Here is a 102,150-nt window from a genome sequence, read left to right as displayed (position 1 = left end):
AAACAAAACATCTGACTGATTTTGGTTTGGGTCATGATCTCAAGGTCATGAAACTGAGACTCTATGTTAGTTGTGGAGTCTGTTTAAGATTCTCTCTCCTCGGGGGGGGGGGCAAGATGGCGGAGGAGTAGGGTCTCCAAGTCCCCTGTCCTCAACAAATTACCTAGAAAACCTTCTAATCATCCTGAAAATCTACGAATTCGGCCTGAGATTTAAAGAGAGACCAGCTGGAACGCTCCAGTGAGAAGAGTTCGTGCTTCTATCAAGGTAGGAAGACGGGGAAAAAGAAATAAAGGAACAAAAGGCCTCCAAGGGGGAGGGGCCGCGAGGAGCCGGGCTGAGGCCGGGGGGAGTGTCCCCAGGACAGGAGAGCCCCGTCCCGGAGGAGCAGGAGCTGCACCAACCTTCCCCGAGGAAAGGGGCCCGCAGGGAGGTGGAGCAGGACCCAGGAGGGCGGGGATGCCCTCGGGCTCCCGGGGACACTAACAGGCACGGGCGCCCCGGGGGAGTGCGCCGAGCTCCCTAAGGGCTGCAGCGCTCGGCGGGACCCGGAGCAGCTCGGAGGGGCTCGGGCGGCGGCTCCGCGGAGGGGGCTGCGGGGCGGGAGCGCGAATCCAACAGCGCAGGACCCGGAGCACAGGGCGCCGGGACACAGCCCAGGATCCGGCCTCCCCCGGACAGGCAGAGGCCGGGAGGGCCCAGGACAGCGAGGACGCTCCTGCCTGGAACTGAGCGGATCAGCGGCCCCGCCCCGGAGCACCCAGGCCCTGCAGACGGAGAGCCCCGGAGCTACTGCGGGAGCTGACTCCAGGGTCCCAGAGCTGCCCCCGCCACTGTGGCTTCCTCCCGGGGCCTCACGGGGTGAACACCCCCACTGAGCCCTGAACCAGGCAGGGGCAGAGCAGCTCCCCCAAGTGCTAACACCTGAGAATCAGCACAGCAGGCCCCTCCCCCAGAAGACCAGCGAGACGGACCAGTTCCAGGAGAAGTCAAGGGACTTAAAGTACACAGAATCGGAAGATACTCCCCCGTGTTTTTTTTGTTTTTGTTTTTGTTTTTGTTTTTTGTTTTTGTTTTTGTTTTTGTTTTGTTTTGTTTTGTTTTGTGCTTTCTTTTCTCTCTTTCTTCTTGATTTCTGATTGCTTCCCCCACCCCACCCCCTTTTTTTTTCTTTTTTCTCCTTTCTTTCTTTTTCTTTCTTTTTCTTCTCTTTTTCCCCTTTTTTTTCTTCTTTCTCTTTTTTCTTTTTCTCTTTTCTTTCCTTCTCTCTCTTTTTCTCCTTTTCCCAATACAACTTGTTTTTGGCCACTCTGCACTGAGCAAAATGACTAGAAGGAAAACCTCACCTCAAAAAAAAGAATCAGAAACAGCCCACTCTCCCACAGAGTTACAAAATATGGATTACAATTCAATGTCAGAAAGCCAATTCAGAAGCACTATTTTACAGCTACTGGTGGCTCTAGAAAAAACCATAAAGGACTCAAGAGACTTCATGACTGCAGAATTTAGATCCAATCAGGCAGAAATTAAAAATCAATTAAATGAGATGCAATCCAAGCTAGAAGTCCTAACGACGAGGGTTAACGAGGTGGAAGAACGAGTGAGTGACATAGAAGACAAGTTGATGGCAAAGAGGGAAACTGAGGAAAAAAGAGACAAGCAATTAAAAGATCATGAGGATAGATTAAGGGAAATAAATGACAGCCTGAGGAAGAAAAACCTACGTTTAATTGGGGTTCCTGAGGGCGCCGAAAGGGACAGAGGGCCAGAATATGTATTTGAACAAATCCTAGCTGAAAACTTTCCTAATCTGGGAAGGGAAACAGGCATTCAGATCCAGGAAATAGAGAGATCCCCCCCTAAAATCAACAAAAACCGTTCAACACCTCGACATTTAATAGTGAAGCTTGCAAATTCCAAAGATAAGGAGAAGATCCTTAAAGCAGCAAGAGAAAAAAAGTCCCTGACTTTTATGGGGAGGAATATTAGGCTAACAGCAGACCTCTCCACAGAGACCTGGCAGGCCAGAAAGGGCTGGCAGGATATATTCAGGGTCCTAAATGAAAAGAACATGCAACCAAGAATACTTTATCCAGCAAGGCTTCATTCAAAATGGAAGGAGAGATAAAGAGCTTCCAAGACAGGCAGGAACTGAAAGAATATGTAACCTCCAAACCAGCTCTGCAAGAAATTTTAAGGGGGACTCTTAAAATTCCCCTTTAAGAAGAAGTTCAGTGGAACAATCCACAAAAACAAGGACTGAATAGATATGATGACACTAAACTCATATCTATCAATAGTAACTCTGAACGTGAACGGGCTTAATGACCCCATCAAAAGGCGCAGGGTTTCAGACTGGATAAAAAAGCAGGACCCATCTATTTGCTGTCTACAAGAGACTCATTTTAGACAGAAGGACACATACAACCTGAAAATAAGAGGTTGGAGAACCATTTACCATTCAAATGGTCCTCAAAAGAAAGCAGGGGTAGCCATCCTTATATCAGATAAATTAAAATTTACCCCAAAGACTATAGTGAGAGATGAAGAGGGACACTATCTCATACTCAAAGGATCTATCCAACAAGAGGACTTAACAATCCTCAATATATATGCCCCGAATGTGGGAGCTGCCAAATATTTAAACCAATTAATAACCAAACTCAAGAAATACCTTGATAATAATACACTTATACTTGGTGACTTCAATCTAGCTCTTTCTACCCTGGATAGGTCTTCTAAGCACAACATCTCCAAAGAAACGAGAGCTTTAAATGATACACTGGACCAGATGGATTTCACAGATATCTACAGAACTTTACATCCAAACTCAACTGAATACACATTCTTCTCAAGTGCACATGGAACTTTCTCCAGAATAGACCACATACTGGGTCACAAATCGGGTCTGAACCGAAACCAAAAGATCGGGATAGTCCCCCGTATATTCTCAGACCATAATGCCTTGAAATTAGAACTTAATCACAACAAGAAGTATGGAAGGACCACAAAAACGGGGGAGGTTAAAGGGCCATCCTGCTGAAAGATGAAAAGGTCAACCAGGGAATTAAGGAAAAAAATTTAAAATTTTTAAAAAAAATTTTTTGGTCAAACTTTAAAATTTTGGGTGGGAAAATTTGGGGGTCTGGCCTCAAAAAAAGGGGGAAAGGTCTCTTTTCAAAAGGTCCCCTTCCGGGAATGAGGCCCACATTGGGCCCCCGCAGGGAGGTTTTTTTCCCTCTTTGGCCTGTGCTGGGAAAATTGGACATCCACATGCAGAAGAATGAAACTGGACCACTCTCTTTCACCATACACAAAGATAAACTCAAAATGGAGGAGAGATCTAAATGTGAGACAAGATTCCATCAAAATCCTAGAGGAGGGATCCCTGGGTGGCGCAGCGGTTTGGCGCCTGCCTTTGGCCCAGGGCGTGATCCTGGAGACCCGGGATCGAATCCCACGTCGGGCTCCCGGTGCATGGAGCCTGCTTCTCCCTCTGCCTGTGTCTCTGCCTCTCTCTCTCTCTGTGTGTGACTATCTAAATAAATAAAAATTAAAAAAAAAAAAAAAAATCCTAGAGGAGAACACAGGCAACACCCTTTTTGAACTTGGCCACAGTAACTTCTTGCAAGATACATCCACAAAGGGAAAAGAAACAAAAGCAAAAATGAACTATTGGGACTTCATCAAGATAAGAAGCTTTTGCACAGCAAAGGATACAGTCAACAAAACTAAAAGACAACCTACAGAATGGGAGAAGATATTTGCAAACGACATATCAGATAAAGGGCTAGTTTCCAAAATCTATAAAGAACTGATTAAACTCAACACCAAAGAAACAAACAATCCAATCATGAAATGGGCAAAAGACATGAAGAGAAATCTCACAGAGGAAGACATGGACATGGCCAACAAGCACATGAGAAAATGCTCCGCATCACTTGCCATCAGGGAAATACAAATCAAAACCACAATGAGATACCACCTCACACCAGTGAGAATGGGGAAAATTAACAAGGCAGGAAACAACAAATGTTGGAGAGGATGCGGAGAAAAGGGAACCCTCTTACACTGTTGGTGGGACTGTGAACTGGTGCAGCCACTCTGGAAAACTGTGTGGAGGTTCCTCAAAGAGTTAAAAATAGACCTGCCCTACGACCCAGCAATTGCACTGCTGGGGATTTACCCCAAAGATTCAGATGCAATGAAACGCCGGGACACCTGCACCCCGATGTTTCTATCAGCAATGGCCACAATAGCCAAACTGTGGAAGGAGCCTCGGTGTCCATCGAAAGATGAATGGATAAAGAAGATGTGGTTTATGTATACAATGGAATATTCCTCAGCAATTAGAAACGACAAATACCCACCATTTGCTTCAACGTGGATGGAACTGGAGGGTATTATGCTGAGTGAAATAAGTCAATCGGAGAAGGACAAACATTATATGTTCTCATTCATTTGGGGAATATGAATAATAGTGAAAGGGAATATAAAGGAAGGGAAAAGAAATGTTGGGAAATATCAGGAAGGGAGACAGAACATAAAGACTCCTAACTCGGGGAAATGAACTAGGGGTGGTGGAAGGGGAGGAGGGCGGGTGTTGGAGGGGAATGGGTGACGGGCACTGAGGTGGACACTTGACGGGATGAGCACTGGGTGTTTTTCTGTATGTTGGTAAATTGAACACCAATAAAAGTTAATTAAAAAAAAAAAAAAGATTCTCTCTCCTCGTTTTCCTCTGCCCCTCCTTGCCCTCCCCTCTCTAAAATAATAATAATATTTTTAAAGTTTTAAATAATCTGAACAGATTCTGCATATAGTATATGTTAAATCATAAATATATAACATTCTCTTTGATTACTAAAGGAAACTACTTCATGCTTGAACATTTGGAGATTACAAATAGACACAGCCAGCTCAGTGATAAAGCAGTTAAGTCAAGCCGTGAAGTCCATACTCATGAGGCTATAGACTTGACCTCATGGAACCAGTGATTGGGAGAAAGAAATACTGAAAGACGGGGCACCCCGGCATGCAAATAAGGAACTTGTGGCATCTCTCCACATCTGCAGTGTCTTTGTTAGTCTCACAAAGTGTAATTTTACATTCTAATGACAAACGCCCTCAGTCTCTGTACAGATTTGAGCCTGGGGAGTCACAATCATAGTTATTTTATAACATGGGATTCTGATCTCCTCATGAATAATCAACATTTTGAGTATCGCTTAATGGCAGTAATTGGTTTAAAAGAAAAACACACAACAAGGCCAAAACCCAAGATTCAGCAAAAACTTTAGTTGGACACAGAATTATTTCAGGAAACATACTGGGGAAGCTGTATTTTATGGTCAGTATTTTCACTTAAATATTTGATGTTAATCTGATTTTATTTTTTCTCAGTAGATTTTAGTGAATTACAGTGTTCAGCATAATAACTTGATAGTTTGTTTTTATTATGAAGAATTTTAAATATACACAAAATTAGAAGGGAATTCTGTTTTGTTTTGGGTTTTTTTTTTTTTTTGTACCTATTTCCAATAACACCATTTTCCTTTTGTTTCATTTACCCTCCCATTTTTACTCCCCTGCCCCCCAAATCCACAAACACTACTTTGGTGGAGGCAGGGGAGAGGATCAGAAGTTTAAAGATCAAATTCCAGGCATCAAATTATTTCCCCCGCAAATCTGCACTATATACTGCATGGATCTCTAACAAAGCAAGACTTCTTAAAAGTGACCAAAATACTATTCTCATATCTAACAATTCATTTTATTTATTTATAAAGATTTTATTTATTTATTCATGAGAGAGAGAGAGAGAGAGAGAGAGAGACAGGCAGAAGGAGAAGCAGGCTCCATGCAGGGAGACCGATGCAGGACTCGATCCCTGGACTCCAGGATCACACCCTGGGCCTAAGGCAGGCGCCAAACCACTGAGCCACCCAGGGATCCCCCTCATACCTAACAATTTAGCAATAATTCCAAACTTAACATGATAATTCATGGGATTGTTGGTGATATTCAGTAATTCAAACTGGCATTACAAGAGAACTCTCAGCTGGTAGTTTATTTGCTATTGCAAAAATACAAATGGCTACAGGATTTTGCTTCTGTTTCAAATTCACCTGCTAATCTTTTCTACATATTCACTGAATTTTAGAGAAAAGTGGGAACTGATCCTCCACTATTTAGAAATGTTTAAAGAGAGCACATGAAAACAAAGTTTCTCTTACCCCCATATTTTTTTAAGTTTATTTATTTTTAAAATAATTTCTATACCCATTATGGGGCTCAAACTCCAAGCCAGACATCAAGAGTCACATGCTCTTCTTGACTGAGCCAGTCAGGTGCTCCTCTTATCTCTAGTCTTAAGTAAAATGTTTATGCTCTGTTTTGTCAATTCTTTTTAAAATTTATTCATGAGAGACACGAGAGAGAGAGAGGCAGAGACATAGAGGGAGAAGCAGGCTCCATGCAGGGAGCCCGATGCGGGACTCGATCCCAGGACCCAGGGATCATGACCTGAGCCAAAGGCAGACGCTCAACCACTGAGCCACCCAGGTGCCCCTGTTTTGTCATTTCTGAATGGTGCTAGGATTCTGCACAGTTTGGGGAATGTGTTTGTGCTTTGCTTATTAAGATGGAGAGTAAAAGGACTACAAGAGTAGTTGAGTCTTCGGGAATAAAATGATGATTTGTTTTTCACACAGTATTAATTTTACTCAGGTGCATTATGGAGTAAAATAAAAACAAGAGCTTTTAAGGAAACACCATTCTTCTTTATTTGGGTTTAATTTCCCAGAACCCATTAGATCAGAGTTCAGACTCATTTCTTCTTCTTCCTCTTCCTCCAAAGGAGAGGGGCTTCTTCACTGGAGAAACTTATAAAGAACAGTGACTTAAAGGATAAAGAAAATATGACCCATTGCATTGACAGATATTTTTCTTAGCCAATGCATTTCAAGTATTTTCAGATGAAACACCAGGCTTTGATCATACAATTTCTATTCCATCACACAAACCTCAGGGCAAAATCCTAACTGGCGTATTTGGTCACACAGGAACTGAAGTCCTTATTATGTATAATAATAAATAATTACCAAATAATAATAATAATAATAATAATAATAATAATAATAATAAATAATTACAAAATCCAACAGTTCAGAATTAGTAGACTCTCTAAAATACATCCAGCTGCATTTAGTAGACATAAAAAGTACTTTTATGATTTTTTTTTTTTGGTGCAGTAGGCCCCAGATTTTAAATATTTCAAAACTAACCATTTCTGATTTGCTGCTCACAGTAACTGATTGCTATGAATTTGCAATTATCCACAAGAGAAATCAATGAACAGAATGTCCAACATATTGGTCAGAGAGCATGGAGAGGATACAGGTAAACATAGATTAATTCTTTTAAAAAAAAAAAAGATTTTATTTATTTATTCACGAGAGCCACACAGAGAGGCAGCGACATAGGAAGAGGAAAGAGAAGCAGGCTCCATGCAGATAGCCCGATGTGGGACTCAATCCCAGGACCCCAGGATCAGGCCCTGAGCCAACGGCAGATGCTCAAGCACTGAGCAACCCAGGCGTTCCAACATAGATTAATTCTAAGAAACACTTGTGTCTACAAATTGTATTGAGATAGGGAAACTGAAGGGATCCCATAAGAGAAAATTCTGGTTTTTTCCTTTGCTTCTTTTTCAGCTTCTATTCTTGCTAGGACCTGCATCTCCACGCCAATTACTATTTGTAATGCAAATAGCATATGTCCTCCTTGTAGGGGACAAGGAATTAATGATTCTCTAGAATAAATAATATCTAAGGAAAGACCAGGTAAGAATGACCAGATGAAGCTTCATATGTATATTCCAGACTACAAGAGTTAGACATATGGACACCAAGGTCCCCTGGCTCCAAGGAATAAGGCCTGGGCCCTTGCCTTTGTTCTAACTGGTTACTAGATGCCTCAGAGGACCCATAGCTTTATTCAGGACCATCCTGAATAAAAAACCCAGGCTCTGAACAAAGAGGAGACTCCGTGACACTCTGTATCTCCTCTCTCTAACCTTCTACATAGATGATAGATGATAGATAGATAGATAGATAGATAGATAGATAGATACCGATAATAAACTCTGCTTTCACCTTCTGCTGGCTCACATTTGATTTCCATCCTGCATGAAGCCAAAGACCCTCTTGGCTGGTCCCACCAGACATCCCCCCTTGGGTCCTTGGACCTGACCTGGCGGCAATAATATGTTATGGTTTTCAAAGCTGGACATTCAACAGCCTGCTTTCATCTGCAAGTTACAATGCTTTTCTTTATAAACATTTCATGGTATTTAAGACTTTCTCAGGGATCCCTGGGTGGCTCAGCGGTTTGGCACCTGCCTTTGGCCCAGGGCGCGATCCTGGAGTCCTGAGATTGAGTCCCGTGTCGGGCTCCGGGCATGGAGCCTGCTTCTCCCTCCTCCTGTGTCTCTGCCTCTCTCTCTCTCTCTCTATCATAAATAAATAAATAAATAAATAAATAAATAAATAAATAAATAAATAATAATAATAAAAAAAAGGACTTTCTCTTGACTTTTCTTTTGACTTTTCTCTTGACTTTTCTGGTTTCCTTGTACTTCAAGCCCTTGGGACTTTGTGGAGTAGGACTGGAGGCTTCTGTAATATTTGTTTTTCTAGAAGTTGGAAGATGGAAAAGCTATAAGTAGTCAGTGATTTAGACATATTTCCCCAGTTTGGAATTTTAAAGAATTTAGATGTTGGGGTGTTTTTTTCCTCTTTGTATAACAAGTGGAACTTATTCATTATAACCTCAATATTTTCAATTTGGTCAGTTGTTTTTGATGTGGGAAACGAAGGCAAAAGAAATTAAATTTCCTTACTACTTAGAGCCCATTGACAAATACTCGAAACAGGCAGAGTGACTTTCCTCTAGGAACTCAGCTGCCTCGATGTTAATACTTTGCTTAAGGCAAGAGGCAATCTTAGCCCAATCCCCCAGGATCCTGTAAGTCTACTTTAACATACAAAAATTCCTTTGGAAGCTTCCTTTATCTCTACCCTCTAAGATACATGTTGGCAGTCATCATCCAAGCCTATGACCCACTGATATACATCTAAAGGGTCTCATGATTGAGTTTTTACTACAAGGCAATAAACGACCTTTTCCTAACAATAGCTAACCCCTTTAGGACCCTGGAAACCTTGTTTACAAAATCCTTGGGGGGCTTGTGCTGTCCCTGACCCCCTTTCAATTTGAAAGTATATAAACCTGTCACAATACCAGTGCAACTCTTTCTGCCCACGGGGCCGGTCCCCATGCTTTAATAAAAACCACCTTTTTGTACCAAAGAGCAAGAATTCTTTCTTGACTCTTGGCTCCAAACCCCAACATGAGTTGGGGTTTCTACATCAGTTTTGTGTGACGATTGGAGAAAACAAAGCACTCTTTACCTATGGAAGAACATGATTTTTAGAATGATTTTCATACTTCCTTAAGCAGACATTCAATTACCTTGCAGGCTTTGAGAATATACTAACTTGAAAATAAAAAGTTCTAGATAGTGTTATCTAAAGAGAAAGGCAGGAGCAACCTAGGATTTGAAGTCTTCCCACAGGATTCTATACAATAAATAATTTGGCACAGATAATTGAGAGCTTGCAGGACACATAAAGAGTTGTGATTCTAAATTTTTCAGGGACATTTTTGAACCAAATACCTATTACAGTTTTTCATTTTTATTCAAGTTATTAGCATATGGTTATTTCATTGTTACTGAAACATATTTAGGGTGGGGTTTCTTGATTTTTGACATTTTTATTAAGTTTTTGTATATTTTACTTATTTTTCTTTTTTTAAGTATTTTTATTTATTTATTTGAGAAAGAGAGAGAGCAAGCACAGAGGAAGAGGAAGAAGTGTGCTCCCCATTGAGCAGAGAGCCCAATGCAGGGCTCAACCCCAGGACACCGAGATCATGAAGGCAGACACTTAACTGACTGAATCACCCAGATGCCCCTAATTTATTTGTATTTTTTAAGTAATCTCTACACCCATTGTGGTGCTCAAACCCACAACCCCCAGATCAAGAGTTGCATTGCTTCACTGACTGAGCCAGCCAAGCACTCAAAATATGAAACATATTTTGAATTTAAAAAATCAAAAATATATTCTCCTTCTTTTTCTCCAAGAGAAATTGTAAAAACTGCCATATGGCAAGCAAAACAAAAAACTACAGAGGGAGAGGGAATAGTGCCTTGTGAAGTCCTGGAAGGGAGATATGGGGCACCTCAGTGTGTCTAGAGGGTAAGATATTTTTAGAGGGTAGTGACATGGACCTGGAGACATGAGCAGAGAAAATTTATGACATTTTCTATTGGTTACATGGAGAGTTCAGTCCCTAAGCTGAGCAACGGTGGTTTTTTGAAATTACTGAATTCTTGCTATTAGCACCACAGCAACCAGCACAAAGATTGGGTACCTTGGTTTCCAAGTACATAGTTTTTGGGTAAAGGATTGAATCAATATTCATCGTGTATTGTATAATTCATAAGCCACAGGCCCTACATTTTTGCAATAACTACTTTACTCATTCTCCCTTTAGTTAATATCTTCAGGAGCCCAACTTACAGCAGCAAGGCAAGGGAAGCAAAGGGGAACAGGCTTCCTCCCACCAGTCGTGGACCAGTCCTGAGCTCTTAGTTGTGTGGGCCCATCTGAGCCTCCTAAAAAGTAAATATGGTCTGAGTCTTCCAGACCTTCCAGACCTCTACAGCCTCTGCTACCTCCCTGCAGCCTGACGCCATACGAAGTAAATTCCCGGAGGTCTCTTGCTGTCCTCGGGGAGGTGCTGCCTGAAGCTACAGCAGAGGGAGAGAGGAGTCAGATGCCACCAGCATGCCCCACACTCGGAGCTGTGATGCCTCGGGAGCTTTTGCACTTCTTTGAGGGGTGCTGGCGAGAGTCCCCATCCTGCCACCAAACAGCTGAATGACTCCAGAAGGCAACCTCACTTCTTTGTCCATGCCCATGTGAAGTTTTATCAGGTCACCTGGGGAACCTGCTCTATCACCCACTACTCGGGAGAAAAAAGGAATTTAGAGATCACTTAACCAAATTCCTTATTTTATAAATAAAGCAAAAACTCTCTGTGGTCTATTGATTTTATTTTAAATTCTGAAAAAATATGCAACATTTATAAATACAGTATTACCACTGTCTGGAATCGAACTTGACCATGGACACCCTTCCTTCCTCCCTTCCTCCCTTCTCTTCTTTCTCTTCTTGCTTTTAGTGTCTTACTCGATTAAAGAATACTTTTTTAAATACACTAAGGCAGTAAAGTAATCCAGCTTCACGTTTTTAAAGAACTGGGTAGAAATGAGACAGTCAGGGACCAACAAATCTCAAGTGAAAAATATGCATTCCCTGCTGGCTGTTATCACTAAACTGCTTGCGTCTAGTGCACCAGCTGCAGTCACAGCCGGTTCACGGAGGCTCCACAAACCTAAAAAGCCACCTTCAAAACCACCTGAGCGGCCTGAGGTGCCATTCAATATCCACCAATCAGGAGGAGGCCCTTCCTGCCCTCATTAGCATAATGGACCTGCGTGAGAACCTGCACTGGAGCCCGGCCTTGATGGTGGGGAGGTGGGCGGTGCCCGGGGAGACCCGCCGAACTGCGCTCTGGCCGTGCTGAGTTTCTGTTCACCTCCACCTGTTGCCCCAGTTGAGCCTTGCCTGTGCCTTTGAATTTTAGGTCCGGCTTCATTCCTAGCATTGTGGGGTCCCAAGACCCCATCTCCAGTAACAGAAAGGTGATTTTGATATATCTGCAACTCTGAAGGCAGGACAAAGCAAGCTTTCTAGAAAACTGCCTTTTTGACATTAAGTGTGGGATTGGAATTTGTCTTTTGTGTAGAGCTTGTCTAGTCCTGGGAGGAATCTCTTTAGTGAAACTTGACATGCAGGAATGGCTCACTTGAGAAATTTTATATATAAAAATGGACCCGCAGAGCTTTACTTATATTGCTAGTTTACTACAAAGGATGTATAATTCGGAACGAACCAAGTGGAAGAAAAAAACATAGGGAAGAGATATCTTGGGGTTTGGGGGTGGGTCACAGAGCTTCTGTGTCCTCTCTGGGACAGCCACACTCCCAGAACAACGATATGTTCATCAACACAGAAGTACTTTCTTTAAAAAAAAAAAAAAAAAAGTAATCTCTATAATCAGCATGGGGCTTTGAGTTTTCAACTCCAAGGTCAAGAGTTACACACTCTACAGACTGAGCCAGCCAGACATCCCCAATCCAGAAGTTCTTTTCTAAAAAATGTATTTAAATTCAATACACCTGGGGCACCGGGGTGGCGCAGTGGTTGAGCCTTTGGCTCAGGTCATGATGCCCAGTTCCTGGGATCAAGTCTTGCATCAGGCTCCCAGTGGGGAGCCTGCTTCTCCCTCTGCCTATGTCTCTGCCTCTCTTTCTGTGTCTCTCATGAATAAATAAAATCTTTAAAATAAAATAAATTCAATTTGCCAACATATAGTATAACACCCAGTGCTCATCCCATCAAGTGCCCTCCTTAATGTCCATCACCCAGTTACCCTATCTCCCCACCCACCTCCCGTTCTGCAACCTTTTGTTTCCCAGAGTTAGGAGTCTCTCACAGTTTGTCTTCCTCTCTAATTTATCCTCATTCATTTTCCCCCTTTCCCTCATGGTCCCTCTTTCACTATTTCTTATATTCCACATATGAGTGAGACTATATGATAATTGTCTTTCTCCGATTGACTTATTTCACTCAGCCTAATGTACTCCAGTTCCATCCATGTCAACGTAAATGGTAGGTATTCATTCTTTCTGATGGCTGAATATATATATATATATATATATATATATATATATATATATATATATATATATATCTCGTATCTTCTTTATCCAATCGTCTGTTGAAGGACATTGTGGCTCCTTCCACAGTTTGGCTACTGTGGACATTGCTGCTATGAACATTGGGGTGCAGGTGTTCCATCATTTTACTACGTCCGTATCTTTGGGGTAAATACCCAGTAGTGTAATTGCTGGGTCATAGGGTAGCCCTATGGTTCTTGCGGAACCTCCTTAAAGGCTGTTTTCTTGGGTGGCTCAGTCAGTTAAGTGTCTGCCTTGGGATCAGGCCATGATCACAGGGTCCTGGGATGGAGCCCCATGTTGGGGAGGGGGGGGGGTCCCTGCTCAGCGGGGAGTCTACTTCTCCCTCTGCCCCTCCTTCTACTCATGCTTGTTCTTTCTCTGAAATAAATAAAATCTTTAAAACAAAACTTGAAAAAATAAAGGCTGTTTTCTTTTCTTAAATCAAGGTTTCACTACTTAGGCATAATTAATTAAATCATCCATCATTGGTGGTAGAACACAATCTGGTCCCTCTCGCCTCCCTGGAGGTCACAGGGTTAGAAGTTGGAGTTGGGCTGAAAGGTCTGGCCCTCTAATCATCTGGTTGGTTTTTGAGTGAACAGCTGCCACCCTGAAGCTATGTAGGGGCTCCGACCTTGAATCATCTTATTAGCACACAAGGCATTCTTCTCACTGAGGAAATTCCAAGAGTTTTAGGAGCTCTGTGCCAGGAACTAGAGGCAAAGACCAATATATTTTTTATTATACCACAGAAGAAGAGTAGGAAAATTCTGTTAACCTCATTTACCCAGGGAAATGTAGGTAGATGCCTCTTCCTGGTTCATTTCTAGGCATATCTAATGGAGAGAAGAGAAGAAAACCAAGGTAAGACTCCAGAGTGGAAGACCCACATCTCACTCAGAGTGGGCCCCAAGGGCCAAAGCGTTCTGCCGAGGGCCCCCTGGAGACAGAATCCTACACAGACGCTTCAGATGTTTCTGCACCTTGAGTTGACACCTAGATCTATGGTGAGAATTCTGTGCTTAACAATCTTTGACAAGACTACATTTAAAAATGCATTTAGCATCTTGAATTTGTTCGTTCATGCTATAAATAACTGAAATATAATTTCACCAAACCCTGCTCAACCATATCAGGAGTGCTTTTCTGGTTTCTATTTTATTATAATGCTCACAATGCTATTCCATTTCTTTATAAAGATGCTAGGTGTGCTATTCAATTTAAAGAAGGATTAAGAGTTTACTCCTTGTGGTTTGGACACCACTTTCTTATATATATTGATAGGATAGTGGAGAAATCCAATGGCATTCCTATAGTCAGAATCAGGGAATTTGGCTATGAGTTTTTAAGTTCCATTTCTTTATGATGTACAAAGTGATCATTCTCCTTAGTGAAATCTGAAAGCCCTTTCCTTCCATTTTAATGTTCATTTTCCAAGATGGAAGTAGCCCTTCAGGTCTCTGACACTGGGATATAGAAGATAGGACTGGTAAAGGAACTGTGGGAAGTATTTGGAACAATCCTGTGACTTCTGGAAGGCTACAGAGGGAAAGACCATAAGAAGGAAGAACAAAGGATAATGTACAGTCCTGTTTTCCCCGAAGACCTTGCTCCTGTTGTTTTGTACCACCAGCCCTCTGGCCCATTATCATATTAAGTATTCCTTTCAGTCACAGCTATCACTTTACCTTGTGACAATGGATCCTGTAGGGCTTCTGCTCATAGAAAACCACCCTTCCCTTGTTCCAATCAATGCCTTTGGTATATCCACACACACACTAGGCAAATTATCTTTCTGTAACCAAAATCTGGAGGTAAAAAATCTGTCCTACCAGATGTCATGATAAACTGTAATGAAAGTTTATAGTAAACTATAAACCTTTACTAATTAGAAGAATATAGTATTGGCCTAGGGACAGACTCACAGAGCTTGGGGAAGAAGAGACCAGGATCAGACCTTGCATGGATGGACCTTGGATTTTTGAGAGGCATCGTTTCTTAGAGGTGAAGAAAGGATGGTGTTTTCAGCAGAAAATGCCAAGGGTTGTGGCTCTATTCATAGGATTTGATATATGATTATGAAACCATTGGACATTATCTGGTGAAGTTAGAGTTTAAAACCCACAGTGGAGAAATTTTAGTGCACCAGGATCTATCAAATATATTCAAAGCACCCTTATTGGTAGGAGCCAGAACGTGGAAACAATTCAAATGGCCATTCCAGTTGCTGTGGTCTGCATGTTTGTATCCCTCCAGAATTCATATGTTGAAATCCTAACCACCAAACATGATGGTATAAAAGGTGGGACCTAGGGGAGGTGATTAGGCCACGAGGGTAGAGATCTCATTAATGGAATCAGTATCTTATAAAATAGAAGTCCCAGAATTCCCTAGCCCTTCCATTCCCTCGGAAGAGGACCCTTACTCAGCCATGATGCTATCCTGATCTCTTAACTTCCAGCCTTCAGAGCTGTAGCAATACATTTCTGTTGTTCATAAACTACCCAGGCTGTGGTGTTTTGTTATAGCAGGACGTTGTCATCAATGACTCTACAGGAACAAGGCAACTGTTGATGAGAAGCACAAAAATAACATCGAGAAAAGGAAGCAGATCACACAAAGCATAATACATATGCTATGATTCCATTGGTAGGAAGCTCAAAAACAAATGAGCCCAATTAAAAAATGAGCAAGGGACTGAACAGTTCTCTAGAAGAAGGTATATGAATGGCCAATAGGCACACAGTTATCAGGGAAATGCACATCAACACAATTTTAAAGGCAGATAATAGCAGTATGGGTAGGGATGTAAAAGGGTTGGAACCCTCATACACTACTGATGGGAATGTAAGATGGTGCAGCCACTTTGGAAAACAGTCTGTAGTTCCTTAAGATGTGACCCAGAAATTCTACTCCTAGGAGTATTTGCAAGAGAAATGAAAACCTATGCCCACACAAACACTTATACACAAATGTTCATAATACGTTATTTGTAACAGCCCCAAAATGGAAATGGTCCACATGCCCATCACTAATAAACAGATTTTTAAAATGTGGTATATTCATAAGGTGGTATGTTATTCAACAATTTAAAAAAGAATGAATACATGTTACAATATGGATGAACCTTGAAAACATTATATTGTGAGGAAGAAACCAGTCACAAAGGACCATATGCATATGATTCCATTTATATGAAGTATCCAAAACAGAAATATCTATAGAGAGTATAAGGACATTAACAGTTGCCTAGGGTTAGAGAAAGAGATGAGGGAGACTGGGGAATACTGCTGATGGGCTCTGGTTTCTTCTCAGGATAAGGAAAATGTTCTAGAGTTGATTATGAAGATAGTTACACAACTACAACTCTTTGAGCATGTGAAAAACCACAGAAATCATACACTATAAATGGCTAAATTGTATGGTATGTGAATTATATCTTAATAAAGTTTTAAAAAAAAACAAATGGGAAAACTGAACAATGTATGGATAAAAAGGACATATTTAGGGGTAAAACGATAAAGTTAACCAAGGTATCACAAGAGTAGAAGCTCTGGGACCACAGGAGAAAGGAAATGTCAGAGAAAAATTCACATGGTATGCTTTTAGGAAAGCATCTGTTGGGGTGCCTGGGAAGCTCAGTCGGTTGAGAGCCCAACTCTTGATCTTGCTTGGCTCAGGTCTTGATCTAACCTTAACCCTAAGTTTGAGCCCTGTGTTGTTCTCTGCACTGGGTATGGAGCCTACTTAAAAACAAAAGGGGGCACCTGGGTGGCTCAGTCAGTTAAGCGTCTGCCTTCAGCTCAGGTCATTATCTCAGGGTCCTGGGATCAAGCCTCACATCGGGCTCCTTGCTCCGCTGGGAGCCTACTTCTCCTTCTGTCCCTCCCCTTGCTCGTGCTTTCTCTCTCTCTCTAGTAATAAATGTTTAAAAAAAATAAAGACAGCATCTATATATATGTAGTGAGATGAGAGCAAATAATATAAAGAAACAACTCCAACCATCCTGGGAAGACAGAGCCACCTGTCACCCATCCTACTTCCTGTTGCTGTGATCACAGAGCAGATTGAGAGTGCCTCATGGAGTGCGGGGCAGCCTATCCTCATCCCAGGACATCCACATGCTGAACACACACCTACACCTGCATGCACTGCTCCCTTCCTTCTCCATAGACGGGGGACCTGGCCAGAGCTGGAGCTGAGCACCCTGTTGGTCTTAGAATTCCTTCCACTGCTTGCCAGTGCCATTGGGCCAGCTCCTCAGCCTTCAGTCTCTACACCTGGGTTTTCCCCACCATGTTTAAAAACATCCTTCCTGAGAACCACAGTGTCCTTTGGGCCCCCTACATGGGCATCTGCCTCTCCTCTCAGACCCTTGGGTTTCCCACCTGACTCTCATGGCAGCACACCAGGCTCCCTGCATGGTCAAGGTCCTTTTAAGAACACATTTCTTGGAGATGGTTAGGACATTTCACATTTTCCAGAACTTCCTTTACCTCACATCCTGCTCTGATACTGTACTCTACTGCGATGAACATTCCAATATTGGTGGCAAAAGCATACATGTTTACTTCCCAGCCAGGGCCAGAAGGTGGTGTCCTTGGGTGGGATGGGAAGGAGCTAGAACTGAACAGAGCAAACAGAGGCTGGTGGGGTAGAGGGTGGGGGTTAGGGAGGTGAGTGGGGAGGGTTCATGAGAGTGTGCATGGCAGATACAAGAGGTAGGGGCAAATCACAAGCACCTTGCATGCTATGCTTACCCCAAGCTGGACCTTGGGGCACAGCTGGGTTGGAAAGGCTTCAACTTGACCCTCAGGTCCCCAGAAACAGCAGGCTGTGAAAAGGCCTGAAAGGCTCCAGAGAGTTTCCATATGTAGGTAGGACCATAAATCAGTGAGGTATGGCCAGGATGTTCTTGTGTCCCACTCATATCCTCAAAATGAGGCAAGGCGGAGGGAGAGTATTGCACTTTCTAAACAATGGAGTGAAGAGGCTGATACCTTTTTTTCATTAAGTACTTTTAACACTTTTTTTTTTTTAAGAGAGAGAGAGGCATGAGGAGGGGCAGAGGGGAAGTTGAGAGAGAGAGAGAGAGAGAGAGAGAGAGAGAATCTTAAGCAGGCTCTGTGCCCACACCCAGCCCATGAACCTGATGCAGAGCTGGATCTCACAACCCTGAGATCACGAGCTAAAGTCAAGAACTAGATACTTAACCAACTTGTGCCACCTAGGCGCCTCTCATCATAGGTACTTTTAAAAAAAATACTTGCTTACTTCCAGTTGTGCCACTTTTAATTAAACCAGTAACTTCATTTGCCTTTTTTTCTTTGCTGGAATTCAAAATTCCAATTTTCTTTTTAAAGATTTTATTTATTCATGAGAGACACAGAGAGGCAGAGACACAGGCAGAGGGAGAAGCAGGGTCCATGCAAGGAGCCCTATGTGGGACTCTAACCTGGGAACCCGGATCACGCCCTGAGCTGAAGGCAGATGCTCAATCACTGAGCCCCCCCAGGCATCCCTAAATCCAAATCCTCTTTAGTATCACTCCCAACCCCAGTGCCCTCAAGTCCTGTTCAGTATAACTGCTTCGCGAATGTGTCTCTCCAGGCCTGTCTTCCTTATACTTTATGTATGTATATAATATACATATTACATAAATGTGTTTTTTCTTAAGAAGTGTCAATATGAATATTTTCATATTCAAAGCATGTTTGCTCGTTCAGTGTTTTTAGAATCCATTCAGACACACAGGTATGTGAATTCCTTGTATGTCTTGTTTCATCAAGTGCTTGGATCATCTTTGATTTTGCCTTTCCCCTGTGGATGGACATTTAGGTTGTTCCCAAAGTTCCTCTGCTAAAAACAAGGCAGCAATAATGCTAGTCCCTAGGGCCATACCCAGCTGGAGAGGCATGTGGCAGCAGTCGCCACAGTGGGGAGGAGTCTATCAATGCCCTTGTTATCAATTTCTATTGAATGGCGATCATTAGCAGAAGATACGCTTTTTAGTCAGTGACTGCTTGTCAATTCTGCTCAATTCACCCCTTCCTGCCTGCAGGGATGGACTGCTCACTCTCTCCACCTCTGTCTTTCCTGGTAGGTGCTGAAAAGTAGAATTGCATTCCCATTTTCACAAGTGCTGCCAAATGTTTTCTTTTTTTTCTTCAAGTTTTGTATTTATTCTATTTTGCAAAGACATCATATACGCAAAGGTGCATATTAAATAACTGGGAGGTCATAAAACTTCTGAATTATACTTTCAGGTTTGTCCGACCATGATACTTCTGATAAGGATCGTCAGCATACCGGTTTTGCCTCTTCCAGAAAGACATTGTCATTTTATCTAAGAGCTTACTCTGGGTTTTACTGCAGAACACAAAAACAACTGGTGTCTGAAGAGAACTAAAATGTTGGGTGGACAGTGCAGAACTGGGCTCCCTGTCTTCACACCCCTGTCTCCACCATCCTGCCTGGTCTGTGACAGGTTCTTTTTTTTTTTTTTTTTTTTTTGCAGATGACAGGATTTTTTTTTTTTATGGTTTCCCAGTTTATTTTTTAAATTTAAATCCAATTAATTGGGACACCTGGGTGGCTCAGTGGTTGAATGGCTGCCTTTGGCTTGGGTCATGATCCCGGGGTCCTGGGATTGAGTCCAACATTGGGCTTCCCACTGGGAGCCTGTTTCTCCCTCTGCCTATGTCTCTACCTCTCTCCCTGAGTCTCTCATGAATAAATAAAATCTTAAAAAATAAAATAAATCCAATTAACATACAGTGTATTGTTAGTTTCAGAGGCAGAGTTCAGTGATTCATCAGTATTATTATATAATATCCAGTGCTCATTACAATCATGTGCCCTCCTTAATGTCCATCACCCAGTTACCTCACCCCCCCCCCACTACCAGTGACCTTGTTTCCTATGATTAAGAGTCTCTTATGGTTTGTCTCCCTCTTTGACTTTATCATTTTATTCTTCCCCCTACTTTCCCTACAATCCTCTGTTTTGTCTATTCCACAGATGAGTGAGATTATATGATAATTGTCTTTCTCTGACTGACTTATTTTGCTTAGCATAATACCCTCTAGTTCCATCCACGTCATAGCAAAGGGCAAGTTTTCTTCAAAGGGACACCTGGGTGGGTCAGTGATTGAGCATCCGCCTTTGGCTCAGGCTGTGATCCTGGCATCCTGGGATTCAGTTCTGCATCAGCCTCCCTGCAGGGAGCCTGCTTCTCCCTCTGCCTATGTCCCAGTTTATTTTTTTATTCATGTCTCTCATGAATAAATAAAATCTTTAAAAAAATTCCACAGATGAGATTATATGATAATTGTCTCTGACTTATTTCACTTAGCATAATACCCTCCATCCATGTCATTGCAAAGGGCAAGATTTCTTTCTTTTTTTTTTTTTTTTTTTTGGATGGCTGAGTAGTATTCCATTACATATGTATACCACATCTTCTTTATCCATTCATCTGTCGATGGACTTCTGGGCTCTTTCCACAATTTGGCTATTGTAGACATTGATGCTATAAACACTGGGGTCCACATGCCCCTTTGGATCACTACACTTGTATCTTTGGGGTAAATACCCAGTAGTGCAATTACTGGGTCGTAGGGTAGCTCCATTTTCAACTTTTGAGGAAACTTCATACTGTTTTCCAGAGTGGCTGCACCAGCTTGCCTTCCCACCAACAGTGTAAGAGAGTTCCCCTTTCTCTGCATCCTCACCAACATCTGTCATTTCCTAACTTGCTCATTTTAGCCATTCTGACTGGAGTGAGGTAGTATCTCATTGTAGTTTTGAGTTGTATTTCCTTGATGCCGAGTGATGTGGAGCATTTTACCATGTGTCTGTAGGCCATTTGTATGCTTTTTATGGAAAAATGTCTGTTCATATCTTCTGCCCATTTCTTGGTTATTTGTTCTTTGGTGTTAAGTTTGATAAGTCTTTTACAGATTTTTGGATATAGTATATATCCAAATACAGTATATTTGCAAGACATTTGCAAATATCTTCTCCCATTCTGTTGTCTTTTGGTTTTGTCAACTATATCCTTTGCTGTGCAAAAGATTTTTATCTTGATGAAGTCCTAATAGTTCATTTTTGCCTTTGTTTTCCTTGCCTTTGGAGACTTGTCTAGCAAGAAGTTGCTGCAGCCGAGGTCACAGAGGTTGCTGCCTGTGTTCTCCTCCAGGATTTTGGTGGATTCCTGTCTCACATTTAGGTCTTTCATCCATTTTGAGTCTTTTTTGATGTATGGTGTAAGAAAGTGGTCTAGTTTCATTCTTCTGCATGTGGCTGTCCGATTTTCCCAACACCATCTGTTGAAGAGACTATCTTTTTTTCCATTGGATATTCTTTCTTGCTTTGTGTGACTTAGGTTCTCTTTCGTAGCTTTAAAACAAGTCTACAATTCTCCACCCAAAAGGCCATCTTCTTCTAGCCCAGGCCATCTTCCCTCCTACTTAGTTCATCCACACAATCTCCTGGCCAGCTTCTCACCCCAGACTTGCCTGCGAACCTCCTCCATCGTCCCCCCTGTCCCCAGAGCTTCCTTCTACACCAGACATCTGACTACACTGCACAACCCTCTCCATTAGAGATGGAGGCCTTGTGATCTCGCTTCCTCTCTCCTACTCAGCATTGTCCACTTCCCCTCTTCTGGTTCTAAGCTCCAGCTGGACTCTAGATAATGAGAGGTGCCCCCACCCCCAAGTTATGGCTTCTCCAGGCAGCCTCCTCTTCTCCGCCTACAACAGACCCTCTCTGTCAGTTCCTCCTCATCCTCCCAGCACCCCTTTAAACACAGCGTCCTCTGAGGAGCCCTCCCAGCCCCACCCCTCAGGAGATCTGAAGGTAGGGTCGTTGACCAGGGGTCACTCAGGGTTGGCTGGGGACCGTGGGCCCCTGGCTAGCTGCCGTTGGGGATTGGCTAGAGGCCTAGAGGCCTTTGGGGCTGGTGGGAACCGTTGGGACGGCCCGGGTCCGTTGGGATTAGCTGGATTCCCCCAGGGTGACTAAGTGCTGTTGGGGTGCTGGCGGGGGGCCGTTGGGAATCTCCCAGGGATCTTGGGTCACAGGCAGTGGCTGAGAGCGCTGAGAGACGGAGACGGGCCTGCGCCCAGGGTGGGTCGCCAGATAAACAGGGCTAGAAGGTGGGGAGGGGACTCCCTTGGCGCCGGCCCCCAGGCGGATGGGGGAGCGCTGCGGTGCCCTGGAGCAGCCTGCTGGGTCAGCCCCTCTGCGGGCGGGGACCGAGGGCGCCCCCGGGCGGGGAGCAGGTCTGGTGGGGCGGGGAGACCGAGGAGCCCCGGGCCCGTCCTCGTCCTCGGGGGAGCCGGGTCCGTGCGGCCCTCCGCTCGCTCGCAAGTCCCAGGCCGGGACTGCCCGGAGCCCCGAGGCTCCCGGAGCCGGGCCCGTGCACCCCCGGGAGCGAGGGATGTGGGACTGGACTCAGTTGCCCGTCTTCCTGTGCCTCTTTCCCGACCTACTGGAGCACAGGCTCCAATTTTAGAGGCTGTGGAGGAGGGAGCCTAGCCCAGCCGGCTAGCACAGCTGTCACCTGCCACCGCTCTTGGCAGTCGGGGCTAAGGCTAAGGGGGAGTGCAGTGCCCTTGTGCATGAGCACCCGGGGCTGACCTCAGTGACTCAGACCACGTGAGCCTGACTCCCAAAACGCAAATCCTGAAGGAAGCCTTCTCCAGCCAGGCTTAGGCTTGTCCACGTTTACCAAGAGCTTGTCTGCCAAAGGCCTAGGCAGGCACGGTTGGGCTGAGCCCTTCGTCACTAGAGCCAGGCACCATCAAGGTGTGACAAGTCACTTCCTCACCCTACACCGCTGAGACAGACAAACGCTTAAAGGTAAGCAAGGGTGATAGAATTATGAGGGCCTGGTTGTGATGGTAGCCAAGACGGAGCCCCCTTAAATCCTCCCTAGGGTGCCCGAGGCTCCTGGGTTTTATCCTACCATGGCCTGTTTCTGGATAAAGGGATAAAGCTGTCCTTTCCAGTGGTTACTAGGTCCTTTTACTTTCTAATGTTAAGTGTCCCCCAAAAGCTACTTTCTCTGCTAAACTCCTTCATGCTGTTCTTTTTTCCAGCAGTAACCTGGACTTGGGATTTCTTTGGTGTTTGAAGGCTCTTTGCTCCATAATACTTAATCCACAGACAGACACCCTCCTTTTAAGTTTATTAGACAATACCAAGCTCAGAGAAGGGATCAAAAGAGGAATTTGGGGATGTGAAGTCTGAACTCAGTGTAACTATTTCCTAGGAAGGAAGAGGAGAAAGGAAGAAAACATTCATTGTATGCCTGCCACGTGCTGTAACCCTTGTAGTTAGTCCTTTCACAAAGACATCCTTTGTTCTTGAACAATCTCAGGTATACATTCCATCCCTGCACATGCGAAAACGTGGATAGGAAATACATTGTATGAGATGATAGCCAATAAGGGCCAGGGGGGTTACAGGTGATTTTAACTCAATTGCCTCAAACTAGTTCTGGTTATGCATGTCCTGATCAAGGTTGATAGGGGTTGACAAAAGATAACAGCTACAAAAAAATGGGACACTCATCTAGTGACTTTATAGGGGTCAACTCCCTTCCAGAACCCACTTTTTTTTTTTTTTTAATCTTCCAGCAACAGCTTTTGACATCTCCTCCTGAGCTTTTAGTGTTTATCCATGGGAGATTGTCTAAATGGAGCTGCTTGGCCATTACAAAAGCAGGTCCAGTCTGTTAGCAGAGTTCTAAGATATATGAGTGAAGTTGCATGACTGACCCTTAACCTAGAGACTAGACTTGCACAGTAATATTGCCCTATAGGTGTTCAAAACATATTTAGGACCCCTCGCTGGAAATATCCTTTGCAGCCAGTTTAGAAGTGATAGAACCTGGTCTCATTGCCTATCATGTCAATTTCCATTTTCCATCCCAAGTGATAATATGCAGTTCGATTGCCCTTTTTTTTCATCTCACACATTCCAAACTTCTTTCTCTTGTGTGTCAGAAATTCAGTTCACTCTCTTATAAAGATTTCCCATGCTGGAAAATAAGAGTCCCTTGAGCCAAGGGCTTTGGTTTTTGGGGAATGCCTCCCAAGAGGCAGTCCAGAGTGGTAATAAGCTGTGACCCCTCAAGGGAAGAGGCCAAGCTGCTGCCCAAGGGGATTTAGAAGGCAAGAACAAGAACTCTTAATTAGATTTTTCTGGGTTGTTTCACAAAAGCTGTTTTCAATCTGGAATGTGTATAATATGCACCAGAATGGTACGAATTAAATTAGATATTCTTCACTTGCTGAAATTTTTCAGTCTTTTATTTAAGGTTCTGGTTTCCTGAACAATGGTGGATGGCATTTTCTACAGTAGCAAGTGTTTGGGATCTGTGCTCTGGTAAATAATGCATTAATTTGGTTTCTAGAAAGTTCGAATAAAATAAAATCATCTTAAAAAGAAGAAAAAGCAAAAGACAGTTTGTTCACAGTCAAAGTAGGATCATTCCAGGCCAGCTAGGACACCTGGAACTGCACTGGTGACCACCATATGCCCCTCCCAGCCTCAGGAAGGTGCTGTGGGAAATTCCCATGGTGCCTTCTCATGGTGAGTGCCCATCTGAGTTGGAGGAAGTCTTCTGGGATACGGAGTCCCTTGGACTGCCCATCACTGGCAAGATGCAGGGGGCTCAAAAGCAATTCCTTGTGAATCTGTCACAAAAGGGGACCTTCGAGCCATCTCCCAGTGGAACCCTACCAACAGGAGAGAAGCCATGTTTTAAAGCACCCTGGGTGGTGTTCTGGTCTCACGAACTACATCTCAGCTGATGGAAAAGGCACCTGTCTTCATCAGTATTTGAAAATGTACTGGCCAGGAAGCATTTCACATGCGGAGTGCCACTGCCCTCCCGTGGTTAACAGAATGACAGTGATCTGTCAGGTGCCCTGCTTTGGTTTATGGATTGAGATGAATGAAAGCCATTTGTTCCTCTATTTTCCCATTTTAATTTAGATGGTAGTCTCTACTGTAGGTGTGGGGAAGGTGAAAGATGTAAATTCTTTGAAATATAAAAATGGAAGTTTTTTCTCAAGTACTCTATCTTCAATTCATAAACCTACTCTTTCTACAGGGGAAAAAAAGCAGTAGAGATATCTCTACTTCTCCACACCTTCACATGATAAAGGCCTTTCGGTTTGGCTTCTTTCCAAATTACAAGGTAAATTCCCAGACAGTAAGGAATGTTTCCAGTTTTGTCAGATCCCATGTTCCTAGCTCCATGAAGAGCACATGGCTTTCAGCAAATATTGGTGAAGAACAAAATTATAAGGTGTGAGAGTTTACGTTCTTTTTCTCTTTATTTTTGCAGCAAACATGGAAAGCAGTGGCTTTTTATTTGATCCTCTTATGCATAGATTATTGCTGGCAGAGGGGACCTTATGCCCCTCAGACCCACTTCCCAGGGCATGGAGGAATGCTTTCAGAGCGGCAAGCCTTGCACCCTCTTCCCAGACATTCAACTCAAAGCAGGTCAGCAATTCCTCTTTACCTAGTTAGAAAGCAAAAGAAATGGCACTGAGATGAAATTTTTCATTAATCAGATTAACAAAAATTGGTAATTATTGTGGGTGATGATAAATTGATTCCTGCATTCTCTTTTGACACTACTAAACTTCAATTTAAGAAAATGTAATGATTTTATTTTAAATCCTTAAAATATCCCTGTCATTTGATCCAGTTAGCCACAAGGATGTTCATGACAGCTATGTTTATAAAGGAGAAATTTTGTAAAATATTAAAAATAGGAAAATAAACATACAAATTATTTGGTAGCCACTTAACAATTTATATTATAAAGCTAACATATACAATAGGTACAAAAGCTATAATATTACAGATAAATGCTTATTGTAAATTCTATAGGGAAAAGTCAATTGGCTATTACTGTGTCTATAATTAGTTACTCTTGCCTAGTCACAAGAGTAACTAATTGCCTGATAAGTTCATTGATATGATACAAAGGACTGGCAATAGTAGGCATCATGTCTTCTTTCTTATTGTAGTGAAAGGCCTCTAGAATTTTTCCATTGTATTAGCCACCTATTGTTGAATAACAAACTTGCCTAAAAGTAAGCTGCTTAAAACAAGAGTGATTTCTTTTGCTTACAAATACTCAATTTCAACAGAGCTTGACAGGAATGACTTACACCTGCTCCACATGGCATCCACAGAGATGGCTCAAACCGAGACTGGACAATCCACTTTCAATACGGATCACACATGTGGCTGGCAAATTAATGCTGGCTGTTGGTTGGCATTTCGGCTGGTCTGGGGCCTGGGAGCAAGGGGCCTTGCTTCTTCTTCAAGTGGGCTTCTCTTCAGCTTCTTGGGCTTCTTCACTGGATGATGGTGGAATTCCCAGAACAAAGAAATCCAGAGCAAAGGTGGTGGCACTTTCACGCTGTCCTTGGAAATCACACAATACAGTTTCCACTGTTCCTTATTAGTTGAGAGAATTCCAAAATTTCACTTAGATTAAGAGGGGGAGGACAGATCCACCCGTGGGGTAGTGGTAGGTTGTATATTAAACAGTAAACTGTGGGATGAGAGACATTCTTATATTCTAAAGTTGGTATTTTAACCTCTCTCATTTACAAAGATATTGAAACACTTTATCTTCAACATGTCCTTTCTGCTCTTTGTATATATTTTATTGAATGCTTTTTTCTCTATTTTTTTAAAGATTTTATTATATTTATTGAGAGAAAGAGCAAGAGCAGGATGGAGAGGGAAAGACAATCTGAAGCTGAGTCTCCACTGAGTGTAGAGCCCAGTGCTTGGCTCCATCCCAGGATCACCATCTGAGCCGAAACCAAGAGTCAGATGCTCAACCAACTGAGCCACCCAGGCACCCGTTTCTTTTCCTTTTTTTGATTTTTACCCCATAAATTGGATGCTTTATTGATGTCTATAATGTGTGCCACCAAGGAATACATCGCTATAGTTTCCCTTTGCCTGTATTTAAGCTTTTTACAAATGGAACCACATATTAGGAATAATTTTTGTTACCACTTTCTTACCAAAAGTTAAGTTTGTGAAGTTGATGAATGTCATTGTGTGAGCTGTGCTTTGTTCATTTTCATTGTTGCCTGGTACTCTGTGATATAAATATAGGACAGTTGATCAACAGTGCTGTATATGGACCATTGACCACTTCCAGGTTTGTTGATTAACATTCTTGTCCACAAATCCTAGTGCAAATTGCATGAGTTGCTTTGGTGCACATCCCTAACAAGGATATTACAGATGCTTCTATTATTAATTAATGCCAAACTGTACCATTTTGTACTCTCACCAGCCAGTATGAGAGTTCCTGCTCCAAAGCCCTATTACCATAATCTGATTTTGCCAGATTTTTTTCTTGTTTATGGTAGCTTTGGAATAGAAAACAATACCTTAATCCTATCTTAACTCACCTTCCTGCATGCCATCTTTCCAAAGAGTAAGAATGTTTTCCCCTTCAGAGTTTGCCCCCTCTGATGCATAGCTCTTAACTGTTTGACTTGGTTGGAAATACTTGGCTGAATATACAGATGCCAGAGATAGAATATGCCTGTATTAGCAAAACTCTGGATCCTTCCATTTCTGCTTTATAGGCTCACTAGATTTAGCTGGAGTTGTCTCTCTCATGACTTTGCCCAAAGCAATAAAAAAATTGTCAACATAAGCCATCATTCTGGATCTTTCCTACCGTTTCCCTAATGCTACAGATTTGGTCAAATTGTAGTCTACCATCCAAAGTAGTGCAGGCCTCAAAACCTGACCAAACATTCTATCACCATGGAATTTGAGGTACCAGCTTCTCAGCCTATGCCCAGCTATAAAAATCAAGGAAGCTGTTAGTGTGGAAGAAGGGAGGATGGGCATTGGTGGACCACCAGCATTCTTGGCCACAGCTTCCTTCTGGCATCACCTTTTTCTCCCCTTATTAACTTTATTTTTGTTGTCTGGAAAAGTCCTTATATTGTCCTAGTTCTTGAATAACAGAGTTGGGTTGACCATTTTTCTCATTCAACCATCTTCCATCTCTCTTGATGGGGAATACTCAGGTGCTCTTGATGGGGAATTCTTGATGGGGAATTCCTCCTTGGCTGCTTTCAAAAACATTTTTGTTTTTGGTGTTTCCATGATTCCTCAACAATGCAAAGGACGGGTTTTTAAAAATTGATCCTACTTGGTACACAGTGGGATTCCTCAATTTGCGGATTTGTGAGAATTTCAGAAAGTTCTCAGCCTTTTCTTGTTGACAGTGATTTTCCTCATTCTCTCTTCTTCTGTTGCAATTTCCCACTAGATGTTTGACTTTCTCATTTTTATCCTGTTAACTTCTTTCTGCCCCTCTGTATCTGTTCTTCTTGTAACTTTTTCATGTTTTTCTAGTTCACAAAACTTCCCTCCAACAGTGTCTTATTGTTAAATCTGTCCATTGTATTTTAAATTGTGATATTTCTTCATTTCTAAATTGCAAATGCAGAATATTAATAGGCATTGTTTTGAAAAGCCAATTTGCTTAACAATTATATCTGTATGAAATGATATACACTTGCACAAAAAAATTATCCTCTAAAAAAAATTGTCCTCTATAACAGATTTTAAAATAAACATCAAACCAGGCCGTTCATTCCTTCAGGCTTGAAAGCCTCTGAGGCCCTGAGCAGAGTCCTGTGTATGGCCATGATGGTCCAGAGAACTACTTTCCCATGCTTAAGGCTGTAACTTTCTCTTGCAAATCATAAATGGAAGACACCTTTGGGTTGGGATAGGGTATTGGATAGAAAGAAATGCAGAGGCCAATGGCCCAGCAGGTGGTGCAGGGCCTTTTGGTGGCGACATGATGATGGGCACTTCTGGCAATGTGCGGTGCTCTTTGCACCAGTGTGAACTGAGCCAACAACCCACAGAGAGGGGAAAGTGCTCTTTAGAACACTTTCAGGAGGATACAGAAGGAAGCAGAACTGGGGTAGGTGTCTTAAGTGGTTTGAGATTTTTTTTCCTGGTCCCCAACTCATTTCCAGAAATATCTAAAGGAAAAGGGAGGGGGAGAACTGTAGATGAATTTTCTGTGGGGCAGACAGTAGAGATTGAGATCTATACCTTTCACAGAGCATGGACTCCAAGGGACTCCAGGGCCTATGGTAAAGGCCCCAGTTCCCCATGAGAGTAGATCTCTCTCAGCTCCACCTGGTGAGACTGGGCTTAGATTCCTCTTTCCAGAGGGGTTTCTTTACTCTCTTTTGATTCTCTCAATGATTCTTTTTTTTTTTTTTTTAATTTTTTTTTTTATTTATTTATGATAGTCACAGAGAGAGAGAGAGGCAGAGACATAGGCAGAGGGAGAAGCAGGCTCCATGCACCGGGAGCCTGATGTGGGATTCGATCCCGGGTCTCCAGGATCGTGCCCCGGGCCAAAGGCAAGCGCCAAACCACTGCGCCACCCAGGGATCCCTCTCTCAATGATTCTATTTGCTTCTCTTCTCTATAGCTTAATGCCTAGGATTCTTGTTTCAGACATAACTTTTTCTCCATATTTCCATCATCCTCACTTCTGTTCCCATAGAAAATGGTTTGCTTGTTAACTAATTACTTGCCTCTCCAATCAACATATAGGTACCAAGGTCACAGGCTTTGTTTTCATTCACCACTCTATCCCCAACGTTTAGAACACTGTTTGGCCTGGAGTTAAGTCCTTAATAAATATTTATTGAATGTTGAATTCTTATTTTGCTTGAGATTCTTTGTAGAGATAAAATTGAGTAATTCTTGGGTTATTCCTAAGTGAAACCTGCTGCACTCAGCACCACAGGTTCTGCTCTACTGAATAAGTACAGAATGGAGTAGTGAATGGAGCAGATTTTTCATGGATGGGATTTAGTAATGTCATCCTTGCCTTCCACAGGTCTGGATTGCTCAGGTAGAGTCAGAAGCCCCATGGCAATAGTGACATTCATCACTGGATTATCTGTTACTTAGAATATGGATTAAGCTGTTACAACAGGATTGCTAAAAGTGGTTTCCTTAAGGGTATGAAAGGGTATGATCTAAAGTATCTTGAGTGTCTAGGAATTTTTTCTTAAAGATTGTATTTATTCACGAGACACAGAAAGGCAGAGACACAGGCAGAGGGAGGAGAAGCAGGCTCCATGCAAGGAACCTGATGTGGGACTTGATCCCGGCAATCTGGGATCACGCCCTGAGCCAAAGGCAGACGCTCAACCACTGAGCCACCCAGGCATCCAAAGTCTCTAGGAATTTAATTTACCAAAAGATGTGTAATACCTCTTCTGGAAAAATTATATAATTTCATTGAGGGAAGAACATAAAATAAGAAACTGGCAAGACATATAGGATTGAAAAAAGTGTTGTAAATCAGTCTATACTGCTCTAAATTACAGGATCGGTACAATCCCAACTGGATTCATAATAGAAATGTACTAATTGATTAAAAAATGTATATAACTGGGACGCCTGGGTGGTGTCAGCAAGGGGTAGAATAGAGAGGCCAGCCTGATCAGATCTTGCTTGGGCAGACCCTGGATTTTGAGAGGCAGCAGTTCTGAGCAGTGAAGAAGAAAGGATGGTGTTTTTAATACAATGTACTGAGGGTTGTGGCAGTGTTTTCATAGGATTTTGTATAGTATTGTGAAGCCATTTGATGTTAGCCGGTAAAGTTAGACTTGGGGAAATTTTGGTGTACCAGGATCTATCAAAAGTGTTCAAAGCAACTGGGATGAAAAGCCAAAAATAACATTGAGGGCAAGAAGCAAATCACACAAGGGGCACCTGGGCAGCTTAGTTGGTTAAGCACTCTTGATTTGGGCTCAGGTTATGAACTCAGGGTTATGAGATCAAGCCCTACCTTAGGCTCCACACTGAGCATGGAGCCTGCTTAAGATTCTTCTGTCCCTCCCCTCCCCCCAGAAAAATTAAAATTAAAAAAATTTTAAAAGCAAATCACACAAGAAGATATGCTATGATTCCATTTTTGGGAAACTCAAAAAATGGGGAAACTAAACAATTCTTGATTGCAAGGGCACATTTAGGTAAAACAATCAAGTGAACCAAGGGATTGCAGGAGGAGCTCTATGACTTCAGGGGGCAAGGAGGCTCACTTTCTCAGGTCCTGGCACCTATTTCAAAATCCACGTAATGACTACAGAGGCGTTCATTTGATTCTTTAGAATATACAAATATATAACATACAAATATATTTTTGCAGTCATCTGCACATATGATGCATCTTACAATTTAAAAATTTTTTAAAATTATGCACTAACAAGACAATGTATTCATAGAATGAATGTTTGCTACCTGCCAGGACCCAGGCTAATTGCTGTGCACAACAATCCCTGAATCACAATTCCATTATTCCCATGCTGGGGCCACTTGGGTCACTGGGAGACATCATCTCTTGTCCAGAGCCACACACGAGGAAGGAGCTGGGTAGGGCTTTCTTTCATCTCAGGCATGGCTGATTCCAAAGCCTGCTCCACCATCTGCCTCACTCATAGCATAGGATGTCCAGGGTAGTACAACAGCCAGAGTCCCTTCACTGGCCACTGGGATATGTGAGCGTGTACTTGGTGCAGGGTCACAGCCCAGACCAGACCCAGGCCAACCCACCCACTCACCAGACCACAACCCAAGCCAAGCTCAGGGAGTATATAGCATGTCCCTGAACACCGTGTGAGGCTGCAGCTTTGACGTGGATCTGACTGAAACACCCTAAGAAAGTTTTAGAGCAGGTGATGCAGCTGCCTGTGAAGTGAGCTCTGTCCAGATGAGTAACATGCAACAGAGTGGGCAATTCAAGCCTTGTTAGGAGCCCCAGGTTTGCCAAGTGGAATGTAACTCTCTAGCTTTTTTAAATTTTTTTAAGATTTTATTTACAGTACAAGTGGTGGGAGGGATGGGGGAGGTCTGGAGAGGGATAAGTAGGCTACTTGCAGAGCAGGGACCCTGATGTGGTGCTCAATCCCAGGCCTCTGGGATCATGACCTGAGCTGAAGGCAGACACTTAAAGAGTCACTCGGGTACCCCTCTTCGGTTCTTTCTTAAATGCTCCCTAAACAAAGACTTAAAAATTTTTTTGTAAAGATTTTGTTTAGAGACAGAACAAGTGGGGGGTAACGAGCAGAGGGAGAGAATCCCAAGCAGGCTCTATGCCCAGTGTGGAGCTGCATGTGGGGCTCAATAATCTCACAACCGGAGATCATGACCTGAGCTGAAATCAAGAATCAGATGTTTAACCGACTGAGCCACCGAGGCACTCCTAACATTTAGTCTGTTCACTCAAGAGTATTCATTCACCGGTATCTACCAAGTGTCAAGTTCTGTAGGGCTGAATTCAATGGGGATGTTGATTTGCCCTTGTCCTGGGACATAGCAAGAAACACATCTATGGAAGGAGAAATCCTCAAAGTATTTAGGAAAGCAGAGGGAGAAATGGGAGAACTCTACAAAACTTCTGGATGTAATTCGTTTTCTAGAAGTGTAGAAGACCCAGGGAAGTGCAAAAGCTGGAAGCTATGATAGGAAAAACCTTAAGCTAGGGATTTCTCATGGTAAGTATCGTTAAAGAGAAAAATGACAAACCATGTATTATTCACAGCAGTCCCCAAGGTCAGGTGGGACAACTGAATGAGTTACCATGTCCAGGAAGATTAGTGCTAGTGTGAACGGAGATGGAGAGGTACTGAGGAAATAGAGGCGGCCCACTGGGCCAAATCAGATGCAGTGAAGGAGGAAGTCTTCCTCACTCCAGCCAAGGTCCTTGGGAACTCAAGGCTGCTAGGAAAGCTGCCAGTTGCAGGGTGCACACCGGGGGGGGGGGGGGGGGGGGGGGGGGTGTTGTGTTAATCTTCCCTTCAGCAGTGCTGATGAACTGACCATCAGGTAGGCACCACTGAGTCAAAGTGTTTAAGATGCCTATCCCAGTTCTCGCTGGCTTAAAGGCACTGGGTCTGGACCCATGGGGCCACTATGCTGACAGAGTGGGATGACAGGTCTGAGCCACCTTGCGGTGCTGGGTTGGGGCAGAATCTTAGCTGTGAACAAAAGGAATAGGATCTCTCTCCTGGAGGCAGGAAGATGCCCTGGGCAAGCTAAACCTAGGTGGGTAAGATCTGTGAAAAATTCCACCTAGGATCCCTTGCCTGATTCATGCTGGGCACAAGTCAACTATGCCAGGGATTCTAGAGGGAAAAAACAACTGTTTATTGTGGGAATGCCAGGAAACAAATGCCTAACCAAGAAGCAAAAGAACACAGCAAAGTCTCTGGTTTGGAGGTCCTGGCCACCAGCACACATAGCTTGAGAGCAGGTATAGGACGCCATGATTATTCTCTGGAAGACAGATGAAGTTGCCAGAATATATCGTTTTTCAAGCCCTTGTTCCCTGAACAGGACCCCTACCCCCAGATAATGCTAATAAGCAAGCTGTTAATACCATCTACTCCTCTCCCTGCTCCCATTTCCTGGGTTTCCTTCTGTACCTGTGTCTCCCCACCTCCTCCCCAGCCATCCTGATCCCAGGAATTAACTGGTGTTGCTAGCCACTTAGAGCACTACAGAGTGCTAGGAGTTCAAGTCCTAAGCACATTGCACTTTATAGTTCTACGGTAGAGGTATCCAAACTTGTTCTGCATAGCCAATGTACAATCACCATGCTTGAGAGTGATGGGATCCCTTCACTACCCCTGTCCTACTGGAAGGGGACCTGGAAATCAGGTTACAGACATTTATAGCTCTTTGGGAGTTAATCAACAAATCTAGGTTCCTCAAAACCTCCACTCTTATTTCTCTAATTTTTAATGGGTCAAATGTTACTAGGAATTCAGGAGAGCTGTTAAGCATATTAAATAGAATTGAAAACACAGAACAGATATGGAGAGCACAACAGGATGACATTTTTGTACACACACCTGTACAACCCTCCCAGAACCTGAAGGCAAGCTGACCTGGTGACAGGCTGGGGCCCCTCTAGTGGTTCCAGAAGACTATACTCTACCTTTAACCTAGGCTGGTATTCAAATACAGAGGCCACTCAGGAAGTGGCCACACAATCAGAAAGGGAGACAGAACATATAGACTCCTAATTCTGGGAAACGAACTAAGGGTGGTAGAAGGGGAGGAGGGCAGGGGGTGGGGGTGAATGGGTGACGGGCACTGAGGGGGGCACTTGATGGGATGAGCACTGGGTGTTATTCTGTATGTTGGTAAATTGAACACCAGTAAAAATTAAATTTATTATTAAAAAAAAATAAAAGATTGGTAATTTGGCCCTTAAAAAAGTGGCCACACAACTGGCATACAGCAGGGCTATCACTAAAAGCCAATTTACTCTACTCTGGCTCTACAGAATTTGCCAGTGCAGACATTAGTAAAAGAATTATCAGGTCTGAACTTAGAAAAAAAATTCCAAGGGCACCACTGTAATATTTACAATTATCCCATTTTTTTTGGAGTGTACACAAGAGTAGCGGGTGGGGACAATCTCAAGCAGGCTCCATGTCCAGCATAGAGCCCAATGATGGGCTTGATCCCACAACCCTGAGATCATGACCTGAGCTGAAATCAAGAGTTGGCACTTAAAAGGAAACTCCCAAGAAGCACTATGTTTTATCTAAAGCAGGCTTTAGAGAAGTAAAACGGAAGTCAAGACTTGAAGTAATCCCAGGCATCTTGATCTGTAAATGAAACACGGAAATGGACAAGACTTTTAGAAACTGTTTATTTTCCGTCAACCTTATTTCCATTCTGTTCCTTCTGTGGAAGAGCAGCTTAAGACCACTCAGTGGTTGTTCCTACCCATTCAGTGGCCTGAGCAGTGGGAGCTGCAGACCAATCTTCAGTGGCTGGCTGAGCGCTCCAGTCTTCTGTTAAGAAAACACCAAAAAATAGTCAGCCCCGCTGCCACCAGCACTGTGCTATGAATTCCACCAAATACACATTTCAAAGGACAAACACGCAAGGCCAGACCACTTCAAAAGCACCCAAATTCAATCTGTCAAGTTATCAGCACAGCTATACCACACTGACATAAAAACCTTTCAATACTAGTATATATAGTCATGGAGATCTTTTAAGTTAGATTATTAGCAAAAATCCAAGTGACTAGCCTGATCTATCAGGATACATACCAGTAGGGAACTGCTGAATAGGCACAGAGGGCACCTGCACGCCTTCAGACCAGTCTGCAACTTCAGGCTGAGTAGCAGTGAACTCAGGAGCCGGAGCCGTCCATTCACCCTGAAATTCCTCCTTAGTTACAGCCTTTTCAGCAGCGGCCTGTTCTTCCTTTTCAATCTGGTTAAGGAAAAAAAGTTTATTGGGACAAATTTTATTTCAAAGAAGCGTTAACCAAGATGTCTGATTTGCTATGTAAACACAGGCCTTTGCGGAGGAAGCTTACCTCTTCAGGATCTCTGTAGAAGTAGAGATCAGGCATGACTTCCCATGGGTGCTCACGGGAAATGGTGCCACGCATGCGCAGGACTTCCCGGGCTAGCATCCACCACATCAGACCCACTGAGTGAGCTCCCTGCAAGAGTGCCAGGTTAAGAAGAGAAACCTAGCCACCTCCCAATTCCACTTTTCTGTCCCATCATCTAGATCCCTGGTACCAAGAAAATAGACACATTTCCCATTTTAAGCACTTATTTTTAACAAGGAGTACTCTAATTAGTGGGTCTCCACTGGACCCATGGGAATTAAAATACAAAAACACAACTATCAAGAACCCCCCCACCCCAATGAAACAAAATACCTAAAGAGTGCCTGGACCCTGGTATTAAAACATCTCTAGGTGATTCTTACATGGAACCAAGGTTTTGAGACCAATAAACTGGACCAATTTGAACCATACACAACCCACCTTTTAAGGACCTCATTGCAGGATTCATCAAGTTGCTCTGAAAACCGAAAAAGCCCAGTAATGCCTGAGTCGCCCAAACAGTTAAGAAATATGGAGAAAAGCAGAAAACAGACCATTTAAAAACCGGGTTCTCCTTAAAGCTCTGACATACCTGAATTCTACTTGTAGCAAGAATTACTATCAAACTCCACTCATTGGGCCAGAGACCCTTGTGGTGTTAGCGAAAAGACTTGCCCCTCATGTAGCACACTACCTACACTTGTGAGTTCATTGGCCAGCCAGTGGCCTCAACTCCAAGCTCTAACAATGTGCAGAGGAATGCCCAACTGTTTCAAGAGTACTCACTATTGAGGCTCTAGTGTGTCATAATGCCATTACCTTGTTGTTGCAAGGGATGGCAATGTCCACGTAGCGCAGAGGAGAGTCTGTGTTACACAGAGCAATGGTAGGCAGGTTAACGTAAGATGCCTCTGTGAGAGGCTGGTGGTCAGCCCTGGGATCAGTAACCACCAGAAGCCTTGGCTCTCGGAAGGCTGCCTGGATCTGGTTAGTGAAGGTTCCAGGAGTGAAGCGGCCAGCAATAGGAGTGGCTCCAGTAGCAGCAGCAAATTTCAGCACAGCTCGCTTGAAGAATTAATACCAAGAGTTAGCAGTGCTCCAGGGATGGCATCCCAGGACCTTCCCAAATGTCCATGTGCAGACACTCAGTTCTGTAACCCCAAAGTAGCCCATGGAGCTGGAGCCCTTCTAATATCCCCTCAACAATGAAAACATCAAAGCACTTCACACCCACAATTCTTTGTCCTCTATGCTACCTGAGAAATACTTATAGACCAGGGCCCAGAAATGCTAACTAAGTACACCCCATCTCCAGGCCGTCTGTCTGGAATGCCCAACCCACTCCCACATCCCTTAGATCACCTGCAGCTCACTGGCTTCCTCACATCTGGAGGCTCCAGGGCCACACCGCCTGGTTTCAAGAACCAACTAATTCACTCCTGGAGTGAATGTGGTAGGTTATTTATGTGCTTCTAACTTCCTCATGGGATCATGAAAGTTAAATTTACCAACACAGACAATACAACAGTGCCCGACAGCAATAAGCACTTCCACGTTCTGGTTCAATTTCGTCACAGCTACCCTATTTTAATAAAGCAGGAATATACTCTTTCCCTTTATAAAACTGGTTTCCTGCATCCCTTCAAAAAAGGCAGACTTGGTGTTTTCCTGCTGTATCTCAAGCCCCTAGCAACACTAGACTTAAAATAAACACACAGTAAATTTCTGCGGAGGGAAATTGAGAGTGGGCACTAATTTTCATTCTTAACGGTCTTCTACCATGCACTGAACTCTAAGTCCTGTCGCAAGCCAGCTTCTGGGGAATAACCCCCTGGAAAACAATCTTAAACTCATGGGAACCAGTTTTACCATCAACCTTCAAGTACAAGAGAACCTGTCTCATTATACAATTTAAATGCCTGTCAAAATCCAAGCTAAACATCTTTTTCAAATTAGAAATGGGCTGAGCGAAATCCTTGCTAGAGCTTTTATATATAGTGGACTCTTGAACACCACCATTAGTTTTAAACCATGGAGATCCACTCATTAAGGACATATTTTACAGTATGGTGTATTTTCCTTTCTACAGCTTAAAATATAGTGTATATATATGTATTAACAAAAGGTGTTAATCGACTGCTTAGCTTACTGGTGAGGCTGCTGAAGGTCAACAATAGGCTATTAACTGTTAAATTTTCTCAACAGAAAAAGAATTGTCAAAAGAGAAAAGGGGCAAAACAGAAGTTTTAACCCACTGGCCATTTAAAGAAATTAAGTTTTCTTTTGTGTTGGCAAAGATTCTTACTCTTAGGAGACTTGAGCCTTAGAAAGGGAGTGGTACCCTATTAGAAAAGCTTTCTTGGGACTCCTGTGTGGCTCAGCAGTTGAGCGCCTGCCTTTGGCTCAGGATGTGATCCCAGAGTCCCGGGATTGAGTCCCTTATCGGGATCCCTGCATGGAGGCTGCTTCTCCTTCTGGTTCTCTGCCTGTGTCTCTAATGAACACATAAAAACTTAAAAAAAAAAAAAAAAAAGAAGAAAAAAGAAAAACGTCCTTAAAAATTTTGCAGTTGAGGAACATCTGGGTGGCTCAATGGTTGAGCATCTACCTTTGGCTCAGGTCCTGATCCTAGAGTCCTGGGAATGAGACCCGCATTGGGCTCCCCAAAGGGGAGCCTATTTCTCCCCTCTGCTTCTCTCTCATCAAGAAATAAATCTTAAAAAAATTGGAATGGACACCCAAATTTTGACTATTTCACCATTTTAAATAGAAAAAAACGGACTACAGAAAATTCTGATAAACCATTTTTAACAAGATCAACTCTCACTACTTGGTGGCGCACGAAAATACACAAGGATATGAAAACTGAAGCTCAACACACCACCAGATGCCAAATTGTATACGTTAAAGACCTCAAATACTAGCAATTCAAGATTTCCAAGTAGTAAAATACTTTTTCTTACTTTTCCTTACACCCACAAGGTCTATAAGCATATTTTTTATAAAAATCTTATTATTTACAAACCTGGCCAGTATTCCTAGATGATATGACACTGACATCAGCTGGGTTTTCAATGGCAACAATGGCACGAGCTGCCAACAGAAGCTTCTCCCAGGTTCTCTTCAGATTTATGATGTAGATACCTATGATGGCAGAGAGCTTTTTAACACCTCGTAACTTGCAATGGATTTTCTTCTCAAAAACAATGTAGCAGTGAGTACTATCAAACTCCAGTCATAGAGACAAGCTCTACTGGTGTTAGCGAAAACCCTGCTGTTTATATAGCACACTTCCGACACTCAGAAGTTCATTGGCCACGGTGGCCTCAACCTTGAGCTTTAATAGTGTGCAGCCCTGATTCAGCAGGCGAAGCACATCTCTCTTCCTGCACTAAGCCTCCCTCCATCAGGCCCCCATGTGGATTCCTACAAGTTCTTAGCCACTTCTTGGCCTCTCGCCACTTTCCTTTTCACCTGCCTCCATGACAGATTCGCCCCAAACTGCTTTACAACGTGCCACTCCCAGGCTTATGTCCTTCAGTGGCTCCATCTTTGAGCTGAAGCACTCACTGCCTTTCCCAACATGCCTTCCAAACCTATTTGTTCCTATCTCCTGCTCCGTTTTATGCTCAGAATTCAGTCAAATGACGGGACCCCTGGGTGGCTCAGCGTTTGAGCATCTGCTTTCAGCTCAGGGCGTGATCCTGGGGTCTGGGGAAGGAGTCCCACATCACGCTCCCTGCATGGAGCCTGCTTCTCCCTCTGCCTCTCTGCGTCTATCATGAATAAATAAAATCTTTAAAAAAGAAAATTCAGTCAAATGAACACGTATCAGTACCTGCAAAATAAAAGGCACAATACAAGATAAGCTAGTGAGCTTCCTCATCATCTTTTTGTCTCACAGCTCCTTCATGAAGCAATCCCATAATCTACCATTTGATATACTCTTCCACTGGAACCCGGAAAGCTAGCCTTCCAAAAACCACCAGAACACTTTAATCTTTAAAATCTCTTAAAAGTAGGGATGCCCGGGTGGCTGGGTGGTTTAGCTCCCACCTTCAGCCCAGGGTGTGATCCTAGGGTCCAGGGATTGGGTCCCACATCAGGCTCCCTGCATGGAGCCTGCTTCTCCCTCTCCCTGTGTCTCGCCTCTCTGCGTTTCTCATAAATAAAATAATAAAATCTTAAAAAAAAAAAAAAAAAGACAACTTCTTAAAAGTAATCTCTACCTCCAGCATGGGGCTCAAACTCACAGCGATGAGAACTGGTCGCATGCTCTACAAACTAAGCCAGTAACGCACCCCACTTTTACTTAGTTTTAAAGCTTATTTCCAATGAAGGGATGTGGTTTCATTTATAACTTAAATGCAATGCCCCTCCCCCCAAACCAAAGCAAAGACTAACCATCACTTTTCCTTTTGTAGATGTACTGTTCCATTTGGAAGTCAAGGTTGGTGCCACCTAAGTGGGTTCCTGCTGCAAGGAATTTGAGGACATCCTCCTCCTTCATTTGCAGAACATCAAGGGCTCCGGACATTGTTAAAGTTTCCCTTTAAGTTACGATGGGAACCTGAAAAAGCAGTTAACAATCCAGCCATATTCATTCCAGATTTAGGGACCAGATGCATTCTAATTACTCTTGAGAGCTAAACAACTTCCTATTGGAATCCAACCCAAGGATACTCTTCAGTTTACAGGCTAGTGTAATGACAATAGAAGAGACGCATCCCACACACTACAGCAAAGAGTGTGGAAGTGGGAAAAACACCCAAATAAACAAAACGAAAAGTGAATTGCCACTTAACCCTCCAGGGTCAGCAGGAGTAAAGCTATGGATGAGCAAAGATAACCAAGTACGAAGATAGGAATCATGGTTAACGAAGTGCAGAAATTGAGCAAGGGAAGCAGAAATGCGAACAAGATTTTTTTTCAAGCAGACTGCAGGTGGGCGCTTCAAAATTCTGGAAACACAACTAATTTTCTCTAAAACCTTGCCAAAAACCTTAACAAAAAAGGGATAAACCAATCAGCCCGAGCCGTTGTAAACAGGCGCCTGGGCCTGAGCGCAGGGCCGAGTGCTGGGGCCCGCCCCGATCGCGGCGCGGCGACGCTTTCTGCACCCCTGCCAACCAGCGCAGGCGAGTCCGCACCCCCCAACCCCCGCACCGGGCACCCCGGGTCCAGCACGACCTCCGCGCCCTCCCAGAGCATTGTGGGAATTTGCGGGCCCGAGCCCGACCACGTGCGGAGCGGCCGGGCGGAGGCGGAGAGCGCGCGGGGTCTGGGATATAGACTCGCTGTTCCTGCCGGCTCCATTCCCGGTCCCCGCACCCCGCACTCCCAACAGGAAGCCCTCCTGGTGGCTCTGGGGGCGCCAGGAACTCTACAAGGCACTCACGCAAAACAACGCCGTATGGACCCTTCCCTGGGTAGCGCGGAAAGGACAGGCGGGCGGAAGTGACGTCCTTATATACTCCGCCAGCAGCCAATGACAACAAAAGCCGAGCGGAAGGACGGCTGGGCACCCTCTTCCCGCGGAGCCGTTTGCGGCGGTGGCGCTTTCCGGCGCCGCGAAGAGGTTCCGCGCCGCGCGGCCGCCCACGGAGTCATGCGTCAGCAAAGCGCGGCTGCGGCGGCGGGGGGTGCGCCCTGGGCTCTCGTCGCCGCTCCCGGCTCCGGGGGCCTTGTGCCGGTCCCTGTCCGAACCTGCGGGTCCCTTACGTCTTGATCACATCGTGCCCAAGTATTCCATCAATAAAAGCCGAAGGAATTATTTTCATTTCTCGGGAGAACAGCTCAGGAATACAGAGTTTGAAATCTGATTATGGGAAATTTTCCTGAATAAATCAAAAGGAAAAAAAGACTACAGAGGGCAGATTTTATTTTTTTAGAAGAGGAATCTCTATCAATAAGTTAGTTTTTAAAAATTTATTCTGTTCCTATAGTACTATGCAGCCACTGAAAAATACTCGAAAGATATTCTGGGATACAAAAAAGACTCCAGGGAGATCATTTTTAAAGACTTGAAGCCCGTGACAACTATTCTACAATTTTTTAAAAAAAAGTTCAAGTCGGTTGAGCTGCCAGTTCTTGATGTTGGCTGAGGTCACGATCGGAGTCGTAACACGGAGCCCCCTCGGCACGGAGCTTAAGGTTCCGTCTCGCCCTTCCCGCCCCGCCCCGCCGCGCCCCCGCCGCGCCCCCGCCGCGCCCCCGCCCCGCCCCTCCGCGCCTCCCCCTCTCTCTCTCAAAACAACAAAACAAAGACGTGGGCGCCTGCGGGGCTCAGCGGTTGAGCGTCTGCCTTCTGCTCAGGTCGTGATCCCAGGGTCCTGGGATCAAGTCTCGCATGGGGTTCCCCGCTGCTGGGAGCCTGCTTCTCCCTCTGCCTGTGTCTCTGCCACTCTCTCTCACAAAAAAATAAAACCTTTTTTAGAAAAGAAAAAAATAAAAAGCTGATAGCAAGGAAACAAACAGGCATGGCTTTAAGCATTCTTCAAAACTATTGAAAATATCTAGGCATTTCGGCTCTCAAAAGAAAAAAAAACCTAGCTGTATGAACTGAATGGGTGGCTTTTAGGGCCAGTTTTCTGTCACTGCATGACTTCTCCGGAGGGCCCTGTGGGACATTCCCAAGCCACCCTAGCAGCTCTGTTCTATAAGCACCCTTCAGTCCCAAGACTACTGCATTACAAGGACATTTTACTCTCAGGTGTTTCTCCACAAAATTCTATTTTTCTCACAAAACAACTTTGCTCCTTTTTTTTTTTTTTTTTTTTTCCAGAGACACAGGCAGAGGGAGAAGCAGGCTCCATGCACCGGCAGCCCGACGTGGGACTCGATCCGGGGTCTCCAGGATCGGGCCCTGGGCCAAAGGCAGGCGCCAAACCGCTGCACCACCCAGGGATCACAGTAATTTTGCTCTTGAGAACTAATCTACATGATGAAAATCCTTGGCGAAGAACCGAGTTCACAGAAGTCCAAAGATGAAGGTACCAACTGTAGTGGCAGTAAACCACCGTGAGGAGCCCTTGCCCCAAGAAGCACTTGCCGAAGACTGTCTGTGGTGTCCTCCACTGTGCAGCCTCCCAGTCCTCTGCACAAGTCTTTGCAGCATTTTTATACACACCCATTTTTTAAAATCTCAGAGCCTTCCTTTTGCAAACTTGATTTCTGGGGCTCATATTTAAAAAGATAAAAACTAGGGGGCACCTGGATGGTCAGTCAGCTAAGCATCTGTGTTCAGCTCAGATCATGATCTCAGGGTCCTGAGGGTCAAGCCCAGGTCAGGTTCCCTGCTCAGTGGGGAGTCTGCTTCTCCTTCCCTCTCTGCCCCTCCCCCTGCTTTTCTCTCTGTGTCTCAAATATATAAAATCTAAAAAAATAAATAAATAAAAGTAAAAAAGATAATATCTTGGGGCTCCTAAATTGAGCCTCTAATTCTTGGTTTCAGCTTGTGATCTCAGGGTTGCAGATCGAGCCTGGAGTTAGGCTCTGTGCTCAGGTACTGTCTGCTAGAGGGTTTTCTCTCTCTGCCCCTCCCCTACTTGTGTGTGCTTGTGTGCGTGTGGCTCTCTCTCTCTCTCTCTCTCTAATAAATAAATCTTTAAAAAATAAAAATATAAACATCTGGTGTAGGTTTCTTTCCAAATATACAATTGTGCTAGGGACTGTGGTTTTGGGGGGACTACACAGGGCACTGGATGGCTAGGGGAGTCCCTGTTCTTATTTATAACTGAGAGAATATAGGACACATAGCTGGCTCCAGGTTTCAAGTTCATCTTGGGCACCATCCACCTCCTTCCCCAACCAAGCTTCCTCCTTCACCTGTTGGTCTGTTATCCAGTTGTGCTACAGCCCTCTCCAGGAAACTTACCTGCAATGGCCTGAGCAATGTTCCAAAATAACCGTTCCCTGTTCCTTCCTTTGTCCCAAAGCTCTCATATCCTTAATTAAATGGATTTCTGTCCACCGAAAGGATTCTGTCTTACACCATTTCTCTCTCACTTGGCACTTTTTGTCTTGTATTCATGCACTGAATACAAGTTCATGCATTGGATTCCTAGCTTCATTACATGCTGTGACTCTGAACAAGTCACTTAACCTCTCCCAGGAAATAAGAGCTATTGTCTATTTCAGCTGCTGCTGTGCCCCTGAGATGAGCCCCTGTGCCAGGAATCCTAGGATCACACCGTATGCAAATGAACAGAGAAGGCTCACCTGATATTCATATTTTATGGACCAAGGTGACATTTTAATGCTTTATATAAAAAAAGTGAAGTTACACATCAAATACAAAACTCAACAGGTTTAAAAATTAAATCACATACATATACACTTGAGAAGTCACATTAACTAAAAAAGACACAATTGTCCCTGAAATGGAGACTGGCCTGAGATTCTGGGTTGCTTCAGTCACTGTGACCCTCAATCTTCAGAGCATTTTCACCAAACACTTGTATCCTCATACAGGCCCAACCATGTCAGGCAACTGCCAGCTTGAACCTCTAGGTTCAGGAATAGCCACACCTGCAGGATATTCACAGTTTATTAAGAAGCCAAAGTTCATTGAAGTCCAGTGGAATGAGTTCTCAGCCGAGCCAAATCTCCTTTTATGATGTGGAAACCGGGCGTAATATGGTCCAAAGTTACACAGAAAGTTAGAACACGGTTGCAATGAAAACTCATGCTCAGTCTGGAGTTTCTTACTCTAAACCTGGCCTATATGCAGGTTTTCCTTCTAGTGGGATGGGACCCAACTTGCACCCTAAGGAATATATGGTATAGAGGAAGAACATAATGAAAACAAAGGGCATTTCAGAGGGAAAGGAGAGACTGAACTATGATAAAATAGCCAAAAGCATTCATTCAACATTCAGTAATCTATAAGCCTGATTCTGGGAGAGGGGACTTTTGAGGGGAGGGCAAATCATCTGGTGTGGTCAAGACCCAGGACAAGTGGGTAGTATACTAGTAGTATAGGTTGGGACACCTGGGTGGCTCAGCGGCTGAGCATCTCCTTTCAGCTCAGGTTGTGATCCAGAGGTCCTGGGATTGAGTCTCACATTGGGCTCCCCACAGGGAGCCTGCTTCTCCCCCTGCTTATGTCTCTGCCTCTCTCTCTCTCTCTCTGTCTCTCATGAATAAGTGAATAAAATCTTTAAAACAACAACAAAAATAAACCCCCAAAACAAGTAGTATAGTTTAAGGCCTGACAGAGAAGGACTTGGAATATTCTCTTAGGGGAACTGGCATATATTCTGCAGGCAGTGGAGAGTCAAAGATTATCAATAATGGGATGAGTTTTATGGAGAGATTTAAGGGTAACAGGTTGACTTCCAACTCATTCAGTTAAAGTGGCCACAGGACATCCAACCTGGTGGGGATGACTAGAAGGTGGCTAGATGCACAGAGGTAATGAGGCAAGGTCTGAGGAATGAACAAAATAATGGAAAGAAAGAGACCAGTTATTCAATAAACATGCATCACAGTGCTTCTCTATGTCTTAAGGCATGGTGAGACACAACAATGAATGAGACGAGCGGCCTCTGCCTCTTGGAGCTTATGACTGAACCAGAGAAAGAGATCAACAGCTAATACTCGGTCATTTAATAAGTTCAGTGGTGCTAACTGCTAAGTCACGGGGTCTGTGGGCATGTAGAAAGGGCTGACCTAGCATGAGGGGTTACAAAAGCTTTCCTGCACAAAGGATGCTTCAGCCAAACTCTGCAGGTACCTCTTCAAGGTACTATAATGGCACAGGAGAAGCTGGGGAATGAGGCGAAGGTGAACAATGAGGCATCAAGGGCATAAAGTGCAAACAAAGACATCCAGATGAGACTCAGGAATGGCTTATAGAGTCAAAACGGAGACGAGTTTGGCCACAGACAACAATATGGGGGAAATCAGGTGAAACACAGGTAAGACTACATGAAGACTGAGCCAAGAAAACGAGGACACCAGCACCAAAGTGGAAGATGATGGGGTGTAATCAAGAAGAGAAGCACACGATAAAAATGGTCCACGCATAGAGCTGGACTCCCATGTTTTGATAACAGTTCAGGAAAAATCATTTTCAAAAAACAGTTCTCTTTTCAAAGAAGCCAAATTATTTACAAGTGTCAAATAAGCCTGGTCCAGTCTTGGAGAAATACCGTATGTAGAGAAAACAAATTGGAGAAATACAGCCAGTGACAGTAATAACGCAAAATGATAACCATTCGTTCTATGCTACAAATACTCCCCGCTATTTACAAAGTTGGCTACAAAACAGTCCTCAGTTTTTCATCTTCCCGCTGTCAAAAGTACACGGATTTAGTTAAAGTTGATTCCATGACAAGTGATACTTTAATTGGTTCCTCGTGCAGATGAAACTCAGTGTGCACCACTCTGTTATTCACCTGAAAGATTAAAGCACAAACTGTCCAAGAGCCCTGAGCAAAAAGCCTTTTAGTAAACTCCACATAGTGAACTTCTGTGCATTCCCGAAAGTGATGCAGATGGCATTCAGATGAGCACGTCCCACCAAGTGCTTGGAAGGTAGCACTCTGGATGCGAAGAGCACTAGTTTTGGGTCCACAGACCTGGGTTTGGTCTCAACCTGCCCATGGGTAATAGTAGGCAAGGCATTAACCCTTTCTGAGTCTTGGTGACTCACGGTAAAATGAAAGGGTTGGATTACGCTATGTCCAAACCATCCCACAACTCTACAATAAGCACATCTACCATCTGCTACCTAAGCTGTATGTAGCTTCATCATGCACATTTTTGGATTTTGTTGTTGTTGTTGTTTTGGCCAGTGTCTACTCAGAAAGTGCTTTAAAACTGAATGGCTGGGTGCCTGGGTGGCTCAGTAGGTTAAGTGTATTCTTGGTTTTGGCTCAGGTCATGATCTAAGGGTCCTGGGATCGAGTCTCACCTCAGTGAGGAGTCTAACCTCCCTCTGCCCCTACCCTGCACTATTTATCTTTAAAAAAAGTAAAAAAAAAAAAAAATGGAAAAACAAAAATAAATATGTAAAACTCATGTATGTAAATAAAAATGAAGGGTGTTGAGTAAAGGCTTAATGAACAATTTTTTCAGTTAGCATCAGTTAAAATGGATTTCTATTCAGAGCTGGTTAAATCTGTCTTTTTTATGACATATTCCTGAGCTGACCAGAAACTATGTTCTTAGAGAAATTGAGCAATATAAGATATTTGGGAATATGGTTGAAATAAGCATCAAAACTATCCATGGCCCCTCCCTTTAATATTTCCCCCCAAGTTCCTATGAGGTGAAAAGGAGTTTTAAAAGCTATTAAGCATCATATGTAAAGTATTAACAATAAATCTATTCTAAAGAAACAAAAATAGTTACTATACCTTGGGGAGGTGTGAAGTAATTAATACATAATTTTGATTAGGGCATGAACTGTAGAAGCACTCCGCCCAGGCTGGAATGCCAGCTGGGCCACTGACTAGCCCCCATGTGTCACGGTGGATGCGAATCCCAGTAGCTACTTGAGAGGTGTTGGAAGGCTTTAATGGATTACTCTCTGTGAAGCGCAGAAAATAGTAACTGCTCTGGAGTGAGCCATGCAATAGACTTTAGTATCACTCTTACTGTACTCTTCTGCAATCTTTTCTTTTTCTTCCTTTCTTTTTTTAAGATTTTATTTATTTATTCCTGGGAGACACAGAGAGAGAAGCAGAAACGTAGGCAGAGGGAAAAGCAGGCTCCCTGCAAGGAGCTTGATGCAGGACTCAATCCCAGGATCCCAGGATCCCAGGATCACAACCTGAGCCGAAGGCAGACACTCAACTACTGAGCCACCCAGGTACCCCTTCTGCAATTTTTTCTAATTAGCTTTCTTTTGGTATAAAACTCTCATATTGAGAAAAAAATTACCCTTTAATCTTGATATGATAAACTACAATAACCGGGCCACTCTCCAAACTATGGTTCATGTATAAATCTACTGTAACTATGGGCATGCATTCATTCAATGATTGTTTACTATGGGCTACCAACTGGGAAGACAAATGTGAGCTAGAGTCCATCCTTAAAGTTCCAAGGTTCTCCTCTCTCGGGAAGCCAAGTCAGGCAAGAACTTTGATGCTCACCTCATATCCAACGCACTCAGATTACCAATGACCAGAAAATGTCACGATCAATTTCCCTCATCAGCTGGCTCAACCATGTTGTCTGAATGCCACAGTCATCAAAACTTATGATCAGCCCATCATTCCAGGCAACTTTTCAGTATCTCTCATGTTTCCATCGCTAAAGTCAACCTTTGCCTGAAAATGCTCTCATCAAGTGCATTACCATCAGCATGAAAGGAGCACCTGTTCCCTTGGAATTTACTTACTCTGGTGAAAAAGTCAGCGATGTGCCACTTATTTCCGTACTGTTTAAAGACTTCGGACATTGCTTCAATCATCACGGAGCCAGTGCGAGGGTGCCGTAGAGCAACGTGATCTACAATACAAACACAAGACGTTTTTTCCATTTTACTCCTCTCTTTGCACCAAACATTGTCTTTTACTCACATTTAAGCCTGGAAAATGGCTTTGAGCTGAGAATAAAAAAGCATTCTTGCATTAATAAGAGTGTCTGGGGCCGTAAGAGACATAGACACAAAAAAGAGGAAGTACCTGAGTGTCTCAGGGGACTCCTGTGACCAGCAGCATGGTCAAACTAACCCCTCAAGAGGGCAATTCTCTTATATGAATTTTCCAAATAAAACTTCAAATATACACAAAAGTAGAAAGCAAAGTTTAACAAACTCCCATATAATCATCCCCCAGATTCAACAGTTATCATCATTTTGCCATATTTACTTCATTTATCCCTTCCCTATTTTTTTTTATTTTTTTTTTTATTTTTATTTTTTTTAATTTTCACTTATTTATGATAGTCACAGAGAGAGAGAGAGAGAGAGAGGCAGAGACACAGGCAGAGGGAGAAGCAGGCTCCATGCACCGGGAGCCTGACGTCCGATTCGATCCCGGGTCTCCAGGATCGTGCCCTGGGCCAAAGGCAGGCGCTAAACCGCTGCGCCACCCAGGGATCCCTATTTTTTTTTTTAATTTCTGGCTTTTGCTATAGGATCTTAAGCTAAATTCCCCCAAAATACACCCATAGAGATTCATTTTAGGGTCCTCAAAAGTTTAATTAGTGAAATTATTTTTATTATCAATTAGATTTTTAAAAAACGCCAAACATGTCTGTTTAGTGTAGAAATTTGATGGGAATATCAAAACTGTACACTTTGATAATAAATCCAGGTTGAAACAGAAAAAACATGGGGATATCTCTGCAACTTCAACATAGGCAAAGGTTTCTTAGAACACAAAGAACATAAACTATAAAAGAAAAAGCTGGTAAGTTGGACTTCATCAGAATTTTTTTTTCATCAGAATTTAAAACTTTTTTTTTTAAAGATTTTATTCGTTCATTTGAGAGAGAGAGTGAGCGAGTGAGAGAGAGCACAAACAGGGGGGAGGGGTAGACGAAGAGGGAGAAGTAGGCTCCCCACTGAGTCGGAAGCCTGATATGAGACTCAATCCCAGGACCCCAGGATCATGACCTGAGACGAAGGCAGATGCTTAACTGACTGAGCCACCCAGGCACCCAAAAACTTATGTATTTTGAAAATGTTACTAAGAAATTGAAAAACAAGCCACAGATTGGGAGAAAACATCTGTAATACATTCCAAATTACATGTATCCAGAATACATAAATAAATCTTACAACTCAACAAGGAAACAAACAACCCGATAAAAAATTAGGTAAAAGATATGAACAGACATTTAGCAAAAGAAGATATATGAATGGCCAATATGTACAGGAAAAGATAATCATTAATTCTTCAAGAAATGCAAATTAAACCCACATGGCGATACTATTACACACCCCTCAGACTTTCTGAAAGTTTTAAAACAGGTCAAACCAACTGATAACAAAGATGTGGAACAACTAGAACTCTCATACACTGTTTGCGGGAATGTAAATGATGCAATCATTTTGAAAAAGAATTTTCAATTTGGCAGTTTCTTTAAAAGTCAAACATACACCTACTATATGAATCAAACATTCTGCTTCTTAGTATGTACTCAAGGAAAACAAAAACATATGCCCAAAGACTTACACATGTGTGTTCACAGGAGTTTTGTTGGTAATAACCAAAAACTAGAAACAACTCAAATGTTCAAAAACAAGTGAATGGCTCAACACATTGTGTTCACTTTGTATTATATTTACACAACTGAATACTCCTCAGAAATAAAAGGAAATGAACTACTGATACACAAAACATGGACGAATCACAAAACTATTATGTTGAGTGGAAAAAGACAGGCAGGCAGGCAAGAAAATATATATATAAGTAATACATACTAAAAAAGTATATCAGATATCTGAGGGGATTAACAAAACTAAAAGTATATACATACTATATAATTCTAGTTATAGAGAATCCCAGAAAATATAATCTAACCTGTGGCAACAGAAAGTGCAACTGTGGTTGCATAGGGATGGGGATGGAGGCAAGGGTAGATTACAACATGGGGAAACTTTTTGGGGTGATAGAAGCATTTGTTTCTATCATGGTGATAGTGTCATGAATGTATACTTATATGTGTTCAAATGGCATACATGGAACATGTACAGCTCGTACTTCAGTTTTATCTCTATGAAGTTGTAAACAAATTCACAGAACATATCTGTTCAGTGTGGGAACTATACAGGAATTTCAGTATTGTCCCTCTTAGAGTAAATCACAGTCAGAAACCCCTCATCACAAAGCTTGGTGAACCATTCTGTCCAGTGTTCTTCAAATTGCAGGTTGTGGCCCAATAATCAGCCAATAAATCAATTTAGTGGATTAAAGCTGCACTATTTTTTTTTTAAGATTTTATTTATTCATGAGAGACACAGAGAGAAAGGCAGAGACATAGGCAGAGGGAAAAGCAGACTCCCTCTAGGGAGCCCAATGCGGAACTCGATCCTAGGACCCCAAGATTATGACCTGAGCTGAAGGCAGACGCTCACCTGCTGAGCCACCCAGGAGTCCCTTAAGCTGCATTTTTTTATAATGGGATAAAACGGGCTATACCAGAAAATATTAAAGTGGCTCAATGGTAGCAAGGGCAGCTATGATTTATAAAACTAGTGTGTTACACATATATTTATATTTTTACATAAATATATATGACAAACTACAATGAATTATGTATTTTATCAATTCTAAGATCAAAGGTTTTTTTTTTCCACTTTAACATCTCTGAAATCTGGATGTGCTCTATAATATCTTCTGTGTCATAGATCAACTGGTAGCTTCTTGAGGATACAAAATAATGGTATGTCTTACAATCAAGGCATTAGATTTGATGAAACACAATCTTCTTGTGGGTTATGGCAAATAACACTTGAGAACCTCTAACCTAATATAGTCTCAAGCTCTTTGAAGAATCATGTGCCAGTCAGTAAAACGAAAATCAGAGTAGCTGCCAGGTATCTTATCAAATGAAAGATTATAAAGTTCTCATTGCTTTGAAAATAATCAGCGATCCTAAGTCCATGGCCATGGGTTCAGTCCTCAAGACAGATTCTAGGCCACAAAAAACGGAGTCTGATAAGTGACATTGGAGAACTTTAGACTTTGGCTGAAAGCTAGTCAATTTCCACCGATTTACCAAACAAGGTCAAAGGAAAAATTATTTAGGACCAGGAGGGGCACCTGGGTGGCTCAATTGGTTAAGCATCTGCCTTTGGCTCAGGTCATGATCCCAGGGTCCTGGGATGGAGTCCTGCATCAGGCTTCCTGCTCTGGGTTGTGGGGGAGTCTGCTTCTCCCTCTCCCTTTGCCCCTTCCCCTTGCTTGTGTTCTCTCTCTCTCTCAAATAAACATAATCTTTTAAAAAAATTAAAAAATAGAAATGCTTATATTTTTAAAAAGAAAATTATGAGCCAAGTACCTAAATGAAATAGTTGGGAAAAGAAGAGTAGAATAAATACCACCAAAAGGAAGAAAAATGGAAACAAGAGTCAAAATTAATGAAATCAAAAACAGATATCAGAGGAGATTAACAAAACTAAAAATAGGTTCTTGATTAAATAAATACACGACTGGCAAGACTGATAAAAGAGGGGGAAGCCACAAATATTATATAAAAGGAGCACTACCATAGATTGGACATTTCATGCAATGAAACCTGGCCAAGAAATCTGAAAATAATTTTTTATTTTTCTCCCATGAAGAAACTGGCTCTCCCAGCACTATTTATTGAACAGCCATTCGTTCTACACTGATTAGCAATGACTGCTTTGCTTTGTCACCTGTCTAGTTTCCCTACATATTTGGTTTTGCCTCTAGGTTCTCTCTTCCAGCCTGTGGCCTATTTGTCCATACACAGAGTTCTTGTTACTGCTATATACTAAGTATTCTTATCTTACAACACAAATTCTCTCAAATATCTGGAGTCACTCTCTCATGTCCCCCAAGTATCTACACGACAATCAGATTTTCAGTGGGGACATCTCTATACATCTCTTTTGAAATTTTTTTAAAGATTTATTTATTTATTTATTCATGAGAGACACACAGAGAGGCAGAGACATAGGAAGATGGAGAAACAGGCTCCTCACAGGGAGCCCAGTGTGTGACTCAATCCCCTGACCTGGGATCATGCCCTGAGCCTATGCTCAACCGCTCAGCCACCCAGGCATCCCATATACATCTCTTTTTTTCATTTTTATTTTTATTTTTTTTAAAGATTTTATTTATTCATAGAGACACACACACACAGAGAGGGAGAGAGGCAGAGACACAGGAAGAGGGAGAAGCAGGCTTCATGCAGGGAGCCTGACGTGGGACTCGATCCCGGTTCTCCAGGATCACACACCGGGCTGCAGGTGGTGCCAAACCGCTGTGCCACCGGGGCTGCCCCATCTCTTTTTTTAAAACTGCAATCTCCACTCCTGCCCTGGGACACTCCCTGTATCCCTTGTCCCTGCATTATCTTTCTCCATAGCACTGGTCACCATGCAACATATTTTATTTTTAGTAAACATTTCACTGAAAGGTAACCATCACACAGAAAAGTGTGCATGAGGTATATAATAGGTCAATAAATTTTCATAAAATGAACACACCCTTTAACCAGTGCTCTCCTCAAGAAACAAGTTGGTGCCAGCATCTAGAAGTCCTCTTCTTGCACGCGCTGGTCATGACCACCCCAAACACTGCATCCCTGAGGGCAAGCAGTATCCTGATTTCCAATACTGCAGATTAGTTTTGCCTATTTTAGAACTTTAAATAAATGGGATCATAAAGTAGCACAATATATGGTTTATGTGTTTATTGTCTGTCTCCACTAACACATAAATTCCATGTAGGCAGAGATTCTTAGTTCTTCTGTTCAATACTGAATCTCAAAATAATAATAATACTGAATCTCTAGACCTTAAACATACATAGTCCAGCACACAGTGATAAAATCCATTCATTCAATAAAACTGGAACATTAAGTTCCTCACCTTGACCCTTAAATGCTCCATAATAATTCTGTGGTTAGCTTATATAAGGAACTCATTTCTTTTTATTGTTGAGTAGTATTCCATGGATGGCACACCACAATTTGTTTATTCATTCACCTGTTGATGGTCATTTGGGTTGTTTCTAGTCTTTGACTACTTCAAATAAAGATGCTAAGAACATCTGTGTACCAGTCTCTGGGAGAGCGTATGCTTTTACCACTCTTGGGTAAATAACCAAGGAGTGAAATCTTACATCTCACTTGAATCGGGATAGTATTCTTCACATCTTACCACTAAGTATGTTTAATTTTAAGTTGTTGCCCTATTCTCCTTTGCTTACATTTCTTCACTAACATTTTATCTTGAATTCCATATGTATTTTTGCAAACTGCTATCCTCTTTGAAAGAGGTCAAGATAAAAACAGCTAAAGGGGAGCACCTGGCTGGCTGGCTTAGTTGGTGGAACATGCAACTCCTGATGCCTGGGCTGTGAGTTCAAGCCCCATGTTGGGTGTAGAGATTACTTAAAAAAAAAAAAAAAACTAAAGAAATGTCTTTGACCTCTCAATTCTACCTCTCCTACAAATGAATAAAGTCTACCACAAGATTCTTTTGGGCTTTTACTATTAATAACACTATTAGTAATGATGATAAATCTTATTAGCATAATGTATTAGTAATAATAGAACCTAATTACTTTTTTTATTATGCCAGTTATTATGATAAGCACATCTGTGGTTATATAATTCAATTCATAGAACATCCCGATATAAGTAAATTCCATCATTCCTGTTTTACATGAAAAAATTGACATATCTAGAAATTTAAAAATGCTGAAGGTCTCAAATACAGCAAGTGGCAGAACTAGCTTTTGGGACAAGATCTTTTTCATATGAAAGCCAATGATCTTATTTACCACGTGATACTTTGCTCAGAGGTTTGTGTCTTCCTGTAAGAAACAAACAATAAGATGTCAACCTGCCATCTCTAAAAGTGAGAACATCTGTAAAGAGAGATGGTGAGTTAAAAAATCTCCTCATATATGTCAATTTCTAAAGCACTGATAATCTAAAAAAAAAAAAAAAAAAAGGAAAGTTACGAATGACCCAAAACTTCTGGAAGGTGTGCGTCACTGTCATATACCCTCACACCTCACAACTCACCTGCCTGGGTGGGATAGATGATGAAATAATCACTGAATGTGGGCAGCCTCCTCTTCTCAGATACATCATCAGACTCCATGGGTTCATCATCAGTCTCTACACCGCTGTCTCTTCTCTCTGTGTTTTGAAGAACAAAAATACATACTACAGGAATATACCACAGACACTAAGAACCCTTACTCAAAGTTCCAACAAAACTTGGATCTCCACAAGAGAGAAATATCTGAAGAAGCTACAAAAGTTGGATGTCAGCTCCACAGGCCACCTGCCATCCCACAGACATTGAGAATTGCACACATCTTTCTCAGTTGTGAGCCTCCCTGGCCCACCTCATGACACAAGGCCCACCTCAGCCTTAGCTAACCATTCTATCCCAGCTAAATTCCTCTTCTAGCCCTTCTCACAGTCCAAAATCTCCAGGATACCATGCAACTAAAGCCACATCAGCTGAGGGGCCTCTAATTTTAAAAAACAAACAAGTAAATATTTTTAACTTCTTTTCTCAATTATCCATATGAAAATTTCCTAGAAACATGACTATTATTTTTTTAAGATTTTATTTATTTATTATTTATTTATTCATGAGAAACACAGAGAGATGCAGAAACCTAGGCAGAGGGAGAAGCAGGCTCCTCTCAGGGAGCCCGATGCGGGACTCAATTCCAGGACCCCCGGACCTCCTGAGCCAAAGGCAGACGCTCAACCTCCTGAGCCACTCAGGCATCCCCGAAACGTGGCTATTAGAAAGAAGTCTCCACTTACCTCCTCTACAGGCCTGGATGATAAAGATCTTCGGTTTCTCCTGAAGTGCTGGACAATTTTTATTATTAAACATTTCAAAAATGTCCTGCAGGCTGACTTTTTCACCGTCTTCCATTTTAATAAAGCCATTCTCCCCATGGGACATAAGGGTAATGAGGCAACAGCCAACATCACCTTTAATTTCATTGAGTCCATCACGAAATAATGTTATTTTCCTGAGTAACTCCTGAAAATAGGATAACATATTCAAAAGAACTGAAGGTAAAAAAAAAAAAAAAAAAAAAAAAAAAAACCAAAATGCTAGAGACGGCCCCTTTCCTAGGCAGTCCGAGGACATGACAAATATGAAAAGAATGTCTCGAACAGGGTTAGTATGAGGTAAATATCAGTTCTTTAACCTGTCACTTCCCTGTTGGTTGCTCTCAGAATGCTTCCTGTGCCACTGGGTCTTCTTTGACAGAATTAGGTCATTTTTTATTCTCTACCACAAAATACAATAGAATGGTAATCCCCCAAAGGGCTAATGTATATAAATTTTATATTGTTAACTTATTTTAACATATAGAAATTATTATTCTCTACAACTAATGTCATCAATAAGCTAGAAATGGAAGGGAATGGAAGAGTCTACCAATAATATTTCCATGCCAGCATCTATGAGGAGATGTCACCAGGATCAAGCCCCCTAGAGAAGCAAGGCAGGAATGGCTACTATTGCTGCTCCCATGCCCCTCAGTCAAGATCCTAGTCACTTCAATAAAATTAAAAGTTAAATAAAGTCTACCTCACGCCAGTCAGAATGGCTAAAATGAACAACTTAGGAAACAGATGTTGGCAAGGATGTGGAGAAAGAGGAACCCTCTTATGCTGTAGGTGGGAATGCAAACTAGTGCAGCCACTGTGGCAAACAGTAGAGAGGTTCCTCAAAAAGTTAAAAATAGAACTACACTATGACCCAGCAATTGCATTACTTGGTATTTATCCAAAGGATACAAAATAGTGATTCAAAGGGGCACATGCACCCCAATAACCATAGAAGCAATGTCCACAATAGCCAAACTATGGAAAGAGCCTAGATGTCTATCAACAGATGAATAAAGAAGATGTGGTGTGTACACACACACACACACACACACAGGAACATTACTCAGTCATCAAAAAGAATAAATGGAATCTTGCCATTTGCAACCACGTAAATGGAGCTAGAGAGTATTATGCTAAGTGAAATAAGTCAGTCAGAGAAAGACAAATACCATATGATTTCACTCCTACGTGGAATTTAAGAAACAAAAGAGGGAAGCCCAGGTGGCTCAGTGGTTTAGTGCCATGTTCCGCCCAGGGTGTGATCCTGCAGACTTGGGATCGAGTCCCACGTGGGGCTCCCTGCATGGAGCCTGCTTCTCCTCCTGCCTATGTCTCTGCCTCTCTCTCTGTCTCTCATGAATAAATAAATAAAATCTTTACAAAAAAAATAGAAAACAAAACAGATAAGCATAGGGGAAGGGAAGGAAAAATAAGATAGGGGCATCTCGGTGGCTCAGTAGTTGAGCATCTGCCTTCGGCCCACGGGAGCCTGGGATTGAGTTCCGCATCCGGCTCCTCGCAGGGAGCTTGGTTCTCCCTCTACCTGAGTCTCTGCCTCTCTCTGTCTCTCATGAATAAATAAATAAAATCTTTAAAAAGTGAAATAAAATAAGATAAAAATAGAGAAGGAAGCAAACTAAGACATTCAACTGTAGGAAACAAACAGGATTGCTAGAAGGGAGACGGTGGGGGGATGGGATAACTGGGTGATGGGCATGTGATATATATAATGAGCAGTGGGTGTTATATGCAACTGATGAATCACTAAATTGTGCCTCTTAAACTAATAATACAGTATATGTTAATTAAATTGAATTTAAATAAACATTTTTTAATAAATGAAGTCTAAATACAGGAAACAAGGAGCCAAAACTCATTACTTACAGATACCATGATTATCTAGAAATATAAAATAATCAACCAACTAACTATTGGAACTAGCAACCAGTGAGCTGACTGGACACAAGGTTAACTCACAAAGATAAAACACCCCTCCCAGTTACCTGGCAACAATCATTTAAACCACATAATGGAAAAAGAGGGTTCCATTCATGGTCACACCCAAACTAGGACAATACCTAGGAATAAACTGAAGAAATACATAATACCTAAATGAAGAAAAGGATAAAGAAAGCTTCAGGGAAGAGGCAACATACACCATGACATGCCCAATGGTTCTGTTAATACTATTAATTTGCCAATTCATACCAAATGAATCTCAATTCAGTGTCATGGCAATCAAACTCCCAAAGGATTTCGGTGGACCTTAACCAGATTATTCCCAAGCTCACAGAGAACAGATGACATTGAAGAAGAGTCAAGAACATTCAGAAGTAAAAAAAAAAATGGAGAGGAATAGGTTCTATCAGACATCAAAATATCCTAGAAAAATCATGGTGAATGAAAACAGTGACATACTGGCAGAAATATAAACAAATATAGGAACAAAATATTTTAGATTCCTGAAACCAATCAGATTACATATAGGAATTTGTTTCATGATAAAAGCGGAGATTCAAATATGTGGGGGAAAGATAAATATGTCTTCAACATTCAATAAATGTTGAGACAACTGACTATCCATCTGGACATAAGATGGGACCTCCTATCTCACACTGTTCCAAAAACAAGATTCCATAGAAAAGAAGCCTTAAACTTTTTTTTGTTTTAGGATTTTATTTATTTATTCCTGAGAGACACAGAGAGAGAAGCAGAGACATAGGCAGAGGGAGAAGCAGACTCGCTACTGAGCAGGGAGCCTGATGCAGGATTTGATCTCAGTACCCTGGGATCACGCCCTGAGCCCAAGGCAGACGCTCAATCACTGAGCCACTCAGGTGTCCCGGAAACCTTAAAACTTTTAAATACAAATAATACAGAAAAATTATTTAAATTTTTTAAGTTGGGAAGGCATAGGATATAATCAAGACACAAAAGTCAAGAACCTGCCAAGAGAGATTAACAAGTTTACTCAAAAAAACTTTTTAAAGACTTCCATACAACTTAAGAGAACAAAAAGAATCAAAAGACAAATAATAGAGTAAGAGAAAAGTATTTGCACTACATTTTGTAAATGAATAATGTCCAGGAAAATAACTGTAAGAATAGGAAAAAGACCACCGCCAAAAAAGGCAAAGTAGACAGGACAGATAATTTGCAGAAGGAAAAAAAAACGGCCAAAGGATGTTTAACTAAACTAATAATCTAGAAAATGAAACCCAAAACAATGAAATACTTTTGCCAGTAACAGTGCTAAACATTTATAAACATTGCTGGGATGCAAGAAAAGCACTACTGAAGATCCTTAAAAGAATAAATAAAAGGAACTTTGGCAGTATCTACCATTCAAATGGAAGGCACCAGATAAAAAGCCAGCCAATACGTAAGTGATTCTAGTACAATCCTTAGGGAAAGTGAGAGTCTGTTTTTACCTTTGAAACAAAAATAAAATCTAAGCTTACTGGGCTTTTGCTATAAGCCAGCTCGTATTCTGGGAATTTTGACACACAGAAGCTCATTCAATATCACGATAGCCCCCCAAGATAAGTCACTCACATCAACCCCATTCCAGGAAGAGGAAGGAAAGTAGTCAATCCTTTTTAGGCAGGGTTGCTAAAACTATTGCACTATGGACACTTGGGGCCAGAAAATCCTTTGCTGTAGGGGCTGTTCTGGGCATTGCAAGCACCCACTAGATGCCAGTAGTACACTCCAGTTGTGACAACCCGAAGTGTCTCCACACATGGCCAAATGAGGAGGGACAATTCACCAGTTTGAGTATCAGATTTAAGGTAACAACTCAGAAGAGACAGGATTCCAGCTCAGACGGTCTATGTGTCACACACAGCCCCTACTGCACTCTTCCTTAACATTTATTTATACTAGGAAGGGTCTTCTTATGTTATAATCCTTAAATTAAGGCAGGTGTAGGTCCTGACTCAGCTAGAGTCAGAGTGGTCAAATGGAGTTCCCACCACCACTCAGCATCATCTAGTTAATCCACAATGCAATTCTGCCCATGGCTTTTAGCTCCCTCTTTACACCTCTTTCAGGTTTTAAATGAATCCCACAAGAACTGGAATCCCTCTGGCCTGCCTCCTGGTGATCTCTCAAAGGGGTTTCTTTGGTCTTTCCTGCTCCCAAATGCTCTGGAGCTTGCCTACTCCAGATTCACACACACCTTGTCCTTGGGCCTCCTTGCTCATCTTGCTTAGGATACCTTCTTGGGTCCCCTTCCCTCTTCAACTGCAGAGCCTTAGCCAAGACTGGAGCCCAAGAGGCCCCTGCTTGACTAGAAGGGGAAGTAAGGTATCACACACTTAAGATTACAAAAGCATCAAAAATTTTATCAGGACACACATGGGATTGCTCAGTAGTCCTGGTTCTTGCCAGGTATTAAAATCTAATTTTTATTTTATTTTTTTTTAAAGATTTCTTTATTTACTTTTGAGAGAGTGAGCAAGCACCAGCAGGGGTGGGGACAGAGAAAGAGGGGGAAAAAAATCCTAAAGCAGACTCCCAACTGAGTGCAGAGCCGGGGCTGGATCCCAGGATCCTGAGATCATGACCTGAGCTGAACTCAAGAGCTGGATACTCAACTTACTGAGCCACCCAGGTGCCCCAAAACCCAATCTTTTTTTAAAAAGGTATTTATTTATTTTTTTTATTTTTTTTAAGATTTTATTTATTTACTCCTGAGACAGAGAGAGACAGACAGAGAGAGAGAGAGAGAGAGAGGCAGAGACATAGGCAGAGGGAGAAGCAGGCTCCATGCAGGGAGCCTGACATAGGACTCGATCCCCGGTCTTCAGGATCACACCCTAGGCTGAAGGTGGCGCTAAATCGCTGAGCCACCAGGGCTGTCCTTTAAAAGGTTTTTAAAAAATTTTTCTTTAAAGAGGCCAACTCCCCACTGAGCTCAGAGCCAGACATGGGGCTTGATCCTGAGATCATGACCTGAGCTGAAACCAAGCGTCAGACACTCAATTGACTAAGCCAACCAGGTGCCCCCCCCTCAAAATCCAATTTTTATTTTTATTTCTTTTTTTTAAGATTTTATTTATTTATTCATGAGAGAGAGAGAAAGAGGCAGAGACACAGGCAGCAGGAGAAGCAGGCTCCATGCAGGGAGCGCGATGTGGGACTCGATCCCGGGTCTCCAGGATCAGGCCCTGGGCTGAAGGCGGCACTAAACCACTGAGCCACCCAGGCATCCCAAAATCCAATTTTTAAAAAAGAAAGGAAAATTATAAGATCCAAGCCACAGTTTTTCATTTTTGTTTTTAATTTTACCATCTTGTTCGGATCGATGCACGCTGTATGCTCAAACTGGCACTGGCCAAGCCATTCCTTCATTAGCTCGATGTCCCGGTGAGCCCCTGGTCTGCTCTTCTCCACACACATGAGAAAAGCCTTCCGACTGCCACTCAGGTCATAACGGTCCTATTTTTCAGGAAAGCCAACGTTTAAACCAAACCAAATTCACAAATCCAAATATGTCACAGATAGGAAATAATGAGTTTCTTCTAGAATCAATGGTGAGGTTTCCCGGTTTGGATCAGGGGTGCAATACTGCCTGTCTTTCTTATTAGCTATGGAAGGAAGGTTGGGGGAGGCATGACTGGATTTATACTTCTTTCAAATATCTTCCTTACACTGGGACTAATAGGCCAATCTCAGTTTTAAATTCCTGTGTATACATATAACTATCAGTTTAGGGAAACATGGCAGAGAGTGGAATATAGTCAATGACAACATAGGACTGTAGTCATCAAAATCCAAAATATGGGACATTCTACAGACAACCTAGTTTGTTCAACAAGTAAACAATAAGAAAAAAGTTTAAAGAAGTAGGAAGTAGCCTAAGAGTCTTAAGACACAAAGCAATCAACTGTATTGTATGAATCAGAATCCTGATTTAAACAAATCACCTGCGAAAGACAGACCACGTCAAGAAAATCTGAATGCCACTGCATCTTTGTACACACTACGGAAGTTGTTTTTAGGTAGAATAATGGCATTGTGGTTCTGTTTTGAAAAATCTCTTTGTCATGCTCAAAGACAAAGAGTCATACTCATGTATCTGTAGATAAAAGTGAGAGGGTATCTGAATTTGCTTTAAAATTACTGGAGTGGGGGGATCCCTGGGTGGCGCAGCGGTTTGGCGCCTGCCTTTGGCCCAGGGCGCGATCCTGGAGACCCGGGATCGAATCCCACATCGGGCTCCCAGTGCATGGAGTCTGCTTCTCCCTCTGCCTGTGTCTCTGCCTCTCTCTCTGTGTGTGTGTGTGACTATCATAAATAAATAAAAATTTTTAAAAAAATTTAAAAATAAATAAATAAAATAAAATTACTGGAGTGGGGAGCAGACAAAACAGGATTGGCCCTATGTTATTAATTTGCTGACACGGGGTCATAAGTAAGTTGGGCTGGAAACCGGAAGGTTCGTTTTCTATTCTTCATTAGTATTTGCTGAAAATTTCCATCACAAAACAAAAAACCAAACTCTGCAACCAGTGATTTACATGGCCATCCAAGGCCATAGAGCCTGTCATGCTAGAACGTCTAGTGCCTCATTTTCTCAATTTACAAAGAGAGATAACGGCAGTGCCTACCTTGTTTGGTTAATGCAGGCACAGTAGTTTTCAATGGCTCATGTTTATCTTTCACCATCATAACAGAAAGCAGTGAGATCTGACTACTTTAGACAACCGTACAGACAATCCCCTTTAGTTAACTAGAGCTGCACAAAAAATGTTCCAATGTCAGCTAGAAAAAGTGGCTAAATACCATCTTTCCTAACCAGTGTGTACTGCTGATATAAGAGCAAAAATATTTACCAGTTCTCCATCCACACAGTCATAGCTTCTCTTTAGAATCTTTCTTGGAATCCCTGAATGCATTTTTGAGAAAAGAGAATAAAACAGAGAAAGAGTATTATTATTTTTTCTGCCTTAGTTTTCTCCTCTGTAGAGTCAAAGGGGTAGAATCACTATTATAGCTTTTATTTTTTTGTATTTTTTTGTATATTTTTTTTGTTGGAGTTCGATTTGCCAACATATAACTCCCATTTTCTTCTTTTCAATCAAGATCCACTGTCATTCTTGTTAACAGGAAACGCCTCCCAAGGAATCCTGTTGCCTTTTATGCTTTCAGGTCCAGCAGGCTTCAATTTCATTTTAGAACAGGTTCCCTGGATTATGAACACACTCTCCTCAAACTCATGAGGCTAGAAACTTAAAACAGATCTCCCTTGGACCCCAGTTAGGTACAAGGGCAGAAAGAGCCAAGCCAGAGATGAAAAGGACAAGGTCTAATTGATTGACGTTACTGCACATGTCCTTCCTGAAAAGGAGATCAAGGTTTCCATCAAGGGACAGATAAAAAGACTAGGTGTTTTTTAAAAATTTAACGTCATCACTTAGTATTTAATTCAAATATTTAGTGGGTGCCTAAAGTGTACAGCCACAATATTGTGTAGTCTGGATGATTCTGGGGGAAAAAAAACCCACAAACACTTTGCCAAGAGTAAGAGACTCACAGTCTAAGGAGGTAGCAACAAAAGTGTAATACATGAGTAAGTACGCTGGAGGGCCGGCACAGACGCTGTGCAGGTGCAGAAAAACAGGGAGAGCCAAAGGTCCGCAGGCCGCCGGTGTTCTGCCTACAGGCCGCGTCTGGAGGGCCAGGCAGTTGGGATCCATTACAAGTCTAAACAAAGTCAGTAACAGTACCACAGCTCAAAGCTCAATCAGATCCTAAGCCTGCTGATAGGAGAGGTCACCGACCGTTTATTTCAGCGTCTATCTGGATGGCTCGCCCCTAACTGCTGCTTTCTCTCTGTCTGTACCCTCTCACCCGCGTATTATGTGCACGGACGTTTATTAAATCTGGAGGAGGGACGCCCAGCCTCCGTCAACCTGTTACATACTGCGTTTCTCGATCATAAGCCACATCTTAGATTTATGGCAAATGGTCTCAGGGTGTGCAGGAGGGGGCTCCCTGCCCCCCATCAACACATGCCCTGGAGACGTGACGGTGAGCCTCCCACATCACGCTCTCTCGGACGTGCGTGTTGACAAGGCATCGCAGGCCTGCTGAGTCCATCCGATTTCTGAGCCCTCCCCCGCCAAAGGTGCCGGCGGGTCCCTGGGATTCGGCGCTCGGAACGGCCACTGCCGGGACCGCTTCCCCCCGGGCTCGCTCCTCCCGCCGCGCGCCACCGCGAGCCGCGCGGGGAACCCCCGGGAGGCCGAGCCGAGCCGCGCCGCGCGCCCCCGGCCCCGCCCCCCCGCGCCCGCGCCCGCGCCCGCCGCCCGCCCCCCCCGCCCCCCCGGCGCCCGCCCGGGCTCACCCCCGCGGTCCGCGGCGCCCTGCCAGAGCCTGAGCAGGTCGGCGCGGCGGAGCTGCCGCAGCACCTTGACGAGGACGCGCGACGCGGCGGGCTCGCAGTAGTTCTGGGCCACCAGACGGGCCAGCCCCGCCTTCTTGCGGCCCTCCAGCTCCAGCTTCACGGGGCTCACCCGCGGCTCCTCGTCCACGGTCTTGAGGAGCAGGCGGAAGTTGCGCAGGTCCTGCGGGGACAGCAGCTCCAGGGTCTCCTGCACGCGGCTCTGCAGCTCCTCCACGTCCGGGGTGAGCCCTGGAGGCGCCGGGGGGCTGCTGCGCTCCCAGCGCCCGCCGCTCCCCGGGCTCCGCTCCATCGCTACCCAAAGCTGCGGGAGCGCCGGGGCCGCAGGAACGCACCCGAGGTCGGCGCCAGCCGACCGCGCACGCCTCCCGCTTCTTCCCTTTGTTTTGTAAAACGGAGGCGTTTCCGCTGGCTTCAGCCGCAGCCGAGCGTGCTGGCAGCGGCGACCCGAACTCTCCCGCCGGGTTTCTGGCCTGGCCCCGCCCCCGCCCCGGCCCGCCCCCGGCCCGCCCCCGGCCCGCCCCTCGGCTCCTGCTTAACCCCTGCAGCCGAGTTAGGGACCGCCCGGTGGGACCTCGCCCTGCGGGGCTCCTCCGTGTTTCTCTGCCAGGGCTGCGCCATAAGGGTCACTTGGGGAACTTTTACTTTTATTTCTTAAAAGATTGTATTAGTTTGTTCACGAAAGCCACAGAAAGAAAGGCAGAGACACAGGCGGAGAGAAGCAGGCTCCTTGGGGGGAGCCGGATGCGGGCCGCCGTCCCAAGACCCCGGGATCGTGATCTGAGCGGAAGGCAGACGCTCAACCACTGAGCCACCAGGCGGCCCACACCTGGGTCACTTTTTATTTTATTTTATTTTTTAATTTTTATTTATTTATGATAGTCACAGAGAGAGAGGGGCAGAGACACAGGCAGAGGGAGAAGCAGGCTCCATGCACCGGGAGCCCGACGTGGGATTCGATCCCGGGTCTCCAGGATCGCGCCCTGGGCCAAAGGCAGGCGCCAAACCGCTGCGCCACCCAGGGATCCCCTGGGTCACTTTTTAAACTCCTCCTGCCCAGGCCATAACCTAGGCTGATTACATTCACATTTCTGGGTGGCAGACCCCAGACATCAGGTTTTAAAACTGTTTGGGTGAGTCCAACATGCAGCCTCTTTGAGAACCACTGACCTTAGACCTGAGTTTTGTCGGCTCCCTAACCCAGTGGCTCCCACTTGGATGAGCCACTGGGAAGAACTTGGACGCTGAGATAACACCTAGAGGCTACTATTTTTGGAGACGGAATGGTGAAAAAAAAAAAGAGAATTGAAAATTTGAAGTCAGCAAAAAGTTGGAAAGCAAGCTACTCACCCTGGGGGGCATGGGAGGGACATTGCCTTGGGGAGCAGATCTAGCTTGGTGATTGTTGTGCCTGCTGTTCCGTTCCCTAACTTGATGAGACCCTCGGGAATTCACTCATTCTAATTGTGGTTTCACTCAAATTTACTTACCCCGTGGGAGATCTGGTGAAGGAACCTCAGGACCTTGTTTGCATCCTGATTCTCATAAGCCAACTGTAAAAAACACTAAGATTTTGTTTTTTAAAATTATTTGAGAGAGTGACAGATAGAGCCCACCGACACAAGCAGGGGTGAGGGGCAGAGGGAGAGAATTTTCCAGCAGGCTCCTGGCTGAGCAGAGCCCAGGATGGCCCCATCCCACAGCCCCAAGATCAGGACCTGAGCCCAAACCAAGAGTTGGAGGTTTAACCGAGCCATCCCTAAGATCTTATTTTTAAGTAAGCTTTATGATGTAGTTTTGGAATATTGGTGGGGTCCGAAGCCAAAGGCCAAGAAAGAATTTTTGAGACGTCTTTGGTGTGAAAAGGTGATTTTATTAAAACATGGGGACCGGACTCTTGGGCAGAAAGAGCAGCAGTGGCTGCTGCTCTGGGATTGTGAGGAGCTATTGATAAATACTTTGGGGCTAGGGGAAGTATAGATAAGGTGAATTCCAGAAGGATATTCATATGCTAAATATCACTGGAAACTTAATGGCCTTGCTATTGTCAAATTAGGGTTGTTTTTCTCTCTAGCAAGGCATTAACCTGAAGATGGGTGGGAGCTTCCTGGAGTAACATTATACTCTGCCTGCCTCAAGCATTTGGCAATGGACTGCAGGTTATAAGGACACTTAATTTTATCTAATTTCCTTCTGCTTTTGTATCCCCCTTCATCTAAACTGAATGTGGAGCTTGAACTTAAAACCCTGATATCTAGTGGGTTCACTTGATGGATGGAGCCAGCCAGGCACCCCTAAAAAAATCTGTTTTGAGACAACTGGAAATGTGAACATGGGCTGGGTATTGGATAATATGCAAAAAATTTGCTAACGTTTTCCAGGTGGGATAATAACATTGTAGTTATGTAAGAAAGTTCATTATTTTTACAGGTGTACGTTTTTAGAGATGAACTATGGAAGGGTGAAATGGTGCTGTGTCTGGAGTCTTTTTTTTTTTTTTTTTAAAGCCTTCATAAAGGGGAGAGTGGAAAGACAAGGGTAGCAAAATCCTGATAATTGTTTCATCTCTCAGTAATGGGAATGAAGGGCCACTGTACCATTTGCTCTACTCTTTATGATTGAAATATTTTGTAATTTATTTTTGGAAACTGAATATAACATCTTGAAAGCTTTGCTTCTGTCCTCTTTTGGCCCATGCTTTACTAGGCCTTACCTGTAAGTGGCCAAATAAGTGTTTCCTTCCTACAAAGCTTTCCCTCTAAATAAATATAAGTCTGAGGTAGTCAAGAACAAATTAGTTTAAAAAGGCACTGGGCAGTGTTTCCAATCAGCTGAAACTCAAACTTTAATAGTTGTGACAGACTGCAGAAGAGGAAAAACCAATTCCTGGGGCCGGAGATAATGCAGCTATCCAGGGCCACTTGCCTTTGGAATCAGGGTTAAAAGGGGCAATTCCAGTTTTACTCCATGTTTAGAGGAAATTAGACTGTTTCTCCAAATTATTATTTCTTTGCGCTGAAAGAACAAATGAACATGTAAGGTGACTCTGGTGACTGAAATTCACCAGCCAAGTATAAGATGAATAGATTGGAGTGAAGCCTATACCTCTGGACTTCATCTCTGTCCCTCGTCTGCCAGGGGCTCTTGGGAGGGCCCCCACTGGCATGAGGCTCTCGTGGCCCAAGATGAGGGTCAGGGCCTAAGTTTTTGGGAGGCAACCCCTATATCCATCACCTGTGGTGACCGGCCTTCCCTCCATTCCTATCCCAGCAACATTTCCAGTCTTACATAATATTCTACTTTCTCTGGCATGAGGCCTCATGCATGCAGGTCACCAAGCACTGGTGGCTTCAGTGCAGCTGAGATTAGGATCCTCTCTGTCCTCTCCTAGACTCCTCCTTCTGTTATTTTGAATGGGACACTTTAACCTAAACCTTAAGTATAAACTTAAACTTGTGATTAAACTTAATAAAAATAAATAAACTTAATGTGTGTCTGAGGTTGAATTGTGCATACCCTGGGAGTCCTAACCCTCACCCTACCTCCTAGGAAATGTGACCTTATTTGGAAATATGGTCTTTGCAGAAGTAATCAGACTGAGGTCATTCTAGAGTAGGGTGGGCCCTCATCCAATTACTGGTGTCATTGAAATTAGGACATAGAGACAGATGTGCAGGCGCTTTGTGGAGATGGAGGCAGATTGAAGTGATGAATGCCAAGAATTGTCAGCAACCACCAGAAGCCTGGAGAGACCAGTGCTATCTTCCCCTAGAGCCTTGAGAGAAAAGACGTCCCTGCTGACATTTTGATTTCAGACTCCTAGTCTCTAAAACTGAGAATAAATTTCCGCTAGCAGCTACCCAATTTGTGGTAATTTGTTGTGACAGCCCTAGGAAACTAACCCAGGGTACCACCAGAAACATCTGCTCCTTTAACCTTCATCATTACTATCCCCACTTTCTGTGAACAGTTACAAGTGTGTCTAAATAAGTAGAGAACCAAGCTTTCCATCTAGAACAGCCTATATTCTTAACCAGACCAAAATTCCCCTTCCTGCTGTCATGATAATGTAATGGCTCTTTCCTAAGTTGGCAAGTGGATAGAAACACCTAGAAACCCCCGAGGGTGGCTATAATAAACAAAACATACAATAACAAGTGTTGAGGAGGATGTAGGGAAACCAGGACCCTTCTGCACTGCTGGTGGGAATGTAGAATGGTACCCAGTCAGGTAGTTTCTCAAATGGTTCAACATAGTTTCCACATGATCCGGCAGTTCCACTCCTAGGCATGTATTTACATGAGAGAAATGAAAACATAGGTCCACACTAACACCTGTACATAAATGTTCATTGTGGCATTTTTCATAAGAGCCTCGAGTGGAAATAATTCAAATAATCATCAACTCATGAATGGAAAAATAAAATCTCATACAGGCATACTGTATTAACAAACAAAAGGACAGTGTTAAACATGCTACACGGATAAACCTCAAAAACATGATGCCATGTAAAAGCAGCCAGATGCAAGAGGTTACAAATTGTAGGACTACATTTATACGAACTGTCCAGTAAAGGCAAATTATGGAAGAAAACAGAACAATGGTGGTTGGGGGCTGGGGCTCAGAATGAGGATTAATTATAAATCTGAGATCTTACTGGGGGAATGAATGTGTTCTAAAATGGATTCATAGTGATGAATACTAACAATCACTGAATGGCTTATTTGAAATGAGTGAATTGTACAATGTGTGCAATAAAGCTGTTTAAAAAAAATGTTTAGATTTTTAGGACCTATACAGGTTAAGAGCCAGCCCCCTTAGACTATTGGGTTATTTTATTTTATTTTTATTTTATTTTATTTTTTTTTTTCTATTGGGTTATTTTAAAACACAGTACAGACACTAGGTTTTCCAGTTTTCAATGATAAAGTGCTCCACTTTACTTATGCGAACTTTAGCTGCAGAAAAATGCCAGAACAACTTGTAATTGAAACAGTGCAGAGGCCAAAACCAAAAAGAATGTCATCTGGACACTTACAGGCTAAGAAGCCACTGTCCCCACTTCTTCAGAGCCTCTGAGGTGATTAGTAACCAATTAAGTAATGACATCTCTTCTTTCTCATCCTATCAGCATCCCAGACACACTAAAGCCTGGTGACAAGGACCCCTCTCTCTCCACCAACCCGGCTTCCCCCACTGGAGCTCTTCAGCTGCAGCTTCTCTGGCTGTGTGAAGCCTTGTCCCAGAACAGATCCAAACAGGCAGAGCCACCTGAAAGAGCTCTTTCCAGAAATGCCTTATCGAGTAGCCTGGCAGGATGTGCAAACCCTTCTAACTTCCCAGTGTGCTGTATGTGGCAGTAACTCCACTTTGGGGAGATTCTGAAGGCTTGAGTCAGGCCCATCTCTTCCCTACTCAAACTGGGGAATGAAGGGGATACATCAGCCTGGTTTTCCAGATAGGACTTCATCTTACTCTAGGACAGTGAGATGAAGCAGCCTTTGGCAAGAGCCAGGCAGGGCAACAGAGCCCATCTTTGCCTGGTCCCTCTTGATCAGGACTTCAGTCCCATCTTGGCCATCATCTCCTCATACACAGTCCATGCCATCGCTGCCATCAGAGCTCTGCGGAGGGCCCGGGGGACGCCACCTTGGAAGAAGCCACGCAGCCCATAATCCTATGAGGAAAACGAACGTCAATACTCTAGAAGCCAAGCACCAACGCAATGAACACACCTAGCGTGAGAGTGAGGGTCTCTGTTACCCCATTTTCGAGCCTGGGTTTTTAGATTTTTATAGGTGATACCAAAACGGAATAATGGATCTAAGGAGACAATGAACTAAAAACATTTTTTTGCATAAAAACATTTTTGCATAACTTTTTACTAAACTCTATCTTTTTTTTTTTTTTTAATTATTTATTTATTTATGATAGGCACACAGTGAGAGAGAGAGGCAGAGACACAGGCAGAGGGAGAAGCAGGCTCCATGCACCGGGAGCCCGACGTGGGATTCGATCCCGGGTCTCCAGGATCGCGCCCTGGGCCAAAGGCAGGCGCCAAACTGCTGAGCCACCCAGGGATCCCTAAACTCTATCTTTTTATGCCTGCTTTAGCTGGGACAATTTCTCAGCTGAAAATCTTTTTTTTTTTTTTTTTTTTAAGATTTTATTTATTTATTCATGAGAGAACACACACACAGAGAGAGACAGAGAGAGAGAGAGAAGCAGGCTCCATGCAAGGAGCCCAATGTGGGACCCAATCCCAGGACTCCAGGATTATGCCCTGGGCCGAAGGCAGGCGCCAAACCGCTGAGCCACTCAGGGATCCCCCTCAGCTGAAAATCTTTATACTGGATTGCCGTATACAGCTGGATAGCTTATATAGCTCACGTAAGCACCAAGACCCAACAGGCAGCTAAGATCCAGGCCACAGTGTGGATGCCACACCCTGGGTTCTGGCACCAAGCTAGAGAAAAGGGCACCTTTTTGGCCATTTGTGTGCCTGGAGGGAGCATCTTTTCCTAACTCACCATATGCTCTTAGTGGTCCTATATAAGAATTAAAGACAAAACACCTCTTATTCCTCCTTCATAATGTGGACTGATTTATTCATTCCAACCGTTACCATTCCTGCTATTTTCACGTTGTTTCCTCTGCTACATACAGAAAAATATAAAAATGTAGGGACAAACTTAGCTTGAACAACAATAGCTGATATGTGATATCTGTGTGCTTCCAAGGGACCAACCCAAGGGCTTTTAAATGGTGCTTAAGTGGGGGCACCTGGGTGAATCAGTAGTAGAGCGTCTGCCTTTCGCTCAGGTCAATGATCCTGGGGTTGAGTCCCACATCAGGTTCTCCACAGGGGGCCTGTTTCTCCCTCTGCCTAAGTCTCTGCCCCTCTCTCTGAGTCTCTCATGAATAAATAAATAAATAAACTCTTTAAAAAAATGGTGCTTGAGTGTACTTTGTCTCCTGTACTTTTTATCTTTATTTTTAAAAAATCTTTAATAAAAAAAAATCTTTAATAATACCGTTTGTGCATTTGTGTTAGAGCAAATTTCTAGAAACCAAATAATGTGTTTGTTATTTTTTTCTGACTTTAGTTCCTCCTTGTCCTTGATCACCAGATGACCAGGCCCTTCCAGATTGCCTGATTCCATAGGTCTGGGGTGGAGCCCAGCAATCTGCCAGGTTTGACAGGTATCACAGGTTGTCCTAATGTAGTCAGTTCCCCCCACCCACCACCAAAAAAACCCTGCAACAACAAAAAACCCAAAACAACCCACAACCAACCAGATGTGTTTAGCAGTGATTCTTTGGAATCATTGGGGAACTTAAGCTACTGATCTGGCCTTCAGATAGAAGCAGCCCAGGTTGTGACCTGGGAGTGGGGACTTTTTAAAGCTCTGCAGCTGATTTTAATATTTAAAAGACATGAACTACAGAGAGAGAGAGAGAGAGAGAAAGAGAGGGAGGGAGAGGGAGCACCTTAACCACAAGAATCAATATTTACTCCATAGCCTTACTTTGAAAATGAGTGTCATTGCCTGACCAATCCACCGAAATTTCATTGGGGAGAGCTGCATATGAGTTTTGATAACATCCGCAGGTTGAGTTACCAGGGAGGCCAGAATGCCAGCAAAGATCCCACAGCTGAAATTTACCACAGGGATAAGGTTTGCATCCAACTGGTCTGAAACAGAACAAAGGCAACATTCAATTACAAATGAATCTCACATTCATCACATAAATATCAATACCAAGTGGCCCACAGATTCTTCCCCAAAGTCAGAGGAGTCTAGATTCAAACAAGGTTAAGGAGTGGATATTTAAAGCTATAACCAAGCGTGAATGGGAATGATGGAGTTAAAAATTTGCCTTTACAACCATCACCATAACTGATTTGGGCAAGAATCACTGACTGAAGCTCAAACATTTAAGTGAAAGCAACAGGATGTTTTATACAGATTTATACAGGTTCAAAGTGTTCCCCCCCACTGACACTTTCAAATTACAAAAGAAAAAATGAGTTTTCAGTGGGGACACTATCTTGTCCAAGTGACAAAAAGTCAACCTCGCCCACAATGGGTCCAAATAACGTCATGAGCTTCCTGATATAGGTGCTAGAGACTAAAGAACTGTAACTGTGTTAAATTTGCTGATTTAAAAAAAATAATAAAAATTAAAATTTTAAAAATTTAAAAAAATAAATTTCCTGATTTTGAGGAAATCGTTCTCAGAGAATCTCTGTGTTCTTAGGAAACACACATGGAGGTATTTAAGGGTAAAGGGGCATCACTCCTGCAACTTACTCTTAAACGGAATTAAAATAAACAATTATACACATAGGGAAGTCAAAAATGTACATCCAAGCTCCCTTATTGCCCTAACTTTCTAGGGCAACATAAGGCTGTGACCTGCAGTGTCATACCTCCTGGTGCCTTTGGCAGAGCAATGAACTCCTAAAGCACCCCAACTTACTTGATTACCACTGTCGTGATGGTGGCATGCCAGTTTTCCCACCTCCACAACTTTGACTGCATTTCCTTGCTCAGATTACCCAGGGACACCTTACTGAATGCAGGTTCATTCCACAGGATGTTTCTATCAGGACCAGGCTCTGTTTAGTTAGACGTTCGCTGCCCACTGATCGTACCCCCGTCATGACCAACATGAGCTTACTGACAGCATGGGTCTGTCAGAATGCCTGAGGTTTGGTACCCTTCCACCCAAACAGAGGGCTCAAAATCACTTCAACTGGGAACACGGCAAGGGAGGTGCTAACCTCCCTAACTTTATCAAACGTGTCTGATAAGAATCAGATCAAGTGCTTCTTGAGAAAAACAGACTCCCAGATCTTACCCCAAAGTTTCTGATTTAGGAGGCCCTGGGTGGGACCCAGCATTCTAAAGATCGGTGAATCTGCGAGGTATTATTGCAGGACTTCTGCAAAACATGTTTTATTCCACCCCACCCCACTCAAGAAGTGCGGGATGTAATACCAGTACTCTGCTATAACAGTCTATAAACTTGAAAGGTCAGTGGCCAAGTATGTCATGACCACTACTACTGTGGCCTAGCACCCAACCCTGACACAAGGCTGACATGGCTTAGGTCCTAACAGTCTAAGAAGAATCTGGAGATGCTAAGAATAAAGAGTCTCATATCACAGAGAAAGTGGTGAGGATACGAGGTCTTGGAGATATCTCTTCCCTACCAGACCTTCTTTTGTCCGTACCATGGGTCATGATATTTTTGGTCTGGTTGTAGAACATCAGGTAGATTCCAGAAAAGGGTGCGTCACGAAGGAGTGTTGCTGTCAGGCCACTGAAGAGTCCCCGGTGCCCCTCACTGCGATAGATGCTCCTCAGGGCCGTATAGATGCTCTCATAGCCATACCTCCCACTCTGCAAAGGAAGCACAAGACCAGTGGCTTTCACATCGGCCCTGGTTTTGAACAATGAACCAACCTGACTTCAGGGTACATGGCATTACCAGGGCACAGGAGGTCTGGATCACATGTGGCCTAGATTCTCTGACCATAGCAGCCTCTCTTTTAGATTCTAAATCTGGAGTTGACCTCGGTGGCCCCTTGACAAAAGCCCAGTGCTTCTGTTCATCCACCCTGAAGGCCTGAAGCAGTCAGACTCACCTCGTAACGTGTCTTGATCACAGTGATAGGTGACATGCAGACCCCTGCAACTGAGCGAGAGCCCACTCCCAGGATGACGGACTCCAGGGCGGTGGGGGGATGGCCTCGCAGGAAGTACTGCTTCAAGGAGTAGAGAGTGCCGAAGTAGATGCCAATTCCAGGGACACACCTCACAATGGACTGCAGAATAAGTCAGAGGGAGGAAAGAAATCAGAGACTCGGAAAGAAATCAGAGACTCGTGCTGTTAGATACTGTCTTAGCTGGGTTTTACCAAAAGAAGATGGAGATCTGCATGCAAGTACTTGATTGAAGGTTTGGAGGTAATATCCATAAGAGAATGGGGCAGTGAGGCAAGAGAGATGGCACCCAGTGAAGGTCAGGTTGCCGACCCATTACTGACTCCCCTGGGCAATGGAATCCCTTTGCAGAAACTCTGGGAATCAGTGTAGGGCACCTCAGATTACCCCTCCTGTTGAGGAGGGAGAGTGAGGTTCGGCCTGTTTGCACCGAAGGGCAAGGGCAAGGATATGCTGGCAGCTGGCAGTACCAGCTGCACCTGCTCTAGACCTGCCACTGCTCCAAAAGCTGCGTCTAGGGCAACACAGACAGGGAGAAGCCCTCTGGCAAGAGTGACCAGGAGAGCACACAAGTCCTCCCCCTGCTTCTGACGCTCACCTATCCTTCCTTGGGAGGATATGTGAGGTGCGTGAGAAAGGGCTACTTTTTTTTTTTTTAAAGACTGTATTTGTTTATTCATGAGAGACACACAGAGAGAGGCAGAGACATAGGCGGAGGGAGAGGCAGGCTCCCAGTGAGGAGCCCAGTGCAGGACTCGATCCCAGGGCCCCAGGGATCACACCCTGAGCAGAAGGCAGATGCTCAACTGCTGAGCCACCCCAGAAAGGGCTAACTATTAAAGCAGAGGGTGCAAGAGGAGACCCAAAAGGCAGCTTACAGGGGATATTCCTTTCCAAAGGCCCAGAATACTCTCCGTGCGAACCACCTTCAAGAGCAGAGCCAGCATCCCAATGCGTCCGGATCTGAAAGCAGACGAAATGGGGGCCAGAAAGAAAAAAATCCCTTAGAGTTTGTCCTCAGAAAAGAACTTCCCATCCAAAGACTTCTTTCCTAAGAGCACTCAAGAATCTCCACAACACATCTGGGAATCACTGAGTTTCCACATGTGCAGGGTTTGGCACAGACGTGTGTATCTGCCCACACTGCAAACAATGGGATGACCCCCCATTTCACATGCATTTGATGTACTTCCCTCAGGGCTGAGCCCAATGTGGGGCATAAATGAAACACGTAATACTCGCCTTATTTCCAGAAAACCACCCATACTACTCATATCAGAATATCAGACAGCACAGTTATGACATTACAAGCTAGCACAGTAAAATGCAAGGTCCCCAAGGCAGATCCCAGGAAGGGGTCTTCAGAGGGCCCCATTTACTTAATAAGAAATATCAAATAGAAGTTGGGCATGGCCTGGGTTTCTCTTTAAGCAACCCACAGAAGGGGAGTCGACTTAACACAGTTGAGATGCTTTGTGTCTGAGAGAAGTTGTTGAAACCAGTTCCTCAAAGAAATGGAGAACAGCAGGTATTACCCATGGGCTGAGGGCTGGAGAGTCTGCAGGCGTGTTTTGAGGAGATCCAGGGGTTGGAAAAGGAGTGTGGAGCAGGTCCCACTGATGGAGCCACACAGGAAAGCCTTGATCACCGGATGCAGCTTTAGGGCAAGAGAACACTGAATCAGCAACTTTGCAGCCACAGGCCTCATGGCCCCTGCTGCTTTCTCCACCCCGAGAGACTACCTGGCGACGACCTGTATTATCTTCCCACTTCAGAGAAGGGAAAAGTGTACCCAGGAAAGAAGAGTGCTGGAATGCTGTGGAGAACACAGTTCCCTGCTAGAGGGATCTCTCTGCCCTTAATCTTGAGAATGAGCAAGGAGTATCCTCCTGAACAACACATCTACGTCCACCCGTGAATTAGGCCACCAACTGCAGCTCCTTCTCTGTCCCGACCATCACCTTATCTTCACAGAAGTAAAATCAACTGAACCTAGTGTCTGAACTATTGGTTGCCAGGCTCTCTTGGTAATAGAACCTGTAGATATTTACAGGAGCGAGACAAAGGAAGTGAAACCATAAGCTCAGGTTCAGTGTAAAACATGGACCACTTCCTGTAAAAACCTGTCCATTTCATTAACTTGAAGCTTTCCCTTTCTCTCATACCCATGCCTCTCCCTGGGACCTAAGCAGATCACAGATGGCACGGAAGACCAGCAGCTACCCCTGACCCCTGGGTTTGCTGGCTCTCCTTTAAACCAGGACAGTAGTATACCCTGGCTAATGGAGAGGGCAAAGACTAAATGTCCTTCCTTGAGCCCACCATGCTAGAGGCATTGCGGCTTGCTGCAGAATCAGCTCCATCACAAACAATTGTGAAAAGGTGCATTTAAAAATCCAACCAAGGGGTGCCTGAGTGGCTCAGCTGGTTAGGCGTCTGTCTTAGGCTCAAGTCAGGATTCCAGGGTCGTAGGTATCGGATTCCTTGCTCAGTGAGGAGTCCGCTTCTCCCTCTGCCCCTCCCCCTGGCTCATGCTCCGCCTCCCTCAAATAAATAAATAAAATCTTTAAAGAAAAAAATCCAACCAGGAAAGAAAAGCCCTCTTCTCGAAATAAGACATTTGGCAAACTCCATCCAAAAAAGATCTTCTCATTAAATGGCACTTGCACGATTATTCTTTAACACACAGTACGCTGTTGTCCTAAGACACTATGAAGTTTCCGGTTATACACCTACAGCCACCCACCCAGAACTAAAATGTGCATAAACTGTGGGGTTTTTTTGTTTCACAAAAGGGAACAGAGATCACTACACATTTCTACCAAACGAGCAAGTCTCAAATTAGAACTTGAACCACTTAAAAGACTAAAAAAAAAAAAAAAAAAAAAAAAAAAAAATCACTTAAATACTGGAGGTCCTAACTTCCTAATTCTGTTCAAAAGGCTTGTCAAGTATCCAAGGGTGACAGAATTGATAATACAACACCTGCAACCAAGCAAAATGTTTCTACCTCACCATTCCCTGTCCTGCTCCTTTGGCTAAGCTCTATTCCTGTGAGTCTGAGCTTCTCGGCCTCATCCTTCCAAGTGGCATCTTCTGGCAGCAAGCATCAAAGCCCCTATCTTTCCAGCCTGATATTACATCTCCTCTGCTCTCTCTTGGCTAGTCATCCCTCAGTCCCCACCACTTGCCATCCAGCTAAAGCTGCCCCTCCGGCTCACCAGGAACCTGCCCATCCCAGGACCCTTGCCCGTCCCAGACCTTCCCTTACTTGGCCGTTCCAGTGCATTTCAAACAGCTGGCCCACCTCTGTTTTGGGCTGCTTTTCAGGCTGCTACAGTCCCTCAGCCTCAGGTTTCTCTTATCTCCCCTAGCCACACCACAGGGCACCACGCCCACAGCCAGTTCAGCCCAGCACCCCTCTCCCTGGGAGGCCCCCAGGCATCTCCAAATTTTGCTCCAAAATGGAAACCCAGGCAATAGTTCACCACACCCCTGCCTCCACTCCACAAGATATTCCAGTGGTAAGTCTGGGAGACACGTGAGACTCCTCACTGTACCTCCTGCTACATGACCCAGTCCTGCTGATATACTGTCAGTGTTGCCGGTGTCTGCCCACACCCATCTGTCCCAGCAGCCTCAAGCCTCCACTACTACTAATCTACCCTCCCCTGACCTCCTGGAGCAGCACTGGGCGAGGCATCTGTGTACACTTAAAAGCAAGGTATTTTAACCCATTTTACAGATGAACCTGGAACTTACAGAAGTGACCAATGTGTCCTAAGGGAGAGTTTGAGGCCACTGGTAGGCTTACAAGGTCCTTTCTGGATCAAGTGGGCCCTTGTTACCCTTTTTGTTTCTTTAAAGATTTTATTTATTCATGAGAACACAGGGAGAGGCAGAGACAGAGGGAAAAGGAGGCTCCATAGAGGGAGCCCGAATGTGGGACTTGATCCCGGGACTCCAGGATCATGCCCTGAGCCGAAGGCAGACACTTAACTGCTGAGCCTCCGGGGCTGCCTGGGTGCAGCCAGTTCTAATTTGCCTTTCTCTTAACTCTGAAAAACCCCATCCCAGCTCCTCCCACTCTGATTAATCCCTGGGGGTCTCTGCTTAGCTTTCACCTGCAGTGAAAAAGCCTCTAATCGCCCTGTTGGCCTTCAGTGCTCCTCAGTACCCTTAGGGTCTAGGACAGAAGAGGCCACTGGCTGTCCTGTTCATGATGGTACGTCCAAGCCCTGACCAGGGAGCCTGGTGCACAGTAGGTGCCCAAGAGTAAAAAATGAATGAATCCCATCATCTGCAGGATGGCTCTCCATTGAGCACAATTCCATAGGCTAAAGCTTAGTGGGGGCCCTGCGTGGCCCATCCCAGGAGAGGGTCATCTCCCCAGGCTCCCTTCAGCCCTTTGCTTGGATTGTGGGCATGACAAGTAGTTGCAGCTTTGGTGCAGTTCTCTGCCCTGCTTACCCAATTCTCTCATAGGTATTGTATGGGATTTGTCTTAAGGCTGTGGTCGTTGACACACATACTCCACACACACCTAACCACCCTGGTTGCAGAACTATTTTAGGTCTTTACCCTTACAGCCTAATGATTGGGCAGATTACTGGTTTAATAAATATTTGTTGAATGAATAGAGCCTGTAACTTTTTTAACTTTGTAATTTTCCAGGCATTAGAACAGATACTAAATATATACCAGCTGTACAAACCTCTACTAGTTAAAAAACAAAAACCCCACACACAACAGGTAATACCATTGTTTTCAAAAACAAATCCAGAATTTACACTTTTTTCATTTTGAATAGTCTTTTTTTAAAACAAGACTTTATTTATTTATTTATTCATGAGAGACACAGAGAGAGGCAGGCGCCCAGTGGGGAGCCAGATGCGGACTCAGTCCCAGACCCCAGGTTGCACTGAGCCAGCCAGGTGCCCTTCATCTTGAATAGTCTTACGATATTGTCACATGAACACCCTTTGAAGGTATGTTTTTTTTCTAAATAGCCGAAAGTTATTCAAGGTGAAAACGATGAGTAACAAAAAAACAAAAAACAAAAAACTGATGAGTAACAATTTGGGTTTTTTTTTGAGGAAGGATAAGAAACCCAATGCTACACAGTAGGCAAAAGCAGTAAGTTAACAAACAGGTTGCACGAGCAACTGACTTCCTTTTGGAAAACTGAACCCTATTCAAGTCTCCAGGCCACAGCTGGAGGACCCAGAAGGAGAAACGGCAAGCACGTTTCCAAAGATGTAAAGCAGAGCCGCGGCCGCTGCCTTTTTGAAGGATTAACCCCACACACCCTGCCCCGCAGCCGTGACCTGCGGGCGGGAACCCGACGGTGGCACCAACGCTGCGGCGATTCGCGGCCCGCCCCGCCCCGCCCCCGCCCCCACCAATGGCGGCCTGGCGGCACGACCGCAGCAGCCAATCCGGGCTCAGGGGGCGTGGCCCCGCGCCCCCCGCCGCGCCAGTCGCCCACCCGCAGGGAGGTGGAGACGCTGAGGCCGCCCTCCCGCCGGGCCCGCGGGCCCGCAGACCGGACTCGCCTCGCCGGGGCACACGCTGCTTTTTAGGCTTGGCGCTACCACTGGGCCTTGCGACGGCCCAAATACCCGCCCGAGCGCCCTCCCCCCCGCCATGAGGCATCCAACTCGGGGCAGCTTCCGGTAGCGCCCGCACACCCCTCGGGGTCGCACGAGCACACCCCCGGCACTCCCGGGTCCCGGCAACTCCGCTCACTCTACCGGGACACCAGCGCGGCGGCGAGACCCCGGCTCGTCTGTCCCGGGGGGGGTGCAACGCCTCCCTCGCCCCCCGTTCGTCCCCTGGACCGATCCATCCCTCTGCCGCCACGTCCCCGCCCGGTTCCGCACGCACCCGGGGGGCGCAGGGCCGCTGAGCCTCGGCCACGTCCCAATCCCCCTCCGCGAGCCGGCGGTTTCCGAGCCCCTGCGTCCCTTCCGCGCACGTTACCATAAGCGTCTCCACCTTGTCCCCGACATCCTGAGGCTGCAGCAGCGCCGGGCGTGACTTCTGAAACATTGGACGGGAGGCGGGGAGGCGGGGAGGCGGGGAGGCGGGGAGGCCGGGCTGCGGGGCCGTGGGCGGGAGCGCGGGCCCAGCGCCGGCAACGCCGGGGGGGCAGGCAGCGAGCTCGCGCGCGGGCTCTGCGGGCTCGCCCTCCGCCGGGCACCCCCGCACCTGCTCCCGGCTCTAGACGAGCTCGGCGCTCCGGCCCATCCTGCCCGGCCGCACGCTCCTGGAGCCCGGATCCGGCAGGCTGCGTGCGGGGGCGGGGAGAGCGGAGGAACTGCGCGCAGCCCTGGGATTTCGCTTCCGGGGCCGGGGCGGGGGCCCGGGCGGGGGCCGGGGCCGGGGCGGGTCTGGCGCTCCGGAGGGTGTTCGCTGCAGCGCCACCTGGCGAAGGTGTGCAGAACGGCGGGGCGCGCGGCTCCCCTGGCCCGGGCTTGAGACCAGGCCGGGGCTGCCAGGTGTGCTGCAAGGGATTTGAACACGTTTGCACTCCGAATCCAGCATAGGTAGTGATCTGCGCCTGCTGACCTACAAATGGGGCTCGTGTACCTGACGGCCAGAACTTTAAATTGTATTTAATTGTAGTTAATTTGTATTAAAAATTAAAGCAATGTGGAATATTTTTCTGTTAAACGACTTTGTTTGACATGTGCTGTAGGTTGGCCATACACTGCATTTCTTTTTTTTTTTTTTTTAAGAGAGAAAGAGGGGGCGCGCACAAGTGCGCAAGGGAGACACAATCTTTACCCGTTGGCTTTTTCAATGAGGAGCCCCCTCCAAGGGCTCAAACTCACCCCTGGAGATTATGACCTCAGTGGAGAATCAAGAGCCCCAGGCTTAAGCAACTGAATCACCCAAGCGCTCCCACACACTGCATTTCTAAGACTTTAAGTAATGTGGTAAAATAGCTTATTAATAACTGTTATTACATGTTGAAATGATATTTTGGATATATTTGGTGAAATATATTATTAAGATTAATTTTATGTATTTTTTCCTTTTCTAAAAAATATGGCTACTAGAATATTAAAAATTGCACAGATGGCTCACACTACATATCTATTAGACCACAGTGGTCTAGACGTTTTAAGATTATGGTTTACCTCTCCTCTGGATTCTAGGAATAACCTGTATGGTCTCCCAGCTTCCCATTATTCCAGTCTGGTGGAGCCGTTGAAAAAGTACTGCTGCTGGGATCCTGCAACTCCTGTTGAAAAAAGCAGGCACATACCTTCCATGTCCCTGATTATCTGAAGAATAAAGTCCAGGCTTTTCATAATGACAGGCTTCCAATACTTTCCAGTATCCATTCTTCACCCAGGAAATCTAGGCCAGGGAAGAAACTGATAAATTTAGGGAGTAAGATGCTGTTTTTATTTTATTTTATTTATTTATTTATTTTTTAAGATGCTGTTTTTAAAGACTTCATTCCTGTGCTATTAAGTCACAAGGAACAAGCAAGGAAGCAGCTCTTTATCCCTGGAAGGGATGAAGCAAAACATAAACATTAAAAAAAAAATACACAAATCTGTTTATCTTGTTCTAAGCATGAGGCTCATTTTCTTTGTGCAGTGTTGATGGCTAAGCTAAAACTTCTTTTTAGAGAACAGCTACATTTTCCCCCATAGGGCGAGGATTCCTACTTTTGAGAAACAGTGGATTGGTGTATTTCAGAGGCAGCCCTTAGCCACTCTGGGGTTGGGGCAGAGGTGGGACCCACAATGAAAGCCTGCTGTCGCTGGCTACCCCACCACAGGCAAATGCATTGGCTTGGCCCTGGGCTCAGAAGATATGCGCTGGCTTTCAAGGGTGGTAGATGCCTGCCAGGTTTTCTTCCTCTGTATTTGTATGGCTTCTGCCATACTCCCAGCCCTGGAACCCAGAGTCCCCCTATCCTCTCCAATTCTTCACCCATGTTCTTGGAGATGTGGAAATGTATGAGATCACATGAAAGAAGCATTACTCATTAGCAGATGAGCGAGGGCTTTGGAACAATACTTACTTAAAGGCGGAACTTGGAGCAGTGAGCTAAAAAATAAAAGAAAAATATATGGTAAAAATGCTGCTTGTGACTTTAGTTCAAAAAAAAGGTTATTAGCATCAGACACAGCTCCCCTGATTTGTCTGCAGTCGATGGAAGGTAGTTTTTGTTTCTATGACCTAACTCCCCCCACTTATACATTAGGTCCCCTGAGCTCATTCTGGCCTTTCTTTCATTAAGGTTTCGTGATGCTTTCCCATCCCAGTGACTTTAGTCACTCTCAATCCAGGAAGAAAAACATATACCTCTGTTTAGATACATGACCCCCCTCTTACAGCTTTATTCACAGAAGCTTTGATATCTGGAGGTGTTACCACCATCCAAGAAGGAAAAAGCTGTAGTAAGCATGGGAAAGGGGAGATGGATGGGAGGCAGAGTCTGAAACCAAGCAACTTTGGTTCCCACCCTCCAAGGCAAAAGTAGATGAGCCTTACAGTGCCTTGCACCTGGGTGAGCCTCTTTACAACTAGTGGCCTCCCAGAGAGGTGAATGGGTATGTTATGATGGGCTCCATCCTGTAACCAATAGAAGCTCCTATCCATTTGAACTCCCCTCCACCCCAAACACAGTCTAAAAGAGCAGTGTTAAGAGTCTCCAAGGGCACACACTGCCCTCAGCAGTGGGGGGAGTCACCCTCTGTGCCTAGCCTCAAGGTTGCGCACAACCAGCAGGAAAAAAATTCTAATGGCTTTACCAGAAGCTTCGGCAGAAAGGATGGTCCTGTCACTGTTTCAGGCTTTCTTTCTTCTGTGCCAGTGACCCTTGACCTTTGCCTCCAGCCTCACCACTGAGCTGGGGATGACAGCTGCTGCTGTCTTCCCAGTGAGGAAACATATACTACATTTTGGCTAAAACTTCACAAACATAAGCACGTGTTTTCTCCCAGTTCCTGACCAGTTTGAATTGCCCACAGTGGTGAGCAGGACGCATTTGCAGTTCATCGACTATCAAGTAGCTCTACCCACACATGGCAAGCTGTATTCATCTCCATCTTCAGCAGAAAGGCCCTATCAGTAAACAAGTATTCCTTGTGAGATGCTGAGTTTTATGGGTCAACTTGACTAGGTAATAATCCCTAGTTATTCAATCAGCACCAATCTATGAGTTGCTGGGAAGGTATTTTGTAAATGGGATTAACATCTACAATCAGTACACTGTAAGCAAAGGAGATTGTCTTTAATAATCTGAGCAGGTCTAGCCTAACCAGCTGGAAGGCCTTATGAACAAAACTGAGGCTTCCCTAAGGAAGAAGAAATTCTGCCTCAGGACTGCAGCTTGAGTTCTTCCCAAAAGTTTCCAGCCTGATGGCCTGCCCTGTGGATTTTGGACTTGCCAATCCTCACAATTGCATAAACCAATTCCTTGAAATAAATCTATTAATGTACTTATATATACTAGCTATATTGATATATATTAATACAATTTTTTAAATGTGTGCATACACACACACATATATTTCTCTGGAGAACTCTGACCAATACACCTGGTTCTCCCTTCTTGGAGAACGGGGGCTATGTCCTCCTCATCCCTGTGTGCCCTTGAGAGCCCATGGAGGCAGAGCACTAGCGTGCAAAGAAAGTGGTCTTTGGGAAGCAGCAGTGATATCTGCATCCAATCCTGACTTTGTCAACTGCTGCTGTGCATTCACCTCAGTTTCCCCATTTCTCAAATTGGAGCTAAAAGTACCTACCTCCCAGGATTACAGTAAAGATCAAATGAAATAAAGTGCATGGAAGTGTTAAGTAAGACATTAACTGTAAGGAATTACTTCAGTTGGGGTCCAAAATGTTTGTAGACTGACTGCAGGCTCATTGATTGGTGTTTTCCCAAATCAGAGGTGGCCAAAAATCCTATGTAGATTATGTTCAGGTTTGAACATATTACCCATCTTGAAACTTGTTACCTTGTCCTTGGATAAAAAAGGAACATCTAAGATTGGCCCAAGAGAAAAACAAAGTAGAAATTCCTTTGACATCAGGATTGCTGCATGAGCACTTATTGTCCATCGTAACACATAGAATAACCCCACAGGGCTCACTCCTAACTTGGACACAGGCAAGAAAATAAACCTAGAGAGAGAGAGAGAGGAGAGAGAGAGAGAGGTCAGGGGAGGGAGGGGCAGAGAAAGAAGGAGAGACTCTTAAACAGGCTCTATGCCCAGTGTGAGCCCAAGGCGGGGGCTCGATCATGACCCTAAGGTCATGTTCTGAGCTGAAATCAAGAGTCTGCTGCTTACCTCACTGAGCCACCTAGGCACCCCAAGGAAACAGACCTCTTGAAGGTGATGCTCATGGTTCCTGTAAAGACTGCGATGGCACTATTGTAAGCCATCATGGAAAATGTGGCATCTATCATGGTGCCCAGCTCACCACCCTGGATAATCCTGCAGGGCCAGATGAGGGGAGAAATAGTCACCCAAGATTTCACTTGGCACAGCCAGGTGCTGGTGGGGCAAAATGGTGCAGGCTTCCTTGTCATCCGAGATCAAATTCTTACCTCCCTCGGAATGGAGCAGAGAAGCAAGAGAAAACATACGCCAGGGGAAGACAAGTAAAGTTGTCTAAAGTAAGCTGCAGCACCTGCTTAGAAGGGGCTGAGCTATTCAAAGTGGCAGAAGAAACCCTTTGTTCCACCACCAGCCTCAACTTCAAATTCTGCTGAATCTTGTATACCCTTCTGGGTTAGCGTCTGGTGGAAACAGAATTGAACAGCGATAGAGACCCGACTCTGAATCCCATGTTTCCAGCCACATGACCTCAGTCACATAACCACTCAGGGCATCTTTGTCTTCATTTGTAAGACAGGAAAAAGGAGTACCTCCTTCTAAGAATTTTTGTGAGCAAAAACATAACTAAAGCCCCTTGCACAGGGTCTGGCATCTACTCGAACTGAATACATAGTTTTCTCTCTGATCATGTTTAACCTCCACTGTGTGTTCCACTGCTGTTTAGGAGGTTGAGGACCAGTGAAGAGATCCCTAAACAGGGAGTGGGCCCCATCTCGGGTGGATCGCTGAGGGGCCGATGGAGCTACCCTTCTCCAGGGAGCCAACAGAATGAGGTTGATGCTCCTCTGTTTCGCAGTAACTGAGAATCTGCTCATGGCAGCCACAGACTCATCAGCCAGCCTAGGGCCCTCTCCCTGCTTTCTGGCCAAGAAAAAGCCCATTTGAGCTGCTGGCATGGCTGGCCCTCCAGCCTCACCCAGATGGCCCCTCCAGGAGGTGCCCAGGCTAGAACAAGCAGACACACTTCTTCTCTGGGTCACTGTAGAAGATGACATATTCAAAGCCAAGTCTCTCCATCTATGTGATCTGGAGGAGGCCTTCTATCATTTGGACTGAGAGAAGAGTCAGGTCGGGTTGGGGAACTCAGGCTGGAAACTGACTGTTCAGGCTGTGCAGATCTCCAAGGCAGAAAGCCCCTGACCCTGAGGGAGGTCCTCGGGAAACGCCGCTGCCCTAGCTTCCCACCTAGTGCCACACTCCTCTGAGAGGAGAAGAGGTTAGTAGTGAGGAATCGACTGCCCATGAATTCGGGATGCCACAGTTTCTATCAACTGAATAACAAATATCAATCTGAAATGCACTGATTTTGGCAGGTGAAAATCCTGTCTATAAAATAAGCAAATATGTCCCCTCCTCTAATTACCAAGGTCTGAAATTTAGGTGAGATTTTCCTGGGCAGTATTATCTCCAAGGGACATGGGGAGGGCTTAGAGGACTTAGAGTCCAAGGGTGAAGCCTTCAATACATAAAATCCAAACACTTGTCAAACACCTGCACTTTTGCCGAGAATCTCAAAGCAGAAATTCTCATGACAGGTTAGGTATATGAAACCAGAAGTCTTCCAACTGACTCCTCCTGTCCCTTCAATGCCACTTCCGAGCCTTTGCCCTTCCTTTCCACTGGTGCTCCTTCACCCATTCGGAATTGCAGCTCAAAGTGGCCACGAGAGGGAGCATGAGCCCTGTCCCCAACAGGTTATGGCTCCTGGCCTCTGGGACAGAACCTGACTGATGGGGTGTTATTCTCATTTTACAGACTAGGAAACTGATGCTCAGAGCAATTAGGGGACAAGCAGCTGGAAGTACAGTATACTAATGGGAAGAAGTTATGGAAACTGAATTCAAATACCGCTCTACTATCTACTTGCTGGCAAAAGAGCCCCCAGCAGGTGGGCAGTGAGGATTGGAGATCATTACTAGGCTTTTTCCCCCCTGAAGAGCCCATCTCTCTATAAATGAGAATCTATATTTCTTTCCATCTGTATAGATGAGAAAGGGCGTATACAGGAAACTGTGAGTAAGCCAATAAGTAAGCCAGAAAAAAGTAGAAACTGATTGGTACCAGTGAACGCAAATAATAACCAGGTAGAAGGTATAAGAAAATGTTGCCGTATGATGGATTATCCAAAATCCTTGGGAGGAGGGCATACAAGTAAGAGGGCATAGTAAACCAAATGGCCAACCAAGGAGAAGCATCTCAGGACCAAAGCCTGGATGATACGGGGGAGCAGGACAGGGAAGTGCCAGGGAAGACTGTGTCTTTGAATTGTGTGTCACCAGGGTCATTGAGGCTTAACCAGACTGCAAGTCCCCATATGCAAGTAAGGATCCTTCCAACATGCAAATTTGACCATTTCATTCTCCTACCTATAACTCTTCTGGATAAAGCCTGAATTCTTTAACATGGCAGGCCAGGCCCCAGCCTTTCTCTCCAACCTGCTCCCTGGCCTCCCTTCCCTACCACTAAACATTTCTGTTTCTGCAGTTCTGGGAACCTGACATGGTCCATTTCACCTCTGGACCTTGGTACTTGCTCTTCCTGGTGAAAACTGACCTGTGTATTAAATACATGCGTGAACTAGTGAGTCAAATCAGGATAGTATCAGGCGAAGTCTAGACTGCACCTCTTTTGGATTTCTTAGGTTTTCAGCAGCCACTTCCAGTCCAGTGTAAGGATTATTCTCCATCCCAATGCTGGGTGGAGGCCCATCATGGTGGAGCTTTATTATGAATTCATAGAGAAGACTGCGGATGGGTCATGGATATGACTTTCAGGTTGTAGGTGCTCTGTGCAGTTTCTTAAAGAGGTAGACCTTGCTAAGATGCTAAAGCTATCCCTGGTAAATTTGAACACCTCTATCAGGAGCACTTAACTTGGGCTGGATGGGGACTCTGAATAATTCAAACTGTTGTCAAAACTTCGCTTATGTGTGGGTATTTTTCTCAAGGTGCTCTGTGCCCCAAAACGTCTCCCACCCCTCTGGTGTAGCTTGCATTAGCCTGAGATTTAGGTACAAGTCTGAACATGGTGATCCTAGACTCACATGATGTTAGGCCAGAAAAGGAACTTGGTGACCACCTAGTTCAACTTGCTCATTTTCAAAGTGAGAAAGCAGGCCTTGAGGGGAGACACAGTGAGGTTTGGGCAGAGCCCGCACTAGAATCAGAAATTCCTGTCTCTGGGTCCCATGCTGTCTCTATTCCGTGCACAATCACTCCTAGAATCTCCTTATTCCCACCCAGTGACTCCTGTAGACTAGACAGATACAGTACAGGTGAGGAATTGGGAGGGACAGTGCCTTTACCTGGCACACCCAGCTGGGGTTACCAGGGTGATTAACAATGACCAGGAAGAGAGCAGATAACCTCAGTGTCTGGGAATGAGGACACATGGTCCTACCTACCTACCTCACCTAAGTTCTTAACCCTGTCTTGTTTCAGGGGCCCATTCCTTTATTCATTCAACAACAATTATATAAGCACATATCGCACTTACTGGCATCAATGTAAGAAATTACTCCAAGAAAAGAGGATCTACTAAGCACTGAGGTGACAGTATAATGAAAGTTCCACAAAAACACAGATTATCAAGAAATTGCTATAAGGTTATGTTTCAGAATTTCAGTGTCTGGACATTCAGAATGAGGAGTTTGTCTTTTGTCATTAGTGACCTGACCTAATAATGGAGCTCGGGGAATATTCAGAATAAAGCAAATTTGTGTCTGAAGCAGGGGAAAGAAGCAACCTTCTCATGTTTTTTAGAAGTTACATTTTTTGCAGGAGTAGTATGTGAATATCCTAAGCACATTTTGAACATTTCAAGGAAGCTGTTTGGATGCTATCCTAAAATGAGTAGGCTGCCCTCCAGGCATTTATTTACAATACGGTCAATATAATGTGTGTCAGTTTTGGAGAATGTATCATCTATTATTGAAATTATGTTGTTAACTTGGAAAAGAAAAGAAATAATTGTTCTGAAATCAGAAATCAACCTTTTGTGTACTATATAATGGGATCCAAGAGAATATTCCATCTAAAGGTGATTTTTAGATTTTATATGTATTATGTATCTTCGTAGTAATAAAACCTTGTCTGTGCAAAAAGAAAAAAAGTCCCACCGAAATTTACAGGAGAGAAAGGAAGTATAAGAACATAGTTTGGTTTTTTTTTTTTTCTTTTTTTTTTTTCTTTTTCTTTTTTTTTTTTTTTTTTTCATAGTTTGGTTTGAAGTAGAAGAGTATAGAGAAACACAACACACACTCTCTAATCAAAAGAAAACTGGTGTGGCTATATAAATGCTGAACATTGGAAACTTTCAGACAAGGAGTATTGTTGGAGGAAAAGAAATATTTAATAATGATAAAAGAAAAAAAATGATGAAAGAGTCGGGGTACCTGGCTGGCTCAATCAGAAAAATATGAGAATCTTGAGATCAGGAGTTTGAGCTCCATATTGGGTGTAGAGATTACAAACAAACAAATAAATAAACTTTAATAATGATAAAAGAGTTCATTCTTTTTTTTAAAAAAAGATTTTATATATTTATTCATGTGAGAAACACAGAGAGAGGCAGAGACACAGAGGGAGAAGCAGGCTCCCTGAGAGGAGCCTGATGTGGGACTTGATCTCAGGACGCTGGGATCACGACCTGAGCCACAGGCTGATGCTCAACCACTGAGTCACACAGATGCCCTCAAAGAGTCAATTCAATAAAAAGGTATACACATCTTATATCTGCATGCACCTAATAACAGAGTGTCAAGATATATACAGCAAAATTTAAAGAGATTAAAATGAAAATAGACAAACTCACAATCACAGATTTTATTTTATTTTTTATTTTTTTATTTTTAAAAAGATCTTATTTATTTATTTGACAGAGAGAGAGAGAGTGCACAAGCAGGGGCGCAGACAGAGGGAGAGAGAAGCAGACTCCCCATTGAGCAGAGAGCCCAATGTGGGACCTGATCCCAGGACCCCGAGATCATATCCAAGCCAAAGGCAGACACTTAATCCACTGAGCCACCGAGGCGCCTGAACACAGATTTTAATACACTTTTTGCAGTGATTCATAGAATAAGCAAACAGCAAAAATCAGCAAGAATAAAGACTTCAGCGGGGCACCTGAGTGGCTCAGTGATTGAGCATCTGCTTTCGGCTCAGGTTGTGATCCCAGGGTCCTGGAATCAAGTCCCACATTAAGCTCCCAGTGGGGAGCCTGCTTCTCCCTCTGCCGGTGTCTCTGATTCTCTCTCTGTGGGTCTCCTGAATAAATGAATACATAAATCTTAAAAAAAAAAAAAAAAAGAAGAAGAAGAAGAAGGAAAGAATAGAGACTTGAGCAATCTGATTAACCAGCTCCAGCCAGCACCACTCAATACACCCATTCTTTTCACATGTACGGGGAACATTTACCATAATAAACCCTGTTCTGGGTCATAAAACAATTCTCAATAGATTTCAAAAAGCCAAATGCACACATATATATTCTCTGAGGGCGGTGGAGTTGAACTAGAAACTAAGGCATAAAGAAATCCCCAAATATTTGGAAATTTTAAATTCATTTCTGAACAACTCATGATAAAAAGAAGACTTCACAATGAAAAACAGAAAATAATTTAAATTGCAAATCAATGAAAATCTATCACATGTAAATGTGTGGGATGCCATGTAAGCCTGGCTGAGAGGAAATTTTGTAGCTCTAAAGTACATCTTTCAAAAACAAAGGTTGATAATCAGTGATTTAAGATTCCTTCTCAAGAAGCTAGAATAAAATAGAAATTAAACCTAAGGAAAGCAGATGAAATAAAAATAAGAGCAGAGATGCCTGGATGGCTCAGTCGGTTAAGCCTCCGACCCTTGGTTTCCGCTCAGGTCCTGAACTCAGGGTCAGAAGATGGACCCCCTCATGGAGCCCTGGGTAGAGCCCCATGTGGTGATGGGCTCCCACTTAGCTGGGATCTGCTTGAGTTCTTTCTCTTCCTATCTCTGCACTCCCCCACTCACACTAACTCTTTCTCTCTCTGAAATAAATTTAAAAAAAAATTTTTTTTTAAGATTGTATTTATTTATTCATGAGAAACACACAGAGAAAGGCAGAGACACAGACAAAGGGAGAAGCAGGCTCCCTGAGAGGAGCCTGATGTGGGACTTGATCTCAGGACCCCGGGATCACGACTGGAGCCACAGGCTGATGCTCAACCACTGAGCCACACAGGTGCCCCCTAAGTTTAAAAATCTTAAACAAAAAGCTAAAGAGCAGAAATCAGTGTAAAGAAAATCAACAAAGCCAAAAGCTGCTTCTTCGAAAAGATAATAAAATTGATAAACCTCCTAAGACTGATCAGGAACAAAAAAGAGACAAAATACAAATCACCAATTTTAGGAATGAAATAGGGCATCACTTCATAGTCTCATAAAAATACTATAAGAAGATATTAGGAACAACTTTATGCTAATTTGACATCTTAAACTGGGAAATTTCCTTAAAAATCACAGCGTTCCCAAACTGAGACAAGCAGTTGTCTGAATAATCTTTATGTGCCAAAGAAACTGAAGGCATAATTTTAAATCATCCTGAAGAGAAATCCCAGATGGCTTCACTAATTGATTTCACCAAACCTTTAAGGGGGGACGTAACACCCAATACTGTGCACAAACTATTTCAGAGACTAGCAGCAAAAGGAATACTTTGCAACACGTTTTTGGAGGCCACATCTGACCAGGACTTTTTAAAAATAAAAATATATTAATTTATTATATTTATATATGGTATTTATATAATATATAACATTATATATTTTGTATATTTGTATACAATATAATATATAATAATATACATTGAGGCACCTGGGTGGCTCAGTGGTTGAGCGTCTGCCTGTGGTTCAGGTCATGATCCCCGGGTCCCGGAATCGAGTCTCTTATCAGGCTCCCTGCAGGGAGCCTGCTTCTGCCTCTGCCTATGTTTCTACCTGTCTCTCTGTGTCTGTCATGAATAAATAAAAAAAATCTTTAAATATATATATAATATGATATTTATTAAAATTATTAATTTAATATATATTAACATATAGTGTCATGTTAGTTTCAGGTATACAATATTCAACAATTCTGTACATGTCTCAGTGCTCATATACAGTAAGTGTAGGCACCACCACCTGTCACCAAACAACGTTACTGACAGTATTTCCTATGCTGTACTTTTCATCTTGGGGACTGGTTTATCTTAACACTGGAGGTTTGTACCTCTTAATCCTCTTTATCTATTTCACCCATCCCAGCCCCCTCCACCTGCCCTCTGGGCAACCACCAGTTCAGTCCCTGTATTTAAGAATCTGTTTTTTTGTGTATCTCTTTTTTTCTCTTTTCATTTGTTCTGTTTCTTAAATTTCACATATGAGTAAAATCGCATTGTGTTTGGTTTTCTATCTCTGACTCATTTCTTAGCATAATACATCTAGGTCCATTCATGCTGTTGCACATCTGACCAGGATATTTAAAAAGGAAAATTATAGGGCAATGTTTCTCATGAACACAGACACGAAAACCCTGAGAATCCAATTATTTATTAAAATGATTGTGACCAAGAGGTTATCTTTTCCAGGGAAAATACAGGTTGACTTAAAATAAGAAAATCACACAATGTAGTTCACTGAATTAACAGAATAATGGAGAATAACTATATGATCACCTTAATATATATGAAAAAGCATTTGATAAATTTTAAATTGATATATGATAAAGACACTGCAAAAACTAAGAAAAAAATTCCAAAGCTCCTATTATAATAGTGAGATATTCCAGAGAATGGTAACAAAATTTTCAAAACCTGAGAAAATTAATTTGCAATAGGAGTTCATTAACTATCATGAAATATGCCATCTGTCTGTAACATTTCTAAAAGTATCCCTTCACGTAGCCTCAGACTCTGGTGTAAATCATTTGTCCCCTAAATGAAGAGCTGCTTCCAGGCACCCACTCATAAAATGTAGTCTGTGGTGGAGAAACGGGAGGGGTGTTGACAGGAGGAGTGGGACCTCTCCAAGCCTTCCTTTGGGATTTGTCCTCCTATGTAGAAGAGGATGTGATTGCAACTCTTCCGAAATATTTCTGAGAGGTGTTTCTTGAACTTCTCACCCATGAAAGCATAGATCACAGGGTTCACACAGCAGTGAGTGAAGGAAATGGTTTCCGTGACATGGGTGGCATAAATCAGCTGCTGGCTCAGGACACATCCATCCAAGATGTTCATGTTGAACAGGGAAGTGAGGAAGAGGACTACATTGAATGGGACCCAGAAGAGTAAAGATGCGATCACCACAATGAGTACCAACTTGATGGCCTTGGTTTTGTTGTGGTTTTGGCAACTCTTCAGCTGGTGCAGGATGCTAATGTAGCAGAACATAAGGATGGTGAATGGGATCAACAGACCTAAGATATTCATTTCAAAGTGAATGAAGATCTTCCACTTCAGAGTCTGTTGATTGTAAGATGAATAGCACTGTAGAATGCCATCTTCAGAGGCCACCTGGTACAATACTAGTAATGGGCTGGTAGCCATGATGGCAATCAGCCACACAGCCAGACTCAGGGCTGTCCCCATTCTGGCTGTCCTCACTTTCATGGCATAGACAGCATGGACGATTGCCAGGTACCTGTCCACACTCATGAGGGTGATAAAGAACATGCTGCTGAAGAAGCCAATGTAATAAAAACCAGAGACCACCTTGCACATTACAGTCCCAAACACCCACTGGTCTAGCTGATAGTAGGTCTGGAAGGGGAAGGAGAAGACAAAAAGCAGGTCAGACAAGGCCAGGTTCAAGAGGTATATGTCAGTAATGCTCCGCAGCTTCTTGCAGGCAACAAGGACCAGGATGACCAGGCTGTTTCCCAGAAGACCGAATACAAATAAGACACAGTAAAAGACGGCAAGAAGCAACTTGCTGTCTCTTTGGATAAGTTCCCCATCACAGGGGCTTGAGATGATATCAGGATAGTAGTAGTCTGTTATCTTTGTCACATTGGGCTCCAGTGTATAATCCATCAAGGAAGGAGAATGAGGTCAGAAAAGCACCTAAAAGAGATTCATTCCTTAAAAATATTTCTTATTTAAAAATATAGACTGAAGTTTAGCCATCCAACCCCATTCATGTTGAAGTCCTAAAGCCCTATTATGAACTGAAATTTGTGTTCTCCCAAAATTCATATGTTAAAGCCCTACCCTACTTTGTGATGGCATTAAGCAGTGGGTTCTTTGGGAAGTGATTTGGTTAAATGAGGTCATGAGGGTGTGCCCTGATAAAAATCACATGAGAGCTTGCTTCTTCTCTCCACTCTCAGCCACATGAGGATAGAAGGAGAAGTTGGCTGTCAGTAACCTAGAAGAAGGTTCTCACCAGAGCCTGCCAGCACTCTGATTTTGGACTTCCCAGCCTCTGAAATGGTGAGAATTACATTTCTGTTGTTTATAAACCATCTAGTCTGTACTATTCTGTTACAGCAGCCCAAACTGACCAAGACACCACCTATGTCACTGTATTTGGAGATGAGCCAGTAAGGAGGTAATTATAGTTAAATGATATCATAAGGATGGGGCCCTAATCCACAGTCCTGGTGTCCTTATAAGAAGAAGGGGAAACCGACCATGCAATCTCTCTCTCTCTCTCTCTCTCTCTCTCTCTCTCTCTGCACGCACAGGGAAGAGACCATGCAAGGACACAGCAAGAAGATGGATGGTTCCAAGCCAGAAAGAGAGGTCTCACCAGAAACCAGTCCTGTTGGCACACTGGTTTTGGACCTGTAGCCTCCAGGACCATGTTAAAATTAATTTCTGTTGTTTAAGCCACACAGTCTGGGGCATTTCGTTACAGCAGCCTGAGCTGGTACAGATTATGACACTGAGAAGTGGGTGCTGCTATAACAAAATACCTAAGTGGCTTGGAAGTGGCTAGTGAGTGGAGTGGAAGCATCCTGAGGCGCATGCTAGAGAAAGCCAAGGTTGCCTCGAGGAGACTGTGGCGGAAATATGGATGATAAAAGTGATTATGCTAAGGGTGCAAGAAGAAATGAAGAGGCTGGAGAGTTTCCATCATCTCAGAGAATACAGGTATCGTTGTGAACAGAAAAGGGGTGGAAATATGAATGTTAAAGGTGAGGTCTCAGACAGAAATGAGAAACACCTTATTGGAAGTGGAGGAATTGGATTCTGGCTGTACGTGGCTGAGAACTTGGCTGAGTTGCGTTCTAGGGTTTTGCGGAAGATTGGATATCTGGCTGGGGTATTTCTTTTCTTTTTTTTTTATTTTTATTTTTTATTTATTTATTTTTTTAATTAATTTTTATTGGTGTTCAATTTACCAACATACAGAGAAACACCCAGTGCTCATCCCGTCAAGTGTCCGCCTCAGTGCCCATCACCCATTCCCCTCCACCCCCCCCCACCCCCACCCCCCACCCCCTGCCCTCCTTCCCTTCCACCACCCCTAGTTCATTTCCCAGAGTTAGGAGTCTTTATGTTCTGTCTCTGGCTGGGGTACTTCTAAGCCAAGTGTTAAGGGGCAGCCTGGCTTCTCTGTGCGGCTTATTGTCAAACGCAAGACAGAGGTAAATTGAGGGAGTCGTCATACAAAGATGAATCAGAACTGGAAGACCTGGAAGCCTGTCCATACCACAAAAATTAGGCTATTTCTGGAAAGGACACCAAAGGTGTGGTGGAACAGCCACTCCACAAGGAGGCCACCCATGGAGTTAATCAGCCATTTCAATAGCAGCTAGGGCCTCCCTTGACACAGATCTTTGTTTATAGTGATTACCCAGTAACTGTTGGTCAAGTGGGTGAAAAAAATCCATTTGCTTATGTTAGTACGTTTTGTTTTAGTTCTGTTTCCTTGCCTCAACAAGGTTGTAGATTTTAGAATAAGTACTTTGTTTCCCACAGCCCCAGACCTTTCCACTCCAGCAGAGACAGGACAAAATTTCCAAATTTCCGGGAAACCTAAAGTTTCTCTAAACAATAGTCTATTAACATGTTTTGAAAATGTACAATTGCCCCAGCTGACCAATACAGGGGGGATTGGGTGGCATAAGAAAAGCCAAAATTTATGAAGAAAATCTAAATACCCATAGTTCCATCACCCAGAATTAGCAATTGCTAACATATTGTTAGATTTGCTTTTGTTGTTTTTTTTTTTTTTTTTAGTTTCCTTCCCTCTCCTTCTTTCCTTCCTGCTTTCCTAATGCAATACAGATGAAGCGAAAGTTCTCTTTAACTACACAACTTCTCCCCATGCCCCAGGAGCAACTACTAAAACCAGTCTGGCACGATCCATTCCAAACAGTTTCCCCTGTATTTTACATACATTTTTTTTAAAAGATTTTATTTATTTATTCATGAGAGACACAGAGACAGAGAGAGGCAGAAACACAGGCAGGGGGAGAAGCAGGCTCCATGCAGGGAGCCTGATGTGGGACTCGATCCTGGGTCTCCAGGATCACACCCTAGGCCGAAGGCGGCGCTAAACTGCTGAGCCACCCAGGCTACCCTACATACATTTTTTTTTTTTTTAAGATTTTTTGTTGTTGTTGGTATGATTTGGATCATTTTATTTATTTTTTTTTTGAGAGAGAGAGCAAGAGAGCATGAGCAGGGGGAAGGGGCAAAAGGAGAGGGAGAAGCAGGCTCCTCTCTGAGCAGGGAGCCTTATCCAGGGATCGATCCCAGGACCCCGAGATCATGAGTCCAAGGCAGATGGTTAACTGACTGAGCCACCCAGGCAACCCTACTTTTATATACTTAAATGTATCCATCAATAGTATATAATATATAATATTGTTTTGTGCTCACTTTTGACTTACACAAATGGTGTCACGTCTCTGGTTTTGTATCTTTATTTCTCCTTGCACTGTTGTTTTAGAAATATAGCCACACTATTCTAAAGAGTTCAGTCAATTTTTTTTCACTGCTCTTCTAAGCACCATAAATAACTATTTTAAAAGTACAATAGAAAAAAAATGATCCAAATCATACCAACAACAAAAATTACTAAGATTTCTAAGAATAAACATGATAAAAACTGCAGTTCAATCATAGAAGATATTATAAAACTTTGTTGAAGGCCATCAAAGAGGACATAATTAAAAAGGAAACATATGCTATATTTGTGTGAGGGAAAATGCAACAATTATAACATGATAATTCTCAGATTGATATATACACTCAAGATGCCTTCAATTTGGACATTGTTTTTCCAAGGTGTTTGGCCGCCAAACATTCAGACATCTGTCCACCAGGCCACCTTTCTTTCTATAACTGAAAACGCCAAGCAAGTTAGCCATTTTTAAAGATACTAATTTCATTGAAGTATGTACCCAAAGTGAATTTAAAAACATAATTTCTGAAGTATGGAGGTAGGTCTTTCTTTTTCTTTTTTTTTTTTTTTTTGTGGCTAGTTATCTCTCAAACGAATAGTCTCTCCTCCTACATCTTCCTTCCTACTAGTCTTACAGTTATTTAAAGAAAAATAATTTTTGGTTTGCCTTCCTTCTGTTCTGCTCTACTAATATCCTAGAATAAAGGGAGGTCCGTAACTCATTCCTTCCTCAAATCCTTCCTGCTAACCCTCTAACCATACTTGCCCCTGTTTTCTCATCTGTAAAATCCACGTGAATTGTTAAGAAGTCTATCATTTATTACAGTGGACCAAGCATTTTAAAGATTTTATTTATTTATTTGACAGAGAGAGAAAACACAAGCGGGGGGAGGTGCAGGCAGAGGCTGAGCAGGAAGCCCAATGCGGGGCTTGATCCCAGAACCCAAAGGCAGATGCTTAACCAACTGAGCCACTCTGGTGCCTGAACCAAGCATTTTAGATGCATTCCTTCATTCATTTCTTTTGAATCCCTGGGAAGCAGGCACTCATTTCTCCTTTCTTTTTCTGGAGTTAGAGCTGTATCTGAATCTCAGAGCCAGGACTCGAAACTCATGCATTCTGAACCCTTTTTCTCTTCTATATTTTGCTATGTCGTCGGTCGAGTAAAAACACTCCAACCCACCAGACTTCCAAGTTCTAGACTATTTTGTAGTTGAGTAGTGGTTTGTCTGACAGAAGCCTTTGTAACCAACACAAGGACAGACTCTTCTCAGATGCCTGGTGATAAGAAGTATTTTCTTATCACCCTTCCCACTCTTGTGGGAGCTTTGACCCTTCCCAGCATCCTGCAGAGAAAATGTCATGGCTTGTTTCCCTCACACAGAGCCATGGCAGCCACTAAGACATCTGCAGGTTTGTGGACTCAACACATGCAAAGATTAAAGAAAAAGGTTTACCTCTTCTGCCGGACTTCTGAAATATTTGCCTTCCCTTTGCTTTTTTTCCCCAAGGACATAAAACTGTCCCTGCCTACTTCTATCTTTCTCTCCCAAGGATGCTTATTAATACATACCTTAATTAGAGCCTTTGTTCTGGAGATTTCAGTGTTGCTGATTCCTTCTTTTCAGAACCTGCCCTCTGTGTGTGCAGCTCAGTGAGCAAGAGCTTGTCTCGAGGGAGGTGTCTTATCTACTTGTGGTGAGTGGTAGGATAGGGGTGGACCTGCCATCCTACAGTATTTAAAAAGTTAAAAACAATTGATCTCACCTAAGAACACATACAGATGACAAATTAGCATGTGAAAATATGCCCAACACATTATGCTTAGGGAATTGTAAATTAAAACAACACTACATAATTATTAGAATGGCTAAAATCCAAAACACTGACAACCCCAAATGCTGGAGAGCATGTAGGGCAAGAGGAACTCTCATTTACTGATGGTGGGAATGCAAAATTATACCAGTACTTTGGGAGAAAGGTTGGAAAATTTTTTTGAAAGAAGATTGGCAATTTTTTTTATAAAGCTAGAATAGGCTTACCATATAATCCAGTAATCATGCTCCTGAGTATTTACCCAAATGAGTTGAAAACACATCCATACAAAAACCTGAGCATGAATAGTTACAGCAGCTTTATTCATAATTGCCCGAAATTGGAAGGAACTAGGATGGCCTTCAGTTGAGGAATGGATAATCAAGCTGTGGTAATGTACACAATGGAATATTATTCAGTGATTTAAAAAAAAAAGAGCTATCAAGCTACACACGCACACACTCACACACAAAGACACTTTATGTGTGTATTGTTAAGTGAAAGAAGCCCATCTGAATAGGCTACATTCCAACTATATGACATTCTGAAAAAGGCAAAACTATAGAGACAGTTAAAAAGATGAGTGGTTTCTAGGGATTCAGGGGGAGGCAGTTGAAAAGGTGGAGCCCAGGACATTTTTACAGTGGTGAAACTATTTTGTCTGAAACTGTAGTGGTGGATACACATCATTATGCATTTGTCAAAAGCCAGAGAATGTATAATGCAGAATGAACCCTTATATAAACTATGAGCTTCAGTTAATAGTAATCTATTGATTTTGACTCCTCAGTTGTAACAAATGTACCACTCTAATACAAGATGTTAATAACAGGAGAAACTGTGCAGGAAGGGGAGGTGTGTGATGGACTGAATTGTGTCCCCCACTCCAAATTCAGAGGCTGAAGCCCTAACCCCCAGTGTTATGGTATTTGCCTTTAGAGATGTAATTAAAGTCAAATCAGGTCAAGACCAGGTGAGGGCACAGCAAGAAGGTGGTCATCTACAAGCTAGGAAAAGGCTGTCACCAGGAACCCAATTTGTCAGCATCCTGATCTTCGATTTCTAGCTTCCAGAACTATGAGAAAATACATTTTTATCATCTAAGCCACCCAACTTGTGGTATTTTGCTATGGTGACCTAAACAGACTAATACAGAGCGTATACAGAGACTTTCTGTATTTTCTACCTAAACTGTATGCATACCTAAAACCTCCCTAAGAAATAGTCTATTAAATTTTTCTAACTGAAAACCATATTAAAATAAGATGATAATTTTATCATTATCTTGAAGTTGTATTATTTCTGCCTGTATAATTTCTTCATGACATGTAGCATGCCCAAGTGTGGTGACTATGCGTGTATATGCATATATATTTGAATTATAGTGGTAGCAGTGATCATTTCTGTGAGTCATTTCATTACTTACATGCTGTACATTGAAAATATCATCATCATTAAATGTTCCCCCTTTTCATTCTATGCTAAGCAGAGTAATAAAGTAATGGCCATTTTGTTGCTTATGTCTATCAACATCCTTTCTTTTAAATGAATCTTTAAAGGGAAATCCATCTAGTTCCCATTCCATTCATTACTGTGGGACTGCCAATCACATTGACACATGCACACATACTATTAAAAGGAAGGAAGTTCCTTGATTCAGTTCTGGTCAAAGAGAATGTTTCATTTTCCCATCCACGGTCATAATTGATTTAGAGAATCTCACATCTTGAGCCCCCATGTAGCAGAAAATTATTTGAAGGATGAAACGAAGCAGGGAAAATTATAGACAAGAAATGGAGAAAATATATGATTCTTTGTGTTCCTAGAATGACAGTTTTGTGATTCATTAGTGCCCACCCTCTACCCCCATCACCACCCTTTTAGGCTTCAGCCAGCTTCAGTTGGGTTTCTGGCACAATTAAAGAGTAGAGCCTGATTTGATAGCTCCCAGTTATCAAGTGCCTTTTATGTACCAATTCGTTTGTATATGCCATCCTCATTTGGTCTCATGAAGATTATAAATGAGAGTTATTATCATTTTTGTTGAGAAACTGAAGCTCAGAGAAGTGAAGTGATGTGGCAGTGAAGACTCGACTTCAAATTCAGGTCCAAGCGATTACAAAGTTCAAACTTTTCATTTCATTATCTTAAAATTGGCAGAGCCAATTATCTTAAAATGTCAGAGCCCCTGGGTTCCAGTGTGTGTTGGGTCAAAACTGAATGCTAAGTTCCAAAGGTTAACTCTTTCAAAAAGAAGGTGTTTGGAGGCTCACCTTAAATGAATTTCCCCTAGCCCAAGGGAGTGAACAGGTCCCCAGATGTTGGGAGGGAGCTATAGAAGTTCCTGAAACTCCCCACCTCTAACTCAGTCATTTCTGGAAGGTTGCAATAGATTCCTTGCATTCATGGTCCCAGTGTTTCATGGAGCAAGTAGAGATCTGAGGCACATGCTCATTCTTGTAGCTCCCTAATACCATGAAACTATGCCCCAGCTAGCCAGCTGGAGGAGAGTCAAGTTACTTCACTCATCCTAACCAAGGCCAACCTAGACCTGCCAGCCAACTTCATGAGTTCAATGTGGAAGTGAGCCCATCCAAGATCAACAGGGCTGCCTAGCTGACCACCACAGATGTATGAGCAATAAATGCTTGTCATTAAATGCAACTGAGGGTTTTTTCATGGTTTGTTATGCAGCATTGTTGTGACAAAAACCAACTGATAGAAGCAGTCTTGCTAGATTATGGGGCAAGGAAGCCTGTTGTGAATGGACACATCCTTTGGGATATCAGAAGAGACCTCCCTAGAAGTAGGGGAGTTTGGGGGAAGCCTGGATGGCTCAGCAGTTGAGTGTCTGCCTTCGGCTCAGGGCTTGATCCTGAGGTCCAGGGATCCAGTCCCACATCCGGCTCCCTGCATGGAGCCTGCTTCTCCCTCTGCCTGTGTTTCTGCCTCTCTCTCTGTGTCTCTCATGAATAAATAAATAAAGCCTTTTAAAAAAGAGAGAAGTAGAGGAATTTGGAAGAAATAAAGTAGGAGAGTGATGAAAATTGTCAGTATCACCACTGTTTAATTCTAAAATGCAATCAGACTCACAGCCCATTGGTCTCCCACTCTTAGCTTCTTTGTATGTAGAATGAGGATTGTAGTTTCCTTCTGGAAGCTTCTGAGGAAGAAAGGAGGTATCAACATGCAAGTAGAGTACATCACAGGTGGTCCTCTAATCATCACTCTTGAGTTTACCCCTCTCCTCATGTTTTTTTTTAAATTATTTTATTTAAATTCAATTTGCCAACGTATATTATAACAACCAGGGCTCATCTCCTCCTTAATATCTGTCACCCAATTACTCCATCCCCCATCCACTTTTCCTTCTGCAACCCTTTGTTTCCTAGAGTTAGGAGTCTCTCATGGTTTGTTCTCCTCGTGTTTTCACCCCAAATCTGGAGTGGGGGCAAATAGGGCTGTACCACTGTTCCGTGGGACATTGTAATTTGGGAGAAAATTTGCACAAGTATGTATTAAGAGAATATTCTGAGAACAGGAGGTAACAGGAAAACCACCAAGGCAACCAGGAAAGTCTTTGTTTGCTGCTCCCACTCTGCAACACAGTATCTGTGCAAAGAAGCACAAGAGCTCAGGTAAAAATAACTTGGGAGTGTCTATATATAATATAAATATAAAGTGTATATAAATATAAAGTGTCTGGGAGAGCCTTGGAGCCACCTTTTGTAAATCTAACTTAAAGTAATAATCCAAAATGCAGGAGGGAAAGAAAGCTACAAAGCTACAGTATGATGTAATTTATAGTAGAAACAACTTGGAAAGCACTTAAAAGCTTAAAAAGAAAGAAAGAAAGAAAGTAGACTGCTTAATTCTACTAAGGTAGCTGCACAAACATTTAGTCATTGGAAGAGTACAATGTTAGGTGAAAAAATATCCTCATTTTATCTGTATATTGTCTAGAATGGTTGCTCCACATCATTTGATCCTTTGTGCTTTCTTTCACACAGTGATGACAACAGACATTTCAAGGACAGAATTGTGAAGTGATGAAGATGGTTTATTTCTGCTGGCTGAGACCCAAGTAGGCCCCAAGTAGGCCCACTTGCATGGAGGATCATATCTTGCCTCAATAGAAGAGGTGAAGATCTAAGCGGGTCTGACAAAAACAGACCCAGTTGGTCAAATTTCTGCAGGGGTCGACGGCCCAATCACCTGTAGAGTGAAGACCATCCCAAGAAGATAGCAGGGAGGCAGGGCATGACTCCAAGGAGCCCGTGGGCAAGTGGGCAGGAGTTATCCTGGCAGGGGCTGATAGGACTTTATTCTTTTAGGATTTAACCTCCCCAAATAAACACAAGTTTCAGGGCTGCTATGACCATGTTATCACCCCAACTGAATTCCTTTAAAAACAAACAAACAAACAAACAAACAAACAAACAAACAAAAGCAAAAACACCAGAGCTGGTCTTCCCACTACTGTTCCTCCTCCTGGAGGTATGTGGAAGTTCCTCTCGGAAACCTGGGGAAAGAGAGTAGGAGTTCCCAGGATGGGTGATATGCATGTCCCTGATACACTTCAGTTTAGATACAATTTAAAGTGACTACGTAAAAAAATTTAAAAATATATGTAAAAAAATAAAAGTAAAGTGGCTACGTATTCCTCTAAATTTTGCATCGTGACCCGTGAATCCACTTTTTGCCTCACAAATCTCATCTCTTAGAAATATCTGCCAGTTCCTGGGTTCATACCTGGGTAACTCCCCTTGCCAACATCATTCATGCTCTGACGCAGCTTGGGGAAAACCCTCGGATACTTTATGCGAGTTTTGTACCTGATAAGCAAAGATCAATGGTTCACAGATGGTGAATCTCAGGACCCACAGGTACTGCTGACTCACGTCACAATGGCAAAAACTACGATACCTGTTTCGCCCGCAGTGTGGGGGAAAGAGCCATGTGCGCTTTTCCAGCTAGGCCAAGCAGTCCTGAGGAAC

General features: G+C 43.5%; 4 protein-coding genes and 2 non-coding genes across 10 annotated transcripts; all 6 read right to left on the bottom strand.

Annotated features, from left to right (window-relative positions):
• Positions 1–34,707: 34,707 nt before the first annotated feature.
• On the bottom strand, positions 34,708–40,943 carry RPSA (ribosomal protein SA). The gene is made up of 7 exons (XM_041734630.1): positions 40,822–40,943; positions 39,828–39,993; positions 38,449–38,567; positions 36,243–36,488; positions 35,403–35,531; positions 35,131–35,296; positions 34,708–34,866 (listed from the first exon to the last, which is right to left on the bottom strand). Exons 2-7 carry the CDS (start codon positions 39,958–39,960, stop codon positions 34,772–34,774), a joined length of 888 nt encoding a protein of 295 aa, XP_041590564.1. The 5' UTR covers positions 39,961–39,993; positions 40,822–40,943; the 3' UTR covers positions 34,708–34,771.
• On the bottom strand, positions 36,025–36,179 carry LOC121479152. The gene has a single exon (XR_005984667.1). It is a non-coding gene; the product is annotated as a small nucleolar RNA SNORA62/SNORA6 family (small nucleolar RNA).
• Positions 38,628–38,777, bottom strand: LOC121479153. The gene has a single exon (XR_005984668.1). It is a non-coding gene; the product is annotated as a small nucleolar RNA SNORA62/SNORA6 family (small nucleolar RNA).
• Positions 40,944–43,653: 2,710 nt separating the features above from the next.
• Positions 43,654–63,844, bottom strand: LOC121479094 (caspase-14-like). Of its 2 annotated transcripts, none has more exons than XM_041734610.1 (7): positions 63,310–63,844; positions 61,796–61,848; positions 60,249–60,398; positions 54,873–55,098; positions 54,111–54,227; positions 47,776–47,885; positions 43,654–45,823 (listed from the first exon to the last, which is right to left on the bottom strand). In XM_041734610.1, exons 1-7 carry the CDS (start codon positions 63,656–63,658, stop codon positions 45,722–45,724), a joined length of 1,107 nt encoding a protein of 368 aa, XP_041590544.1. In that variant the 5' UTR covers positions 63,659–63,844; the 3' UTR covers positions 43,654–45,721. The 2 variants fall into 2 exon arrangements, with proteins under 2 accessions (XP_041590544.1, XP_041590545.1); XM_041734611.1 differs by lacking the exon at positions 63,310–63,844 and adding an exon at positions 62,497–62,844.
• A 1,374-nt stretch (positions 63,845–65,218) lies between these two features.
• Positions 65,219–79,425, bottom strand: SLC25A38 (solute carrier family 25 member 38). Of its 4 annotated transcripts, none has more exons than XM_041734551.1 (7): positions 78,986–79,421; positions 74,635–74,756; positions 73,978–74,062; positions 73,022–73,201; positions 72,608–72,776; positions 70,896–71,062; positions 65,219–69,043 (listed from the first exon to the last, which is right to left on the bottom strand). In XM_041734551.1, the coding sequence occupies exons 1-7, from the start codon at positions 79,148–79,150 to the stop codon at positions 68,921–68,923; spliced, it is 1,011 nt and encodes a 336-aa protein (XP_041590485.1). In that variant the 5' UTR covers positions 79,151–79,421; the 3' UTR covers positions 65,219–68,920. The 4 variants fall into 4 exon arrangements, with proteins under 4 accessions (XP_041590485.1, XP_041590486.1, XP_041590487.1 ...); XM_041734552.1 differs by having other exon boundaries at positions 79,082–79,420; XM_041734553.1 differs by having other exon boundaries at positions 79,097–79,420.
• Positions 79,426–91,143: 11,718 nt separating this feature from the next.
• Positions 91,144–96,983, bottom strand: CCR8 (C-C motif chemokine receptor 8). Its single transcript, XM_041734494.1, has 2 exons — positions 96,912–96,983; positions 91,144–92,544 (listed from the first exon to the last, which is right to left on the bottom strand). The coding sequence occupies exon 2, from the start codon at positions 92,512–92,514 to the stop codon at positions 91,447–91,449; it is 1,068 nt and encodes a 355-aa protein (XP_041590428.1). The 5' UTR covers positions 92,515–92,544; positions 96,912–96,983; the 3' UTR covers positions 91,144–91,446.
• Between the last annotated feature and the right edge of the window lie 5,167 nt (positions 96,984–102,150).

The sequence above is a fragment of the Vulpes lagopus genome, chromosome 19, assembly GCF_018345385.1.
Source record: "Vulpes lagopus strain Blue_001 chromosome 19, ASM1834538v1, whole genome shotgun sequence".
NCBI classification, from domain to species: Eukaryota; Metazoa; Chordata; class Mammalia; order Carnivora; family Canidae; genus Vulpes; species Vulpes lagopus.
The sequence above is the reverse complement of the archived record's forward strand: the minus strand, read 5'-3'. Positions and strand labels throughout refer to the sequence as shown.

Excerpts from the sequence above, each read along its gene's own strand:
- RPSA (XM_041734630.1), bottom strand. The coding sequence starts at position 39,960 with ATGTCCGGAGCCCTTGATGTTCTGCAAATGAAGGAGGAGGATGTCCTC. Across the intron at positions 38,568-39,827 it reads CTACAAAAGGAAAAGTGATG|GTATCTACATCATAAATCTG; the intron begins GTTAGTCTTTGC and ends CTGCCATCATAG. Across the intron at positions 34,867-35,130 it reads TATTCAGCAGTTCCCTACTG|AAGACTGGAGCGCTCAGCCA; the intron begins GTATGTATCCTG and ends TTTTCTTAACAG.
- LOC121479094 (XM_041734610.1), bottom strand. The coding sequence starts at position 63,658 with ATGGAGCGGAGCCCGGGGAGCGGCGGGCGCTGGGAGCGCAGCAGCCCC. Across the intron at positions 60,399-61,795 it reads ACTGTGTGGATGGAGAACTG|GACCGTTATGACCTGAGTGG; the intron begins GTAAATATTTTT and ends CCTGAAAAATAG. Across the intron at positions 54,228-54,872 it reads CATCCAGGCCTGTAGAGGAG|AGAGAAGAGACAGCGGTGTA; the intron begins GTAAGTGGAGAC and ends TTCAAAACACAG.
- SLC25A38 (XM_041734551.1), bottom strand. The coding sequence starts at position 79,150 with ATGTTTCAGAAGTCACGCCCGGCGCTGCTGCAGCCTCAGGATGTCGGG. Across the intron at positions 74,063-74,634 it reads CTCCAGCCCTCAGCCCATGG|ATCCGGACGCATTGGGATGC; the intron begins GTAATACCTGCT and ends GTCTGCTTTCAG. Across the intron at positions 71,063-72,607 it reads CAAAAATATCATGACCCATG|ACCAGTTGGATGCAAACCTT; the intron begins GTACGGACAAAA and ends GTTCTGTTTCAG.
- CCR8 (XM_041734494.1), bottom strand. The coding sequence starts at position 92,514 with ATGGATTATACACTGGAGCCCAATGTGACAAAGATAACAGACTACTAC.